Below are 144,179 nucleotides of genomic sequence, written 5' to 3'. Positions count from 1 at the left end.
GTGGCTGTATCAATTTACATTCCCACCAACAGTGCAAGAGGGTTCCCTTTTCTCCATACCCTCTCCAGCATTTATTGTTAAATGTTAAAGTATTAAATGAATTAATATTAAAAAAAAAATTTTAGAATGGGGCCTGGTACACAGTGAGCGCGACACACAAGAGTAGCTATTTTATAATTATTAGATTATGGTTTCCACCACTCATCCCATATGTAATTAAAATGAAAACTTAAAAAAAAAAAAGAATACATAAAAGGATGTCTATCAAGTTTGTTTCAGAACTATTGAACACTAATTGCCATCAACATTCCCCACCCCCTCTTTGGGTGTGTACCCCCTGAGCTTTTGCCCTAAGTGTATTCTAGTTTGGGGAAACCCCAGCTGAGAATCCCTGGGTGGAAGGATTCTCCCTCGTCTGCAGGCAGACATTAAGAAAACGGGAGCAGGTTTCCTGCCTGTAGCAGCCGCTGTATTTCAGCAGCCTTCATCTGTATTCAAGCCAGGGAGTGACAGCACAGAAATTCAAATGCACATTTGAGACCCCATGAAGCCTGTTCTCCAGACCATGATCTGTAGGGAGGGCAGAGTCCTTCCCGCTGACCCGGGCCTCCGTCCTCCCTCCGTGGGGGCTGTGCTCATTAGAGGGAGAGGTCAGCTAATGGGGCTGCTCATCACACTGGCCAGGACCCCGCGCATGCTCTGCATGCATAGCCTCATACAGCCCAAAGGGTTACAGAGACCAAGGCCTTTGCCCATTTCCCCAGCTGCAGAAAATGATGCAGGTCAGTTTCTTTAACAAATTTCCACTGAACAGTATTAATAGAAAGAGATGGAGCCATCTCCTGACCCTTGTATTTTGTGATATCATGAAATCATCCCATGGCAGGGGGTGGTGTTGTGAGCAGTCGTCTCTCCTTGAGCCCTTCGGTTTATATCCGGCCCATTAATACTTACCCAACCCCCAAGGTCCTGAAACGCTTAACAGAACAAAATATTAGCGTATAAGAGAAAAGATGCAGTGCTGAAAGAAGTACTATATACTGTTCCAGCATTTCTCAATCTCTTTTATTTTATACCGTTTTCCTCCTGGGCACACAGCCCAGGGCATAGATAAGGGGAAAAGGGAGTGGCTCAGAACACAGGCTTTGAGGGCAAACAGATCTGTGTCTGGGTCCCAACTGAGTTATGTACTGGCCGTGTGAGCTTGGGTGTGCCCTTCATCTCACCACACCTCAGCTTCCCCAGCTGCACAGTGAGGGTGACATTAGTTCCTATTGGATAGAGTTGTTTGAGGATTAAAAGAGATAAGGTAGATTTCCTTTGACAAACTCCACATGCTTCTCTACCCTTAGATTCTGAAAATCTACTAGATGCAATCCCCCCTCCCAGCCCCCCACCTGATGGAACTACCTCATTCGATACAGGAAGACACGAGAAGACCCAAGATGGAAGCAGGTTGCACCAGGCATAGTGACAGAGTCGTTCTTGGAGTTCAGGTCCCCCAATCTCCAAGCCCTTGACTTGTCGCTCTATCTGCCCCTGCTATTAGGAACCTCTCCACATCAACATGGGGGCTGGCCTGCCACGGGTTGACTGCCCTGGGCTAGACACCCAGCCTGAGGGGTGGCTCTGTCCTTGCTGTCAGGAATTTGGTCTGGGACATTCAGTTTCAGCCGAAGTGATCAAACTGCATTTTGAGCGGTTGTCACGTTGAGTAGGGGTCACGTGAGGGAGGGGTGTGTGTCACGAGCAGGGGACAGTTGTGAAGCAAAAGGATTTATAATGTAGAGGAAAGAAAGTATAGATCATGAGGACACTGGTGGGAAGCATCAAGAGATGCAGACAGCTTGGGGAAAGGCAGATCTCAGGATGCAGCCGAGTGAGCCTGGTCAAGAGTGGACCTGGTGGGCAGGTGTTTATGGAACGCTGAAGGGGTGAAAAGAAATACTTGCAACTTCCTCAGGTTCTGCTCACCCCCTGCTTCCCAGCCTCACCAAGGCAGACCTGACTATGACTCCTGCTCCTGGATTTCTGGGAGACTTGCAACACTTAATGCCCCTCAGGGATTCTGCAGAAACCTTCTCTCTCTGACTTTTCTGTAGGCTACACATGACCTCTTTGTGTGGCTTGGGCTTCTCACAGCATGGCGGCTGGGTTCTGAGAAGGGGCATCTCAAGTGTGAGCATTCACAAGATCCAAGCAGAAGCTGAAAGAGTTCTTATGACCTAGGCTCGGAAGTCCCAGATCATCATTTTTGCTTCAATCTATTAGTCAAGCAAGTCACTAAGAGCATTCCAGATTCAAGAGCAAACCCCAACTCTCAATGGGAGAAGCGTCAAGGAATTTGTGCCCATCTTTAATCCATTATATAAGCCAATGCAAGCACGTATGAAAAGGCTCCCCAGCAGCCCAGCTGAGATGACACGGGTGCATGGATCCTGGGTTGGGGTTTTGCAGGATAGGTGGGGCTAAAAGGATGGGGAAAAAGGGGGACATTAAGGTGGGATCCAAAGGCTTCCCATTCCTCTAACCATCATCATCATCATCATTGTCATTGTCATCAGCTTGTTAATAAAGTTAGCTAATACTCACTTCTTCCTATGTGTTAAGTGCTGTCCACACGGTCCAATGTGGTAGTGACTATTATTGTCCCCATTTCAAGGAGGAGAAACTGAGCCACAGAGACACTAAGCAACTAAGTCAAGATCATGCAGCATGTAAACAATAGAGCTGGGCTTGGAAAAAAGGAATCTAGTTCTAGAATCCATGCTTTGAGCCACTACCCTACACTACTTAACATTATTACCCAACTAGCCACTCCTGAGCACCTACTATGTCCCCTGTTTTAAGTTCTTTGTTATCTTATTTAACACCAAATGGAAATGAGGAATGTGGCTGGAACTCTGGGGTTCCCAGAGTGGCTATAAGTCTCACTAATGGCACCCAATTCGGCCTCCCATGCCATTCATTTCCTATTGCCTGTGCCTGGGATTCGTCAACAAGGAGGGGGTGAGTGACCACGTCACAGTGTGAGTCCTAACGACAGACAAGCCAAGTGAGACCCGTCGCTCAGGCCACCAAGGTGAGACATAGCTCAGGGGTTCCCAAAGCAGCCATGCGGACTGAGTGCTGGAATGACTCATGGCCTGACGGCTGCAGCTCAACTGGATGGAGTAGTGTAGCGGTATCATCGTTGAAGGAATTCGAGTGTAGTGTATTATATGCATTTAATAAGAAAGGTCATATGTGCTTATACTGGTGGGAAGGGCTTGCCTCTTTTTGACCACCTCATGCACTGCTTCCATGGCTCATGTGAGTTAAGTCTTGCCCATAAGCAAAGATGTCAGTGTGCTCTTAGTTCCCCAAACTGGGGAGATCTGTTGTCAAAGAGACTAGCCTCATCCTCACTCTAGAGTTGAGAATGCCTCTAGACACGTGAGCTGACCTTGACCCCGAGTGCTAATCCCTCAATACACCAACAACCCCTTGTTTACCTAGGCCCTTGTGCCAGGACACAGTGACCCATGAGGGTCTGTGACCCACCAGGCTCCACTTAGAGGTGGTGAGGAATTGATTCCAGAAGCCTCAGAAACTGTCCCCAGGGCAAGCATGGTGGTCTCGTAAATGGAACAATGGCAACAGTTTCACGGTCCACAGAATCTATTAAAATAGAACCTTGCTGCTCCTTGTGTTAGAGGCAATGGTTGGTTTTACTTTCGTTAAAGGTTCTCCTAGGTACAAGCACTGACATCACAATGAAGCTAAAATACTTGATTCAGTTTGACAATTAAACCAAACATATTTATACTTGACTTCATTCTTCAACTGATTCCTTGACAGGCTGGAGAGTGAAGCCGATGGTGGAGAGCAGGCATTCGTCGTGACATTTGTGTGCATTTCTGTGGTGGTCCTCAGCCGCCTGAATGAATTCTGGGTTAGGGAGGGGGTGGCAGAGGCGGGGAATTGAGAGTGTGGGCGGCAAGCAATTAGTTGAAAGGAGAGACTGTGGGGTCTGGGCTGGTTAGGGAAGGATGTAAAGCTAAGAAGAAGCTCACAGGCGAGGTAAAAGAGACAAGACCCTGGAGGTCTCAGTGTTATTGGAGCAGTGGAGAGGGTAAGAGATTACAGCTGGAGAATTTAGCATTTATGACATGGGGCACTTCTAGGAGATGCCGAGAAGTTCCAGGTACCGCTCAAGTTGATGCAGGGAGACATCAAAGTTGTAGAGCTCGAGAATGGGGGCTTTTTTTTGGACAGGCCATCTCATGGACACCGAAGTTACCCAAGCTGTCGGGGAGTGTCCAGGATGTCAGGGATGAGACCAGAGGTGGTCCGATGGCATGGCTTCTTTTTTGCTTGGGGCTGGAAGAGTTGGTGGGGAAGAAGCTCAGGATAATGTGGGGATGGGAAAGATCTAAAGGATAGATGATCCAAGCTGTTTGTATTCTGTATGGTGGCCGAGAATGGCAGGGCTGCCTGCTGGCATGAACTGCCTTCAAATTTCTGGATCAGGCTAATGCTTTTGCAGGAGCCCAAGAGGCTTTGACTGCTTCTGACTTTTGCTCAAGGTCTCCAATAGTTTGTGGGTCTTTTTTTTTTTTTAAATAAATTTATTTATTTTATTTATTTATTTTTGGCTGCGTTGGGTCTTCGTTGCTGCGCATGGGCTTTCTCTAGTTGCGGCAAGCGGGGGCTACTCTCTTTGTTGCTGTGCGCAGGCTTCTCACTGAGGTGGCTTCTCTTGTTGTGGAGCATGGGCTCTAGGCGTGCAGGCTTCAGTAGTTGTAGCACATAGGCTCAGTAGTTGTGGCTCGCGGGCTCTAGAGCACAGGCTCAGTAGTTGTGGCTCACGGGCTTAGTTGCTCTGCGGCATGTGGGATCTTCCCTGACCAGGGCTCGAACCCATGTCCCCTGCATTGGCAGGAGGATTCTTAACCACTGCACCACCAGGGAAGCCCCCAGTTTGTGGGTCTTGACAAACAATTTGTTCCAGAAGCAAATGAGAGGGGGGTAGGGAAGCCACCATGGTGGACCCAGCTGTTACTTGGATGACACATAATCACACATGTTCCCACAGCCTTAGGGGAGAAAAAAGCCTTGCTGCTTCTTTCCCTCTGTGCAATTATTTATCCCTCCTCATGGCTACGCTTTTATGCTTCTATGGAAGTTTGGAATGAAGAAAGCCACCGATGGCCTCTGAACCCAGAGGAGGCTCCCTCCCGGAGGTAACTTCCATGGCTACCTTCTCCTTTAATGATCCTCCTTATCTCACTCCTTCCAGGGGCACCAGCTGTGTCCAAAACTGTACTCATCTAACAGATGCTTCCCAAGCGGTAAGGGTCCTTTTGGACCTTTGACCACCTCCTAACCACCCACCATTTTCCCTTTGTAACCCTTGTGGGAAAATACTTATTTTAGATATTAACTAAGGATTCTCTGTCCTTCCTCGTCCATGAAGTTAGTGGCCTTTAGTGCTTCAGAGGAGGGATGGTACAGCAGAAAAGCTGGTGAGTGTGTGCCATTTGGGGAGAAGGGCTTGGAAACAGCTGAATGACTGACCAGTGTGAGTCTGCCATGGGAATGCACAGGTCTCAGCAAGGACTCTGCGTGGACGCTGGAGAATGACCAAGGCAGGAGAGGAGAAGCGTGGCTTGGAGGATGCCAGCATGCATGGCGGACAGTGACCGAGGACCAGATTCACCCTCTGGCACTTGGCCCTTCTGCCCCCAGAATATAGGTGCCCCACCCATCCAGAGAACAAGTGAGGGAGGCTTCTTGAATTGCTGAGATGGTGTTTCCACCACCCAAAAGAAATGGGGCTTGGGATACCAATAAAGATCAGCTCTAGAACCATCCAGAAAGCTCAATTCCTGGCACCCCTATTTCGTGGCCTGAAATTCTTACTTCCGGGGGGTAGTGTGGCAAGAACCCTAATCCGTCATGTTTCAGATTGAGTTGCACGTGTACATGCCGTACTGATAGCAAATGTTAGAAATAAAACCACATTACATATATCCTGACAAAACTATAATTCAAAAAGATACATGCACCCCTATGTTCATAGCAGCACTATTCACAATAGCCAAGACATGGAAACAACCTTAACGTCCATCAACAGATGAATGGATAAAGAAGATGTGGTACATATATACAATGGAATACTACTCAGCCATAAAAAGAATGAAATAATTCCATTTACAGCAACATGGATACAACTAGAGATTATCATACTAAGTGAAGTAAGTCAGAAAGAGAAAGACAAATGCCATATGATATCACTTATATGTGGAATCTAAAATGTGCACAAATGAACCTATCTATGAAACAGAAACAGAAACAGAATCACGGACATAGAGAACAGACTGGTGGTTGCCAAGGGGGAGGGGGTTGGAGGAGGGATGGAGTGGGAAGTTGGGGTGAGCAGATGTAAGCTATTATATACAGAGTGGATAAACAACAAGGTCCTGCTGTAGAGCACAGGGGACTATATTTCATATCCTATGATAAACCATAATGGAAAAGAATATTTAAAAAAGAGTGTATATATATGTGTATAACTGAATCACTTTGCTGTACAGCAGAAATTAACACAGCATTGTAAATCAACTATACTTCAATTAAAAAAATATTAGGGCTTCCCTGGTGGCGCAGTGGTTAAGAATCCACCTGCCAATGCAGGGGACACGGGTTCGAGCCCCGGTCCGGGAAGATCCCACATGCCGCGGAACAGCTAAAAGCCCATGCACCACAGTTACTGAGCCTGCGCTCTAGAGCCTGCAAGCCACAACTACTGAAGCTCGCGTGCCTAAAGCCCATGCTCCGCAGCAAGAGAAGCCACCGCAATGAGAAGCCCGTGCACTGCAACGAAGAGTAGCCCCTGCTCGCCGCAACTAGAGAAAGCCCTCATGCAGCAACGAACACCCCACGCAGCCAAAAATAAATAAATAAATATATTAAAAATATATATATATTAAAAGGGAAAAAAAAGAGAAATAAAACCATGCTACCTCAAGGCAAGGCTGCGGCTCTGAAAGAACTGGTGAGCAGAGGTGAGGTGGCTTCTGGAAGTCACTGCAGAGTTTAACAAGGATGCGACCTGTGGTGAGAATGGAGGAGGAGACAGGTTGCAGGAGTTGAAGGAAAGAAGATCAGAGAGGGAGGCTTAACGCGGAGAGATTTCTCCTAAAGGTGGAATTTCTGAGAGAACCAGCTATTTTACGGGAGAGGGCAGAGCCAGGCCATCAAGGCAGAGAAGCTTCTGGTATCAAACCAAACCAGCTTGCCTCTTAGTTCTCCCGAAGGTGAGCTGCTGCGTAGACCAGGCGGAGCCGTGTTAGGATCCTCTTAGGCACAGGGCTCTCAAGGCTGGAACTGGTGGTCAGGCCCTCGGCCTTGGGAGCACGGCCCTCATTAGCAGTCTCCGGTGCCCCCAGGCGTGGACTGGAATAGTTTAGACATAAATGCCTCGCTCCTGATTGACTTGTTTCCATTGAGTCCATCCCTAGTAGGGATCTGTTGGTAATTATCCGGCTCCACTTCAGCCCCTGGGGGCCAGTATTCCGCAGCGGTAATGAGTCTGAGCAGCCTCTCTGGCATAATAAACAGCACGGGAACGGGTGCAAGGGCACTGGCTTCCTCTCTCAATAGGGTAACTCGGGCTTCAAGGACAATCAAGAGACTCACGATCACAGGCCGAGCTTTAATTGCTTTGGTAAAACTGCAGATGAGTAGCCGGCATTGAGGTCTCCCCCAGTCTCAGCTGGGAAGTGAGATTTTTTATTCATTTTGCTGGTTTGGAAAGTTGGGGGCTCGGTCACAACAACAGTAGCTATCATTCAGTGAGTATTTATTACGTGCCAGGCCCTGTGTTAAATGCTTTCTATGCGTTACTTTGTTTAAAACTCACCACTATTTTATGAGCCAGGGACTATGATTGTTCCCATTTTACACATGCGGAAAGTGAGGCTCCCAAGAAGTGATGTGATTTGCCTGGTTGGTAAAGGATGGGTCTGGTTGTAAATCTGCGGCTGCTGGGGAGGAGGCAGGCGTCCTGGACCTGAGGAGCCGTGTCTTGTGCCCTTTGTCTTGTTTTTTTGAATGCAGCAAAAGCAGTTCTTTTTTTTTTTTTTATTTAACATCTTTATTGGAGTATAATTGCTTTACAATGGTGTGTTAGTTTCTGCTTTATAACAAAGTGAATCAACTATAGGTATACATACACCCCCATATCCCCTCCCTCTTGCGTCTCCCTCCCACCCTCCCTATCCCACCCCTCTAGGGGGTCACAAAGCACCGAGCTGATCTCCCTGTGCTATGCGGCTGCTTCCCACTAGCTATCTGTTTTACATTTGGTAGTGTATATATGTATATGCCACTCTCTCACTTCGTCCCAGCTTACCCTTCCCCCTCCCCGTGTCCTCAAGTCCATTCTCTATGACTGTGTCTTTATTCCTGTCCTGCCCCTAGGTTCTTCAGAGCCTTTTTTTTTTTTTTAGATTCCATATATATGTGTTAGCATACGGTAGTTGTTTTTCTCTTTCTGACTTACTTCACTCTCTATGATAGACTCTAGGTCCATCCACCTCACTACAAATAACTCAATTTCGTTTCTTTTTATGGCTGAGTCATATTCCATTGTATGCCCTTTGTCTTCCAGCTTGATAAGGGATCATTATTTAAAGGAGACAGAGGCAAAGCAATATTTTTGTATATGAAATCTTTGTCACAGTTCCTCTTTTGTCTCTCAGAAGGAGGGATCTCCTAAAATCTCCTAAAATCTGCCTGTCAAACAATCTCCATGTTCATACGTTACTGTAGGACCCCAAAGCCCACAACTTCTCAATAGTAGCAAGAGTTCCTAATAACTACACACACAATATCTAGGAAAGAAAGTGGCTTTTAAGACAAAATAGATAATATGATTTTTTAAAAGGAAAGGAAAGAAGAATCCATAGGCACCAATGATTGGAGAGATGTGTATAACCGTCTGACTGGGTGATTTTCCCCTTATTTTTGTCTTGTATAATCAACTTATTTTTAATTTAAAATAATCTCTGGGAAACAGTTAGTTGAAAAAACAACCATAAAAACTCTCTCCTTAAAACTCAGGATATAAACCATTTCAAAGAAAGTGGAAATGAAATGCAACATCTTTGATTTTAGAGGATAAGCTAAAGCTGAATTCAGGAAAAATAATTGCTTTAAATTCTTTAGTCATTAAACAAGTAAAAAGTGAAAACAAATGAAATGAGCATTGACCTCAAGAATGAGGAAGACAAGGTCAACAAGATAAACGCAAGGAAAGCAGGAGAGAGGACTTAACAAAAAGAACAATCATAAATTGAACTAGAAATTCTAAAGCCAATAAACATTGATAGCTACATCCAAAATCTGGCTCTTTAAAAAGACCAATGAAACAGACAAGCCTCTGGCAAATCTAAAAATATAAGCAAAATTCAGAGTGGAAAAGGAATCAGAAGTGTGAAATTAGAGGATGTTTTAAAAGAATTATCAAAGGATATATTATAATACAGTGCAAATGAATTTGAAAATCTGGATGAAATGGATTCTTTTCAAGGAAAATACAAATGAATAAAATTAACTAAAGAAATTAGTGGAAAATGTAAATAGACTAGTAGCCTTGAAAGAAATAGTAAAAGTTGTAAACAAACAAACAAAACCCCATTCCCCAAAAGATTCCATGTTCAGACAATTTTATGGATGAGTTCTTTTAAACATACAAAGAACAAGTCATTTCCAGACTGCTTGAATAGGTAGAGCAAATTTAAAAAGTTTCTCAAATTGTTTTATGAAGCTAGCATAACTGATAGCAAAATATGATAAAAACATCACAAAAAAGAATACTACCAAAGTTCCTTATAAATATGGATGCAAAAATCCTAAATAAAATATCATCAAGTCAATTCTAATCAAGTTGATTCTAACACTGTACTAAAAGTACACTAAAGCATGACCCAATGAAACTTAGTTTTGTAATGCAAGGATGGTTTAATATTAGGAAAGTTATTAACACATCTGATTATATCAATAAGTACAAAGAGGGAAACCAAATGATCAACTCTGTAGATTTTGTAAAAAACATTTGATAATCTTTAATATTCACTTTTCTTAACAACTCTAGATAAAATTGGAATAAAGGTGCAGTTCCTTAATATGATGAACAATTTCTATCTTAAAATGACATTTCATTAACTTAAAAGCAGAATACTAGAAATAATCCCATATTGTCAAGGGCAAAAAGAGATCCCTATTATGATTTCCATGTCATCAATGTTTAACGCTGCCAGCTTTTCAGCAATGATTATCAAAAATAATATCCAGTCAGGCATGTTCTGAGACACGTGGCCTCTTCTGGTTATGCTACAATTTGGTGTCTCTTCAAATCTAATTTAAAAAGTTAAACATTTGAATTATAAAAGTTGTATGTGCTTGTCGAAACAATTCAAACAACTGATACAATTCAAGCATCTAAAGTAAAATCAATAACCTTTTCTTCCCCTCTACAAACTAATATCCCTAATAGTCACTATTAAAAATTGGGGGGTGAGGGAGAGATGGATTGGGAGTTTGCGATTAGCAGATGCAAACTATTATATAGAGAATGGATAAACAACAAGGTCCTACTGTATAGCACAGGGAACTATATTCAATATCCTATGATAAACCATAGTGGAAAAGAATATGAAAAAGAATGTATACATATATATATGTGTGTGTGTGTGTGTGTGTGTGTGTGTGTATAACTGAATCACTTTGCTGTACAGCAGAAATTAACACAACATTGTAAATCAACTATATTTCAATAAAATAAAAATTTAAAAATGTTGTATATCTTCCATATTTTCCTTTGCTTACATAAACATCTGGAAACATGAGTACTTACACAGGTTTTCTTTAAAAAGTGGGGAATACAAAATTATTGCTCTTCAGCTTGCTTTTTTTTCAGTTCTCTGTTTATCATGTATATTCTTCCAATTAATGCAAAATACATGATTAAAACTAATGTTCAGTTATTATAAAGTGGAGTGGCTGAGTGCTATGTGGAGAGGAGTAGAAAAGGAGGACAATTCACAGTAGCTTTCAGCCTCTCTGTCTATGCCCCAACAACTCAGCTCTGACCCTGAACTTGCATGCCCATTGAGCAAATAACATCCTTGCAGTTATTTGGAACCACCTTCCTCAGACAGTAGTTTAATGACGATCTATTTGGTCCTTAAATAAGCCTCTTGAAGGGCTTCACTCATCCTCTACAAATGGCTCATCAGCATATTCCTTCCAGCCACATAGGAACCTCTCCTTGAGAGGAATTTTGGTGAATACAGTGTTCAGTAACACTTGAGTCCTCCAGTTATGCTTTGATTGATGCCTCAGCTGAGTGTTTAGGTGTCTTGTCCCATAATCTAGCTCTAACTCTACTGTGGGCCAAGGGGTGGGGAAATGAGCACTCATACATAGTACGTGAAAATTTGGCACAATATTTGTAGGAGTAGGAAGGGAAGGAGAGGCTGGGCCAGGAGAGGGGAAGGCCCTGGGATGACGAGAAATCATTTTCAGTCACTAGACACCCCACAGTCCAGATTAGGCCTGTTTGTTTAGCATAGTGGGTTTTAAAAATTGAATTAGTTACCAGCATTTAAAAACTGGGTGATTTTATCTAAAAATACAGATTTCTAACTCCCTTTGAAAAAAGTAATCACAGGATTCTGACACTAGGCCTCATATCCCTATATTACAGCAATTGTCAGGAGCTGACCTGGTCCTTCAGTTTACCTAGAGCTTCCAGGTTCAGATCTTGTACACAGCTGCCAAGTACAGCTGCACAGATTGTGCACTGCACAGTTTCAGAGGGTATCAGTCCCATAAACTAATATGAATGGTACCTGCTAGAATTGTGCAATGTGGTGGCCCTGCCTCTGTTTTTACTCGCATTTTGGTTCTCTGAATTAGAGATTTTGGACATAAATGGGCAATTTGCACAAAAGCCATATTTAAGAAAGTCAAGGATCACTTGCATCTCCATATATTAGCCATGCTTATTTTTGGCCTGTGGCCTTATAACTGAGTTCTATTCTCTTTGTGATTTTTCACATTTTCCAATTTTTCTGCAATGAACATTATTCCTTCTTTAATCAGAGAATGGGGGGAAACAACAATAAATGTTACTTTAAGAAAAAAGTAAACAAGGTGCCTTGAGATTCTGGCAGGAAGGAGAGCAGAGACCAGCATTTATTTGCAAGTGAACGGCTGGAAGCAAGCAATGAGAGGATTTCTAATGAGGCCAGGAGTCCAGGGAATGTGCCAGAAGGGGCCTGTGATTACCACCTGAATCTAACAGTCTTCTTTAGAAATTACTAAGTGCACGGTGTCCTGGGAACACAGGGAGATGCAGAAACCAGCACAGGAGCAGGGTGCCTTGCCTTAGGAATGAGGATTAAGGTTCGCTTTCTTTTTTTTCTCTCTCGGTGAAAGGAAGTGAACATAGGTTCCGAGCTTGGGAGAAGCTTGATTAATTGCCAAGTTGTGGCTAGTGAATAAAAGTTCAATTAGAACTGTGCTTGCTAATGAAATCCAAATGCTGGAGCCGGAAACTGGCAGAAGCAGCCCTATTTTCTGAAAGCACAAACCAGGAAGCTGGAAAGGGTGGTGCTGGGGAGAGCAGACAGTTGCTCCCCTGGGCTGGAAGTACTGTGGGCGAGAGTGGTTTCGCTGCAGCTTCGGCAGAAACAAGTTGCGTTCAAGTGCGTAAGATGTAAACGCTTTGGTACTTCAAAGTCCTCATCTGTAAAATGAGGATAATAATACCTTCCTCATAGAGTTATCGTAAGAATGAAATGGTGTGACTTATATAAAGTCAGTGTGCCTTCCTTTTTCTCAAGCTAATTCAATATGTCGAGCACTTACAGAGAAAGCACCTGCAGAAGGCAGGCCACTGCGTAGGTCCTGTGGGGGGCAGTAGGCAGACAGCACAATATAGTACCATGTTCTTTATGTATATAATCTCTTTTAACATCACCATGATCCCATGAGATGAATATCTTTATAATAACTTCATTTTTAACTTTTCACTTGGAAATAATTTTAGATTCACAGAAAAGCTGAAAAAATAGTATAGAAAATTCCTCTGTATCCTTCATCCAGCTTCCCCTAATGTTAACATCTTACATAACTATAGTGCAAGTTTCAAAACCAGAAAATTAACATTAGTACTGTTCTGTTAAGTAAACTAAAGCCCTTACTCAGATTTCCCCTCATGTTACTCAATGTTTCCCCTAGTGTCCTTTTCCTGTTCCAGGATCCCACATTGCATTTAGTTGTTGTGTCTCTTTAATTACTAAGTTACTGATATTTTGAGGGTTTTTGGTTGTATGCATCTTCTTCTTCTTTTTTTTTTTTTTTTTTGCCACGCTACAAGACTTGCAGGATCTCAGTTCCCCAACCAGAGATCGAACCTGGGCTCCACCAGTGAAAGCACCGAGTCCTAAGCACTGGACTGCCAGGAGCAAGGAGTGAGCATCTTGAGCTAAAGATGAGGAGTGAGGTAAAGGTCATTTGATGTGAGAAGGATCCACTAGCAAGTTTCATCTGAGATTAAATCAGTGTTTCTCAAATGCTCCTTATACCACTAGACATCAAGATTACCTGTAGTGACCATGCAGATCCCAGGGGACCAGTCCAGATCTCCTAAATCAGCCTCTTTGGAGGTGGATCCCAGAAATCTGCATTGTAACTTGTTTCCCAGTGGTTGTATGCACATTAAAATTTGTAAGCTAAAGGAGGGAATGTATAGGGAGGAGAGGAAGGAAATAGAGTGTTACCCATTTACCTAAATCCAACTTCCCTGAAGTGGAGGGTTGCTATGTGCTGCCTTCCCTGTAGGAGAGTTATACATCCCTGTTCCTTGAGCTCAGACCAAACAGTAAGATTTGCTTTTGTCAGTCAAATGTGAGCAGAAGTGACGTGTGTTACTCCTCTTAATGCTAGTACATGGTTTGCCACATCTCAGTAATATACCAAGTAGAAACTGTATTATTAGCCTGTATCCTGGAATAAAGATAACATGGAGCAGAGCTTCATTCAACCCAGGTTGGAAATGTGGAGTGAGCAAGAAACACCCTTTGCTTTGGTAAGCCACTGAAATTTGAGGGTTGCTACTGCAGCAGAACCTAACCCACTCTGATTTGTACCAGCTAATTTATCTAATACTAATTCACCTAGCTGCCTGTACACATAAATATCAGGATGTTTTCTTCAATTTGCTTAAGGAAATTTTTGGCTTAATTTTTAATTTCTTTGAAACATTCTCTAAATGTGTACTATTTTATTCTCGTGAATGTCTTCTTTTTTCTTCTGTCTGCTGAATAACCTCTCTTTATGTGTATGTTTCTCCCAATAAATATTTTCAGACCTGCAGCATTTTGTACAGGACCTACCAGATTCATCCCTTTTGATTCTTTTTGTCTCATTCTTGATTTTTCTTTTTCTGCGCTATGCATGCCTGAGTGTACTTCAGGAGCTAAACCAAATTAATATGTAGTCAGCATTCTCTCCTGTTTAAGAAGGCACGGGCATTTTGACAGCAAGGATGAAGACACGAGATAGATGGGTTGAGAATTATATTGAATTCCACTCTATTTTATTTTTCAAGATACTTAATTCATAAAGGAATTCTGGAATTATGAGACACATGATACACATAACATTACTACAAATGTGTGTATTACTAAATCATGAAACTTTGCAGAAAGCGTCTCTAGAAAAACTGGCAAAAAGTCATCAAAGTGTTTGAACATCTATTCATTTAACAAATACTTATCAAGTGCCTCAAACCTACCAGGGAGGTACAGCAGGGAATGATGAGTGGCTGCCCCCATGGAGGGCTCATTAAGACTAGATGGTTAGAGGTAGGATTTAGGGCCAGTGGTATGACTGAGCAGTTTACTTAATCCTCTCTTTCTAGAGCCTCAGTTTCCCCATCTGTACGATGAGGATGATCATGACTCACATGATTGTATGAGAAATGGCTGAGCTCATGTATATAAAATGACACGGAGCTGGCTGACAGCGAATGCTTAAGGAGAGGTAACCTTGCTGGCATTAGACAAATTGTCCTAGAGTGAGGTTACAGGGGTCATGAACAGAGGTTACTTTTTGGAGAAAAGTGTAACAGTGGAGAAAGAAAGCTGGTGGCAGGGTCAAGGGTCATTTGTTTAGCTCGGGACATTTAAGTATGCTTACTGGCAGAGGGAGAGTGAAAAAATATTGATGACTCAAGAGAGATGGGACCATCTGTGCAACTAAGTCTTGGAAAACCCAGGCTGGTGTGGAATCCACGTTATAGGCAGACAAGTTAGATTCAACCCAAGCGGTGGAGCTGCTTCTTCTGAGGCAGCAATGGAGCTTAGAATGAAATCATGAAGACACCCAAGGATCCTGAGGGCCAGGCAGAAGTTGAGGGCTCTCAGCCGAAGGGCCCCTGGGTCTCTCTGATGGGAGGACACTAATGTGGCAGCTAAAGGCGGTTGGGGGAAATGTTGGCTAAGTAAGGGCAGACCTCCTCGGGCAGCCCTCCCCAGCTTCCCTCCCCTTTCACTATCCTTCTATCCTGTATAATTGCCTGTTTAAATGTCTGTCTCTCCGCTAGACTGTAAGCAACTTGTGTCCCGCGGCCTCCAGCCCAGTTCCCTGCTCCTGGCACAGAGCAGAAATCAATAAGTATCTGTGGAAAGACGCGCCGAACGAATGAATGAGGAAATGAGAGAATTCACCGGTGGCCCCCCAAAAAACAGTGACCAACTCTACCTGCAGGTGGCGCTAGCTGAACAGGCAGAGGAGAGTGGGAAGGGCATTTAGGAGCCCACAGACCTGCAAGAAATAGCCTGAAATGTAGTGGGGACTGGGTTGGAGTGGGGGGGTAGCGTGGTGTTACTGGTTCCCTACGTACGGCCGAAGGTTATTTCATCTTAGTTGCTGATAAACCACGTTATTCTTATGCAGCTGGCTTTTGAGGCCGAAGTAATTGCGTCAGAATGTGGGTGCTGCAGCGTCTTTCGGTGATTAAATTTAAAGACCATTGGCTTTGGAGTTGGGCTCTCCGAGTTTAAATCCAGGCTGTGAAATCCTGAGCAAATCACTTAACTTCCCCGGGCCTCGGTTTTCCCTCTGAGAAATGGGCATGATGATAATTGTGGCCACGCCCTCGGAGAGCTGCTACAGAGGCGGCAGGGCTGCCTGGCATGGAGCAGGGAGCGGGGACCTAGCGATGATCAGTGTGAGGGTTAGGGTTGGGCTTTGTGATCTGACTTAAAAGGGCTAGTGGGCATCTTGCTCCCGTCCTGCCCACTCGGGCGGCGTGGAGGCGGCTCTCCCGGCCCGGTGCACCTGCCTCGCAGCTCCTGCAGCCTCTCCCCAAGGCAGGGAGCGGGCAGCAGAGGTTCTGGGCCTTTCCAGCCAGTCTGGGGGCTCGAAAGGAGGCTCCAGGGCTTGTGGGTCCGTGGCTTCCGCTGCTTCCCTCCTCCTCCGCCTTGTGGCTTACAAAGTGGCCCTTTAAATGGTTTTTATAGAGGCATAAAAGCGCCGCGGGCGGCTGGGCCCCTCCCATGGCCTCCTAGCTGGTGGTAAATTGCCTCTCTTGGCAGAAGCGGCTGTTGGGAGCGCCAGCATCAATAGTAGCTGAGCCCTGGGTCTGGGGAAGCTAGCGCCGGCGCGCTGGGCCACGCAGCTCCGGCCTGATTGCTGGCCCTGCGGTGGGTTGGGGATTCTGGGGAGTGGGCCGAGGCCAAGACGTGCTCTGGACTGCTGGACTGGGCAGGCAGGGCCGAAGCCAGGCCACCTCAAGGCCTCCTTGTCCTACAGGAGGCTGGGCCCCCTGTATCCCAGGAATCCTGGGGTTGCTGGGAGTGTGCTGGGGTAGGGTTGGCAGAGATGGAACTTGGATCTTGGATCTAAGGGCGGCTGTAGCCAGAACCAGAAGCAGCCCCCATTATCCCCTTTGGCTTGAGGGCCAGGCAGGGGCTGGTGTCAAATTAGGAGCCTGTCATAATACCATAATGGTTGCCAGCATCCACTCTGGACTCAAGAAGCTTAGGTGTGTGATTCAAGCTTTGCCTCACTATGACTTTGGGTAAATTTCATATTTGGGTCTCAGTTTGTTCATCTGCAAAATGGAATTATTAAAGTAGCTTCCTCAAGTTGATGTGCTCTTACAGGTTTGGCATACACAGTTCACTCCCAGTCTGCTCTTGTCTGCATGCTGTGTCCCCCGCACCCCCCAACGCCCCCACCCCCCCGAATCATATGTTGAAACTTATAATGCCCAAAGTAATGGTATTAGGAGGTGAACTTTGGGGAGGTGATTAGGTCATAAGGGTGGAACCCTCATGAATGGGATTAGTGCCTTTATAAAAGAGACCCCAGAGAGCTCTCTCACCCCTTCTGCAGTGGGAGGACACAAAAGGAAGAGGGCTGTCTATGAAGCAGGAAGCCGGGCCCCAGCAGACACCAAACCTGCTGGGTGCCTTGATCTTAAGCTTCCCAGCCTCGAGAACTGTGAGGAATAAATTTCTATTGTTTATAAGCCACCCAGTTTATGGTATTTTTGTTACAGCAGCTAAAGGGACTAAGACAGTCCTACAGCCATGCAGGCATAACTAATCAATCATAGCAGTCTCACCTGCTAAGCCTAGATAGCCACAACTGTTGCTCCAAGTGCTGCCTAATCAATTAAGGTTGGTGCTCAGGATGAAACCTACAGATCATCACTGGCCTTGGGCCTTGCCAGACCAAGGACTACAAGCTCCATCACAATTATACCTCTTTGCTTCACTTAAGAATGAATAACCCTGCAATTATTGCACATAAGCACGTTCCAACTTTCATTGCACTAGAGAAGTTTGCATCAGCCAATATGTTATAAATAAATGTGCATATCTTCTCAGCCATTATTTAGAGGAAGATAATGTATCTGGAGACATTTTATGTGTAGACTCTAATGAACTAAACATCATCAGATATTTACTTAAAACAAACAGAAACTTTGTCATATCATTTGCCTGTTAGGACCTATTATGATGCTGTAATAGCTCATAGGTCTTGAGAATCAGAAGGGATAATGTATGTAAAGTACTTGGCACAGTACCTAGAACAATGGCATTTGTTCCATAAAAGTTAGCCCTCGCTAATACTAAGACATCAGTGACTGCAGCACGTGGGGTATGAATACGCATTGTTTACCTATGATTAGGTTCTGCTACACAAACAGAAACTACTCTGCCTGATGCCATGCCCACACTCAACCCCTTCCCTTCCCTTCCCAGGCCCACCTTCCCACTCCCGCAGGCTTCTCCTGAGAGCACCTCTAATAAATGACTTTCACGTGAATCCTTGTTCTGAGGCCTGCTTCTGGGACACCCAACCTAGGACAACCACCATGACTGGCTGATATCGGGACCAGTCAGATTCCAAGCCAGTTCACAGCAAGGATGTGAGCAAGAACTCAACAGCACCCTTGTCCCTGCTGGGCACGCTCTCATCAATAGTAGCTAACACTTGTGCCAGACACTACGTCAGCTGCTTGATATATATTAACTCAATACTCACAGTAACTCTGTGAGATAGATACTCTTATTCGCGTTTCCAGACGAAGAAGAAGAGAACCAGAGAGATCAAGGGACTTGCGCAAGGTCCCACAGCTAATAAGTAGCAGAGCCTGAATTCAAACCTAGGCAATTTGGCCCTTAGAGTTTGGGCCTTAACAGTACACTCTGTAGCCTGTCACTACAAGGCACCTGGGAGAATTCAGTAACTGAACAGCAGGAGTTATTAATATAAGCAACAGATCAGCTGGGAAGTGAATTAGCCATGGCTTATTAAAAAAATTTGCTTGGAAATCAACCAAAATGTCTATGAGAAGAAATTTTGAATAAGGTCAGGCAAAAAATAAAATAAAATTGAGAGTTTTTGAAAAGAATACAATGAGTTTGTGTATAATGTTTTTCTGAGGCCTTGCTGGCCCTTGATTGGGGTCATCTCTGACCTCTGGACATCCTGGCTCTGGGATCCTGTAACCTAAATCAGAAATAGTTCCTGTTAGGGCCTCCTGCCTAAAGGTCTAGGTGACAGGTGAGTGGGCCTCCTGCCTAAAGGTCTAGGTGACAGGTGAGTGGGCCTCCTGCCTAAAGGTCTAGGTGACAGGTGAGTGGGCGAGGATGTGCACACGTAACACCAGCCATACACACACACCTGGAGGTGTTATCTTTTGAAAACTAAAGAGGACTGTGCTGTTTCCATGAGACCTCTGTTGTCTGCATTCCTCCTCACAGAGGCTGGGGTCATCTCATTTAGGTGATGGTCAAGAAGGATGGTGTTGTGGGGATCACTCGGAGCTTGAGCTAAGGTGAGGGAGACAGGCATAGAATATAAGGCAGGGAACTGGGATGTTCATGATGGTGTCTTCATTCACACTTTGGTGCTGGGATGACTGAAATGCTGGCCAGCACCCCCTTCTCTCTGACTCTCTGTTTCTTTCTTTTCATGTGACCTCTCTTCATGACAGCTTGGGCTTTCTCATAGCATGGCAATTTCAGGGTAATCTGACTTCTTACATGATAGCAGGCTACCACCCAAGAGTACAAGCAGAGACTATGCAGCCTCTTAAAGGCTATGCCTCGAACTGGCACAGCATCACTTCTGCCAAATTCCTTTGTTCAAGCCAGTCATAGGGGCCAGTTCAGATTTAAGGTAGGGGAAAAAGACCCCAGCCTTCAACTGGAGGAGTGGCAAAGAATTTACTCTGCCACAACTATGATGTAAAAAAGACATAAAGTTTTATCGTTAAGCTACTGGACTGTTGGGACTGTTTGTTACAGCAGCTGGCCTATACTGACTAATAGACTCTGTCATAAATCAGGTGTAGGGGCTCATTCACATCTTCCCTCAAAAAGGAGTCCCTTCTACAAAGACCATCTAGTACATGAAGCAAATCTGAGAGAAAATGGAAGACACTGTACAAGGAATACTCTCTAGTTCTTGTAAAGACCTTTATTTTCTGATTTTCCAACTCTTTTTGCATTAAAGGAAAATATGTTCAAGGGAGAGGTATATGGACTCATATTTGGTTTAAAGATAGCTTTTATTAGGGAAAAAAGGCTTGTAGTCAAAATGATCTATAGCCAGAATGGACTGTCCTGGAAGTAATAAGTTTCCCATCACGTGGAGGCAGTTGAGCAGAGGCTGGTGTCACCGGGATGCTGGATGAGGAATCCAGCTGTCAACACTTCCACTCCCGAGACTAGTTTTACTCAAACCCAGTGAGAACCCTGTTTGGTGGAATCCTTCCCATCCCAAGAGACCACCTGGTTAGAAATCTAAGCTCTAGCTCATCATGAGCAGACAACTAGGGAATGTGAACATTCATCTTTCCAGGAAGTTCAAATACCAGGTAATAAGAAATTGCTCCTTGGCATTGGATAGGAATAACGCTGGTCTGCAGCATGGTGGCTTTATTCTTTGGAGGCGTCTCTGAAACCTGAGAGAGAATGATGTGGGAAACAAGCTGCAGGATGGGGTCAACCCATGAGGAGTCCTGCCCAGCTCTATCCTGAGCTTCCAAAGACTCTTCCACCTACCTTCTCCCTGGACCACCTCCCACCCTCCGGCACCAACAAGCTGATCCAGCAGGGAGCTGGCGGGCGAGTGAATATCTTCAAGGTTTAGTTAAAACAGGTCATCAACACTTGGAGAGTACAGGTGTGTTCCTGAAAGGACAGACTGTCTGGGTGGACAGAACATGTAGTCAGAGTTTCTTAAATGCTAGTGTTTGGATAATATTGTGGATAATTTGCATTTTCTCCCTTTTCCTTCTTTCCCTGCAGGCAGGTGGCAGGCTTGGTGTTTGGTTGCCTCGGGGGAGGAACGTGTCAGAGCTGAAGGTAGAATTATCCCCGAGATTTCTGTCATTGTTCTGAAAACCTAAACATGTTAGGGATGGGTTTGTGGGAGGAGATGGAGTGGCTTGGGAGGCTCAGGAAAGAGAGAGAGAGGGGCTTCCCTCAGACTAAGAAAAAGATATCCCCTGGGCTGGGCTATGAGAGAGTGGCCAGTGGGCCCCTGAAGCAGTGGGAAGACAGAATGACCCAGGGAGAAACGGGTACATGGTATGTCAAGGACATAAGACCAAAGGGATTTGGGCTCCCAGCCTCACCAGAGACCCCTGTGTCCCACGCCTGGAGAGGAAGCAGCAGAGAGAACCCTGAGCTGAAAGCACCACACAGATGGAATGATAGAGCTCTCAGGGGTGACTGATGACTGCAGATCCTGTGCCCCCGGCCTTGGCACTGCGTCCGACCCCAGATCCTTGACAGCACAGCCTGGGTTGAGCTGAAGGAGGGCTGAAGAACGGAGGTGGAGGTCCCTCCTCACACCATGAGCTCAGAACAGGGAACGAGGCTGGTTACTGAGGCTAGAGAGATGTGACCATTCTTATACCCCTGACTTTTGATTCACGCTGACTTTTGATTCGTATCCCCTCTATATTTATTATTGGGGGGTAGAGAACTGAGTGAGTGACGGAGGAAATGATTGAGGAAATGATGCCGGCGTTTCCGGTTGACTCAGGGGGCAGCTGAGTCTGTGCTTGGTTTCCAGGTTGTCCTGGAGGAGTTCTAGAGCGGTTGCCTCCCCTGGGCTTCTGTATTCACAGTTAAGGAAGTAATCCACGCCTAATGATGCCATAAGCACCATCACACCTTCTTTTGTGTAAATAATGCCTGATAGAATGAGGTGTGAGCCTGCCGTTGCAAAGAACACTTAGCTGTTAAATGCTTTCCTTTCCACTCCATTGACTTTCCCTATTTATAGCTATTCCAGCAGAGCGTTCATGTCATATTAATTTCCTGCCAGCTGCTGTTTCCTCATCTTAGTTCTGAAGGGAAACCCATAGGGACCTCCCCAGGACTACCCACTCCCCACGGCACTGGCCTCTGCTTGGGTCAGGAGTCAAGAGAGAAAATGCAGGGTGAGGTCTCTTCTCTCTTCCTCTCTGGACTTGGCCCTGGAGCTTCTTTGCCAACTGAGACAGTAACAGTGCCTTGACCTGGGTTGACCTGGGAGGAGAGTATTACAGAACCTGGGGTGGGAGGAAGATTTTTGTCTTGCAGAGAGGACGTAGGGTATGGGAGTAACAACTGATGTTAAGACTCCGGTGACTTCTAAGGAGGATGGTGACAGACTAATACTGACACTAATATTAACAGTAATAGTAACACTGGTCATTAATCTTTATTGAGTTGCTTGCTATGTACTGAGCACCTTACTGAGAACTTACATGCATTATCCATTTAACCCCAACCCCACGAGGTAGGTCTTGAGTAGGCAGTACTGATCAGAGGGGAATCTGCTTATAGGAGGAGATAAGATATTGTGGCTGGTGAGTAGAAGTAAAATGAATTATGTGAGTGCATTTGGGAGAAACCATAGAGGTCAGCTAAGTCCTGTCTGGACAAAGACAAAATAAAGAAATAAGGCATGCGAAACAGTGGGATGTTTTTTGTTCTTTGACCCCAAGAGTGATTTTAACCGAGTAGAGTTTAGGTCTCAGTCAAGACTGAATCCACATAGGCACCCCTTTTGGTTGCCCAGGTAATAGGATTCACACGTTAGGATAATAGCATTATAATGGGAAAAATGCAAATGAAATAAATAGTAATTAGGGAAGGAGCTGTGTGTGGCCCAGTTAGGACCACCTTGGGGGAAGGTAGACAGTAGTTGAGGGCAGGAGGGAAACATTTGCGTTATGTACGAAAGTTACTTTGAGAGAACTAGGCATGGCACGTACCTCTGGTTTCTCCCCCAGGCTTTGGTGAAAAGGGACTGGATAGTAAATCATGCACTTGTTTGCCCACATTGACTTTCTTTTCCACCACTGGCATAGCTGCCTGGAGAAACATTTTCCTGGGAGACGGTGAAAGGCCATCCTCCTGGTGACCCGCGGCTCTGTACTTGGATTTGGACACTGGGGCCGTGGCTCACCTGGGATCTGAGAAGGACAGCATAGAGTCAATCCTTGCCTCTGTAGGGCAGGTAGGCTCAGGGCCGCCACCAGACAGTGATTTTGACAATCCGCTGCTTAGATTTTTCTTCCTGTTCTTAGTACCAGAGGGTTAGTCATGTCCCAAAGAGTCAGGGGAATAGACTAAGGGTCAGCGGTTCTTGCTATTGATGTTGCTGTATAGATGAGGAAATTGAGGTTCAGAAAGGCTAATACAAGTGGTAGAACCCAAATGTTTCTGACTCGAGTCGAAGCATATCATTCCTTCTAGCCTCTTATCCACCTTCTCAAAAGCAAAGAGACTGAAGAAGGACAAACAAGGTATAGTGGATTCACTACCAAAAATGGTCACCATCCTTCCCTTCTCTGAATCCTTTTCCCTTGCAAGATGACTCTAAAGTTCCTCCTATCAAAAGGCAGCGTTTATGTCCCCACTCTGGAACTGGGCTGGCCTTGTTACTCACTGTGGAAGTGATGGTGTGTCAGGTCTGAGCCCAGGCCTCAGGGGCTCCTGTGGGCTTCCATTCATCTCTTGGAAGCCTGCCATTGCCATGTGAAGTAGCCCAGGCTAGCCTGCTGGAGGATGAGAAGAAGCCCCATGGAGTAGAGTTGAGGACCCCAGCTGACTGCAGACACATTAGATCACACGTGAGATGTTGGCCCAGATGAGCAGAACGGCTCAGCCAACCCAGGGATTCAGGAGCAACAGTAAATGTTTATTGTCGTACATGCCTGAAGTTTTGTGGTTGTTTGTTACCCGGCCCTATTGTGGCAATAGATGTTTAATACAGGAAGCTATGGAGACTCCACCTGGAACTATGCACAATAGAAAGTTGGGCAGCAGGATGGTGAAGCAGATTCGGCGGGTCACGAGGACTCTAGAAATCTGAAACCCTCTGAGGATTCTGCACTCAGTGATGGAGGAAAAAAAAAAAAGATATTATCTAATACCGTCCTCAGAGCCATTGCCCTTGGAGAAAGAAAAAGGAAACCAACATTCCATGCCAGGTGGTTTAGATGCAGTGTTCCATTTCCTCCTCACACCATTTCACAACGGAGGGAGGGGAAGGGCCCTGCTAGCGGTCACACAGCTAAGAAGTGGCAGAGTAGGGATTCTCATCCACATCTGATGAACTCAGAGACCACCTTCTTTTTCATTGACTCCATGTTTTCCATCTAGTCACTGGGTAAGCATCTATTATGCTGGGCCCTGTGCTAAGCTTGGGATTTCCTAGTTGAATGGTAGACAACCTCTGTCCCCAGAGAATTATGGTGCTTTGGGAGCTATGAGACGAGTCCATTCGGAGGGCAATTCCCTCTCAGTAGAGAATTGCTGGGTCACAGGGCTCTGGATTCAGGAATGATTAATGGATGATGGTTTCCAATAATGTGATGTCTTTGACTCCCCACCTTATTCCTCATCCTGACATGGACTTGGGATTTGGGCCCTGGTTATGGATTTTAGGCAGGACTGAATTCAGGGCTACTGTTCCACTGGGTTCTGTGTTCAGCCGTGCTCTAAAATGGGTTATGGAGAGGGCTCTAGGGTTATACTTGGGTTAGACTTGGGCTTGTGTCTGAATTGCCCTGGGAATTGTTGGGTCCTCACCTGGCTTTGATTTTGGCTAGAATTGGGGCTAAGTTAGTGCCCCATTAGGCTCTGTACTTGGCTTTAGACATGGGGTTCTTGGCTGAGCTGGGATCTGAAATGGATAAGGCAGGTGGGCTCAGGGCCACCCCCAGGTAGTGACACCCTGGCCAGCCCCTCTCTGATTGTTCTTTCCTTCCCTTGCTCAACCATACTTAGAAGAAGGCCATGCTTCCTCCTCACCCAGGAGTAGACACATAAAAGCATGCTTTACGTGGTTCCTCAATCTATTTGCCACTTCCCCAAACAAGTATACCACTTCCCTGACACTTGCTATTGGTGAGTCCTGTGTTAATCTGAGTCCTAGAGTCTGGAACAGGAGAACTCTAAGGACAGATTCTGACTGCAAAGTGCCAAGGCGGTCCGTTCCAAGAGCCTGTGGCCACTGGGTTGAAGGAGCCGGGTACTTCCCATGGTCACCTTCTGGATGGGCTGGGGCTACCAGGCCGAGTGCTGGGGGGTTCCGTTTGTGCAAAGCAAGATGAGCAAACCCGGGGACTTAGGATATTTTCTTGGATGGGTTTGTTTTGGTGGGTTTCCCAGTCAGAAAAGTTGGTAGCTGCCCTCTTTCTGCAGGATCCAGGCTTTCTACCCATGCTCAGTAAAAAGTCACAGGTCCAGAAACAGGTTTAACAGAAGGAAGGGTCAAGATTCTGGGCTGGAGAAGACAGCACAAACAAAGATGGGGCCACAGCTGGAAGCCACATTGAGAGAAGATAGAAGAGCAAGGAGATGGGAAATTTTAATAATCACATTACAAAATTAAACACCAGGCTCCAGCGGTCGTCGCTTTCCATCCACTGAGATTCACAACACTTGACATCCAATTATAATTGTGGGTTCCTATAAAACAGCCCGTTAACTGCAACTATAAATTATTATTGCTTCTGTGGAGTAGGCTGCTGGCTTAGTAGCTGATACTGAGGATTATGGAAATTATTAACAATCAACAATGTCTCTTGGAGTCTTCTTGCTCTGGGGAAGATGGACGGACCCTGGAGGCATGAAGACAGCTGCTGAGGAGTTTGGAACGACATGTTCTAGCACAAAGTACAGCTGCCTTTGTCTTTGATGGAGGGAGGGCTTCTCTCTCTACTGCTCCTCACATTTCCATCTGGTCACCTTCCGTAGAAAGGAGCCTATGTGTCTGCGCCTGTGGACCTGGGATGTACAGACATGTACACACCTACCCCCCATCCCCACAGCGTCCCCCCCAATACACAGATACACATATTGTGTAACTCCTGCCAACAGCGCCTTCCTCGGAAGGAAACACCAACATACACCATGGATCCAAGGAAATACTTAAAAATTCTGAAAGAGCTTATTGCATTCTCTATCAGCCCCTGACTGGGCATCTTCGCCCCTCTGCCTTCCTCCCTCTCCGGCAGCACTGCTTCCTGTGAGGGGCAGGCCAGCCACGGAGCCCTGGGGGAGCAACCTGGCCTTGCCCACAGGGCAGACGGGGCGTGCTCAGCCCTGATGGAGTTTTCTGTCAGTCTGTCTGCATCCATTTCCTATCTTCCAGGGACTCCCTAGAACTTCTTGTCTATTCTCTCTTTTCCAGGGTTACTACGATTTTTACTTTTTACCACTTCAGTGGTATTTTGGGAGGGAATAGAGAGATAAACATGTAGGCTAAATTCACCCTCTGGAAACCAGAAGTTGTCCATTGCATTTTTAAAATTTGATAAAGGGGCTTCCCTGGTGGCGCAGTGGTCGAGAATCTGCCTGCCAATGCAGGGGACACGGGTTCAAGCCCTGGTCTGGGAAGATCCCACATGCCGCGGAGCAACTGGGCCCGTGAGCCACAATTACTGAGCCTGCGCGTCTGGAGCCTGTGCTCCACAACAAGAGAGGCCGTGACAGTGACAGGCCCACGCACCGCGATGAAGAGTGGCCCCCACTCGCCACAACTAGAGAAAGCCCTCGCACAGAAACGAAGACCCAACACAGCCATAAATAAATAAATAAATTAATTTTAAAAAAATTTGATAAGTTTTTTTTTAAAGCAACAAAAAGAATACGTAATATTAGTGACTGTTTTGCCAGACATTTGGCATCTATCATCACATTGACCTTCTCGAGAATTCTATGAGGTGAGGATTACCATTAACAGCCCTTTTTACAGGTGGAGAAACTAAGGCGCAGAGACGTCGAGCTCATGTAGATCGTAAATGGAAGAGCCAAATCTGAACCTGGGTCATCTAAATCCAAAGCCTGTCCTTTTAACTTAACTTATGCCTTCTTTTGGCTAAAAATAGTATTTCTTAATTACTGTCTTTTTATAAAATGTAAAGCCTTTTAAAATCAGAAGAAAATATGAAATAAGAATAATTATAAAAAGCTTTCACTTTTCTTGGCTTACATCTAAGCATAATCTTTATTTAAACTCCCGAATCTTCTCTTAGTTTTTTCTTCCCCTCCTCCCCCCCGTAATTTTTTTCTCCTTGCGCATCTTTATAGAGGGAGATCTTCTTGTCCATTCCTGGCTTTAAAAAAAAATAGGTTCCATCAGAGAACCCACGGGTCCTTGTTCCATCTATTTGTCTCAGACAAAGGGGAGATTTGGAAGCTTGTATTTTTGTAGTTTTCTTTTGCTGGATTGCAGTCTTGGTTGCCTGTGATGAGTAGGAAGTGAATTTCCGGGAGAGTCAGCATTGCAGAAGAGAAGTTTCCTGATGGGCAAAGCAGTTTCCTTTCTGAGTTTATTTCCTCAGCAGAAGTTAGCAGGGCACTGCCCTCTCCTCTAAGTGCCCTAATTAGGAGCTCACTGAAGAAATGCTTAGAGTGGCTTGGCGTGCTGCCGGGGGACTCGCCAGGGCCAACAGCTCCCCAGGCCTGTGTCCTGCACTGTCCCCATTGCTCTGAGTTGGGGTTCTTTGTGGAAATCCCACATTAGGCTTGTTGATTGGCAAGATTCCTGTTTCTCAGGGCTGACCGCCCCCAACCCACCTGTTTTTACTTATTTGTCTGTGATCATTTCAATTGGGATTTCTGAAGGAGAGGTGTTAAAAGCATGTGCTTAACTAATTATAATAAAAATGCAAATTTTAAATTTCCTTTTGCACATGAAAAGGAACTGAAAGGATAAATACCCAAAAGTATATCTGGGCAGTGGAATTTTGGATGATTTTTATTTTTTTCTTTGTGATTTTTCTGATCTCAATTGGGAATCTATTATTTTTACTTGATTTTTAATCTTTTAATTTCAAAATTTCAAGCATATAAAAAATAACAGCAGACATTCATGCACCCACCATAGAAGTTTAACAAACGTTAACATTTGTCCTACTTGTTGTAGATCTTTTTTTTTTTTTACATCTATTCCTTTTATAATCAAAGGCTTCACTTTAACAATCAAAGAAAGTTAACTCAGGGACTCTCTAAAGTTTTTCTGGAAAAAACTTTTTTCTTGACGCTGGAACAGGCAGCCAGCACTGTCAACAGGAAGCCTGGTACCTGGCTGTCCAGGGACCCAAAGAAGATTCTGGGGCACTGCTGCCATTGCCAGAGCCCCCAGGAGGGCAGTTGGGGGTGCAGACACAGCTTTGATGCCTGGAAGCTTTCTCCAAATTCCAGAGTCTAGTGACATCCATCCTTGCCTTACCGAGGGCGTGACCGCTCCAGGTGGGGTCTGCAGACTAATATCCCTTGGCAGGTGTTTCTGTTTTTTATTTTTTGTTTTGGGGAGGAGAAAAAAATCCTTAGTACTTGCCTTCTCTCTTTCTTAGCAGTTTTATTGAGATATAATTGTATACCAAAAAACCCTGCACTTGTTTAATTTATACAATTTGATGAGATTGAACATATGCATATACCCATGATACCATCTCCACAATCAAGGTAATAAACATATCCATCATCACCTTCAAAAGTTTCCTTGTGTCTCTTTGTGATTTATTATTATATTATTGTGGTATAAACACTTACCATGAGATTTACCCTTTTAACAAAATGTGAAGTGCACAGTACCAGAGTCTTTACCGTATGCAGTGTTGTACAGCACATCTCCAGAACTTGTTCACCTTGTGTAACTGAAACTTCATACCTGATGAGCAATAATGCCCTATTTCTCCCTTCTCCACTGGCAGTTTTTTAGAAATGCAGAAATGCACTGTTCTTCTCACACGTTCAGGTACATAGGAATCACCTGGGGATCGTGTTAAATGTGGATTCTGACCCAGCAGGTCTGGAGTGGGGCCTGAGAGGCTGCATTTCTACGAGCTCACAGGGGATGTTGATGATTCTGGTCTGCAGAACTCACTCTTGGTAGCAGAGGCTCCAAGGACTTGGCGTGGTCCCCAGGTTGAAGGAGGCCACCCTGGTTATACATGGCCGGAATCTGTTCTCGTTGGTCACAGCCAATGTTGTATGGGTTTTTAAATCTTTTGAATATCACCCTGTTCCTGAAGAAAACATTTGACCACAAGAATGCCTTAGATTTTGCTCTCAGTTTTCAGTGCCCCAATTATTACAAATGATTATCATTAACTCTTTGAATAGAATCCATCAAGGTAAATGCAAAGTGTAATCTATTCTAGCTAGAAAACAAAGATAAATTTCTGTGTCTCAGATCCATTGTCCATTTTTAGCATATCCCAAAGTGAGATGAATGCCTCATTGTTGGTATATGAGAGAATTTTAGGTGTCACACTGATAATTTTTAAAGACTTTACAAATATTTAAAAATATTCTTTCCACCTGAATTCTTTTTTTTTTTAGTTGAAATATAGTTGGTTTACAATGTTGTGCTAGTCTCAGGTGTACAGCAAAGTGATTCAGTTTTGTGTATACACACACACACACACACACACACACACACACATATGTATATATATATACTCTTTTTCAGATTATTTTCCCTTATAGGTTATTATAAAGTATTGAGTATAGTTCCCTGTGCTATACAGTAGATCCTTGTTGGTTATCTATTTTATATATAGTAGTGTATATATGTTAATTCCAAACTCCTGATTTATCCCTCCTCCCTTTCCCCTTTGGTAACCATAACTTTGTTTTCTATGTCGGTGGGTCTATTTCTGTTTTGTAAATAAGTTCATTTGTATCATTTTTTTTAGATTCCACATGTAAGCGATATCATATGATATTTGTCTTTCTCTGTCTGGCTTACTTCACTTAGTATGATAATCTCTAGGTCCATCCATTCACTGAATTCTGAACCAACTGAGAAAAAGGATAAAAGCACAAGGCAGATGGGAGGTTACCATGACATTCTTATTATGACAAAGGCAAGGCTGAAACCTGGCTTTATTAGCATCAAGGGACCTTACTAACGCCCTCGCCTCCTTGCTGGCATCCTGGGAATCCCACTTCAGGGAAAGTGAGTTTGAGGAACAGACCCACCTACCCAGATGACTACTTGATGCCAATCTGTGGGGAGAGGGAAGAAGAAAGAGACAAAAACTAGGATTTTGATAAATTAGCTAAACCCACCCAATCAAGAAATATGGACCAGTGACTACGCCCAACAACCAGGTAAATTCTTACCCCTCTGGGAAGAGGAGAAAGGATAGACGAGAATCTAAGGGTGTTTTGTGAAAATCCCTTCTCTTTGAAACCAGAGAAATGGGGGAAAAACATCCCCTCATAGCAATAGTTGTGCTTTTGTATTTTAATTAATCAGGGTTAGTGGAGCTGATTCTCCATGTGTGATAGAAACAAAAGGTTTCCTTTTAAAATAAATTTACGTGAACAAAAAGGAGATGATTAAAAGAAAAAGATTAAGGTAATAATAGTACAGGTAATATGTGGATATATGAAAAATTGTAAAGATGATGCTCAAATGTCTAATGTTTGGGAAACACTGGTCCAATTAATATTCCCCGAAATCTCAATGCCACATTTCATATTCACAAACTGCAGATCAGGGTCGGTCTCTCATCCTAATGTTCTCCTAAGGCAGCTTTAGCTCAGTTATTTGACCATTGATCATGGCTTGATTGTTTCATTCAATAGAGAGTGGTTAGAACGAATAAACCAATACCCTTGATATATTATCAGCTTTGATTTCATATATATATACATCATTTTTGGGTCAAGTTATATGATCTTAATAGTATTGATCCCAGGCTTTTAATTCCCTCTCCCCTCTCCCTCCCTCTCTCTCTCTCTCATTTTTTCTAAATTCACTGTGAGAATAAGAGTAGGTAGAATAGCAAATTCTTTTTTTAATGGCATAAAATAAGACTGTGTCCTTCAATAATTTGATGCAGTTTCTAAGTGAACTAGAAGCATGTCCTACTGCCACAGGAAACAAGGAGACCAGTATACTTTCATGCCTTGGATGTCAAGGTTACATTCACTGGTTCCAGGAGACAATAGAAAACAGCCAAACCTGTTGGCTAAATGGTGCCAGGTAGAACGAGCTAAATGTGAATTATGCCAAAAAGAAAACCTGCATTTGGCAAAAAAAAAATCTTGACATCCAAATGGGAAACATTAAATTATCCTACTCAAAAGGTTCATTCACTTGGTTACCTGGGCGCCATTTTGCTGCCAAATTTTCCCAACATGTTAATTGCTGTACACTTGTACACTCAAAATTGAAAGCAGTTTCCAAATATGTTTATATGAGGGGTGACAGCTCTCCCCACTAAAAAAGTCCCTTAGAGAAAATGGAGTCTTATATCTGAGTCCTTAAAATGTATCTAATTCAAAGGGCATTCTCTAAATAACTTTATTTTGAACCATGAGGACACCATGAGGACTCACTTATCCTAAATGCTAACTTAGGATATTCATATAGATCACTGGATGGACTTGGTAACAGAAAAGGCAGAGAAATTTAACACTAATTCAGTCGTTATTCCTTGAGATGTGAACTCACAGTGCAAGTTTGGACATAAACAAGCCATTGGAAGGTCATCTTAAATGAGATGTTAAGTGATTATGTTGACGGGATCATGACTTCATGTGTCCTGGGAATGGATACATGGAACTGGAAGGCTGCCATGGTAGAGAACTGTTAGATTAACTCAAACAAGGTCCTGATGCCAAAGATTAATGAGAAGAATTTAAATAATATCATTTCATGAAGATGCAAGAAGGGGAACAATTAAATCCTTATAATTAAATCCTTATAATTGTCCAGATAATGTGATTTTAAATTCATCTGAGGATCTACAATAAACGAGACACTACAAGTAGATAACTATTCCCTTTAAATTTCTAAAAGTTTACATTAGGTCGAACCATATGAGATTGCCATTTTTGCAGGTTAAAACAGCTGAATGTTGGCAATTTCACATGGTTCAACTTCATAAACTCAAGTTGGCAATACACACAAAAAGATATTATTGGGAAAATGATGGGTCACCCTAGCTGTGGGGTCACCTTATGTGCAGGTGTGTACACTTCAAGGTGAAAGTGGAACACTGGAATTTTCTAACTGCGGAATCTTCAAGGTTAGGGTCATGATGATATTTAGTAGATTTATTGAATTTTTCATTAACGGAGGACCATTTGGGGAGACAAACTGTTGGCTTCGTCAGTAGTTACTCCAATAACCCTCCTCTTTTTAGAATAATCAAGATTTTAGTTGTTTTCATTATAAATTATCATTTTTGTTCACTATTTGCCCAGTTTCTTTATTAGAAGGTCTACTTTCACGTGAAGTCATGGAATACTTATTTCATGTGCTCACTAGTGACATCGGTGGTGAATCATTTGCCCACAACTAATGCCAAAATCAGGTGGCTGATGCTCTAGGAAGGATAAGATCACAATTATTCCTTCTCAGAATTCTCCAGGCTTTATTTATCCCTCTATCCATTGGGACCAGCCATCATTTGCAATTCTGCACAATATCACCTTGATCCCCCATAGAATCCCCTTAATAGACTCATCATTCTTACTATTTCGTGTTTATCATCACTTTATGTAAGAAAGACAAATAAGTGGATATTCCAGGAGTTCCTGTAAAAGGAATTATCAAGGATACATTATGTTGACCTCCAGCTCCCATGTAAAGATCGCCCTCAGGAAACTGATTCTCTCTCCTTTGGGCTCACATTAGGTCGTAGGAAGCACATCACCCATCAGTTGTCCTCTTTGCCTTGACTCTTTGGAAACTCAGAGCCACGCTTGAGTTCAATCAAAGTGGAACATTTATCACATACATTTCTTTTATTTTTAATGAGATACTATGAATATTTATATTGATAAAAGGCATAATCCACATATAGTTACAAATATTGTAAATCAAACAACATAGCATTTGAAGTTGAAGTGCGAGGGGCCCCTTGGGGCATCTGTTTATCCACCTGAATTCGTTCTTCAGCTCTCCAGTGCTGGGCAATGGGAGGTGGGGTGAGAGGAAGAGATTACGTATGTCTCCCATAGAAGGCATCCAAGCTGACTAATGGCCCATCTTACCCTGGAAAAAGAGTGGGCATCCATTTCTGCCCTTTGTATTGGGTAAGCAGGTGTGGGGTACACTCTGAATTTGTGGAAAAACTGAGAGTAGCCCTTGAACTGGGATGTGGTGTAGATGGGCCCAGCGTCCAATCTAGTGACCAGAATTTAGCCCAGTGCCCTTAATCCTTGTTCCCAGTTGCCCCAACCTAGAAAAACACATTCCTGGGCATTTCAGGCTGGCGTATAACACTCTTTTCCGAAGAATGAATTCCTCCTCATCCTTTAAGACATGGCTCCATTGTCACTTCCTCCAGGAAAGTTCCCGTTCCCTTCCCTGTGCCCCTCATCACCAAGTTTCAGTTTATTACATTACAGAGTAATTGTTTGTTTATGTGACTCTCATTCTCATTAGTCTGGGAGCTCTGTGAGGGGAACAGGAAAAAAGGTTCACACAATTGTGTATCCTCCGTGTCCGGCTAGTCAGCCTAAATTGTTCAGTAAATATATGCAGAACGAATGAAATCGCATTGATTCCTATTTTTTTGTATTTCATCTAGTAGTTTCTTCACCAAATTTGAGGACCAGACCTCATAACTTCCTTCTCATTCCTGGGAGATGTAATGTCATTGCACCTGCAGTGTCTAATAAACAAGCTGAGCTTTATGCAATAGGTGGTGAGATTTGTTATAAGTGGAAGGAGCTCCCTGTCCTTTTTCATGAAGTCCTCTCTGATTGTGTTATGTTTCCTCCTTTACACTGCCCTCCACCCTGCATTCGCTCCAATTATTGCCCTGGACTTATTTGCTCACATCTCTCTTGTGTGGGTTACTCCAGGACAGTGTCCATACTGCAGCAATCAAGGGTGTGGCCTTGGCACATATACACAATGGAATATTACTCAGCCATAAAAAAAATGAAATTGAGTTATTTGTAGTGAGGTGGATGGACCTAGAGGCTGTCATGCATAGTGAAGTCAGTTAGAAAGAGAAAAACAAATACTGTATGCTAACGCATATACATGGAACCTAAAAATATGGTACTGATGGACCTAGAGGCAGAGCAGGAATAAAGACGCAGACGTAGAGAATGGACTTGAGGATATAGGGAGGGGGAAGGGAAAGCTGGGACTAATTGAGAGAGTGGCATGGACATATATACACTACCAAATGTAAAATAGATAGCTAGTGGGAAGCAGCTGCACCGCTCAAGGAGATCAACTCCGTGCTTTGTGACCACCTAGAGGGGTGGGATAGGGAGGGTGGGAGGGAGACGCAAGAGGGAGGAGATATGGGGATATATGTATACGTATAGTTGATTCACCTTGTTATACAGCAGAAACTAACATACCATTGTAAAGCAATTATACTCCAATAAAGATGTTTAAAAAAAAGGGCCGGGGTGTGACCTTGAGAGGAACGCCTGGTCTGGATCCTGGCTCTACTACTTGTGTGAACTTGCCTTTCTCCACTTTTTTCAGCCTCAGTTTCCTCACCTCAAAAATAGGGGTAATATCAGTTACCACTTTTGAATGTGATTCTCAACTCTTCACATGGATTAACTTGTCTAATCCTCATAAGGCCACTATGATGTTGGTACTGTAATTAGCACCCCTGTTTTACAGATGAGGAAACTGAGGCACAGAGAGCATAAAATAACTGGCCCAAGATCCCAGAGTAAGAGAGCAGTGAGTTAGAGTCAGAACTCAGGCAGCCCATGTTTGTAACCACCACACCCATCTGCCCTGTGTTCACTGGACTTTGAAATAGGACTTGCTTTGTAGGGTTGATAAGATATGGAAAGCCCAGCAGCCGACACAGAAAAAGCATTCAACAAAGGTTATGTGTTGTGACCTCCATACTCTCCTTTTGCAAACACTCAGTACATGTTGACTAGTTTTGAGTGTTAATAAGTGTGTATGAGGATATAGGAAAGAGACAGACACACACATACAAGAAGACACAAACCCACACATAAGCATGCATCCTCAGACACATGCGTGCACAGACCAGAGGGACTGAATGTGGAGTGTGGGGAGTCAGTACGCATCACGACACCAGTAGGGATGCGGGAGCGCCTCAAAGACAGGGCAGGAAGCTGGGAGAATAGAAAGCATCCCGAATGTCTCAGTGCTACTTGCAGGTGCATTCAGGGCCAGGGAATCTCAGTGAATGCGAGGAATGGCCGTCAGGACTGCCACGCGTGATGGTGCAGTCTGTGCCCTACACAAAGATGTCAGCTGGGAGTGGCAGGGGGCGTGGAGGCTGATGTCCAGCCTGCACTCTGTCTGCTATAGTGTGTCCCCCAAGGCTGTGTGCATCCCCAAGGGGCACCCTTTCTGTTTATCCGCCAAGAGGGAGTGCCCTTTCCTAACTCTCACAATGGTGCTGTATAGGCTAATAATGGCAGTAAAGACCCCAAGAGACCTAAGAGATCCCAGGAAAAGGTAGAGCTTATGGACAGCACCCTTTCTTGGGGTTAAGCAGTGGGGTTATGCGTTCAGGGTACAGAGCCCCAGTAGTTCATTCATTTACTCAAATAATAATTAAGTACCTACTGTACGCTGGGCACTGTGCTGAGGAAGATGGACACGGTCTCTTCTTTCCTGGAGCTTACAGACCCAGGGGGGAGAAAGATATCAACCAGTAAACTCACATATAATGCCAGATAGCGGTAAGTGCCATAATGGAAGGAAAGCAGAATCACAAGACTGAGAACGACAGGGGGAAGGGAAGACAACTCTAGGTAGATATTTGAGCTGAGAACTGGATGATGAGAAGGAGCCAGCCATGCTATCTCGGGGATCAGCTCTTTAGGAAGACTAAGCTGCTTTTGGAGTTCAGGGTAAGATCAGAGTGGTAGGTACGGCAAACGGTCAGAACCAAAGAAAACCTAAGAGAAGACTGGACCCAGGGTCTAGGCCAGCAGGAGCAGAACACTGGGACAATTTTGGCCTGAGGGCAATAAGGACACCAGGGAATTTACCACCCAAACTGGGGCCCTGCTGAGTGTGGAAGGGGCAGTGTCAATAATTTCTCCAGGACATCAGGTATACACTGGATCTGTCCTGGGAAAACCAGGGTGAATGATCACGCTACCCTGGGCGTAATGGGTATTGAGTTTATTGGGCCAAAATCTTTGCAGCTCATCAGTTTAGACTCAGCCACTTGCTCCTGGGTTGTGAGAGTGACTTAATTCCTAGGCACATTGGAAGAGATAGGATGGAGGAAACTGCTACGAGCTTGGTTCTATTAGAGCTGCGGTGGATCTAAGCTGAGAGGAGTGGTAGGTTCCACTGCCAGGAACCAAATAAGTGAAAATAAAGGGAATACAAGTGAGCACCTACTATGTGTCAGGCACGTGCTTTCTCACCTAAGACTCACAACAAACCCCTTATCATAGGTAAAATTTCTGTCCCAGTTTACTAATGATAAAACTAGCTCTAAGAAGTTGACAATCTGACCAAGATCATATAGGTAGGAAAGAGCAGAGGTAGGATTCAAACTCAGACCTACTGGGCTCCCAATGATATATTGTCTTTAGACAGAGGCAGGGAAAGCAAGGCTGACACAGGTGTAGGCACATTCGGATAGGCTCAGAGAAACACACTTACAGAGCGACACTCAGACGCAAGAGATCCAGACACAGCTGGAAGCTTTGATGTGTGGGTAAGGTTCTGTGCCCCGTACAGCTAGGTGTCCCCCAATATCTGCTCTCCCCTGCTTCTACAGAATGCCCCAGTTTTAGCCGAACCCTGTGCCACCAAAATGACAGATTATATTTCCCTACTCCCCTCGCATCTAAGAGTTCTACCCAAGGTGATGTGAGCAAAAATAGTACCACTATCCTCACACAAGCCTAGGGGGCACTGTTCACAATATGAGGAATATGTGAGTGAAAAGGATGTTGCAATCTTGACTGGAAGAGGTTTGTTCTGCCCATTCTCCCTTTTGCTCCCAGGAGACTGAATATTTGAAAGGAAAACGGCCAGACCATATATGACAACAGAACTCTGACCCATACCCCTGCAGCAACTGGCCTGGAATGGTCAGGACCTGCTCAATGACTGTCAGCTGTCCTACTTTTATGTCCCTGCTTCTAACTGAGGACCCACCAGAGAAAGTCAAGTATGCCCACAAAACAATCACATAGGATGCCCGCTTCTAGCTAGCCCACCTCCAGCTTCGCGGAGCCAATAACCACCTTCAGGGCACACCTGAAGAGTCAGGATGCTCTGTGTGTTCTCTTTTGGGCAATCTCCACTGATTTCTACACTTCCTTCCTGCTGGTGAGTATGGAATGAGCCATCGTGAATTGTGAGCTCCAGGATGGAAGGAACCTGAATCTCCGGTAGTTTGGAATCACCGTGCACCCTGGACTGTTAGTGAGAGAGAAGAACGCTTCACACATACACACACACACACACACACACACACACACACACTCAGGTCCAGAGGAGACTTTTTTGTCCCAGATTGAATAGTCAGACCTCATCTATTTAAACCATACTAATTTGGAACTTGTGCAAGTTTGCCCTTGGGCAGCTGGGGGGAAAGGGTACTTTTGCACTGGATTAAAAATCAGAGGTTGCTGAGCAGACTCATGTATACACCTGATTTCACCCGTTTAAACTAGGATTTTTAAGGTACTTTAGCATCTTTCATTTGCATATGATGATTGGTATGCTAATTACAATAGACTCTGACCTATTCATTAATACTTAGAGGCTACTTAGTCTGGGAGGTCTGTGAATGCTTATAATGCAAAGGAATAAAGCTGCATTTGTGCACACAAAATTCAGAATTTTCATCAATTCTAACCGGATTCTCCCTGATCAGGATAAACAAGCAAATTTCACTGACTCTTTCTTGGGTATTTCCTTTGTGTCCCAATGTAGTTCTATCACCCTCTGGATACAACCTCGGCCACCGTGTGGCCCAGGATCACAGGACACCAAATACTTTTGGATGGGGAATTTATAAGGACAATTCATTAATGTCCACATACAACTCATCACCAGAGATTCAGGGCTCAGCTTCTGGGAGGTAGCAGCTCCCATTGGCCTCTGTGTCCCTTCTCCATGCCCATGGGGGATGCACAGAGGGGGCAGACTCCCAGAACTGGATTCTTGGTACAATGTTCTCACTCATTTGATCTCCTAAGATGCTTGGGGTGGAAAGATGGGTTAAGACACAGAGCCAATATCTTATGTTTGTAAGTCTTGTAAGTCAGACTCTTATTTTCAGGAAGCTTCCATGATGCCTGACAGAGCAGACAAAGGCAAAGTGGCCCCTGGAGGTTCAGCAATCCTTCCCAGCTACCTGTGGGTCCTATGGAGCTATCTGGGAAGTGTCCCAGAAGTGCAGTTCCATGGGACATTCCTGTTTCTGCCACCAGACCTCCAACATCCATCCACACACTCACACATTCATCCATCAAACACTTGCTGTGTGCCTACTACATGTCAGCAAGATACAATCTTGACTCAGGGAGTTCACGGTCTATGGTCAAGACAGGCGTTTACACAAATGATACTCTAGTGTGATAAAAGCTGGAACTGAGATGCATACAAACTACCAAGTGCAGAAGAGTGAGCAGATAACTCAGCTTGGTTGGGGAAGACTTCACAAATATCAAGCCAGCGACAATTGAGTGAAGTCTTACAGGAGCAGGGGTTTCCATTAGCTGGAGACACGTGGGGGGAAGCATTCCAAGAAAGGCATGGAGACAGAAAAGGATCAAGAAAAGACATGTAGTTCTGTAAGACTGGGTGAGGGAGGAGAAGTGCATAATCCCCAAACTGACATTGGGGTTGTTTTGGGCACCATGCTGGAGGATTCGGACTTTACTCTGAGGCCATGGTACACACTCAAAGCAGGGCTGTGAACGCAAATGCCTACAGGGTCAGGCAGATGACGAGGGGGGCCAGGTGGGAATTGAAAAACCGAGGAGTGCAGGTCCCATCCGAAGGTGACAGCCATTGTCGCCGTGCTGGAGCACAGGCTCACTGTGGCCAAGTCTCTATGTCATACTGGCTGAAGTAAGTCAGACAGAGAAAGACAGATATCATATGATATCGCTTATATGTGGAATCTAAAAAAATAGTACAAATGAACTTTTTTACAAAACAGGAATAGAGTCACAGATGTAGAAAACAAACTTATGGTTAGCGGGGGGAGGGGAGGAGGGATAAATTGGGAGATTGGGATTGACATATACACACTACTATATATAAAATAAATTAACGAATAAGGACCTACTGTATAGCCCAGGGAACTCTACTCAATACTCTGTAATGACCTATATGGGAAAAGAATGTAAAAAAGAGTGGCTATATGTATACGTATAACTGATTCACTTTACTGTACAGCAGAAACTAACACAACAATGTAAATCAATTATACTCTAATAAAAATTTTAAAAATGGAAGCTGGAAATCCATATTTTTATATGAACACTACCAAGTTTTAAATGTTGGAAATTATTTCAAAACATCATGCTGGCCAAGCAAAAACATGTCTGATGTCCTATCAGCCTCTAGTTTGGCTTCACTTCAGACGTAAAGCTTAAACAGAGAGCTGACACCATCAGACTATGTTTCAGAAAGAGGATGTCCCCACTGACCTCCCCAGCCTTTGCCAGCAAGGGCCCCTTCTCCCTCCTCCACCCCCTTGCTTCTTCCCTCACTGCCCTCCCAGACCATCCCCAGTGCAGCCCCATCTTGCTTGGCGGAGCTGGATGAATGCGCCGTGCTCCAGGCCTGACTTACAGAGAAAGCCCAGCCATGAGGACACGAGAGAGCCGTATTTATTTCACATGGACAAGCGTGATTCTGTCGCATGCTGAACATGAAAGCTCGCGTGAGGAAAGTACCCGTAACAGCAGAATTATGTGCTTTTGTCCACAGGGAGCAGGGAGAGTCACAGAGTGGTTTTCAAAGACAGTTCAAGCAGATTTGAGACCACAGGCTTTAAAATCACTGGTTTATTTCATCAGCGAAGGGTCTGTCTCCTAGGAGTGGCCAGGGGGACACTTCCAGCTCTGTAATCTCGCCACGAGCTGCTAAGGTCAGGAGGACGAGGCTGGTCCCCCATCCATCACCCAGGGTGGCTCGGAGACTTAAGCTGAGAGGGGAGGTACATGCCACTCGAAATTAACAAACCCACTCCGGGGTGGACGGTGACAGGGACAGACTGCTGTGTTCATAGCAACAGACCATCATCCCTTATAATATGTATCGTAATTGGAAGATGCACTCCCACTCTTCCTAAAGCAATTTCCCAAGGCCTCTTAAGGGCTGAAGGGAAACCATTCAGAATTGACCAGACATGCCAGAAGCAGACCAGCTTTGCATGGACAGACTGGGAGGGCTAGTGGCAGGGACCCCTCTGGTCCCTTGGCCTTAGCTGGGCTCCCCGGTTCCAGGATGATGAAATCTGAGATGGGAACAGGGGTTGGAGCCTGGGTTCCCTGGGGGCAGAGGGTCAAGGGCTCTCAGGGCAAACCTCGTGGAAGAGACAAGTGGAAGAGCCCTTGCATCTCGTTGGCTCATTCCCACCTGAAGTCCTGCCCAACAGTTTCATAAAATTTAATATTATAAGGTCTATAAAATTCCCGGAGCTGGTCTATCACTTCCGGATCGATCTGTACATGAGTTCTGCCTTTCGATTTGCCCAGGCATCGAGGCAGGAGGCTCGATTCTGTTTTTTTCAAGCAAGGGAATCCTTTGGTCTTGTTGAAGTAGAAGTGCTTGTCCGTGATGAGCCTCTTAATGCCCAGGAAGTCCTGGACCCGCCCCATCTCACCGGCGGGGTCAGTGATGAGCCGCTCGCCGCTGACGAAGTGGATCTGGGCCAGCGGGAAGTAGCGCAGCCAGCTCTCCAGGTGCAGCGCGTACATGCCTATGCGGATGGCGTTCCAGGACACATCCACCAGGCCCAGCGTGCGGTTGCGGAAGGAGAGGCCCTCGAAGGTAGGGATGTCCGGCTTCTTGGAGAGCGTCTGCGTGTAATCGGAGATGGCGCGGGTCACGGGGTTCCGCACGACCACTATCAGCTTGGTGTCTCGGGACATGTTGAAGATCCGGCGAGGGGCCTCTTGAGTGACGAAATAGCTGGGGGTCTTCTCCAGTGTGATCTGGCTCTCGAGGGTCCGGGGCATCAGGCTCCTGCGGGGCAGAAACGCACATGATCAGCCAGGGCTCTGCTGGGGGCTTGGAGGAGATACTTCCCTCCACCCAGCTCCCTAGTGAAGCACCCGCCCCTCACCAACGGGACATTTGAGGCTCACCTGCTCTCATCTGATGAAGAACCCACTTTAACTCTTGTTGACTGTTTTTTTTAGGTCTTTAACAGTTTGCTTTAAGACAAGAACCAACCTAAATGTCCATCAGTGTGAAATAAATAAATGATGGAATAGCCAATTAATAGAGTTAGGTAGATCTGCGTGTACTGTTATGGAATGATTTCCAAGATTTAGTGCTTAAATGAAAAAAAGCAAGATACAACTTGTTTATCTCAGGAAAGATACCAAGAAACCAATAAAAGTAATTGCTTCTGGGGAGGGGACTTGAGTGGGAGCAGAGCAAGGAGGTCAGGGATAAATGAGAATTACTTTTTATTGTGCAATCTTTTACGCTGCTTGAAATTTTTATTGTGTTTGTTACATATTCAAAAAATACAAAGGAAGCCACCGAATATTGTTCTAGCAAAAGATACTTCTCTAAATATATTAAGAAAATCTTTTGCGGGGAGGAAGGGCATGCTTTGTAGGAATAACATGTGTTTTAGAAATGAGTTCTGATGTCTTTTCCTCCTTGGTATAAGACTGAAGAAACACAGAACTGCAGGCTAGTTGGGACCTCAGTCAGAAGCCCTAATGCAACCTCTTGCTCCCTTACTTTTTTAGTTTCCTGGTTCTGCTTAAGGTTTAAGGGAGGATGGTGGGAAACGCTAATGTCTCTTTCTCAGGTGTGTCTCTTTCAGGCCTTTGTGAAAGGGAACACCTCTGGCTCCCAGTCACTACATTTTTCTTAAATAAAATTAAAATTTTGTTTTTATTTTTGGCTGCGTTGGGTCTTCGTTGCTGGGCGCCGGCTTTGTCTAGTTGCGGTGCGCGGGCTTCTCATTGTGGTGGCTTCTCTTGTTGCGGAGCACGGGCTCTAGGCGCGTGGGCTTCAGTAGTTGTGGCTCGCGGGCTCTAGAGCGCAGGCTCAGTAGTCGTGGCGCGCGGGCTTAGTTGCTCCACGGCATGTGGGATCTTCCCGGACCAGGGCTCGAACCCGCGTCCCCTGCCTTGGCAGGTGGATTCTTAGCCACTGTGCCACCAGGGAAGTCTGCTACTTCTTTCTGAAGGTTGTGTTTTACCCTTAACTAGTTTTTCTTAATCCTGGCTGTTCATTAGATCACCCAAGAAAGTTAAAAAAAAAAACCCACAAATGTCTGAGCCCCATCCTAGAGCAACTGATTAAAAATATTTGGGGGTGGGTTCCTTTGTGAAGCTACTCAGATGATTCCAATGTGAAGGTAGGGGTGAGAACCACCAACACAGCATCCTTCCCCCACTCTTAACACTACGGCTTCCCAACACCCACAGAATGCATCTTCACAGTCCTCTGGAATAGAGGCGCCTGGTACCTGGTCTTCTTCGTCCCAGCCCCTATCGTCATCTCTCTTCAGTAACCTGGCCTTACAGTTCTTTGACCAAATATCTCCTTTTTCTCTTCCTTTTAGCAACTCTTTCTCATGGCCATACCTTAGGTCTTGTCCTTGGGATTGCCCTAATTCTGAAAAGGTTCACACTGAAATTCCACTCTAGGACTATGTTGTGGGTTGAATGATGATCCTCCAAAAGATACCTCCACCCAGAACCTATGAATGTGACCTTATTTGGAAAAAGAGTCTTTGCAGATGGAAGTAAGTTAAGGATCTCAAGATGAGGTCATCCTGGATTAGGGTTCCTTGTAAGGAATATCCTTAGAAAAGAAGAGAAGGAGAGAAGAGATACACAGAGAAGGAGGCAATGCGATGATGAAGACAGAGCACGTAGTGATACGTCTACAAGCCAAGAAACGACACGCATTGTTGGCAGCCTCCAGAAGCCAGGAGAGAAGCATGGAGCAGATTCTTGCTCAGAGCCTCCAGGAGGAACCAACCCTGCTGACAATTTGGTTTCAGAATTCTGGCCTCTAAAACTGTGAAAGAATAAATCTCCATTGTTTTAAGACAGCCATTTTGTGGTCATTTGTTATGGCGGCCACAGGAAACAAACACAGACTACAACCTTCTTTCTTTCTACCTTTACCACGGTTTCAAATTCATTATATTGATACCCGATCTTCAGATTCATCTGTGATATTCTTGATTTCACTTTCTTCTAAACCTTCTCTGGACCCAGTGAACAATCATTTCAATAGCATCATCTTCACATCTAACCCTAACCCTAACCCTAACCACCATCGCCATCATTATCATCATTAATTTCTTTGTAATACTTGCTCTTCCAATCTCTAATAATGCATCTTTCCAACTTTTCATCCTTTCTAATTCTGTCTTTGGGTTGCCAAAAAGCAGTAGAGAAAATTGCTGATCCTGACAAAGGATTGCTTCTCCTTTATATATTTATTAATTCTAGCTTAAATTGAGCCCTCAACACTGCTCAATAATCTTTTATATTTGTCTTTACAGCACCCCATCATTCCTCATAGTAAGTGTTCCAAATTCTCACCATAAACTCTCAACCATACTCAACCACCCTAACACACAACTAGTCTCTCACTACTCTAGAAAAGGATAAGCTTCCACACCTCCACTCCTTCAGTCTTCCTCTCCTTCACCTTGAAAGTGACTATTATCCATCCTGAACCCCTCCCACTAATCTCAGAAGACAAGGTAGGCAAGGGCTCACCTGCCTACCTGTGCTGTCAGATCCCTTCCCCTACTGCCTTCCCTGCAAATCTACCCATTATCCCCTTGAATCTTCAAATTCTCTTTGCAGCTGATAAGCTGATATGACTGATATTTTGCTTCTAGGCCCAGAGTCTATAATGCACCCTTATGGGTTGAAACTTTTAAAGTATTTATTAGTACTGAGAAGGCCATTTTTTAAGTTGGATATCATTCTTGGCAAATAATCACAGGTGTACTTGAATAGAATTCTTTGGCTGGATTTTCTTAGACATCTGCCTGTAATATTTTACGACCTTGGCATACATTGTAATGAGGTTTTGGCCTTTATGACGAGAGTAGATGAAATTACATATATGTGACAGTGCATTTAAACTTAAGGACTTTCCAAACTTTATGGGGGTTATTGATATCAACATACAAAAAGTTGACCTGATAAGCCATTAAACAGATTTCTTCACAATATCCTTTTTTAAAAAATGTTTATTTATTATTTATTTATGTATTTTATTTATTTTTGGCCGCATCGGGTCTTAGTTGCAGCACGCGGGATCTTCATTGAGGCATGCGGGATCTTTTGTTGCGGTGTACGGGCTCTTTGTTGTGGTGCGCAGGCTTCTCTCTAGTTGTGGCGCGCGGGTTTCTCTCTAGTTGTGGTGCACAGGGCGCATGGGCTCTGTAGTTGTGACATGCAGGCTTAGTTGCCCCGTGGCATGTGGGATCTTAGTTCCCTGACCAGGGGTTGAACCCAAGTGCCCTGAATTGTAAGGCAGATTCTTTACCACTGGACCATCAAGGAAGTCCCTCTTTTTTTTTTTTTTTTAGAAAGGAATGTGTTGGATTTGAGGCTGATGCTTTTTTTTTTTTTTTTTATTTATTTATTTTATTTTTACTTTTGGCTGTGTTGGGTCTTCATTTCTGTGCGAGGGCTTTCTCTAGTTGTGGCAAGCGGGGGCCACTCTTCATCGCGGTGCGCGGGCCTCTCACTATCGCGGCCTCTCTTGTTGCGGAGCACAGGCTCCAGACGCGCAGGCTCAGTAGTTGTGGCTCACGGGCTTAGTTGCTCCACGGCATGTGGGATCTTTCCAGACCAGGGCTCGAACCCGTGTCCCCTGCATTGGCAGGCAGATTCTCAACCACTGCGCCACCAGGGAAGCCCGGAAGTCCCTCTTTGCAATATCCTTTAATACGCTAAAGAACATCCAAGAGAGAAATTGAAGGTGCAGCATTTCCAAAGCTTATCTGGCCAAGGAGCTGTGAACTTTTGCCAGGAGCACCAATTGACACCTCTTTCTGTTACCAGTTTGGGAAATTCTGACCAATTCCAGTGATCGTCAGAGTGTCACATCATTCCCCCAGCTGTGAACTGAGGTGAAGTTCCACCCTTCTAATTCCTAATTGGCATATCAGCTACAAAACCAAATTACAAATACTAAGGAAGATACAAACACCAGACTGTAAATAACATCACACCAAGGTCATCGCGTCGTGAGTCAAACGTGTACTGCAAATTTTCTCTATCCCACCAAAGGACACCCCTATATATTTATTTCTCCTTAGGTCACTGGAATAGAGTACAGGAGGCCTGCAAGATGATAATGCACAAGGAGACCATATGGACACACACCTCCCTGCTCTGTGGTGGGAAGGGGGCATTAGGCTTTTCCTTAAGGCTCATTTTTCCTCCTCATGTCATTGTTCAAATTTTGCTGATTTGTTTCCAGCTGCTAACAAACAGCTGAACTTTTCTCTCACCCTGTAACCCTTTTAAGCTTCAGCGTCTTTTCTTTTCTGTGTAGCTCTGCGAAAATTACTGAAAGAATGGTCTAACCCTCATCGTTTGGACTTACCTCCCATCTGTTATTTTAACCTGCTCAGCAACAATTTCCACCACATCTGGTAACAGCTCCCAAATTTTTTTAAGGAACCACCACTCCTGCTTTAGATAAGATCTTAGCAGGCCAAGGGGAGGGTGCCGTGACTGAAGTTAGGCTAATTAGTGCCAATTGTGTCATAAAGACAAAAATGTATCATAAAGACTGAAAGTGGACTGAATCTTCCAACCAGACACAGAGCATGGAAGAGCCTCCCTATCGATTTCTTTTACCAAATCCCTTCAGCTCTCTGGGTTCTTGCCCTTTCTGAGACCTGGTTTTCCCACTTTCCTCTGTATTCTGTGAGTTACTGCACATCCTTCTAATTTGTTGGTTTGTTTGTTTCTGGACTACTTTAAATTAGTCAGAGTCCGTTTCTGTTGTTTGCAACCCAAGAACTCCAACATGTCTTACGCAACTTGGCTTCCTCTCTGTGGAAGCTACACTCACCCCTACTAGATTATAAACTCCATGAGGGAGGGCAGGTGCACCTTACTTGCATCTACATCTGCAAAGTCTACCACAGCCGTGGCACAAGTAAAGTCTCCATCAGTATTTCTGAGGTTACATGAAGCCAACAACTTAATCCAGTTATGCAGTGAAGCCCTCATCCCTTTTCACATTCTCAACTCTCTCCAAACCACTGGGAATCTTCCCAGGAGTCTATCTCCCACTTGTCTTATTCTACATGATCTTCCTGGATGACCTCATTCCTTCCCCAGCCATTAGCACCGCCCAGGAGCTGTTGACTCCTCACGAGCCTGTAGCTGCAGCTCCAGCTTTCCCACACTCTGGCCTGGAACGTCCAGCTGTCTGTGGACTTGACACCTCACCTCAACAACTGAACTCCCCATTTTCTTTCCAAGCTTACTTCTCTCTTTTGCCTGTTTGTGTAGGTGATATCACTGTGAATCCACTCACAAAGCAGAGAAAACGTCAGAGTCATTCTTGACTCCTTCTCACATCTAATGTCTGTCGTTCTTGTAAGTAAGTTCTCAAGTTTCCGCCTCCCCCTCCTCCAGCACTCATACACCTCAGGCTCTCTGTTCCTCTAACAGATTTCTCTCTGACCTCCATGCTTCTGCTCTCTTCTCCCTTTCAATTTATTCTGCAGTCTGTGTCCACCAGGGAACTGCTTCTCAAGCAAATCCAATCTTGTCAACCATCAGTTATTCTTTTGAAGAAAGCCCACATTCCTTGACCTGGTACTCAAGGCTGCTGCCTACCTTTCCAGAATTTATCTCTTGCCACCTCCTGGCAATCTGATGCTTATACTATGCCGAACACAAAATCCACTCCCCAAACACATCCTGCTCTTACGTATGTTTTGCACTTGCTGAGTTTTTTTTTATTTTTTAAGACTCTTGGTCATCTCTCTTGTCTCTTTCACCCTGGTAAATGTCTACTCATGTTTCCAAGTCCAAAGGAAAAGTCATATCCTCTGTGAACCCTTTCTTGTAATTTCTTGTCACTTCCTGAATCCAACTACTAAGACCTCACCCCATTGTGTAGAACTTACTAGGTGTGCATCCATTTATTTCAACAGATCGTCAGCATCTTGGGTGTGTTTCTCATTCTTTTTTGCCTTCCTAGCACAATACCTGGCATGACATAGGTGCTCAATAAATTGATCAAAGATCCAGTGTCAAAGGTAGGTGCCTATTCAGAGGTTACCTCTAGTCCTCAGAAGTTACCAGTGTTTGCTTTATGAAGCTTGGTCTTTTCTTGGCATTCTGGCCTTGGGCAGAGGAAGGTTCCAGCAGACAGTCCTGGGGCGAGGGGATCTCTGTGCCATTTTAAAAATTTTGTCATGGCCACACATGCTCAGGCTCACAGGCTGAGGGGAATCCAAGCTCTGCTTCAATCAAAACCTCCCAATATAAGAAGGTAAAATGAGATTGAAAGGAACACATCTTGTGCCATTTCTGTTTTGCCATCTGCACTCTGTCCTTTGCCCAAGGCTGCCTCCAATGTTGAAAGAGGACAGGGCTGTGGTCATCTGTAGTGTGGCTGGGAGAGGAGGAGTTGGGGAAGTCAAGCTGGACTCTGGGACCACCTGGAGGGCTTTGGAAATATGTAAATAACCCCACACCAGACTAATTAAATAAGAATCTCTGGGTGGGCACGGAGGCCTTGGTACCTGCGACTTTAAAGCTCCTCAGATGATCCCAGTGGGCCCCCCAGGGCTAAGAACCACGGTTGCGGACTGCATGTTCCTTTAGGCACGTAGCCTTCAATATGGTAGCTCAGGAGTATCACCTGGGGGTGTGCCTTAAAGGGTCCCAGTACATTCAGCTTCAGCGGGTTTGGGGTGCAGCCCAGTAGCCTACATTTTTAACAAGCCCCCTGCCCCAGGACTCATGATCAGAGAAGCTTGGGAAGCACAGCCTTAATAAAACGCACCCTCATAAGTAACATGATGGTGCTCATTACTACCTAAGATGTTATATATTTATTTGATGGATGTCTCTGCCCACCCCTGCCCCCAACCATAGACTGGAAGTTCCAAAAGAAGAGTGTTGGTGTCTGTCTTGTTCATGGCTGTGCTCTCAGCACCTAGGAGATGGCTGGCACTTAGTAGGGGCGTAGTCAATATTTGCTGAAGAGAAAAAATAGAAAGGCAAGGTTTTGGGTCCCAAGTCTGGGAACAACGAGGAAGAAGCATATTTGTGTGTGCCGGTGGAGATGTGTGCACGAAAGTCCGTATTTTATCTTCTCCCGAATGGAAAAATCACAGACTTCTGCAGCCCTTACCGAAAAAGACACACACACACAAAATCCAAACACTCACTTGTCAGCTTGAGGCTCTCTGGAAATGGCATTTTCTGACCCACCCAGTGGGACAGAGGCAGTTCCTGTGGCTCCACTGTCCACAGAGGGACATGATGTGCGGGGCCTCTGAGCAAGGCCGGCACACCCCTGATTATCACTGAGAGAGTTCTCTGGAAGATTTCATTTCCTGCTAAATCTCTACACTCTGTGTATGTGTTCTAAAAGGTCTGGCTGCCTGGGGGACTTCAGTGATTTATTAGCTCCTAGCTGGGCAACCAGGCTCCTTGAAAAAAAAATCATTGCAGTCTCCAGAGGGATAATTAGGAGCGGAAGAGGGGGGAAAAGACTTTCTTGCAAGAAACTGGTTCTTAAAACTAAACCTAGAGGGGTGGGATAGGGAGGGTGGGAGGGAGACGCAAGAGGGAGGAGATATGGGGACATATGTGTATGTATAACTGATTCACTTTGTTATACAGCAGAAATTAACACACCATTGTAAAGCAATTGTACTCCAATAAAGATGTTAAAACAAAACAAAACAAAACTAAACTAAACCTGCTAAACCTGCTCACCCGCTACATGCTGGCTGCGCGCAGGCACAGCACCTGTGAGGGTAGAAATGAGGCCCCACTAGCATCGTGGCAACTCCTCCTTCCAAGTCCACAGCCCCAGATCCTTACATTGATGTGACCCAGGAGGAAACCGCTGAGTCCCAGCCTGAACCCCATCAATAATTCTTCACTGCTCACAGGATAGAGGCCTAAACAGGATTTATGTGGCTCATCTTGATCTGGCCCACAGCCGCCCTGGGCTCTGGCCAGACTGGACTATTCAGGATTCTCCCCCGAAACTGCATTTTTCATGCTAAGGGACCTCTGACATGTTTTGCCCTCTGGGGGAAGCCTCTGTAGCCTATCAGGCAGAACTTCTTCATCTCTCAGCTCTTAGCTCATCATCACCTCCACCAGGGAGCCTTCCCTGACTGTGCCCTTATTATTTCCCCCTTCCCAGGAGTTAGGCAATTTGTTACCCTTGTGATTCCATGGTAGTCACTACAGACACATCCCATTTTTTTTACACATTATCTGCATCTGTCATCACCCTAGATTGTTAGGTCACGGAAGGCAGCGATCACCACTGTCACATCTCTATCAACAAGGTCTGTCCTGTGCTTGGTATGCATTCATGTATTCATTGGACAAGGATTTATTGAGCACCTGCTGTATGCCAGGGTACAAAGACAGGCATGGTGTAGTCTCTGTCCTCAAGGAGTTAACAGTCTTGCAAACCCCAGGGGTAAGGGTGTTCCCTTTTCTCAGTGTGAGGGGCTGCACTGAACTTGGCTTCCCACTAGGGCTGGTGGCTTCCTCCTCTGCCAGGAGGGGCCATGCCTGGACCCAGTCTCTGACAGTCATCAAGGCCCCCAGGGGCTGGGCAGCTGGCTTTCCCAGATAACTTCTGTACACAGTTGGCACCTCAGCCCAGCCTGCCTGGTGTCCCAGTAGTTTGATGATTGTCCCCCCAGCTGACAAGGCTGTTCTCACCCCTGCCCTATAAGAGGGGAAGCTGATGTAGGTGTCGGAGCAGAATCCCTTCCCTGGAGCGTAAACCCACAGCTGGTCCAGGCTCTGGTATGTCCCCCAGGGTGATGGTGAGAAGACAGAGTAACCCCTTGCCTGCCTCTTCTACTGCAAGTTTCCCCAGTGACGCTTATTCTTTTTTTTTTTTTTAAGATTTATTATTTATTTATTTATTTTATTTTTGGCTGTGTCGGGTCTTAGTTGCGGCGTGCGGGATCTTCATTGAGGCATGCAGGATCTTATGTTGTGGCGCGTGGGCTCTTCGTTGCATTGCTCGAGTTTCTCTCTAGTTGTGGCATGCGGGTTTTCTCTTCTCTAGTTGTGGCATGCAGGCTCTGTAGTTTGCGGCACGCAGGCTCTCTAGTTGAGAGGCACGAGTTCAGTAGCTGTGGTGCACGGGCTTAGCTGCCCTGCAGCCTATGGGGTCGTAGTTCCCTGACCAGGGGTTGAACCCGCGTCCCCTGTATTGTAAGGCGGATTCTTTACCACTGGACCACCAGGGAAGTTCCCCCAGTGACACCTATTCTTTCACCCATACTTTGTGCATTATGGAATTTGTCTTGAGTCCTGCCATGTGACCGATGGAGACAAGAAAGGGATCCTCCTTGCCTGATATATCCTAGACATGTTCGGAGGGCAGTGGGCTACTTTAGCAGCTGGTTTTGAGTATGGGATTTGGAATCAAAGAGACATGAGTTTGAGTTCTGCCACTTGCTAATCAGAAGAAATGGGCACACAGCTTACTTCACTTCGCATAATGTCCTGTGGGTTCATCCACGTTGTCACAAATGGCAGGCGTTCCTTCCTTTTTTATGGCTGAGTGAAATAAGCCAAGCACAGAAAGACAGATATCAATACTACATGATTTCACTTACAGGTGGAATCTGTATGTCTAACTCATATAATCAGAGAGTAGAATGGTGGTTGCCAGGGGCTGGGGTAGGGGGTGGGGAAATGGGGAGACGTTGGAAAAAGGATACGAACTTTTAGTTATAAGATGAATAAGTTCTGGGGATCTAATGCATAGCCTGGTGACTACAGTTAACAATACTGTGTTGTATACTTGAAATCTGTTAGGAGGGTAGGTCTAAAGTGTTCTCACCACACACATACAAAAATGGTAACTAGGTGAGGTGATAGATATGTTAATTAACCTGACTGTGAAAATCATTTCACAATGTAAACGTATATTAAATCATTATGGTGCATACACACAGCATACATCAGCCATACACATAGTCTGCTACAGACTGAATGTTTGTGTTCCCACCATCCCAACCCCAAATTCATACGCTGATGCCCTAACTCCCAGTGTGATGGTATTTGGAGGTGGGGCCTGTGGGAGTAATTAGGACATGAGCGTGGAGGCCTTAGTGCCCTTATAAGAAGAGACATGGGAGAGATGATCTCTCCCTCTCTGCCACATAAGGACACAGTAAGAAGGCATCCGTCCATAAACTAGGAAATGAGTCCTTACTGGGAACCAAATCGGCTGGCACCTTGATCTTGGACTTCCAACCTCCAGGCTGTGAGAAATAGCTTTCTGTTATTTAAGCTCCATGGTCTATGGCATTTTTGTTATAGCAGCCGGAGCTCATTGAGACGGGGTTATTGATGCCTTCGATGTAAACAAGCTCACAGCTAACATTTCTTGCGCAGTGACCGAGGGCCAGAGGCGGTTCTCAGCTCTGTGTATGAACCACCTCCCTCAGCCTTCACATTAACTCCACGAGGCCGGCACTTTCACTATTCCTGTTTATGGGCTGAGGAAACTGGGACACAGGGAACTAAAGTCAGTCACCAAAGCGATGCAGCAAGTTGAAAAATCTGGATTCAAGCAAGTGTGACTCTAGCACTAGAAGAAAACATGAGAATATAAAATTAATCTTGGCACGAGGACAGCCTTTCTAAGCATGAGACAAAACTCATGGAGGAAAAGACTGAAAAGTTAGACACGTAAAAAATGGAAGTCTCTGGGATGGAAAAATACCATAAATAAAATAAAGGGAAAATGACTCACTGGAAAAACATTTGCAGCATATAAGATAGGGAAACAAAGGATGATTTCATATATTTTTAATATCTATATACATGTTCATATGTTTTATATATTTTTTCAAAGTTCTTGCAAATTAATAAGAAAAAGAGCCAGCTGGTAGAATAAAGGAACACAGGCTGTGAAAAGTTAATAGCAAAAGAGCTACCTATGGGAAATAAATACATGAAAAGATACTCCATCTCTCTTAAAATTAAAGAAATGCAAATTAAAACTAAGATGAGATCATATTGTTCACCTATAAGACTGGAAAGTATACTTTAAACAATTGTAACAGTTATTGCTGGCAAGAGTGTGTAGAACTAAGTACTTGCCAATATTGGAGGGAGTGTAAATCAATGCATCTTTAGGAGGACAATTAGATAGTATCTACCCAAATGTAAAATGCACATACCCTTTAACCCAGCAATTCCACTTCTGGAAATTTAGTTGTGCAAGTGTGTAAAGACCTGTGTACAAGAATGTTTGTTGCAGCATTTGTGGCAGAGATAGGGAGGTGTCCACCAAAGATCCCTGCCCCTCACTCCATAGTGTAGCTCTGTCTCTAGAGGGCGGTGGCCCAGCCACGGACTACATTTCCCAGCAACCCCTGCATCCAGGTGGGGCCCTGTGGCTGGTTCTATGTGTGTTACCTCCAGACCCAGGTGCTTACAAAGTAGGTGTGTCCTTTTCATTTTCTTTTCCATCTACTAGCTAAATGCAGAGAACTCTGAGGCCCTAGAAGGTCCAAAAGGTAGAAGGGGCACAAAGACCCCTTATAACTGGGAAAACAACCCCCTTGGACTACCGTGAGCAAGACATACACTTTTCTCTTGGCGTTTGTTTGTTACAGCAGCTGGCATTGACCTAATGACTGAAACACTGTTTGTAGCAGAAAGAGACCAGAACAACCTACATGTCTATTGTAAGAAGCTGGTTAAATAAAGCCAGACAATAGCTTATTTTGTGGCTGTTAAAAAAATAAGCTGGTTCTATGGATATTGACACAGAAAGGAGTCCAAGATGTATTCTTAAGTGAAAAAAAAAGCAAGATGCAGAACAGCGAGTTCAATATGCACCTATTTACATACAAAATATACACACAGATGCCAGTATGGATATGCATATACCATCTCTAAAAAGATACACAGTAAACTGTTAGCAGTGATCACCTTGGGGGACCTGGAGGCCCGTGGTATAGAATGGACTTTTTTTTCACCTTTATCTTTCTGCACTCATTGGATTTCTTTTCCTTTGCCATGAGCATGCATTCTTTGTAGTTAAAAAAACTAGCTAATAAAAAGCTATGTTAAAAAAATCTCCATTGATATTGTTTAGGGAGAAGATAGCCTGCATGGAAACAGTTTTGAGGAGTGAGGGGGAGGAAATGTGTCTGGAGGAGATGGGGTGTGGGTGAGAAGCAAAGATATGGAAGGCAGGGAATCCACAGCTCTGCTCTCCAGAATCTTGGCTCGGAAAGGAGGAAGGGCGACCGTGGGTGTTGAATGAATGGATTTTGCTGCTGCACGTACAGTTCTGATAAGTTTCCAGGCAACTGGACCTCAATTTCTCAGGTGCCATCAGGCTAGTCTGGTCTGACCATGGGGACACTAGCAGGGCACCTTCTGTGGGTAACTCTGGGTCTCTCACCTTCTCTCACTGTCTGGGCTTAGCTTCTTCCCCACACTAAGCCTACCCTCCCTTTTCCCTGGGAATGGGTCCCTTAAGTCAGCCCTTCTCACACCTGGAGGCACATTTGTATCACCTGGGGGTCTTGTGGAAAGGCAGATTCTGATGCTATAAGTCTAGGGAGGGGGCCGAGATTCTGCATTTCTAACAGGCTCTGCAGTGAGGCTGACAGGCTGGTCCATGGCCCACAGGTTGAGTAGCCAGGTCCTGGCCAGCCTGGCATGAATTGCATAGTCAGTGACTGTTTATGCACTAAATGGAATTGGCTAATGGATATTGGATGACGAACTGTAGATGATGTGAATTCAGAAAACCCAGATTGGAGGCCCAGCTGTTCCATTTCCTGGCCTTGTGACTTTCATAGTAGTTTCCTCAGCGCAACAGGTGGATGGTGATAAGGTGGGCTTCCCCTGGCTGCTGTGAGGTCTAAGCTGGATGAACACATGAGGGGCCCATGTAAACCATAAAGCACTATACCCAGCCATCAGTGGATTCCTCTTTCTCTACTTAATTTTCCCCCTTTCATTGAAGTCTTTTCTTTTTTGTTGTTCTTTCATTTATTCAGTTGTTTTTAAAAATTGAGATATAAAAGACATATAATATTATATTAGTTTCAGGTGTACAACGTAATGATTCAACATACATATATATTGTGAAATCATCACCATTATAAGTCTAGTGAACACCAACACCACACAGACTTACACACAGTTACCTTTTTTCCTCACGATGAGAACTTGTTAGAGCTACTCTCTTAGCAACTTCCAAATATGCTATAGAGTTTTATTAACTGTAGTTACTGTGCCATAGTGTTTGTCTTTCTCATGTTCAAAAAGCCAGTCATCTGTCCCTTCATGCTCTCCTGCTACAGCCCTATATAGCTCCTTTTCTTCCCAAAGTTCATGAAATAAAGCTCAATGGTTCTCCTTTCTCACCTCACATTCGTCCTCAACTTGTCACATCTGCCTCCTTCCTCCTCACCCCCTAAAGCAGCTCTCTCTGAGCAAACCCATAAATGCCGGTGCCATTTTGTCCTGGCCTTGTTTTAACTTTCTGTGGCATCTGAGGCATTAGCCCACTCCCTACTTTTTAAATTTATTTATTTATTTATTTATTTATGGCTGTGTTGGGTCTTCGTTTCTGTGCGAGGGCTTTCTCTAGTTGCGGCGAGCGGGGGCCACTCTTCATCGCGGTGCACGGGTCTCTCACTTTCACAGCCTCTCTTGTTGTGGAGCACAGGCTCCAGTCGCGCAGGCTCAGTAGTTGTGGCTCACGGGCCTAGTTGCTCCGCGGCATGTGGGATCTTCCCAGACCAGGGCTCGAACCCGTGTCCCCTGCATTGGCAGGCAGATTCTCAACCACTGCGCCACCAGGGAAGCCCCACTCCCGACTTCTTCAGGAATGTGTTCTTTCTTGGCTTTGAGAACACAAGGTCTTGGTTTCCTTCTTACCCCTCTTACCAGTCCTTCTCCATACATATTTCAGTTATTTTTCCCACACTTACCACTTATATCTTTATGTCTCACTTAATGGCCCCACCATCCACCAGTTGCCCCAGCAACACTCACATCTAATCTATAACCAAATCCAACTAGTAACCTCTCACCCAGTCTCTTCTGACATTGGTCCCTGCCAGCTTAGGACCCATCACAGCATCCTCGTTCACGGTCGGAGCTGCAAGGAGCAGCTCAGCATCTTTCTCTAGGTAGACTCTGCTTGCCAGCATCCATTCTGGGCCCGCTTGCTCCACCAAGTGGCCCCAAGGCTACCAGGGTGGTACCAAGGGGTGGCTTAGGGGGCCTTCATCCTCCTTGCAGTCTCCTGAAGTCAATCTAAGTGAAAACAGATGGAGGGGAAGAAGGGAAAGTGCTGCTGGAGAACGTCTGAAACTGGCAGGATGGCTCCATTACAAATACCTTATCTTGACACAAAGGGGGCCTCAGCACAGCCAGCAAATTCCACCATGTTCCTCTGGCCAACTCGCTCTCCCATTCTGCACAATGACTATCTCAGACCTTTTTTCCATTCTCTGCAAATGATCAAAGCCAGCCCTTTTCTGTCCCTCTCAGCAGATGAGCTCGCACCATGGAGAACAGGAAACTGTTAGCATGAAACATCTTCATTATCCTGCTGTCAAACACATAAATTTTTCCACGCTGACCAGCCGAGGATGGAGATCGTCAACCCAGTGGCCTTCTGATGCTAGTCCCCCAGACCTGCGTGTCTCCACCTCCACCTCCACCTCCCAGTGTTCCCTGCCTGCAGTGTCCACGGAGGCCCACCTTCCACCTGTGCCTGGATCCATGCTAAGGACCTGTCAGTCCCCACCAGATCTGAATGCATCCCAGGTATCTGCAAATACCCCAGCCAAAGACTGGATGAATCAGTGAGTTCATCTTATTTTTTAACACCAAGCTTTACAATTTCACACTCCAGAGTCCCTGTGGGTACTAAATTTTGCAGGGTTGAGCTCCACAAGCCTGCCCCCGCTTCCTGCAGCATAACAGTGCCCCCTAGTGGGAGGTGATCCAACTGCAGCTGTTGGCGGCAACACCTCCTGCCTGGTCCTCCACAATTCCGTCGCTTCCCTGGGAGACGTTAGCCACCATCAGGTGTTCTTTCCATTTTGTCTCCCGAAGAGGCAGGTGTATCAGAATACACGAAGCCCAGTGGTTGCAAGGGTGAGCACGGGTTGGCTTTCTGATCATGCAGGGAGTAAGGAGAGCAGTGCTGTTGAGCAAAGCATCGGGGAGTCAGCTGCTCAGATATCATCCGGGCCAAGCTGCATGTATGGTTACTGAGTCAACAGCACTTCTACAGGGTCCAGGTCTCGCCCAAACTGTGCAAATCTGGATTCTTGTCCGGGCTGTGGTGTAGAATGGTCCAGCTCTGCACTTCGGTTCTGGAAGGCATCCAGGACACCTTGCAAGATGAGATAGCAGACACTCTCAAATCCTTCAGTCCTACCCTTTCCTGCCTCCAGGGCTTTTCTGCTCTTTCTGCCTAGAACACTCTCCCCTGACTCTTCCATGGCTCAGCCCTTCTCATCCTCAGGTCTCTGTTCAAATGTCACCACTCTCAAATGTCACTCTCTAAACCCCATGGTTTATTTCCCTCCTCGCGCTGAGCACAACCTGTAATTCTTTTGCATATCTGTTTGTTTATCTATTGCCTTTTCCCCAGTTAGTCTGCAAACCCCATCAGGAAGGGATGCTGTCTTCCTTGCTGAGTGTGGAGTCTCAGTCCTTGTCACTGGGCCACACCGCCACAGGCAGTCAAAAAAGCATATGACTCATGCTTGTCAAGTGAATAACAGGGGAAGAATCAAAGCCTAAAGGCAAGAAGACCTGGGCGCCTTGAGAAAATGCAGCAGCCTGAGCTCTTTAGAAAGGGTTTCCCAAAGTGCAGTCACATATAATCTCTGGTGTGCAAGTGATTCATGGATGAAAATTACATTTTTTTAAAACAATTTTGTGTTTATTTTAATGTATTTTAGAAAAATAGAACTAGAAGATCATCTATATTTAACAGATTTTACTGCTTAGGATGAGGCTTAAATATGCAGTGACCATAGAAAATGTGACTTGATCTAAAGACAAATACTAAGTAAATAGTACAAATGGTACATGAATATGGAAAAAAGGTGATCCTTATAATGACTCAGGTTTGGGAACCTCTGGCTCAAAACAATGTTAGTTTGGCCAAAGGAAATCCAAGCCAGAGTAATGTAGACATAGACTCATTCAACAGATAATTATTAAGTACCTACTGTTTGCCAGCCATTGCTGGTGCTGAGGCCATGGCTCTAAGTAAAACAGATGTAGCACTTGCCCTCATGGAGCTTCTGGTCTGGTGGAGGACATAATGAACAAAAAATAAGCAAATATATAATTACAATTTGGGGTGGAAGAAAAGAAGAGCAAGTGTAACGAGGGAATTGAGGGGTTGAAGAAACCCCAGAGTGGACATTTGAGCAGAAGTTCAGGAGATGAGCATTGGCTTGGATGAAAAGGCCATACGATGAAATGAGAAAAACAATAGGATAAGACAAAAACAGGTATGGATGAGGTAAGACGGTACTGTAGAGAATCTAAAAATGCCCTAGCAAACTACACTGACAGAAATCAAGAGTAGAACTAGCAATGTAGAAAATAAAAATCAGAACAAACTTGAGCCTGATCTTGGGCTTCTCAAGTAAAGATCCACAAGATTGAACTGTTGGGAGAGAAGATGACATGGAAGACAGAGTAGTCACAGGCAACGTATAGTTTGCGATGTTACTGAAGAGGAAACCTGAAACAAATTGGACAGAGCTATGGGCAAAGATTTCATTAAAGAGACACTTCCAGAGATAAAAGATGGCAATGTGGGCAGATCAAAAGGCCAGCTTAGTCCAAACAAAATAAAACTTACATCAGTGAACCCATCCATCCATCCATCCATCCATCCATCTATCCATCCATCATCTATCTATACAAACATGCGTCGGTCAAACATTTAACATTATACGTAAAATGCAAACGTTTTATAAGTATTATATATACCCAGGATGGATAAAGCAAACAAAACAGTTTTTCTACAAATTCAAGCCGGACAAGGACTTTGTAGCAGCAGTAAATGCTAGAAAACACAAATCATCATTCATAGAGTTTTGCAGGAAAAAAAATTGTTACTTCCAATACCTAGTAGTTAGACAATTTTCCTGTGAAGGCAAAAGAAAAGCACTGTAAGATAAGCTTGAAAAGCATTCCACCTCATTCTTCGAAAAGTTTTCTGAAGATAAAAGCAGTGACCTGAGTGATGGTGTGAAGGAACTTGGGAAAGGGAAGTTGAATATAAAAGGAGAGTGACTGGAATTGAACACAGCACAGAGTGTAAAGAATTAATATATCTAGCTCTTAATATCAATAGTTTTCTTTAAAAATTAGATGTAAAAAGTAATCATTTATACCCCAATACAGTTGAAAAAATTAATAATTTCATCAATCAAATTCAAAATCCCAGGTTAAATTAACACAGACTGAGAAATTGGCAATAGAGGAAGAGGGGGAGGGAAGCGGCAGAGGGAAAGCACAGGAGATCCTTTACCAGAAGGTCCCTCCTGCTCATTTGCTCTATTAGAGAAAAATACAATGAAGCATTAAAAACAGGACATACATCTTTCAAAACACTGGAAAATAGAAAAGCAAAGTAAATGCAGCTCATATAACAAAAGAGACACAAAAGGAAAGCAAGGAAAAAATAGCCAAAATTGTAGAGCAAGATGACAGAAGTGCAGAAGTAGGATTGATTGTGTTAATATTAAAAATCACTGGAAATAGGCTAAACCCCATAATTTAAAAAAATGACAACAATAAAGATTTCTCATTCTCACATAAAACCTAGTCAGTCATATTTGTGTTTATAAGACCACCCAGAACACAGGGATGGAAACATTTTATATGAAAATGGAGGGGTTCAGATGCAGCAGGAAAATGCCAGTCTAAAGAAAGCTAGAGTCACGTTATTAACACCAGAAAAAGTAGAATCCAACGCAAAAGACATTAAATGAGACAAAGGGCATCATTTAATATTGATAAAGGGCCCAATTCATGGTAGTGCGTTCATATAATGTGAGGGAATCACAGTGTTCATCTCTCTTCTTTCTCTGGTCACCACTAAGTTGATAATGAATGGATAAAAGGTACAAAGTCAAAATATCAAGAGAATGGGTGAAGAGTTGGTGGCAGACAAGGAAGAGAGACTTACTTTTGGAAGAAGGGAGGCTGACTTACAAGGGGTATTTGTCTTGGAAAAGAAAGCTGAAACTTAAGTGGCTGCAGAGAGAAGAGGGTGTCACTATTGAGAAGAAAGTGGAATCTTCCAATAGCTCTGGAATTGGAGGCACCAGGGACCCTGGTGGGGTGAGAGGGCAGAAGAACAGTCAGTGTTAGAGGTCTCTAGAACGAGCAGCTGGACCTACAGAGCTTCCCCCAGCCCTTCAGCCAGGCTGGAGCCACTTTCCTAGTAGGGCAGAGATGGGGAGATCATCTTGTGGCACTATTAAAACAGGCAGCCCCCAGACACTGGCCAAGGTGAAGAGGGGGGCGAGACACCTGCCAGAATGCTGGCAGGCAGCTTATCTACCTCAAGCTGACAAGTGAAAGATCCCTCTTGAGAGAAACTGACCAGTCAAGATTTCAAGTAATATGTACCAAAGCACAATTTATTAAGAGAAAAGCTGCCACATCCTATTGAGATCCATATCATTACATGTAATACAGAATCATAACTCAGCGCAGAAATAGGTCAAAAGGAAAAATGATCCTCTCAACTGATTCTGAAAAGACACTTAGTAAATTCAACATCCATCACTAATTAAGAAAAAAATTACCTTAAGAAACCAGGCAGGCTGCATCTTTAACATGAAAAAGAATATCCATCTCAAACCCACAGGGACTTGTATATTGAAGGATGAAATAGTATCAATAGCTAACTTTAAAAAAAAAGTTTTTATTGAAGTATAGTTGATTTACAATGTTGTGTTAATTTCTGCAAAGTGACTCAGTTATACACACATACATATATGTATTCTTTTCCATATTCTTTTCCATTATGACTTATCACAGTATATTGAATATAGTTCCCTGTGCTATGCAATAGGACCTTGCTGCTTATCCATCCTATATATAATAGTTTGCATCTGCTAATCCCAAACTCCCAATCCTTCCCTCCCTCATCCTCTTCCCCCTTGGCAACCACAAGTCTGTTCTCTTCAATAGCTTACTTTTATTGAGAGCCACGTGGCAGGCATGGTTCTAAGTATTCTCATATCTATTATCTCATTTAAATCTCACCACAATATCACTAGGTAGGTATTTGCATTAACCTTGTTATTCACATAAGGAAATTTGGTGCAGAGAAATAATCTGCCAAAGACCCAAGGTAGTAATTGGTGAAGCCAGGATGTAAACCCAAGGGTTTTGATTCTAGTTGTATGTGCTGTAACCTCCAGGCTATGAGTCTCGTTAAAGTCAGGCAAAACAAAGATGCCTGCTAACACAATTTATATTTAAGATTGTTCCATATTTTATAGACAGTTCAATTAAAACTTTAATAAATGGAGAGATGGGAAATTGTAATATTAGAAAGACATCCATACTTCTCAAATTAATCTATAAATCAAATGTAATACCAATCCAAGTCCCAAGAGGATTTTAAAAATTGAATTTGACATTACAATTATAAAGTTTCTTTTGGATGAATAAATTAAAAATAAGAGCCAATGCATTGTGTTAGAAGGAAGAATCATGGGGAGGAAGCTACAGTGTCACACAATATATATTATAAAGCTATAGTAATTAAAACTGTGTGGTTCTGGCTCAGAAACAGGCAAATGTATTTATAGAACTGAATACAAAATCAGAAATAAGCACAGCTACATAAAAAACGCATGATAAATGTAGTATTTCAAGTCAGTTGGGAAATTATGCATTATTGGGACTTTGTTGGGACAATTAGGTGATTAAGCTGGGAAAAATGTAGTCAGATTTCCTCATTTACATCTACACCAATATTAATTCAAGATGAATGAAACATTTCAATGTTAAAAAGAAAACAATGGAGTAAGAAATTAAAATATCAGTAAATATGTATATATTCTTGAGAACTGGGAAGGCTTTATAACCATGATATCAAAGAAGAAAGAAAGAAGAAAGTTAAAAATTAAAGTTTTGGGGAATTCCCTGGTGGTCCAGTGGTTAGGACTCAGTGCTCTCACAGCTGGGGCCCCAGGTTCGATCCCTGGTTGGGGAACTATTATCCCACAAGCCTCAAGGTGAGGCCAAAAAAAAAAAGTTAAAGTTTTGGAAGACAAAAAAAGTAACCATAAGGGAAAATAAAATGCAAAAAAGCAAATGGTGTTCCAAATATGATAGACAAATATTTAGTATCTTTACTAGAGTTTTTATAAATCAGTAAGAAAGACACCCCAACAGAAAACTGAGGAAAAGACATAAACGATTCCTGAAAGAAGATATAAAACTGGTAAAATATTAAAATTCATTAGGTATCAAAGAAATACAAATTCAATCCAAATAAGATAGCATTTTGACCTATCACAAAGTTATTATTTAGTGTTATCCATGGTGCATAGAAATATGCACTCTCATACAATGCTAGGTTTGCAAATAAGTTTAAAGTAGTAGATGCAGACTATTACATATAGAATGGCTAACCAACAAGGTCCTACTGTATAACACAGGGAACTATAGTCAATGTCCTGGGATAAACCATTATGGAAAAGAATATAAAAAAGAATGTATATATGTGTATAACTGAGTCACTTTGCTGTACAGCAGAAATTAACACAACATTGTAAATCAACTACACTTCAAAAAATAATTTAAAGGAAGGTTCTCGTTAGAATTTAGCCTGTTGAAATGTTAAGATATTTGTATAAAGATGTGTTATAAGGGTGCTCAACACAATATTCTTTATTTAAAGTGGTGAACTAATAGAAACAACCTAAATACGCACAATACCATAATGATTAAATGACGGTATGTATATGCATTTTGAGAAATGCTATGCTGCGATTATAAATAACTTTTCAGAAAATGTTTAATACACGGGAAAATGCTGGTATTAAACTGGTAGGTTGAAAAAAAGAAGTTAGAAAATACCATATTACACATGTTAACTGGTCTTCTGTGTGTGTGTGTGTGTGTGTGTGTATGTGTTTGGATAGCAAAAGCGAGGACATAGTTACCCCTGGATATTCTGGTTTCCTCTACTTCTCCCAACTATGTATAAAAATATACGACCTGCTGTTCTTGATGACTTTTCCTGAAAGATGTGTAGATAGAACAGACTGTTCTTCATTTGATATTTATACAAAACCCTTCCCAGTTTTGCTCCCAAAGCATTTATAAATTTTAAATGGGAAACTTCAGTACAGAGATATGGTCCATTTCAGCCAAACAACTTATAACCGCAACTTCAAAGAAAAAAGCGAGGTGTACATGCATAGTTATATTGGATGCTACATAAGAGCATGGTAGAGTGGGCCTCTGGGAAGGGAAACCAGGAGACTAAGGGCTGGGAGGAAACTCCATTTTCATTACACATCCTTTGTGTATCCTTTGACTTTTTTTGTCAAGTGCATTTTTTCTTCAAATGAAGAATGCAGAAGGGGAAAAAATACAGGCATTGGAGCCAGACATGTCTAAGTTTGAGTCTCTGTTTTGCCACTTATTTGTGTACAGCCTTGGGCAAGTAACTGTCCTCTCTCTGAGCCTCAGTTTCCCCAATAAAGGGTAGAAAATAAACCTTACTCTGCAGGATTGTGGAAAGGATTGGAGGTGAGGCATGGAAATTTCCCCGTGTGTTGGCTGGTGCATAGTAGGCGCTTGTTAGCTGTGGTTATTATGATTAATCTTGTACCTGCCTGAGACTGTAGGCAGAGCTGAAGCAGAATGTAATTATCCATTGTTGGAACAAAGCCAGGATACCTGAATCTTGCAAAACATGCTGTTGAATGTTCAATCAAGATATGTAAGTACACACAGCCGCAGAACATACCCAGTGCTTTCCCCTAGGGTTCAGGAAGTAAAATGCATTTTACCACAACACATCTGCTCGTTTTTTAAAATTCCACAACTAATTAACCAGAATCCTCATCAGCCATCTCCATGAGGATTAACTAAACATGTCAGCAAACCCTGGACCTTTTCTGTTAAACACAGGCAACTTCTTCTCCCCACCAGTGGTTCCAGCAAGATGCTGACTGCAGGGGGATTTGAAGTGCAAAGTCTAACCTTCATTTAAACCACTGTAAGGCATTTCTCATGCAGTAGGTCAGTTTGATAGCTCCTCAACATTAGGAAGGCACATATCTTAGTGGTTAAACCTACAGTCCCTGGAGTTGGTCTGAGATGGCTTTTAATTCTGCTTGATCACCTCTTAACTGACAAATCATGGGTAAGTTATTTAACCTCTGTAAACCTCAGTTTTTTCCATCTGTTAAATGGGGCCAATTATGGTGCCTACCTCATAGGATTCTTGTAGTAATTAAGGGTGAAGATGGAAGAGCATTAAAGGTATTTTGCACAATGTCTGGTGCTAGGCAAGGCCTCAAAAAATGATAACAAAACAAAGATATATGTGCTTTCGCATTAGAAAATTCCCGGGAAGGATCATGTCCTCATGCAGGCAATGGGGAAGTCACTTACCGCAGAAAGATGTATGTAGCTGAGCTCTCTTTAAGGAGCCCTGTAATGACCAGAAAAATCAGTCACAAAGAACATGCACATTGTCCTCTGTGTTAAGTTTATAAATAATTTGCTTATCAAATATCCTAAAAAGGAAAATGTGAGGAAAACTGTTTAAAAGTATGATTGCATTATGGTCAAAAACATTTCATTGGTTTTCAAAGAAAAAAAAAAAGCTATGCTCCTTTAAGAAGAAAATCCTTTTAGAAAACCCCAAAGTCTGGTTATTACTGTGATTATCTAATAGTATCTCTCATATGTCAACATTTTTCAAGGGGTGGCCTGTCATGTAAATGTAACTAATTATTATTTAATTCCAATCACTTATGTGAAAAGTAATTTTCTGATTAGCAAGGTGGTCAAAGGAGAGATGTCAGAATTTTTTTTTTTTCCTTTCTGATTGTACAAGATTGTCATGGAGGAGATGTGGATTTGTCCTTATTATATCAAGAATCTTGACGTGGAAGAAGGTAGTCACCATTTAAATGCTATATCTTGAATCAAACCTAAGAATAGCCATTGCGGCGGTCCCACCCCCTGAGCCCAGAATGTAGCCCACGTTTCCGCAGAGCTGGAACTCCTGGCTCGGGGCCTCTTCCCTCAGCCATCACTGAACTGCCCCGGAGCCCGAGGGGAGGGCGGCCTCACTGAGGCTGCCGGCTCTGGACGGGCCTCAGCAGCCGAAGCCGCAACAGTCCTGGGGACCGTGGGCCAGCCGTGTGGGTGACAGGCTCTTGGTGCTCCAGCCAGGCATCAGGGCTGTGCCTCTAAGGTGGGAGAGCCAAGTTCAGGACACTGGTCCACAAGAGACCTGCCAGCTCCACGTAATATCAAACGGCGAAAATCTCCCAGAGATCTCCATCTCAATGCCAAGACCCAGCTCCACTCAACGACCAGCAAGCTAAAGTGCTGGACACCCTATGCCAAACAACTAGCAAGACAGGAACACAACCCCACCCATTAGCAGAGAGGCTGCCTAAAATCATAAAAAGGCCACAGACACCCCAAAACACACCACCAGACATGGACCTGCCCACCAGAAAGACAAGATCCAGCCTCATCCACCAGAACACAGGCACTAGTCCCCTTCACCAGGAAGCCTACACAACCCACTGAACCAAACTTAGCCACTGGGGACAGACACCAAAAACAATGGAAACTGTGAACCTGCAGCCTGTGAAAAAGAGACCTCAAACACAGTAAGTTAAGCAAAATGAGAGGACAGAGAAACACACAGCAGATGAAGGAGCAAGGCAAAAACCCACCAGACCTAACAAATGAAGAGGAAATAGGCTGTCTACCTGAAAAAGAATTCAGAATAATGATAGTAAAGATGATTCAAAATCTTGGAAATAGAATGGAGAAAATAAAAGAAACGTTTAACAAGGACCTAGAAGAACTAAAGAGCAAACAAACAGTGATGAACAATGCAATAAATGAAATTAAAAATTCTCTAGAAGGGATCAAGAGCAGAATAACTGAGGCAGAAGAACGGATAAGTAACCTGGAAAATAAAATAGTGGAAATAACTACTGCAGAGCAGAATAAAGAAAAAAGAATGAAAAGCATTGAGGACAGTCTCAGAGACCTCGGGGACAACATTAAACGCACCAACATTCAAATTATAGGAGTCCCAGAAGAAGAAGAGAAAAAGAAAGGGACTGAGAAAATATTTGAAGAGATTACAGTTGAAAACTTCCCTAATATGGGAAAGGAAATAGTCAATCAAGTCCAGGAAGTACAGAGAGTCCCATACAGGATAAATCCAAGGAGAAACACGCCAAGACACATATTAATCAAACTATCAAAAATTAAACACAAAGAAAAAAAATTAAAAGCAGCAAGGGAAAAACAACATATAACACACAAGGGAATCCCCATAAGGTTAACGGCTGATCTTTCAGCAGAAACTCTGCAAGCCAGAAGGGAGTGGCAGGACATATTTAAAGTGATGAAGGAGAAAAACCTACAACCAAGATTACTCTACTCAGCAAGGATCTCATTCAGGTTTGATGGAGAAATTAAAAGCTTTACAGACAAGCAAAAGCTAAGAGAATTCAACACCACCAAACCAGCTTTACAACAAATGCTAAAGGAACTTCTCTAGGCAGGAAACCCAAGAGAAGGAAAAGACCTACAATAATAAACCCAAAACAATTAAGAAAATGGTAATAGGAACATACATATCGATAATTACCTTAAATGTAAATGGATTAAATGCTCCAACCAAAAGACATAGACTGGCTGAATGGTTACAAAAACAAGACCTGTATATATGCTGTCTACAAGAGACCCACTTCAGACCTAGGGACACATACAGACTGAAAGTGAGGGGATGGAAAAAGATATTCCATGCAAATGGAAATCAAAAGGAAGCTGGAGTAGCAATTCTCATATCAGACAAAATAGACTTGAAAACAAAGACTATTACAAGAGACAAAGAAGGACACTACATAATGATCAGGGATCAATCCAAGAAGAAGATATAACAATTGCAAATATTTATGCACCCAACATAGGAGCACCTCGATACATAAGGCAAATACTAACAGCCATAAAAGGGGAAATCGACAGTAACAGAATCATAGTAGGGGACTTTAACACCCCACTTTCACCAATGGACAGATCATCCAAAATGATAATAAATAAGGAAACACAAGCTTTAAATGATACATTAAACAAGATGGACTTAATTGATATTTATAGGACATTCCACCCAAAAACAACAGAATACACTTTCTTCTCAAGGGCTCATGGAACATTCTCCAGGATAGATCATATCTTGGGTCACAAATCAAGCCTTGGTAAATTTAAGAAAATTGAAATCATATCAAGTATCTTTTCTGACCACAACGCTATGAGACTAGATATCAATTACAGGAAAAAATCTGTAAAAAATACAAACACATGGAGGCTAAACAATACACTACTTAATAACCAAGAGATCACTGAAGAAATCAAAGAGGAAATAAAAAAATACCTAGAAACAAATGACAATGAAAACACAATGACCCAAAACCTATGGGATGCCGCAAAAGCAGCTCTAAGAGGGAAGTTTATAGCAATACAATCCTACCTTAAGAAACAAGAAACATCTCAAAGAAACAACCTAACCTTACACCTAAAGCAACTAGAGAAAGAAGAACAAAAAAACCCCAAAGTTAGCAGAAGGAAAGAAATCATAAAGATCAGATCAGAAATAAATGAAAAAGAAATGAAGGAAACAATAGCAAAGATCAATAAAACTAAAAGCTGGTTTTTTGAGAAGATAAACAAAATTGATAAACCATTAGCCAGACTCATCAAGAAAAAAAGGGAGAAGACTCAAATCAATAGAATTAGAAATGAAAAAGGAGAAGTAACAACTGACACTGCAGAAATACAAAGGATCATGAGAGATTACTACAAGCAACTGTATACCAATAAAATGGACAACCTGGAAGAAATGGACAAATTCTTAGAAATGCACAACCTTCCGAGACTGAACCAGGAAGAAATAGAAAATATGAACAGACTCATCACTAGCACTGAAAATGAAACTGTCATTAAAAATCTTCCAACAAACAAAAGCCCAGGACCAGATGGCTTCACAGGCGAATTCTATCAAACACTTAGAGAAGAGTTAACACCTATCCTTCTCAAACTCTTCCAAAATATAGCAGAGGGAGGAACACTCCCAAACTCATTCTACGAGGCCACCATCACTCTGATACCAAAACCAGACAAAGATGTCACAAAGAAAGAAAACTACAGGCCAATATCACTGATGAACATAAATGCAAAAATCCTCAACAAAATACTAGGAAACAGAATCCAACAGCACATTAAAAGGATCATACACCATGATCAAGTGGGGTTTATCCTAGGAATGCAAGGATTCTTCAATATACACAAATCAATCAATGTGATACACCATATTAACAAATTGAAGGAGAAAAACCACATGATCATCTCAATAGATGCAGAGAAAGCTTTTGACAAAATTCAACACCCATTTATGATAAAAACCCTCCAGAAAGTGGGCATAGAGGGAACTTTCCTCAACATAATAAAGGCCATATATGACAAACCCACAGCCAACATCGTCCTCAATGGTGAAAAACTGAAACCATTTCCACTAAGATCAGGAACAAGACAAGGTTGCCCACTCTCACCACTATTATTCAACATAGTTTTGGAAGTTTTAGCCACAGCCATCAGAGAAGAAAAAGAAATAAAAGGAATCCAAATCAGAAAAGAAGATGTAAAGCTGTCACTGTTTGCAGATGACATGATACTATACATAGAGAATCCTAAAGATGCTACCAGAAAACTACTAGAGCTAATCAATGAATTTGGTAAAGTAGCAGGATACAAAATTAATGCACAGAAATCTCTTGCATTCCTGTACACTAATCATGAAAAATCTGAAAGTGAAATTAAGGAAACACTCCCATTTACCATTGCAACAAAAAGAAGAAAATATCTAGGAATAAACCTACCTAAGGAGACAAAAGACCTGTATGCAGAAAATTATAAGACACTGATGAAAGAAATTAAAGATGATATAAATAGATGGAGAGATATACCATGTTCTTGGATTGGAAGAATCAACATTGTGAAAATGACTCTACTACCCAAAGCAATCTACAGATTCAATGCAATCCCTATCAAACTACCAATGGCATTTTTCAGAGAACTAGAACAAAAAATTTCACAATTTGTATGGAAATGCAAAAGACCCCGAATAGCCAAAGCAATCTTGAGAAAGAAAAATGGAGCTGGAGGAATCAGGCTCCCTGACTTCAACTATACTACAAAGCTACAGTAATCAAGACAGTATGGTACTGGTACAAAAACAGAAATATAGATCAATGGAACAGGATAGAAAGCCCAGAGATAAACCCACAAACATATGGTCACCTCATCTTTGATAAAGGAGGCAAGAATATACAGTGGAGAAAAGACAGCCTCTTCAATAAGTGGTGCTGGGAAAACTGGACAGCTACATGTAAAAGAATGAAATTAGAACACTCCCTGAAACCATACACAAAAATGAACTCAAAATGGATTAAAGACCTAAATGTAAGGCCAGACACCGTCAAACTCTTAGAGGAAAACATAGGCAGAACACTCTATGACATAAATCACAGCAAGATCCTTTTTGACCCACCTCCTAGAGAAATGGAAATAAAAACAAAAATAAACAAATGGGACCTAATGAAACTTAAAAGCTTTTGCACAGCAAAGGAAACCATAAACAAAACGAAAAGACAACCCTCAGAATGGGAGAAAATATTTGCAAATGAAGCAACTGACAAAGGATCAATCTCCAAAATTTACAAGCAGCTCACGCAGCTCAATATCAAAAAACAAACAACCCAATCCAAAAATGGGCAGAAGACCTAAATAGACATTTCTCCAAAGAAGATATACAGATTGCCAACAAACACATGAAAGAATGCTCAACATCATTAATCATTAGAGAAATGCAAATCAAAACTACAATGAGATATCATCTCACACCAGTCAGAATGGCCATCATCCAAAAATCTACAAACAATAAATGCTGGAGAGGGTGTGGAGAAATGGGAACCCTCTTGCACTGTTGGTGGGAATGTAAATTGATACAGCCACTATGGAGAACAGTATGGAGTTTCCTTAAAAAACTAAAATTAGAACTACCATATGACCCAGCAATCCCACTACTGGGTATATACCCTGAGAAAACCATAATTCAAAAAGAGTCATGTACCAAAATGTTCATTGCAACTCTATGTACAGTAGCCAGGACATAGAAGCAACCTAAGTGTCCATCAACAGATGAATGGATAAAGAAGATGTGGCACATATATACAATGGAATATTACTCAGCCATAAAAAGAAACGAAACTGAGTTATTTGTAGTGAGGTGGATGGACCTAGAGTCTGTCATACAGAGTGAAGTAAGTCAGAAAGAGAAAAACAACTACCGTATGCTAACACATATATATGGAATCTAAAAAGAAAAAAAAAAAAGGTCATGAAGAACCTAGGGGCAAGACAGGAATATAGATGCAGACCTACTAGAGAATGGCCTTGAGGATACGGGGAGGGGGGAGGGTTAGCTGCGACGAAGTGAGAGAGTGGCATGGACATATATACACTCCCAAATATAAAATAGATAGCTAGCGGGAAGCAGCCGCATAGCACAGGGAGATCAGCTCGGTGCTTTGTGACCACCTAGAGGGGTGGGATGGGGGGGTGGGATAGGGAGGGTGGGAGGGAGGGACATGCAAGAGGAAAGAAATATGGGGACATATGTATATGTATAACTGATTCACTTTGTTATAAAGTAGAAACTAACACACAATTGTAAAGCAATTATACTCCAATAAAGATGTTAAAAAGAAAAAAAAGAATAGCCATTGCTCCAAAGGTAGCTCTTTAGTCTGTTTTATTTTTTTTTTAAAGAAATATTTTTGTCAAAAGTCCATTATGTCCCAGAAAAAGGTTATAGGTAATACCCCAAATCTCAGGTCTTATACCACCCCCTAGTTGTGGTAAAAACCTGCTGAATGTGTCAAGCATAACCCACAAGGAAATGATTTCAGTGCAGTGAAAGCTCCAGCCTGAGTTCTGATCCAGTCTCCACCGCTTACACTGAACAAGTCACTTCAACTCTGAGTCACTTTCTACACATATGAAAGGGAGAAAGTGACACATTTCTACAATGGAGAACTTCAACTATAACACTAATGTTAAGTGTCAACTTGACTGGGCTAAGAGATGCCCAGAGAGCTGGTAAAACATGATTTCTTGGTGTGTCTGGGAGCGTGTTTCTGGAGGAGATTAGCATTTGAATCAGTAGACTCAGCAAAGAGAGTGGCCCTCTCTTTACTCCCAGCGTATGAGAGCATCATCCCATCCACTGAGGACCCGGGTGGAACAAAAAGACGAGGAAGGGCGAATTCAGTCTCTTCCGGAGCTGGACGCCCATCTTTTCCTGCCCTTGGACTTGGGGCTTCTGGTTCTCAGACCTTCGGCCTCAGGCTGGAATTTACACCATCCGCTCCCCTGGTTCTTAGGCCTTCAGACTTGGACTGAATTCTACCACCTCTTCTGTCCTCCAGCTTGCAGACAGCAGATGGTGGGACTTCTCAGACTCTGTAACCACGTGAGACAATTCCTATAATAAATCTCCTTTTATATATAATCTATATATGTCTTATTGGTTCTGTATCTCTGGAGAACCCTGGCTGATACAGTCTCTCCCAGAGCTCCTGTGAGGGCTAAATAAAGTGTCTATAACGTGGTAGCACAGTTCCCCGCACGTGATCAGTGGAAGGCTTTGAGGGAGCAAGGTCACCGGCTGCAGGGCTGGGACGAGCGAGCGGAAGACTGAACACAGAATGAAAGGTCTGAGATGACCACTGGGGGATGGAGAGGGGGGGCCTCAAGGCTCACACACAAATCGCTCAGAAGTGCTCGGGGCTCTGATGAAGTGCAGGATCCATAATTCAACAGTAGCATCAAGGCCATAGCAACGTCTTTCAAATGTGAGGCGTAATCCAGCCAAGGAGAGTGGAGCAAATGTCTCCTTGGCTTCTCGAATTTGTTTTTTTGATTTTGCTTTTTTAAAAAAAAATCTATGAAGCAGAGGTCACTTTCTGGGCAGCATAAAAGTGCCTGCATCAGACCCACGACTTAAAGTTGTAAAAATTGTCTCCTGCCCCAGGGTGTTCCAGCCGAGGGAGAAATGGGGTAGAATCCAGTCGCCATCAGGTTTACTAAGTTTCTCCCATGAAGCTGGTTTACTGGGAGTGATGACTTTGTCTATTTTGCAGGAGGCTGGTGGTGACCCTGGGCTTCATACAAGGAGTCCCCTTTACCAAGGTTTGGGGCAAATGTGGCTCCTCAAAGGCGGGCCATCCAGGCCCCACGTCCAAGGGAGTGATGTGAACCTACCCTTAACTTGCAGCTCCCCTCGCCAAGTTGTATTTTCCCAGAAAGGTTTTCCCCATTAGTATCAGAGGGAGAGAGAGAGAAGAGCTATATTTCAGTTTGTTTATTGCTCTAAAGCATCTGTTACTTTGCTATGTTTTGCAGGGAAACTTGGCATCTCATACTCATAAACTGGGCTGCTTTGGGTTTAATTGTGTAAATAACTCAAGCTATAAGCTGGGATCCGTGGTGGTCTGGAAAGATTTTCGGCAGAGAAGCAAGTGAACCTCCAGGGTTACTTTACTTAGAATATAGTCATGTGTTAACTGCACCCCTGTAATTGATGCAAATGTAGCTCTCGGTCTTGGGTGTGAGGGAGCCTGGAGCCCCACACAAGAGAACGGCTGATTTCTGATGACCTGACCCTGGGAGAGAGCCAGGCTGGGCCAGAGGTAGTCTATTGAAATCTCTGAGTGCCCTGCTTTTGGCAACCAGACGGTACTGACCCCAAGACTGTAGGCCAGACCTCCCGCTTGGTGTTGTACCCAAGACCTCATTTCTTCCAGATACACCATGGTTAGGTCAGTGCTGTTCTTCTAGGGAAGGGTCCCCACTATATCCCCAGTAGAGGATCATCTCTGGTAAAAATCTAGAACAAAATGGAATCTACAGGGACATACAATGAGGCCACTCTGGTAGGAAGTGACATTTGAGGGCAAGAGCCCCAAGTTCAAATGTTCTGCTCTTTCTGGGGTTTTCTTGGCTTCTCTCAATTCCCTCTTCAGAGACTGTGGACTGGGTTGGCCTCTGAAGGATTCTCCTGTATTTGAGGTTTAGGAAAACAAGGGTGGGAAGGCTTTCTTCCTCCAAGCTACCTCTCACAGATCCTTAAGTTAAAGAGGCAAAAATGGGGGAAGCCGGTTGGTACTGTGGTTGTGTGTTTTCATATAAGAGTGAAGAGCACGATGGTCTAGGTCTGAAGATGTATCTGGCAAAAAGGAATGACAATCAAGGTAGATGTCTAGATGGAATCAGATCCTGCCTAATTTTTCACAGGGGATAAAGCTGACAGTAGATATTTTTCCCTCCATTTTACAGATGGAAAAACTGAGGTTAGTGAAGTTACCCGAGGTCATCCAGATAGAAAGTGGCGGAGGTTTGAACTCAGCTCTGTCTGACCCAGCACCTGCCCTGGAGGGTGAAACTGCAGGACCTGGCATCCAGGGAGGAGACACAGGATATGAAGCCCCTTCTATTACAGAGTCCTGGGCCAATGGGCCAGGGAGACTCCTGCCAACACTTGTATCATCTCCGAGAAGCATCATGAATGAAGCTTCTGCATTTCCTTCTATCTTGGCAGGAGCTCCAATTTGGAGTGAGATGAACCTGGATTTGAAGCTCAGCTCAACCTTTTACTAGTATGTTCTCAGGCAAGGAACTCCTCTGTTCCTCAGGTTTGTTATCTATAAAACGGAGACAATAATAGTAATACTTCAGAGGATTGTTGTTGCAAGGATTAAATGAGATAATACGAGATAGATCACATGAAGCCCTTAGAATGGTCCCTGACATGTAATAAGCACTTTGTAAGTGTTAGATGTCAGAATTAATTAATTACATGGTGATATTTGGGCCAAGCAAGGCTCAGCTTCTTTCCTGACCCTGTGTTTCTCCCTCTTCCTCTGTCTCTGTGACTTGCCTAGAAATGGAGCCCTTATCCCACCTGGGGCAGGTCCTGCCTGTTCTGGTTTCAGGAGACAGGTCTGGAAACCACCCTCTGGCTTTTCTCAAAAGAGGGTGAGGCAGACCCAGAACCTCTCTGTGGCTGGCTGGTGGGGTGCCCCAACTTTTCGTGCAGGCTGGCCCAAAGTCAGGTTCAGGGGGTGGTGGGAACTTGCGGAATGCCTACTTTTGGTCTTGTGTTCAAGATGCATTCTTCAATCTAGCTTCACCAGGAATACAAGCAGATATTATATTTTCATTTCCACCTACATCTATTTTTTAAATTTGGTTTAGAATCAGGAAGTGAAGAGGAGTGTGATTAATTACTAACCTCAAACCTCAACAGAAGGGAAGTATACAGTTCAACTACCATCTAATATATTATCCTTAAGCCAAAAAAGGAAAAACCCAGTTAAGTGGTTATTCCAGCCATTCCAGTGACTTCTCAAGACAGCTCACTTCATTTCTTTTTTTTTTTTTTTTTGATTGTGCTAATTGTGATGCCTTGAACTTCCCATCCATCATCCACAGCACAGGCAGACCTTCCATCAACGGCTCTTCTATGGAACAGCTTTTCAAATACTTCTATCTTAGAACTCTCTGGTCCTGGCAAAACTGCTCCTTTTCCTTCAACTCTTGCCCATTGGACCAGGTTTTTTTTGTTTCCTCTGGCCTCTCCGATGTATCTGGCTCCCTCTTAAAGGGTATGAAAAACCCTCTGCATTGCTGGGGTGATGATCTGGGCAGCACTTGCCTGACACAATGAGCCTGGAGAGCATTCCCTGGGCTTCTTCTGTCACTTCCTCTCCTCCTGTGACTCTCAGAGAAGGAGGCACAAATGGTCAACATGTTTGGAAATTGGCATCTGTTTGCAGTTTATAATATTCTGCAAGTGCTATAAAGTGATCTGAATTTGCCCCAAATGGAGCATATGGTTGGCAGGATTGTTGCTATGATCTGGGAATCTTAATGTAGCTGAGTTCACCTCCCTTACTGATCCCCAAGACTTTCCTTGGAAATCCCACATATGCTATTTTTTTAAGTGAAGTGAGAAATAAAGATTTTCCTATGAAAGTTCTCAATTATAAAATTTTGGTGAGTGTTTTTTAAACAACATCAACAGCCACTAAAAACATGATTAGGTCCAAATCAAATGTGTTCCTGACGCTGCACCCTACTGGCTGCCAGTTTGCAACCTGTGTGCCTTAGGCCACTGGCATGTTCTTGCTTTTACCAGATGTTTATTAAAGGCCAATTAAATGCCAAGAACTTGAGATGATGTGGGGAGAAGAGAAGCAAGCAAAGGACCCACAGGTCTTGCAAATAAGTAAATTAAGGCAAGAACCTAAGGCATCAGTTTCTGAGATGCTATGAAGTGTCTTCTCCAGGTTCCCAAGGTCACTGGAACCTTCCTGGTGAGCAGTGAGGATTCTGCCGTGGAAGTCAGCTGCCCCTATGTAAACCTTTGTTTCTACACCTGTGGGCTTCCTGCAAGCTCTGCTTCCTTTCAACTTGGTTTGATTTGATACTTTCCATTCTGACATGGCTGGACATGCATTCTGGTACCCTCTTTAGAGCATGGAGGGGGCTGGTAACTGAGGGACACAGAGGAAAGGGGTAGAGATAGTGCAAGAGCAGTGCCTGAGAGCAGCCCTTAGAGCCTGCCGTGTTCATGTGGATCCTGCCATATCCCCTCCTGACAGCACTGATGTCTGTACTGCCCACCAAGAGGTAGAGCATCAGGGAAGGAAGGGAACCAGAACTGCACTGAGCACCTGTTAATGCCACGAAATAATCAGGAGCACTCACGTTTGCCCCTCCCAACAGCCCCACAAGGGACATGCTTCATTATTCCTACTTTGCAGATAAGTAAAGTGAATGTAGATGAGGTATATTCTTTCCCAAGATCACAGAATTAGTAGATGGCAGAGCTAGGATTTGAACAGAGGTCTATCCCTTGGTTGCAAGTGACAGAAACTCAGCTCAAACAATAAGAGAATTTATTGCCGCACACACTTTGGAACTCCAGTGATTCATCTAGTCTCAGGTGCATCCAGATCTAGGGGCTCAAATGTGTCACTGCGGCTCTCTGTCTCCATCACTTGGCTCTGCTGTCCTTGGTATGCTGGCTTCATGTTGCAGACCGTTCCTTCCATGTGACTGGCAAAGATGTCCATTGGCACAGTTTGAGGTCCCAGAGAAAGAGAGACTTATTTCTACCGGAGTCCATATATCATATCTTAGGGAAGTCTTGACTGGCTCAGTCTGAGTCACATGCCATCCCTGAACAAATCACAATGGCCAAGGGATAGAGTTCCCTGATTGGCCAGCCTAGGTCATGTGCCCACCTCAGTGGACCAGGTGCAGTCTATATACTCCTCATCCAGGACCACATGGCACAAAGGAGGTTCCCCAAGGTGAAATCAAGGTCTAGTACCAGCCAAAGAGGGGAATGGACGCTGGGGGAGCAAAACCAATAGATGTTGTCCACACTTTCTGATATCAAAACGTTTCCCACACCTTTATGGGAAAGAAGACAAATCAAGATAGGATAGGAGACTTAGTAAATTTGAGCCTTCCCTCATTCATTTGATTACTCTTTAATATCTAGATTGGCAGAATGTCCTTGAATAGTTTTGGGCTCTATGCCGTCTGGAGCTTTGTGGGGCTGGGGTGTTCTTCGTTCTCTCTCACCCTGACCCATCCAGCCCACGGTTGGCCATCAGGGGCTCTCTCCCAGACCAACGGCCCCTGCCTCCTGCCTGGGATGCTTGGCCATGGAAGATCCCCAGGCGTCGGTGGCAGAGGAAGAAAGTGGCTGCCTTACCCACGCTGGGAGCCCAGGGAAAGATTTCAGACTCAAACATATGTGCAGAAAGGATTCGGCAGTGGAGTTGCTACCTCCAGATTAATTTACACTCCAGTGGCCCCCAGAGAGGCTGACAGACTGATGGATGGTGATGCCTGCTGGGTGTGCCACCGCGTTAATGCTGCCACAAGCTCAGCTCATTAGCTCCGAGTTCCTCTCCTTCCTCGCCACACCTTGGACACAGTTAATCTCATGTAAAATGGGGCCATGTGTACTCAATGGCAGATCCCTGGGGTGGATACCCAGCTGGGCTACCAACACTGCAGAGGATGCTCAAGCCGCCCCTACCCCCCACCTCCATCCACCATCTGCCTTCCTCCTTCCAAGGACAGGGTGCCTGGGTGCGCAGGGCGCCTGGCAAGAACGTGCTTCACACGAGGAGCTCAATTACCTGCTCGTGGGGAGCTCAGTAACAGCTCCGAGGATAGAACCCTCCGTGCCACAGTCCCACCCTGCAGGGGATTCGGCACAGGAAGGCTCCTAAGTCTATGAGACGCTGAACCTTTTGGTGGATTCTGTCGGAATCCACAGAAATAAGCAGTCAAACTGGTTATTTGCTCAGAAAGCAGAGCCCGGAGTGTGTAGCCAGAGCCCAGGTAACCTGCATAGACGGTCCTGGCACTGGCTGATGAAGACTGGTGCTCAGCTCGTGAAAACAGAGCACACAGTGGCTGACCGAATCTTTCACATATTCCCCCCAAAGACTGGGGCAGGAATATATAGATAGGGCTTTGGGTAAATGCCAGGAGACCTTCTGCACCCTCCCCCTTCCTTCTGTGACTTCATCACCCACCACTTCCCCCCTCCTCACTCCAGTCCAGCTTCACTGGCCGTTTTGCAGTTGAACACGCCAGCCACACTCCCACCTCAGGGCCTTTGCACATGCTGTTCTCTGCATGGAAAGCTCTTCCCTCAGAGCTCTACGCCTCCCTCACCTTTTTCAAGTCTGTACTCAATGCGCCTTCTGGAGGAAGACATCCCTGACCACCCTACTTAAAGTTGCAACACCCCTCCCCCAGCACTCCTTGCCCTCATGTCTTGATTTATTTTTCTCTGCCTCACTTACCATTTCCTAATATACTCTATAATCTACTTATTTCTGTTGTTTGGATCATGTTATGCCCCTGCTTAATATCTTTCAGCGGTTCTCCATGTCTTACGGGTCTCCCACAAGGGTGGGTGATTTGGTTGGTCCTTGGGCTCAGCATTTATTAACATTGAATCATAGACCAAAAAGTTTAACCTTTCCACTCTCTCCTGCTTAGTCAAGGACAAAGTCTCAGTCGGTGTTAGTGTGTCTCTAACATGTTATTCTCTATTTTTAACAAAGAGAGATCAGTTCTCAGGCTCTGAGTTTTCAGCAGGCGACGGTGTCTAATCAGAATTGAAGAATATCATTTTGTGTTTGTTGTATTTATTTCTTTGACAAAAGATACCAGTTTTTCATTTACCAGTGATAAAAAGTTTACTTTCTAAATAATTTAAGTAGAAAGCCCAAGTACCTGATACGAAGAAAATCATGAAGGGGCTACGCGAATGACACAAGTTTAAGAAATCGTTATGTATACAACAGATTCAAAATATCCTTCAACGGTGCACTCAGCCTTTCACGACCTGGCACTTGGTGCAGTCTCTTAGATACTCTCCTCATGCACCTTGACTCTGGAAATACAGGAGGATTTACGATTCCCCCGGCATTTTTTGCAGTTTCACACATCTGTGCCCAGAATGGGCATCCCAGCATTATCTTCTGGGTGAAATCCTGCTCATGCATCAGAAGTCAGCGTCACCATCACCACCTCTGAGAAGCCCCTTGCAATCTCTCTATGCAAGACGGAATTCATCCTTTGCTTCTCTCTGCTGCCTGTCTACCGTGTTTATACCTGTATTGTTGCACGAATTACATGGCACTTGTTTAGACAACGGTTCCTTGAGAGCAGAGACTGCCCTATGCCTCTTGTATCTACTGTGTGGAGCGGCTCACACACATCAGATGCTCAATAACTGTTGAGTGAAACACTGTATCTCATGGACACTGCAGGACAATCTGATTGCCTGGCACTTTGGGGTCAGGGAAGAGTCTAGAATGAAAACCAAGCTGATCCTGGCCTGCACCCTCCTCAGGGTAAGTCAGGACCTTAGGGCTCCCTCAGATTCCTCTCCTCTATCCAAGTGAGACTCTCCCAGCCCAGCACAAAGGGACATGCATCCTCCCCTGTACACTGAGTCACCTGGCCAACTGGGTATGTCAGAAGGACCTCCATTTCCCTGCCCACTTAGAACCACCTGGAAAGTCTTCAGCTAGAATAACACTCCTGGTCTCTCTCACTACCCTGCAGTCACTCCTCACATTGCCTTGATAAGCTGGTGAGTTTGGAAGAAGCAACAAACCATGCTGTGGTCAGCAACCCTCTCAGAGCCCTGCCAGAAGCAGCTATCCCCCAAAAAGGGCAGTGCCCACTCCTCTGGTCCATCGACGCTGCGGGACAGCGCTGGGGGATGCCCAAAGTCCCAGCTCTGCTGTGACCAGGTGTGAGTCTAACTCAGCAGGGCCATCGGCAGGCTCTCTGGACCACATTCTCAGCCACCTTCATCAGTGACAGAGCTGACATTTTGATCGCCATTTGTCTGACTCTTGACTCAACTGGTTCTGAACTTGGGAAGGGAAGAGAGGAATGCAATCTCACGTGTTGCCCTCCTCCCCGCCCCAACTTTCAACAGGGTATAAAGTCTTGGAAGTCTATAGAAGCCAGAAGTCACAGGCTCAGGCAGAGGACCTGGGCTTGAGTTGTCAGGGAATCTATAGTCAGGACCCAACTGGGGGTGCTCTTGGAAGACTAAGTGCCCCACAGAGGCTGTATTTTACCCCCAACATACACCTACACTCATGCCAAGGCCCCAGAGTCCAAGTCCCTTCAGAGGGATCTGATTTGTGTGAGAACCCCACCACGGCAAGAACCCACCCTTCTGGGTTCACTCATCCCCCTTTTCTGCTTTCATCGTCTGAGCCCACAATTCCAACCACTCGTGGCCACCTCCTCCTCCCTGTCTTTGGCATTCAGGTGTAGCCAATTAAGAGCATGGGCCCCAGGGTCAGGCAGACAGGCTAGGGCTTGATCATCATTCTTTCCACTTACCACTGGCTGGGCCAGTACAGTGACGGCATCTCCTGGGGTCTCAGTTTACCCTTATTTAAATAGTGATAACGATAATACGACCTGCAGGGTACATGCTCAGTATGGTGCCTGGCACATAGCAAATGCTCTGTCAATGTTGGCTGCTGTTATGATGGTCCCACTAGGGCATGTTTCTGCAGCCTTGGCCTCCGACACCCTTTCTTGTTCGTGTCTGGTATTGACCTTCCTACTTAAGCCACAGGTAAGAGTCCTGCCCACTGCATCCACCCAGCCCTAGGGGAGCCACACAGGGGGACGTAGCCCATGTTGCCTCCCCACAGGGTACAAGGATCAGGCAGGTCCCAGATTGTCCAGATACAGGCAAAGTTCTGGGGTGTAAACCCTGGTGAGTGTCTTCTGAGTGCCTGAGGAACTCAGAACACTAGTCCCCTTTAGTTCTAGTGGCCTAAGGATGTAGGACCCAGAGACCTGAGGAGATCCAGGAGAGCTGTCATTAGTCCGCTGTTTCAGCTTCCTGGGGCCTGTGGGTCCCAGCGCTCATCCCGACTGTGACAGGTTCCAGCCCCAGCAGCTGCCTCTGCCAGTTCTCAGCAGTGATGTTCACAGTGAATAATGCCTTTTCCCAGACAGCATATGGCTTTGGCAGAGTTTGGTATTCAAAAGGCACAAACTCACGGTCGCATGGGCCCACTGCCCAAGCTACTCTGGCCAAGTCAGGCCACGCAGGGCAGCAGGGTTTGGGGGACTTGAATGAGTAACACTGTGAACCAGGCTTGAGGGGAGCAGGGTACCAGCCCCGCTGGAAGGCTGGCTGGTGCATCCACCAAGGAACAAATTCCCCGCAAGTCCAAGAATGTGGAAACTGGAAGTAAGGGAGGAATACTCCCTTTCTAGATTTTCCACTTGTTAGAAGTCAAGGGAGTAGTTTTCCAAGTAGGCTTACAGTCATGGTAGGATGTATTGTTTGCAAAAATGGTAACAACTCCCCTTCCTGTATGAACCCCCTTTGGTAGAGCCCTCCCACAATGACTTTAAACTTGGCCACATGACTTCCTTTGGCCAATAGGATAGCAGCAAATGTGAAACATGGAGAAACTTGAAAATCGCTGTTGCATCAAGGCTTCCCCTCTTGCTGCTCCTGGAACCCTGTGGCCACCACTGAGAGCTCCCAGGCTCACCTGCTGGAGGATGGGAGACTGTGTGGAGATGGGGTTCCCATCACCTCAGGCATCCTGGACCAAGACACTGTCCACCAGGCAGCCCGGCCACTAGCTGGCCACAGATGCATGAGGGAGTCCAGTCAAGTTCAGGTGAGCCTGGCCCAGACCAGAAGAACTGTTCAGGTGAGCTCAGGCCAAACTGCCAAACTGCAGAGTTGTTGAGCTTAATAAATGGCTGTTAAGTCACGACGTTTTGGATTACTTTGTTACGCAACAAAAGCAAACGGAAACACATGGATTTTGTGTTGTCAGAGATCGCCAGAGTAGACACAACTTAATCCAGCTAGACTCTGACATATCTGTTTAGAACATCCCAGGATGGCAATTTATAGAAATTTAAAGAACAAAGGAAGTGATTATGAATTCAAAGTGACCTGTATCAGAAAGAAAAAGCCATCTCCCAATGCTCCCTCCCTTCCCAGTCTAGTTTATCTGTCCCCCAAAAGTTTTAGTTGGATGTAAGTTGAAATAAGGGAAAATGGTCCAAGAAACTTGCCATTAAAGTAAGATAAGACTTAATGGACATTTAAATGCCTACCATGTGCCAGGCTTTGAACTTGGTGTTTTAAACATTCTCGGTTTCATTCGCCGCCGCTTAACCTACGAGATGGATTCTGCTTCCGCAGGTTCTGAAGCCCAGGCTCAGAAAAGAGGCGTTGTTTTCCCCGGGAGTGGAGGAGCCAGGGTTTGAAATCTGCTCTGCTAATTCAAACTTCAGGTGTTTTCATGTTACCACAGGATCCCTATTCCAGCGAATGCTTGTTGACCGCTACTTATGTGCCAGGTCCTTTTCTGAGTGCTTTACATAAATAGTTTAATCCTCAACTCTAACCCAGTCGGGTAGGAACCGTTGTTACCATCACTGAACAGATGAGGAAACTGAGGCATGGACAGCTTAAGAAACGTGTGCATGGTCACACATCTGATGAGTGGTCGATTTGACACCAGGCCTTCTGCCTCAAGGGCTCATTTTAGCCAGATTGTTCAGTATTCGTGTCTGAAAGTCTGGAAGTCATTATACAACTACCTCCTTCTCATTTTGCTGTTTAGAAACCAATACTAGGGCCCCAGGCAGGGAAGCAGATTGCCTGACAAGCCCATGTTTTGGATTCTTTGGAACGAGGTTTGGGAGAATCTTATATTCTGGGGTCCAGAGCTGCCCCCTTCTCTGTCCTCAACGAGCAGCCCACCACCTAGTGGAGGGTGCTAGAGTTGCCAGTTTAGGCACTTCCATGGATCAGGCAGGTAACTGGTGAAGGCAATGGGCTGGGTGGGGCTGGTGGGGAATCCTTGGCTACACACTTCATCGAAAGAGGAAATTATTTCTTTCCAGCTGATTGTTAGCAGGCAGGAATATGGGTCCACTGTTGCCCAATTTTCCCATTTTTCAAGGCAAGCCAGAAATTTAATTTTTTCATGTGCTTTTATTTTTAAGTTGGCATCCAATAAAATTTTTTTTCCTCAAAATACCACGTGAGCCAAACAAAACTTCTTTGAGCCAAATATTGCCCAAGAGCAGCATTTGCTATATTTGGTAGAAGAGATAAAAGTTGGGGTAAATGACAATAAAAATCAGAATGAATTTAAGGGGGAATTTATCTCCTAGAAAATAAGTCTGGAATAATCATCTTTAGGGTCGATAAGAGAAGTGAAGGGTGGATTATTAAATAGTCTTTCACTTGGGTTTATCTCCAGGGCTGCCATTTGACATCCTAATACTCAGTTGACAAATCACAAGACTGTCCCATTTCTGTGTAGAGAGCAGATTTACAAGCCAAATTCTGAAATTTTCATCTCAGAGAGTCTGCTGTGCTACTGGCTCTTCGGGTATCTACAACAGTCTACAGATCTCGTTTCCATCAACAATAAACACACAGTCTGGAGAAGAATAGGCACCATCTGTAATCGTTCTACTGGCACCCAGCAAAATGTTTATATGCCTGGTCAGTTCCCACAGGGCTATTCCAGGATTGTTTGTACCTCCCAGGTGAGCCTACCCTGGCTCTGAAAATGAATCCTTTTCCCTGCCAACATCGGAGTCTGAGCTACACAGGTTTCTAGCCCATGAGGTGTTGCTGATAGAGGCTGCTCTCAATGTAGGAGACCTGCTGGCTTCCTTGGGAGACTTTGCCTCCAAATCCCAGGCCCCTGTGGGTGGAAGGATATTGGACCAGGTTCATTCATTCATCAAATGTTTATTGAGCACCTACTATGTGTGAGGCACTGTTCCAGAGTCCAAAGGTAGACTGAACAAAAGAGACAAAAACCCCTGCCTTCATGGAGATTGTGTTGTGGGGAGATGTACAATAAACAAGATGAATAAGCAAAATAGATAGCATATTAGAGAACATAAGTGCTAAGGAGAAAAAAACAAAGCAGGGACAGGGATGATGAAAAGTAAGGGGGTTAAAATTTTACAAAGAGTGTTTGGGGAAGGCTTTACTCAGAAGAGGTGTTTGGGCAGAGTTTTATAGCAAGTAAGGGAAGGGACACGAGGCTCTTGGAGGAGAAAGCATTTCAGGTGGTGAAAACACAGGTGCACGATCCCCGAGGTGGCACTGTGCCTGGTGTATGCTAGGGAGAGTGAGGAGGCCACGCTGCTGGAACAGAATAGCAGGAGAGGAGGTCAGAGGGACAAAGCACAAAAGGCTGGGGTGTGGGACATAGGAGGTCATAGAAGGACTTTCATTATTCTGAATGAAATGAGAAGCAGAGGAGTAATCTAATCCATTTATGTTTTAGCAGATCCCACAGGCTGCAGTGCTGGAGACGGACAGAAGAAAACCAAGGGCAGAAGCAAGAATCAGTTAGGAGGCTATTGACAGTCATTCACAAAAGAGATGATGGTGGCTTGGCGAGAGAGGGTAAGAAATGGGCAGACTATTTGGTCAAATCCCCAAATTCTTGATTATTACTGCCACCACAAGCTTATTGGGCATTGCTGGTGGGCTTCGCTGGGGCCCATGGATCCCATGAAATTGTCTGCAAAATGCTGTTTTGTGTATTGTATATATACGGGAGGGTCAGTACATGACAGTACATCCCAGGGATTATAAACTGCCCTCTGCAGTCAAATGGCCTGAGCTCAAATTCCACGTGAGCGCCTTACTCTCTCTGTAACCCTACACAAGCTTTTAAACCTTAGTATACTCACCTGTAAACTCAGGGATATTAATAACTGTGCCTACCTTATGTGTTTTAAGAATTGAAGACTACATTTGTAAAACACTTCATAGTAAATATCCAATATACGTTAGCTATTTTTATCCAATTTTTTCAAGGTGTCAGTAACCCAAATAAGGTTGAGACTCTAAGCCTTTGCCTTCAACCTGAGCTGGACCACATCTGGTATAAAAGGGCTCCTTTTGTTCCCCTGGCTTAAATTTTACAAAGGTTGAAGATCTTGAGGTTTTAGCTTAGGCCTGCTCTGTAATCTTGAATCAGGAAACCGAGTCTTGGGTAGGCTGAGTAATTTGCAATAACCTGCCCAAGACTGCAGAGCTAGAAAATGGCAGGGCTGGGTTTGAACCCACAGCTGTCTGATGCTACCCCATATCTTTACAATACCATGCTGCTTCCCGAATGTGATGGAAGACCTTCTCCTCAAAGATTTGTCCAGCAAGGCTGATGAGGGACGTCTCTAACAGAAGGCAAAGTCAGAATCAGCCCTGCCTCGGAGGGCTAGTTTTACGGAGACCCCCCTTCTCCAGCTTCACTGGGCTTCCCTCTGCTCTTCCAACAACATAAATCGCAGCGGCAGGTCTCGCTGTTGAATACCTGTCAGGAAAATGCTAATTTCATTGTAGGTCCCACCGCTGTTCAGATGATCACAAACAGTTCCATCAAAAGTCCTCAGGGGACAGCATTTATAAGTGATTCCCCCTGTAGACTGTACCAGTGGAGCCTCCTAAAACTGCTGCTTCATTAATGGGCCATCTTCATATTTGTTAATGTCTAATTACTGACACTAATGGACTCATGTATTTTAAAAATGAAATTATGGGTTTTATTCAATTAGGAAAAGCACCAGATAAACTGCTGAATAAATCTAGCAAGGGACACAAAGGACTGCTAGCTAAACAGGCACCCCCCAGCTCAGGAGACCTCAGAATGCTGCAGCAGCAAAAGTAACTCCAAAAAGAAACAAATCAATGCCTGGGATTATAAAATGGAGCACAGTTGTGGATGAATTCATCTTTAGATTAACAACAGTCCTGAGTACGGCCCACCCTCAGAAATGGATCTGAAACTTAACTGCTGCTGACTTTAAAATATTTCCTGACTTTGCATTCTCTGGCTGATTTACATGGAAATAACATATCGGATAAGTAAAAAGGAAAAAACGAAGATCCTGTATAATCCCACCATGTACAAATAAACATTATTAACAGTGTGTTGTATATTCTTCAGACTTTTTATGTTTCTATTTATATGATTTTGTGCGTGTATTTTCAAAAACTAAACAGAATCACACTAAATGAACGTGATGTTCTGTAACTTTCTACAACTTGTTAATATACAATGGATAATATTCCATGTTAATAGTTTACACTATGTACTTCATCGCTTTAAACAGTTGTATAGTATTCCATACCAATCTCTTATATTGGATATTTGTTTGTTTGCATTTTAAAATATTCAAACGAAGCTATATTAAACATTCTTGAAGTTAAATATACATCTACCCCTTATTTTCTTGAATTTGTTTTCTAAAAAGCAGAGTTTCTGAATGTGACTGAGTCTAAGGCTTTCCAACAAACAGTCAAATTTCCTTCCAGAACAGTTACACCAATTGACATTCATAATACCACTACAAGAGGGTATTTTCACATTTTCCAATTTCATAAGTGAAAAAATGCTGCCATTATTTTACTTCATTTTTTTCATGACTACTGAGTTGAGCACTTTTCTTTCATTTGTAGATTGTCCATTTGAATTTCTGCTTCACACATTGCTTTTTCACGCTCATTGCCCAATTTGTTATTAGGGTGTCTGTCTCTTTCTTATCTATATGTTATAAATCTTTACAAGTTAAGGATAGTTAATGCTTGACTGTCTGTGTTGCATATACCATTATCCATTTTTAATTTCCGCTTCACCTGTATAATTTTTTGGTGTAAAAATGCTTTTACATTTTTATGTAGTCCAATTTCTTAGTCTTTTCCTATATGTTTTCTGTCTTGGTGTCATGCTTAGAAAAGTTTAACCATTCTATAGCTATAAAGTGGTTTTATTTTTAACAAGCATGATGAGACATTTTGATATATGTGAGGGAAGAATTATTTTCCAAATGGCTACCCAGTTGTCCCAATACCATTTCTTAAATAAGTCTTTCCCACTGATTCAAGTGTCACATTATCATATAACAAACTCAAATATTTTATGAATTTTCTATTCTACTCCACTGAACTTTCTTATAGCAGTACTATACTTTGAATTATTATAAACTTACATTATGTTTTAATATAATCATATTCTCCAAATTCAAAATCTTCTCCAGTGTTCTCACTGATCTCCAGATGAACCTTAAAAGTCAAGATTTTTCTTTTCATTGGTGTTTCCATTTAAGTGAATGAAAGGAATAGATTAATTTGAGAAGAGTTGACATCCAGGTACATGCCATGCCCTCCACTCATTCAGGTCTTTGTTTACATTATCTAGTAAAGTTTTATAGTTCATACACAGTCTTTCTAGGCATTTATTTACGTATTTAGCATTTTATTTCTGTCATAAACAGCCCTCCTCCCTGTGTATTGTGTGTAACAATACACAATATTCTTAACTGATTATTGTGTGTGTGTGTGTGTGTATGTGTGTAGGTATCTTTCCCTCTGCCAAGCTCTGCTAAACTCTTTTATTAGTTCCTAAACTGTCAGTTGATTCTCTAGTTTTGTGGGCAGACAATATCATCATCTGCTAATCAAGAAAAAGGATGACTTCTTTTCAGAATCTGTGTCTAGTTTCACCTTTTTCTTGTCTTGTTGCATTGGCTATACCTTCCAGAACAATACTAAATAACTGCAGTCATAATGGTGTTGTTCTGGGCTTTAAATGCCACTTAAACATAATGTAGGAAGCTAGTCAGATAAATAAAAAGACTATCCACTAGTCCTAATTTAGTATTTTGTTTTCAGAAATGACCACTGACTTCTAGCAGTGCCTAATTTAAAAGCCATCCAACTGATTGTGAATTTTTCCTTCCTTTTACCCACTATATGCTTTGCTCGTATTATTAAGCACCCTAATAACAAGCCATTCCTAGCATTCTTGGAAGAAATTCTACTTGGCTACAGTAAATACCCCCTCACCAATTCTCTAGGTATATATTTCTTTGTGTTAATTTAGCTGAATATTATTTGCTCCTTTATCATTCAGGTTTTCCGCATCTGTGTTCAGAATTTGGTATTGGGGAAATCCAGTTGCTTGCTAGTAAAATAAACAGGGAAGTATGTTTTTTATATGTCTGGAATAGCATAAATTATCAAGTTTCTTGAAGCTTTGATTGAATTCATACAGGGACTAGCATACGTGGTCTAGCAGCTTTTGGGGAGACATCATTTTCAAATACGTTCATGGTTGTTACTATGTTTTCAGTTTTTCTACATCTTCTTGAGTCAATTTTTTTCCCGTAGAAAACCATCTGCTTAAATGAGGTTTTCCCTTTTAATAAGTGAAATACATATACTTTAAAATCTGCTGTTTTGTCTTTCTAATATTGTGCATTCAAGTTTTCTTCCCGCCCCCCCCCCTTGATTTACCTATCCAGAGATCTATTTTGCATTTTTAAAGAAGCAGCACTTGGGTTTATTTATCAATTAAAGTGTCTTGAGGGCCATGCTCCTAGCAGAAGTTGTAAATGTGTGATTTGTAGGTACTCAGTCATATGTACCCAGGGCTGTCTGCTCAGTCTACATCTCCCTTTCTGCAAGCGACCCCTTCACTCACAGGAGTGGCCCCTGCAGCCTGTTTGTACTGAGTAGCCTGACCTCCTAATCTGGACCGGAGCAGCTGTAGACACTTGGCTGAAGCTACAGCAGTCAAGCAATCTTGCGAACTTGGAACTGAGAATCAGATATACTAGTTAATATTTGCCATTTGCTCAAATAGGTAATTACTGCCTTGGTTCCTGGCTACAGTTCTTCATGAGGTCCTGCCATATTTCCTATACTTGGTTCCATGAAATATCCCTGTAACTTTATAATAAACCCCCCTTTTCTGCTTTACCTAATTTGAATACGTTTCTGCTATTTTCAACCAGATGCTACTTGATTCAGACAGTCGCTGAGGGTCAGACATCCATCACATCACCACCTCCAGAAACAGAGAAACTGCATGTTGGTCATGTTGGTGTGGCCTTGACTGAAGGGATGGTGTGGATCAGATGACTTTCAGTCCCTCTATATTTTTACTTTTTAAGTTTATATGTTACCTTGAGACTTCAATTTCTACCCAACTTACCAAAAGAACGTTTGTCCAATACATTTGCAGTTACTGTGGTGTTGAGAGTTTATCTAAGCTACTCCATGGTACTGCTGCCTTGGCATCCATTCTGTTTGGTCAAGTGGGCTGTGGAGGCTTTAAGCTGACATAGCCCCCGCACGTAAGCACATGCCCTAGGTAACAGCCCACAGAGTCACAAGCAAATGTAACTTCCTGATATGACTCCCCCAGCAGCCCCGCACTCCTCCCAAGGTCTTCCCCTTGTGTGCCCCTTAGATAAGACCCCCGTTGAGCTTTCCAAAATCCTACTCTTTCTGGTTCAAATTGACCAATCTGGCCTTAGTCCTGGAACCCCAAAGCACTCCACACACAGACCCTAATAAAGGCATATTTCCCAGGCCCTATCTCTCTTTCGGCCTGCCCCCTGCCTTGACTTCCCTGTGTGGCCCTGTGAGATATGCCATGTACTTGAGAGAGATGCCATGTACTTCCTCCAGGACGGGTGAGTAATTAACTTCTCTATTTCAGTTTCTCTTGTGGTCTTTTGTTAAACCTCCTCACCATCCAACACCCTGTGTTCCACTTAGCAAATGTTAATTTAACAAAGTCTTAAAACCTGGTCACATGAGCGCCATGATTAGGGGCTTTCAGATGGAGTGAGGAACCCTGCCAAACTCAACAGAGGAAGGAACAGTGGAGTGCTGTCATGGGTGCTGGGAGCTACAGAGGCTGAGAGGAAAGGGTGGTGGGTATTTGCCATTGAGCATCTTGGATGGCCTGGAGAACTATGGATTGTACTAAAATAGCCAGAATCTTTGCCTCACTGATGGGACTTTCGGCACTCCCCTGTGTGTGAGCCTTGTGAGTAAAGGACACTTGCTGCATCAGAGGTGTTGTAGCAGGAGATGATGGTCTTAAGGGCGTGGGTCCTTCAGAAGGGTCCTGGCCTGGGAGGTCAGAAAACTTAGAGTGCTTCTCAGAGGAAGAGGGCCATTGAGTCAGGGGACCTGTGTGTGGAATGACACCAGTGAGTGAGATGGCTGTTTTCATAAGCACCATGAGAATAAGAACAACTTTATGGCCCTAAGGTGGAGACAAACTAGCAATCACTGATGTAACATCCCAGAAGGCAGGATTCAGGAGGCACAGCATTCTCAAACACGTACCATGAATCTGCTCATTTGGGGGCACTAGTGGGGTCACCAGGAATCCCAGAAGAACTTATATAAGGTCCTGGGCAACTTGTAGTGCTTCACTTGCAGCACAGCACAACTGGGAAGACATTGTGTAGTTGGTGGAATAATGGTCCCAGAGATACAAGGGCCTAACCCCTGGCACCTGTAAATGTGACCTCATTTAGAAAAGCAGTCTTTGCAAATGCGATAAAGTTAAGGACCTTAAGCTGGGGAGATTTTCGTGAATTATCAGGATGGGCCCTAAATTAAATCACAGGTATTCTTTGTAAGAGGGAAGCAGAGGAAGATCTGACACGCACAGAGGAGCAGGTGGTGTGAAGACAGAGCAGAGAGAGATTTAAAGATTGGAGTGATGTGGCCACTAGCCAAGGAATGCTGGCAGCCACCAGAAGCTGGAAGAGGCCAGGACCAGATCCTCCCCAAGAGCTTCTAGAAGGAGCACGGTCCTGCCAACACCTTGATTTTGGCCCACTGCTACTGATTTTGGACGCTGGCCTCCACTATGTGAGAGAATAAACTCTCATTGTTTTAAGTCACGGACTTTGTGGTAATTTGTTACGGCAGCCTTAAGAAACTAATACACTGTACTTGTGGCTTCCCCGAGAGCACCCATGGCCAGTGTGTCTATTCACAGAATGTCCACGAGAGAGGACATTCACAGGAATGTTCTGGGTCAGGAGGCAGAGAGCCACTCGTGAGTGCCAAGCAGAGCTCCGGTGGCAAGCAGGCAAGATCTCAGGGCAGAAAAAACCATTTGCAGGAGCTGGTGGACCCATGACTATTAAGAGGTTGGAAGGAGTCTTTGAGTTGCAAACAGAAACCAAAACAAAAAGGGTTTGAATGGAGAGAGAATTTTTGCCACAGAATGGAAGCATGCAGACCCCACTGGATCCAGGGGTTCAGATGATGTCCCCAGAGCTCAGCCTCTCTCTGCCCCTCCCAGTCCCAACTCCCTCACTGCTTTATCCACATGCCAGGGGCAGGCATCCTATCAGCCCAGTAACTTCAGTAGAGAAATGAAGTTGCCCTGATGACTCTGGCAGGAAAGTCCTGCTGCAGACACTATGGTTCAGCTCATACCGTGAACCAATCACCACAGCCAAGGGGGCTGGGCATTCAAGGAGGTGTGAGACTCGGAAGTGGATGTAGGGGCAGAGATGCAAACAGTGCACCTGTGGTTCACAAAGCTGAATGGCAGTGCAGAGATCTTGGGATTCCAGTGGTGGGCATGGGTGGTTAATACATTGCAGAAGGCTTGACAACACACCTTCATCTTGAGGACCAAAGGGCCCTCTGCTCCAAGTGAGTTGTTACCTGTCAAGTTCAAGTTGATGGCAGTAGGAAGCTTGTGCCAGGGAATTCTTAGGATATGCTGGCCTTGGCAGGTACGTTGCATTTTTTATTGGGCTACCCACACACGCTATTACTTTTGCCCCACTGCATCTTTAAAGGCATCCCAGGACACCAAAATCACCATTATCTGCTTTCTCTGCTCTTCCTACCAGGCTGATGGGGAAAGTAACAAAACCTAACTAAATGGAGATGCTGTAAATTCAAAAGCAAGCACTGTCATTTTAGCCAGCGCCGTTTAAAAAATTGTACTCAAGTATTTCCTTAGCATCCACTATTTTCCAAGCTGTGCCTGTGCAGAGGATATTAGCATTGAACAAAACAAACCTGTTTCCTGCTCTCATGGGCTGCCTCCTCCATCCCCGTAGGGGATGTTCCAAACCTTTACTCTTTTCCTCTCGGCTGTCAACCTTGCTCAGCTCCTTTGGAAAGATGAAAGCCAGCAGGCATGGCTTGCTACCCACCCTGAGCCTGGGAACATCAGAGACACGTGAGATGACTGGTTCCCCAGCCAGCTTCCTGAGAACGGACTCTGATCCATGCCGGGAGAAGTAGAAGCCACAGAAGGTGTCTGAGCAATCTGAGTCCAAAATGATCCAGCAGTCAATGCTGCCAGAGCCAGGCAGGTAACAGAGATGTGGGAGATGGGAAGAGTGTAAGACAAGTGATGCTAAACAGCTGGGACTGCAAGAATAACAGGTGCCTGGTTAGTTTGCCTTTAAAACACTGTGGGAGGGGCTTCCCTGGTGGTGCAGTGGTTGAGAGTCCGCCTGCCAATGCAAAGGACACGGGTTCGAGCCCTAGTCTGGGAAGATCCCACATACCGCGGAGCAACTAGGCCCATGAGCCACAACTACTGAGCCTGCGCGTCTGAAGCCTGTGCTCCGCAACAAGAGAGGCCGCGATAGTGAGAGGCCCGCGCACTGCGATGAAGAGTGGTCCCCGCTTGCCGCAACTAGAGAAAGCCCTCGCGCAGAAACGAAGACCCAAGACAGCCAAAAATAAATAAATGATTAATTAATTAATTTTAAAAAAAAAGATAACATATGTATATTTAAAAAAAAAAAAAAAGACTGCCAGTGGGAATTTTGAAGGGAGGTACAGACTTCCTTTAAGTTGGGCTAAGAAGCCAACTCTGACAGGAGAGGACCACTCTGGCCCAACAAGGAAGTCTTTGAGACAGGAGGGCGGGCACAGCCCAGAAAGGCTGTCAGGAGGCCTGACAGTTGGAATACCGACCATGAGACTGAGTAGTAAATTACTGACTCAATTACATTTTCAGCAAAGAATCACAGAATAGCTACTAAATTCAGTTATCCAGCCTTCTGCAAATTGTGAGTTCCCACCATCTTTCCCCAAATATCCCCTTTGTGCCAAGAATTATTAGAGGCCGTTTGCATTGTTTGCAAACACGAACAAGAATGTGTACCGTGACTGTGGCAAAATACTTCGTGCTAGTCTCGAGTGTGGAGGCGTGGGTCTTTCCTGAGCGTGGGTAACATTTGACTGGGATCATTGAGTGGGGAGGCAAGATCAAAAAACAAGGACAGAGTGGTTTTATCATATTTCTGGTCAGCAAGATTTTAGGTTTTCTTTGTTGTATATATAATATGTATATATTATATCATATAGCACTTTGCAATATATCCAATTAATTCATGTACATTATCACAGAGACGCCCAGCAAGGGAGGCATTTCCCTCATTTTGCAATGCAGAAACAGGCTCAAAGAGGGGAAGGGACTTGTCTAAGGTCATACAGTACAAAGCAGGGACTTGAACCCAGGCTGTCTGACTATACCTTTAAAGGTCTTACTACTCTAGCCTCCTTACTAAATTGACTACCTCCCCAGAATAGCTCACTCCCCTTCAAACAGAAGAAACTGATTCCAAAATAGGTCTTCCTAGAATTATATTTGTAATAATATAGTAATCTACTTATCCTACACTTCATAATTTGAGAACATAGAGAATTCTGTTGTCTCAGCGGGTGAATTTTCTGGTTTAAAAACAAGTACAATCCACACCACAAACGCATGTGCTTACACATCCTCCTTGACAGCCCATGAGCTGCTCAAGAGGGCCTCAGCACATGTTATTCTTTTACCTTTTGTGTCTAGCACTGCACCCGGCACGCTGTAGATGTCAGGAAATGTTTGTAAAATGAATGAATGAACAACAATGGAAAAAGCTATCTTACTTAAGAATCCCTCACATCTCTCCTTCAGCTCCCCTCCGATGCACCGAGTGGCTTATTAATTATGGATGGAAATGGAAGCTCTGAAACAGAAGCTGATGTGGGTATAAGCACACCCTGTGTTTGCATAATCATAAGTAGATTATTAAAAATGGATAAGGCAGCCATAATTGAGCTCCAGCCCACCAGAAATCTTAGAGGAAGCAGATGGAGTATTTGGGCATTTTCTGTGCTTTAATCTAAACCAGCAGAAAAAAAAAATTGATTAGAAGATTGTCTTTCACATTCCATTATTGATGTCCGGGCTATCATTAGCAAATGGGTCACTGTAAGAGCTTTCCCCAGCACAGAATCAGAGACATGGGGCTTTTATTTACAGGGAGTTAAAGTTTTCTCTGTTTGTCAAGCTCTTTTGAGAGTTTCGGCTTCTGGCCAAAGTTGTAAGTGAATTTTTCCCCAAACACATTTTCCTTTCATTTTGAAGTGGGGCTGGAAAGGAAATGATATTAATGCATTTTCCACTGTTTATGCTTAAAAATCATCTGAAATACTCATCAAGAGGCTCCAGTGGAAATAACAAGAAGCCTTTCTTAAAGGGAAGTCATGCAAAGGCTTGAAGAAAGAAAATGGTGGTTGGATAACACACGTGCGGAAAGACGCAAGAAATGTCTTGTGAAACAGAGTACATATTGGCTCATGTGAAAAATTACAACTGTGGAAACCCAAGTTAACAAGTAAATAAATGTAAATAATCAAGGAGGAGCATTTCTCGAGTGCTTATATCATTGCCAAGTGGTCATATCGACTCATTTCATCCTCTTGACCACGAGGCAAATGTTATCATCTCCACTTTACAGAAGAGAAAATGCGTGCTCGAGGTCAAAGAGGTATTAAAGGACAAAGGTCAAATCTGAACGCAGCCCTGTCTGATCCATGTCACAGGCCATCCACCTTCATTGTACAGATCTGAGTCATTAAAATTAATGTTATTTTTATCACTATATTCAGGAAATCTCACATAAAGTCATGCGTATGAGAGCTAACCGAATTTTTATTATACAAACAGGTGTCATTCAGCCTCCCTAAGCCTCACTTTCTTTCTCACTTATAAAATGGGGGTGACAGTAATATATACCTGTGGAGTTGTTGAAAGGGTTAAATGATGCAGTGCATAAAACCCCTAGGGCAGGGCCTCATGTATATTAGCATTGAATAAAGTGTTGCTATTGAGACTATGTAGCAACAGTTGAAATGTTTCTATTCTTACATTTGAATGACACCCCCAGGCATCAGCTGAGAGCTGGAAAAACCTTCAGAAATGACCCAGCCCTGCTCCCTCATGTAAAGGCCCAGAGGAGAGACATGACATGCCCAAGGCAGAGAAAAATCAGGATTGCTGCTTCCTGGGGCACTTTAAGGTCACTACCAACTGATGACACATCAGCTACCAAATGGAAGCAGACATGGAGCTCTCCTTCTCTTCCAGAGCCTAACCCACCTGCCCCAGAATGGACTTCCTACCTCTCTTTACCACCAGAAGTGCTCAAAACCTACGAGGTAAGAGATGGGGAAAGCTTTGGTTTCTTAGTGAAGGTATATGTTTTGGGGCTATAGGCATGGAGGCAGGAAAGAAGAATAATCCTACATTAGCAATAGGATTTCTATTTCTGGGGAATGACACAGGATGGAGGATTTACATACTTAAACGTGCAAAAATAAGCTGAAGAAACTGCATCAGGACCAGCAGTTGAGGGAAAGCAATTACAGATTGCAGAAAGAAACACTGAGCAGACTACACCTCCAGAAGCCTGCCGTGTGATATCAGCCTGTAAGCCACCTTCATGCAATTAGTAAAAGATGCCCCATCTGATACTTCCATCTGTTGGGAAACTGTAAAATTTACACAAATCTATAATGTCTATGATGTGACTTGGGCCCCTTTAAATGTGGCATGGCTGTGTAGTGCACAACCTGCCCAACTGTACATTGCATCCCTGCTGGACCAATTCACTACTTACTACTCTGAGGAAGGAGAGTGGTTTCACAGAATTAAGTGGAGAAGGTTTCTACAGTGGACATCTATTGTTTGTGTCACTGCCATCCATTCATCCTTTTTATAGTAATAGTACCCCAATATTTCTTTTTTTAGGATTTGGATGGGGTAGATTCCAAACCCTGCTTGAGAAGTAGGACTATGACCCATGCCGAAACTGGGCGGAATATCCCATCTCCTAAATGTGACGAGTGGTTCAAAGATGAGCATGTGATCCAATTGGAGCCAACGAGTCTACAACCAGACTTTTCCCGGGAATGCTGGGAAAGAAGAAAATATTCTTTCTGGTGTATTTGGAGTTGTGAGGATATGAGGGCTGAAGCTGTGGCGGGCATCATGCCACTGTAGGGGGCCTGAGAATGAAGTCAATACACAGAACGGAGAAAAGAGAGAGACGTGATGCGTTGTTTCTGATACCCCTGTACCCAGCCGGACCTAATGACCCCTGAACTTTTCAGTTATATCAGATAAAAAGTTCTTTTTTGCTCAAGCCAGCCTAGGTTTGTTTTAAGGTCACTTGCACACAAAAGAGTCCTGAGCCTCATAACCCCCACTGATTTTGAGAGGTCTGGACATCTGGAATGTTCAAAACCTGTGATGTTGGCCTGGTCAATTGTGGAGAAGGCACAGCCCTGGGCTGGGACTGTCCGTGGCCTCACCTTCCTTCTCTGCCTCCCAGGAAGCTCAATCCAGCAACTTGCAAAATCTTCCAGCTCAGGATCCATGTGAGGGAAAATTATTAGGAGAATCTACTGCCCTCTACTTGGGAGGAAATGCCAGAGCTGGATGCAACTCTCATCAATTAAAAATGATAAAAAGGAAAAGTATGAAGCCTGAAAACTGCATCATAAAATGGACAGAGCACAATTATACTTTTGAAAATGGTTTACTGAAGGAAATAGAAGTAAATTCCTATAGCATTTGCTTCGGGCTTTCAATAAAATTAAAGAAAATGCAGACATCATGAAACAAAAACATAGATGAGATGAAAAGAAAAAGGGATGAAAATGATTCTGGTTTAGAGGCAGAAAGAAATTAAACCATTTAAAAATGCATTTGATAAATGTCTATTGACAGATGAATGGATAAAGAAGATGTGGTACATATATACAATGGAATATTACTCAGCCATAAAAAAGAATGAAATAATGCCATTTGCAGCAACATGGATGGACCTACAGGTTATCATACTAAGTGAAGTAAGTCAGACAGAGAAAGACAAATATCATATGATATCACTTATATGTGGAAACTAAAAAAATGATGAAGGCGAACTTGTACAGAATAAGAAACAAACTCACAGACTTAGAGGGCGGGCTTGTGGTTGCCAAGGGGGGAAGGTGGGGAGGAGGGATGAATTGGGAGGTTGGGATTGGCATGTGCACACTACTATATGTAAAGTAGATAATCAACAAGGACCTACTGTATAGCACAGGGAACTATACTCAATACTCTTTAATAACCTATATGGGAAAAGGATCTGAAAAAGAATAGGTATATGAATATGTATACCTAAATCACTTTGCTATACACCTGAAACTAACACCACATTGTGAATCAACTATACTCCAATATAAAATTAAAAATTTTAAAATGCATTTGATACAGTAACAGCTAAATGAACAATGCAGAAAAGCAACTTAGTGACAACATGGCAAGTGTGAAAAAGTTCCCCAGGATTCAGACGAAGAGAACAGAGGTGAAAATTGTGGAAGATGGGAGATATTAAAGACAGGCAGTGTGATGCAGCACCAAGAAAACTCGTATCTGTGAACAAGACTCCAAAACAAATGTAACAGAAGCAATGTTCGATATGAGAAAAAAAGTTCCTTGAATGAAAGAAAAACCAAATCTGTGTTTCAAAAGAATGCAAAAATCATATCAGGAAAAAAAATTCATAAAAGACACCAAAACCTAGATGTGTATTCTGGTAAAGTTCTAACTTCAAGGAAAAGAACTACAAATATTCAGGGGAAAAGCTAACCTATAAAGGATGAGTCAGCCTTGCCTCAGACTTCACCTCTGCAGCATCAAACAGAAGACAATGTCGAGTTTGGGGGGTTCTGGAAGCCTGCAACCCCAGGTCTCTAAACACACAGCCAAACTGCTGTCCCCATGTGCCACAAAAAGGAGGCTATTCTCAGCTATGGAAGGCTCAGAAGGTTCAATGGCCATATTCTATTGCAGTAATATTCCAGCCAACCACTGGCTGATGCAAAATGCAATTGTGAGACCATGCGTGTCTGAGTTTATAAACTGAAAAGTTGGATGAAATGGATGTTTTTCTAGGAAAAGATAAATTACCAAAATTGACTCAAGAAGAGTCAAGCTGCTTAGACCAATAAAGGTGCTAGGCTTCTTGCTCGACCAGACAGGAAGCCTTGGAGGACGCCCTGTCTCAGTGGATTTTGATTTGCTTTGGCTGCTAGCCCCAGGGAGACGCCTTCCATGGAGCTTTGCAGCACATGGCAGCCTTCCAGTTTTGGAGGGAACCCAGCCACCACATGGACTTCTGCTTTAGGGATCTCCGCCTGCCCATGGCCCTCTTCCTTCCCCTCAGGATGGGGAAAGTGAGGCTGCCTTCCAAGGCACCTTCAGACCAGTCTTATCTGTAACCGATCTAGCAGAAAATCCTTGAAGTTTCTACCAAACAAGTGAAGCTATTCTTAATATCTAAAACCAATGCATTGGGATTAACAGATACAGACTAGTATATATAAAACAGATAAACAAAAAGGACCTACTGTATAGCACAGGGAACTATATTCAATATCTTGTAATAACCTATAATGGAAAAGAATTTGAAAAAGAATAGATATGTATATGTATAACTGAATCATGTTGCTGTACACCTGAAACACTGTAAATCAACTATACTTCAAAAAAAATAAAAATTATAAAAAGATAAAACAAATGCAGATTTTCCTCCTATTGTGTTGATCCTTGTCATGGGCATGAGGGGGAAGGGGAGGAAGACTTAGATGCCCATCCTCTTCAGAAGTCTCTAATCCTGAAATGCAACTCAAAACTACAATGAGATATCATCTCACACCGGTCAGAATGGCCATCATCCAAAAATCTACAAACAATAAATGCTGGAGAGGGTGTGGAGAAATGGGAACCCTCTTGCACTGTTGGTGGGAATGTAAATTGATACAGCCACTATGGAGAACAGTATGGAGGTTCCTTAAAAAACTAAAAATAGAACTACCATACGACCCAGCAATCCCACCACTGGGCATATACTCTGAGGAAACCATAATTCGAAAAGAGTCATGTACCACAATGTTCATTGCAGCTCTATTTACAATAGCCAGGACATGGAAGCAACCTAAGTGTCCATCAACAGATGAATGGATAAAGAAGATGTGGCACATATATACAATGGAATATTACTCAGCCATAAAAAGAAACGAAACTGAGTTATTTGTAGTGAGGTGGATGGACCTAGAGTCTGTCATACAGAGTGAAGTAAGTCAGAAAGAGAAAAACAAATACCGTATGCTAACACATATATATGGAATCTAAAAAAAAGAAAAAAAATGGTTATGCAGAACCTAGGGGCAGGACAGGAATAAAGACACAGACCTACTAGAGAATGGACTTGAGGATATGGGGAGGGGGAAGGGTAAGCTGTGACAAAGTGAGAGAGTGGCACGGACATATATACACTACCAAACGTAAAAGAGATAGCTAGTGGGAAGCAGCTGCATAGCACAGGGAGATCAGCTCGGTGCTTCGTGACCACCTAGAGGGGTGGGATAGGGAGGGTGGGAGGGAGGGAGACACAAGAGGGAAGAGATATGGGAACATATGTATATGTATAACTGATTCACTGTGTTATAAAGCAGAAACTAACACACCCTTGTAAAGCAATTATACTCCAATAAAGATGTTAAAAAAAAAAAGAAGTCTCTAATCCTCTCTTTTACCCATTCATGGACTCCTGAAATAGCAGTGGTAGAAATGTTACCAAATCTTTCCTCTTCCCTGTGGAAGAAGCCATTTAGAATCCTGTAAATAGTACACTCAACCACATGGATGAGTTTCAAAACATTATGTGGATGGAAAGAAGCCAGACACACATGAATAAATGCTGCATGACACACTGTATAATTCCACCTCTATGAAGTTCAAGAACAGGCAAAATTAACGTTTGATGATAGAAGACAGAATAGCAGATGACCTCTGTGGGGGTAGTGATTGCCTGGAAAGGGGCACAAGGGGACTTTCTGAGGTGATGGAATGTTCTAGATCTTGATCTAGGTAGTGGTTACACGGGTGTATACAGATGTAAAAATTGATCAAGCTGTACCCTTCAGATTTGTGCATTTCACTGTATGTAAATTATACAGCAATCAAAAAAAAAAATCCTTCCAAGTGGATGAGGAAGGTGAGCTGGTAGAAAACGGGACTGCATATTCAGTAGGTAAAAATGTTTCTATAATTTTTTTTAACTTTTTATTTTACATTGGAGTATAATTGATTAACAATGCTGTGTTAGTTTCAGGTGTACAGCAAAGTGATTCAGTTATACATACACATTTCTTTTGTGCAGATGAGTCAGAACCTGATTCTTTTCTCAGTTTGAGAACCAAGACTACATAAAAACATCCTAAGGGATGTGGGGATTTTATAAAGGACCAAAAGGAACACTTTTCATCTTTTCTGAAAAAGTGCAGAATGAATTAAGATCCTTGGGGATACAAGTCACCATTGAACGCACGTAGTCGTCGGGACTGGAGAGTCTAGCCTGGAATGATGAGAGAAAAGGCGAGCTTTTCTGCAGCAGAAAACAAGCATTAATAACCAGCTGGAGAAAATTCTTCAGACAAATTGAATGTGACAGACAGGGGAAGGGGCAGGCCTTGTGAGGCAGAGAGTCATTAAGGGCTTCAGGAGGCAAGAAAGAGGATCATATGAAGCTTGAGGGAGGAATCTTTGGGGCTTAAGGTGGTGCCCCCCTTCCCCAGGAAGTAAGAATCCAAGCTGATCTGCTGGGCTGCCCTTTGCCAGAGGAAATGCCTGGAGACCAGAGCCAGCAAGGAGATTACAAAGCTTAGCTGGGAGGAACCATTTATGAGCTTGCCCCATAAAACACGTTTCTCTCATTTGCCATCATATCTGCCATTTATTACCTATAATGCTGCATTAAAAACCTCCCCCCAAACTCAGAGGTTTCAAATAACAATCACTTATTTCTGTTCGTGTGTCTACAGGTAGGCTGGAAGTCCACGGTTTCTCAACCTCAGCACTACTAACATTTTGGGCCAGATAATTCTTTGTCATGGGGGCTGTCCTGTACATTTGTAGGATGTTTAGCAGTATCCCTGGCTTCTACCCACTAGATGCCCATAGTGTCTTCCTCTTAGTCATGACAACCAAAAATGTCTCCAGGCATTGCCAAATGTTACCTGGTGGGCAAAATCACTTTCAGCTGAGAACCACTGGTCCAGGCTGAACTTGGGCTGGGCTCACCTGGGCTTGGGCCTAAGCTTCTGGTTGAGGCCAGGCCTGTTCCACGTGTCTCCCATCCTTCTAGGACCAGGTGGTGGTTATAGAAGCACAAGGGAGCAAACCCAATGACACAAGCACATTCAAACCTTTGGTCATGTTACATCAGCTAACATCCCTTTGAGCAAAGCATGTCACATGGGCAAGCCCAACACTGATGGAGGGGAGACAAGAGTGATTATTTATGGAATAATAATCCAAACTATCCCAGCCATCAACACCACCATTGGCTGAAAATTATATTAGTCTAATAAGTTCTTTACCTTTTATCTTAAGTTATCCTAGGGGAGACCCAGGAATGTAATACAACAAGTGGGGAGTGGAAAATTCCCATGAATCAGGGGAATATGGATTATACCCTCCTTCAGGTGGATGGGTTTTCATCTTTATTCTAAAATACATGTGTAATAATGGTCCCACTCCAAAGAATAGACAGCTGGGCTGCAATGGAGAAAAAAATAACTTTGACTTGGAAGACTTGAGTTCTAGTCCTTATTTTGCCACTTAGTAGCTGTTTGATTTGGGGCAAGTCCTTTGACTCCACCGAGACTTTGGTTTCCTCGTCTATAAAATGGGGCTACAACAGTTTCTACCCAGTAGGGTCGATGTAAGGGTTAAATTACATAACGTACATAAAATGCATGTGGTTGACAGTCTCCAAGATGACTCCATCAATCCCTTCCCTCCCTTTATACACATGCTTCTCCTCTCATAAGTGATGGGGTCTAATTCCTTTCTGCCCTTGAATCTAGACCAGCTTCAGTGACTTGCCTGACTAACAGAAGCCAGCAAAAGTGAAATTCTGGAACTTCTGAAGCTAAGTCATAAGAAGTCCCGCAGCTTCTGCCTGGACCTCTTGGAACACTGGCTCTTGAGATGCTTCTTCTCAGAACCCAGCTGCCATGCTCCTAGAAGCCCAAGCCAGGTGGAGAGGCCACACATCATCTCTCTGGTTGACAACACCAGCTGAGCTCACAGCCAACAGCCAGCATCAACTGCCAGCTATGTAAGCGAGCCACCTTGGACATTCATTCCAGTAGAACCTTCAGATGATAACAGGTCCAGCTGACATTTGACCGCAACTGCATGAGAGATGCTGTGTAAGAACTGCTCTGATAAGCCCGGTTATTGCATGGAACCATGAGAGATAGTAATAAATTATTGGTTTAAGTGACTAAGTTGTGGGGTTGTTTGTTACACATGCCATGGTAAGGTATTATTTCAGAGCTATATCACACATATACATCTAAGAGAAGCATCACAACCATTCAGCCCTGGCATAGTTATTATGGTGAACCACTTGTGGTTTATGACACTGAGTAGTCTCTTATTCTGATAATGTAGCATCCACTCTTTGCTTTGAAGGAACCACTGGCTTGGGAAGGGGGTTCCCATATGGTGTTGCCAGTTTTAGCAAATAAAATACAGGCTATCAAGTTAAATTTGAATTTCAGATAAACAATGAATAATTTTTTAGTTTAAGTATGTCTCCTGAAATAGTTGGGATTTACTTATACTAAAAAAAAATTCTGTGTTTACCTGAAGTCTAAATTTAACTGGGTATCCTGTATTTTATTTTATGGGAGCAACATTACTCCCATACCCAGCCCTGAAAGTGGAGATGACTACACTAAGCTGACAATGCATTGTATTGCCCTAGCCTTGGTTATCACTTCAGGATGGCTATATTACTCAATCCAGGACAAAGAGAGAGGGACTTCAGGGTTTGTGTGGGAACTATCTGAGGGAACCCTGTCTCGTTTGCTGAAATGGGTGCTGTGGTGATGGGAAGCCTGGAACTGCCAGAACCTGAGGATAGAAATAACCCAGGAGAAGCAGGTCCAAAAGATAGAGCATAATGGCCTTGTTTGTGCCCTGGATCTAGCCTTTCCTGAAGCTACTTCCAGGCAGAAATGTTAAGAGCCAGTGCATATTATTTGTCACATTCCCTTTCCACTACTGTGGTGAACTTGGAAGCCCATGTTGAGATGAGGTCTCCATGAGCTGGGTCCCTCAGTGACCACAAGGAGAAGAGGTCCCCTGCTGACACTTGAAGGACATGTAGCATAAACAAAAAACAAACCTTTGCTCTGCTAATCTTAATGATGTGTTGGGGATGTTTGTTATGCAGCATTACCTAGCCTATTCAGTCTGTCTAAATCGAGTTAGAATGAGAACTAGACAATAAAATGGATGGTATTCCCACATACTGAAGTTGAGCTGTAACATGTCCATACAGCAAACATTTTAGTAAAAGGTTTTTTCCCCCTCTTAATTTATGGTCTTAGTATCTGAGTGGGCTGGCTTATTTTAAAGAGACAGAGGACACAATTATTTCAAAGAGGTAAATGTATATGTCTGTGAGCTCCTGCTGGCTGGCAGTGGTGAAATAACATGAGTGGGGGAGTGATAACTGCCAGCAAGTGAGAGTATCTCTGCTAAACCTGCTATTTAGGGCTCGTTGCTTGCTTCACGACCCTCTGGGTGTTTAAATACACCATGCTGAAGATCATTCCCGTTTCCTAGATGAGAAAAACAAGGCATAGAGGGGTAAGAAAAACCCACACAAATCACAGTGAGTCAGCTGCATTGTCCAAAACCTGCTGGATTTAAAATGTTCAAAATGTGAACGCTTTTAAAGACTTTCAGGTTGAATACAAGATTTTAGAAAGCAGCTGGATAATTTTATAGCGTGTATAACCTGCTGCTAAGATGAATGCAATCAATCTAAAGGCCTCAGAAAATCATCGCAGTCCACAGTAGAGTGTCAGGGTTTCTCGACTCTGTGGCAGGCGTGGGGATAATCATCCAGCCTCGCGTTAAGTTATGGTCTCTCTAACAGACAGCAGAGAACAAAAGGGAGAGAGAAACCAGCTTGAACACACAGAGTCCTTCTCCCCAAGACCAGCAGGGAGGAAGGTGAGTGAGAAGTCACAGAGTCCTCAAGCCTGAAACAGGGCCGGGAAGTGGGATGGCAGAGGCATGTGTGAAAGCAGAGACTTCCTTTCTAAAGGTGCTCAAAGGAGAATATGTCACAACCACACACAGAAGCAATCTGGATGCTTTAAAACAATGCTGTGCAGAAGCTCTGTTTTAGCTACACCTAAAGCCACCATCTTCTGCTCCAGTCTATGTGAACATCAGTCCCTTTCTGTTCAAAAAATCTTCCTGGAACACCTACGATATGTTGGAGACTATAGCAAATATAATCAAGGAGAGGATGCTAGGATTTACTGAATATCTACTACAGGTACTGTACTGGGGACAACGGTTCATATTTCCTCATTTAGTCTTGGTAAAAATCCTCAAAGGTCTTTGCGCTCCTGTTTTCCAAATGAGGAAACTGAGGCCCAGAAAGATAACATGACCTTGCCCAAGGTCACACAGTCAGTGGAAGAGGCTCATCTGACCTGCAAATCCATCCTCTTTCAACTACATCTTGCTGCAGCCATGTAACAACAAATAAGACGTAACTCCTGCAATTAAAGAGCTTATCAGTGAGTTGGAAGGAAAGGACACATATTAAAATAATAATTACAGGATTCTAGAAAACACACAAGGCTGGCCTGATCAGGCAAGAATTCAAGGAGAAAATGAGACTCCCAACTGAACAAATGTTTCTTTCTTATTTATTCTTCTGGACACCATGTGTTGAGAGTTAATCATACTCCCTGCTCTGTGTCATCATCATTGGTCTGTGACAGCCCCTTTCTTATGTATTTATTAATTAATGTACACACTTTTCTCTTCATTCCCCTCTCCCACAGGCAATCCACCCTCATATGTTTATTGGATATCTTTCTGCTTGAGTATGTTCTTGTGAAATGTATATTGTTTGGCTTGTAGGTTTTAAAAAATTTACATAAATGGTATTACGCTGAATATCTCGTTCCTTTTCCTGCATTGTTCACTCGGCGCTCTACTTTTAAGGTCTATCTGTGTTGCTTCGTGCTCATCTATCTGCTGATGCTGAGGGCTGCAGAAGACTCCACCTGTGTATCCCCACCCCTGTTCACCGACTTTCCTGGGGATGGAAAATGTGTCCAGCTCCCCACCTCTATAACTACACTGCAGTATCTTTCACTGTACATGTCTTTTTACGGAAATTTGTGAGGATGTCTTTGGGCTATCTGCCCAGGAGTGGAACGCTGGAGTTTTTGATATGTTTAATTTGACAGTCATGTCAGATCGCTGTACAGAATTACAGCAGTCTGCCTTCCCATCAGCAGTGCCCGAGAGTTCTCACACCCTCTTATCTACTCTGACACATAGCATTTTTCTAATTTTTTGCTAGTTTAATAGGTGTGAAATGATATCTCAAATTGTTTTAATTTTAATATCTCCAATTACAAATGAGTTCATATAAAGCATACAGGTGTTTTTTTTTTTAAACTGCCTACTATGTGCTTGGCACTGTGGGTGATGTGGAACAAGTAGGTGACTTGGTCCAGGATCTTACTAAGATTACATGAGGGTACAAAGTAAGACCAAGCATATAACAAGGGAGGCATTAAAGGTGGGAAGACAAAAGGGTTTGCAATGAGACTGGGAACATCACTGTCCAATGCCGATAATACGTGAACAAGTGCTGACTGGGCCTCTTGGCTCAACGCAGCAACCAAGCTGAAGGACCAGTTTACACCTGACCACCCTGAAATGAAATCAGACAATAAACATCTTTTGTTAAAGAGAAGAAAACTCAATTTGAGAAGACTGGAGGGGGCTTCCCTGGTGGTCCAGTGGTTAAGACTTCACCTTCTAGTTCAGGGGGTACAGGTTTGATCCCTAGTCAGAGAGCTAAGATCCCACATGCCTCGGGGCCAAAAACCCAAAACATAAAACAGAAGCAATATTGTAACAGATTCAATACAGACTTTAAAAAATGCAATATTGTAACAGATTCAATACAGACTTTAAAAATGGTCCACATCAAAAAAAAAAAAAAAAAAAAAAAAGGACTGGAACTTTACCAAAAGTTGAATTTGCTTTATCAAAAAGCCTTACCTTCAACCTCCTACTAAGTTGCTGATCGTATTGCTAAGCAAATACAGCCATAATTAAAAAGACATCATATGGCCCTGTAGCAAAGTAGCCTGAGTTAACATGGACTCTCCTATCAATAGAAATTCTAGATAAAATATTACAGTAAAAATACATAGTTGAGTTCACAAAAAAGAAAGGGAAATCCCTGAATGGCAAACATGAAGAGAACTTTGATAGTTAGAATGATGCCACAGTGGCCCATAGAGATAACAGACCATATATAGGCCTTAGTCGATGGAGTTGTTATGCCCTCAGAAGGACTGAAGGTGTGACCCTAAGCTCATGGGAGGTGGTTACCTGGAATCAAGACCCCTGTATAGAGCTGTGAAACTTGCAAGGGTTGTCATCTTTGGGAAGGAAGACTAGAGAAATTTGTCCCACTGGCCCAGGGGAACTGTAAGGAACTTTGTCTTTATTCAGGGTTCTGGGAGGAAAAACTAAGTCTTGAAAAACTGAAACCTTGAGCTTGTGTTGAGCACGGTGTAGGAGTCCCAAAGCAAGAAATTAACACAAAAGTCTGTCCCAGTGCAGCAGAAGCAAATGCAAAGCCACTCAGTAGAAATACTTCCAAACCAGGACACATGGTACTCACATGGCAGAAACAATCCCCACTAAGATGAGCTTGAAACTTAAAAATTAAAAAACACTCCAGGAAATAATCCATCATAATGGAGAGTAAGATGATACGACAAAAAGGGAATAAGTGTTCCCAAGAACTTGAGATAATAAAGCCATTTAAAAGAAACTATGAAATAAATATGTTTAACATAATTAAAGAGATAAAAAAACCCCAGAAACATGAATGAAAGAATAGCCCATTATGGGGGAAAAACCAGGCAAATCCTAGTTTTGGTAAAAGTTCTAACCTTTCCAAAGTGAGCCTTTCTCTTGTTAAAAACAAATACTCTCCAACAAATGAAAAAATACAAAGGAAATGTTCTATAGTTTGACACTGAGAGATTAAAGAAGGCAAACAGGGGAGAATATTAAGAGATGAGAGAAATGCATTAGAAGGTACAACACGTGTCTAACAGGAGGACCTAGGAGGAAGAAGGGAGAATAGAGAATGGAAAAGAAAATACTCAGAGATGACAGCTGAGAATTTCCCAGAATTTATAGAAAGCATTAATCTTCAGATTTAGGAAACAAAGTATGTTCGGATCAAAATAAAACAAATCCATACTTTAGATACATTGTAGTGAAATTCCAGAACATCAAAGAGATAGTGAAAAGCAACCAGAGATAAAAGACATATTTGCCTATAAAGGAATCACAACTTGATTCAGAGCAGATTTATCAACAATGATACGAAAGTTCAGAAGATGCTGGAATTATATCTTGCAGGATCTGAGGGAGAATAACTGCCAACCTAGAATTCTGTACTGAGTTAACTATTAATCAAGAGTGAAGGCAAATAGAGACATTTTCAGGAAAAAAAGATATTGACAGAATTTACCAGTAAAAACTACTGAAGGGCATACTTGCGTAGATAGCAAGTGAACGTAGAAGGAGGAAGTGGATGAAAGATGCAATGGTGACCAAAGGAATTAGGAAACCTCTGGATAGATCTACAGAGAAGTTTCCTGTTTTTAAAAAAGGAGGTAATAATGATAATAGGATGTGGGCTGGTAAAAACAAGGTGTAACTAAAATCCTAGACAAAAACACGGTAGATGGGGGCCGGTGATAGGGATTTGTATGCTGAGGTTCTTGTATTTTGGGGGAAGAAGGTAAAATATTGACAGGCTGTAGACTATGAAGTTAAAATTATAAGGATAGCCCCTGAAAGAACCTGAGTATTACAGATAACGTCCAAAGTAGTTGAAGGAGAGGAGTCAGTGTGGCTTGTGAGCTGGCTTACGGTGTGGAGCAGTGGAAGAAATGTAAGACGTGCCTCGGTAGGACACTGTCACACACTCCAGAACCACCGATGTCTCTCCTAATAGCATGAGGCAGGTCATGAAGGGAATGATAACTGCGCCATTCTCTCTGGCCTTCCAGGTGGACAAAATCGCTGCTCCCTCCCAGGGCAGCCAGAAGCTCGTTTTCACCTCTTATATGCACTCTGACACCATCAAAGAATTCCTATTTTGTGAGCTCCTTTGGGTAATTGCAAAAGCAGGCGACATCTCTGAAATAATAAAGTTTCTTTGCCAAGCAAAGAATATGCAGACTGAGCGAGAGGTGACCTCCCCGACATGAGTACAAAGGAAGTGATGTGGTGTGAATGCAACTTAAGGAGTCTTGGGGAAATGTTGTGCTCCTTGACACCAGGCCACTCTCACTGGGCAAAGCAACCCACAGAATCTCTGATTTCACTTGCTTCCACTTACTTTTGTAAGTCAGGTGCCCATCGCCATCAAAACCAAAAGTCATAATTGATTTGATGTCAAAGATGACATGCGCACTGCACCACAATCTCAGCTTCTTGTACCAGCTAAACGCTGGTGGCAGCATCGTTGAAACTTCCTTTTGAGTAAAGTTTAAAGGCTACTTTTTGTCTTATTCTGCACAACTTTGAGCATTTTTTTTCTAGAAAATGACCATTTATTTCACATTAAAAAGCTGAGATAAAAAGATGCTTTTTGCAAGCATCCCATTCATAGTGCATGGACTTGAAGGCAGCCAATTTCCATTGCAATAAGATGAATTCTGCAAAATGTTGCAGGTACATATTTATAAATTTGAGAGGAATGGGAATATAGTTTTCATCATGTTCTTGGAGACATTTATGAGCAAAATGAAGTTAGAAGCACCTAAGACATTAATTCTAACTAGCAGGAGGGATAGGTATGGGGCATATTGGAATCTTTGGGTGAAAGGGGACAAAACTGTGTGTCATCTAAAAAAAAAAAAAGCATATAATATGCTACCTTGAGTTGGAAAAAAAAAGAGTGGAGTGGCTTCTACCCTGGAAAGAAAATTTCACATAACTTGTAGAAGTTACCCATGCAAAAGCTTTTGTGCCAAGAAGAAAACAACATTGAGAAATACCGCTCTAAGGTATGATTTAACTTATCAAATGTGATTGACAGGCCATTCACAATTACAACTATTCTAAAGCTATAGGCAGAAAGGAACATTGTACCTCTCCTCCTTCGCTACTTAAAATTTTGTTCTTTTCAAGAGCTCCTTCCAGATTTCCTGAGAAGCTTTTCATTCTCTTGTGAGTCAGCAGTGCAATGTGGTTTCAGTGGGCGCCTGTGAGTGAGGCTGAGTCCTGCCCTGCTCAGGTGCTACAAACCCTCGTTGATTCATTCAACAAACAGGTATCAATGTTATTAGGTGACAGGCACTGTTCCAGGCACAGAGGAGATGGCCAGGGACAAGGTTGGGCTTCCTTTTGCAGTAACGCACAGATGTTCGAGGACATTCAGTGTAGTGAGGGAGTGTGTTACACAGGGTTGCTAAGGGCAATGTAGGGATGCACAACTGTGATCATCACAGTTTAGTGCAGTTCACAGATGGGGTGGCAGTGCTGGCTGGCGCTGCGCAGGGAAGTGTGGGCTGGGCTTTCATGGTTGGGCAGTGACGGGCAGCATCGGGCGGGGCTGGGCAGCGCTGGGACCCTGTGGTAAAAACAGTAGATCAGCATTACCATACCTGAGTCCCGGGGTAATGAGACCAAGGCAGGATCTCATAGGAAGAAAAAGCATCCCCCGGACTCTTTCCGAGGCTGCAAATGGCAGTAGGGCACACACCCTAGCACAGGGGTCTCCAACCCCCCGGGCTGCGGACCGGCACTGGAGGGAAGCAGGAGGTGAGTGGCAGGTGGGCGAGCGAAGCTTCATCTGCCGCTCCCCGCCGCTCCCCATTGCTCGCATTACCACCTGAACCATCCCCAGCCCCCCAATCCGTGGAAAAATTGTCTTCCACGTAATTGGTCTCTGGTGCCAAAAAGGTAGGGGACCGCTGCCCTAGCAGACCCTGTACCACCCACCCTGCCACCTGGAACGAGGAAGAACTGGATTTGCAGTGGTCGCCTGCCTGCATACGCCGTTGTCCTTTCAACAAATTGTCTCCTCTCTCAATCCCATTCTTGCACTTCTCAATGACTCCTGCCCTTTCATAAATGCAGCTCCAGGAGCCTCCACTGCTGGGTTTCAGCAGCCGTGGACACCTAATCGATAGCTTTTCATAACGATTTTCTCCCCAGCAAGGACTCTGGCCCAAACTATTCAGCTACGACACACCTGGATTGAACTAAACAAAGATGTCAAAGCAACCAAAGAGGCAATTTGTTATTTATGCTTTTTAAGGACTCATTCTGAAGCTGCTGTAAGATATAGGAGCCTCCACCAACTGTCAAAAAAGCCTCTTTGATCCAACGTTGCAGAGGATATTGAATCTGAAGGGTGGTGCTTGGTGGGTTTGCTGGGAACACCTTCCAAAGGAATCCAACATGGATCATTCAAAATCCCAGGCTATGGAATGTTGCACCCTGAGTCCCAACTGCATGATGGATTTTTGCTCAAAGAGATTCTAGAGCGAGACAAAGGAGCTTTAAGTCCATTTGCTCCAAATTCAGTCATTCAGATACAACCCCCAGAATTCTGGCCATATACTTGCACTATTGTTTACTTTCTATTTCTCCTTAAAATCCACTCACTTTTTTTTGCCTACATAAACATATATTTTTTTAGTTTTAAAAAAATTTTGTTAGAACCGTAAATGGAAAACCGTATCTCTTGCCACAAATGGTAGGTAACCGTAAAAATAAGTACAGAGAGGAAAAAAAAATTAAACTCTAACTAGGTAGCGTTGCAGTGTTAGCTATGAACACCAAGCAGACCTTCTCCTTGACTCAACTGGAATGAGGAATGGGTATTGAAAAGGGCATGTTTTCACCATGAACTTTGATGTGCATAACATGAGTATACATCACCCCAAACCACCTAGTTATGACACAGTCCCCACTCAGGTTACACAAACCTAGTCTAACTCCCTGATTCTACAAATGAAAACACTGACACTAAGGGTACACAAGTCATCCACTCAAGAGCAAAGGCAAGTTGATGAACTTGTGGGAACTAGAACATGGGTTTCCTAACCCGAGACCAGAGCTCTTCTGACACCACTGTTGGACTAAGCTTTCCTTCCTTCAAGGCTCAGGACCTCTGAGCATCACAAGCTTCCCCTGGGAGAACCATGCTGGAGACATTAGTCTAGGAAGGCTCAGCTATCTCCCAGCCACCCGAGGTCAGCCCTGACTGGACACAGTGGAGCACAGAGCCCTGGGAATGGCTGGCTGCCCTGGTGCTGGGCCTCAGGGACCCTCCTGGAGGAGATGGCCTGGTCTGAAGGATTCCGAGCAAACAAAGGCCTGATAGGCACCTTTTAGCAAGAGACTAAGATGGGACTGAGAGACTAAGATGGAACCCTCTGTCTAGACCAAGCTCAATCTAAAAAACTGGAGGACTTGAAAGTCACGGCTGAGCTATCACTACTGAGCAGCAAAGTAGATCCCTGGTCCTTGGGAGATCTCTGTGTCTGCTTCCAGAGAAAGTAGTTTGGAAGAGTAAGCAGCTGGAGACCTTGACTTCTTTTTGAGCTCATGGGCAAGAAAGAGTGCACGATATGTTATGTGACAGATACATTCTATGCCCTGTTTCACTTCCCTTAGCCCACCTTGACTTCAGCGGGCAGCTATGATGGACAGTTCCTGTGAACCCTGACAGCACCCCTGCTCACTTTCCCCTCACCCAGGGCAGTCCAGAAAGAAGCACAGGGAGGGAAACACTCCTTGGAGAAACTCTTAGCCAATGGCTCTCATCTGGAGAGACAATTTTGAGGCACTTTCTAGAGGATTCCTTAGAATTCCTTGGATTCCCCAGCACACTGAGTCCAAGTCACCACCGGGGCCAACCGCTATTCGTATTCACTTCCCCCCTTCCCCTTGCCCCTCTATCCACTATCCTTCCTGCTTCCAGGAATCATCTCCAAAATAGGTCAACTGTCTACTCCTGTAGAGAAAAGAGAAAAGATCACCAGATGTATGGAAGAATAAAGTACTGTAGCTCATAAATCAGTGCGAGAAATAAGAGTAAACGTTAAAGCAGGACAATCGCTACAAGGAACAAAAGTAATATTAGAAATAGCTGCATTCTCAGCAAGACTCAGAAAACACTACATCCATTCAACTGTAGAGAGGGAATAATCTGAAGTCAATAAGGGTTGCATGGAAAAGAAGAACTGATTGGTAAAGTAAAAGCCAAAAATGGAGGTGGGACTCCACATTTCAAACTACATAGCAGTGAATAAAGCAACTCAGGAGACACTTATAGAATTCAGAGGCAAAAGAAAAAAGTGATAGAGAGAAGAGAAAAGAATTTTAGAGGACAAATCTGTAAAGTTTATTAAGAATTTAATGGAAAATCCAGATGAATGCTATTGATCAGAGTAGAAGTGTTAGTAAGTAGCAAGGTAAACTCATGAACCACATCTAAACATATCCTGATTCAATGTTTTAACTTAAACAGTAGAGAAAAATCACAAAGCATCCAGGTAGGGAAAAAGACAACCACACAAAATGAAACAGTTTGTCTGCAGAGGAAAAAGATGAATCCAGCTGACATCAAACTTCTCTTCTGTCTCATACACACACACACACACACACACACACACACAAACACGCACGCCACAGGACAGTAGAATGCTGTTTTCAGAAGGGTTTTTGTTTTCTTTTTTAAAAGTTTTGCCCTAAAAATTTTAATTCAGCCAAATTATTGTTCATGTGTGAGAAAAGCAGAAAGATATGCTTAAACCTACCAAAGGGCTTAAATTAAAACAGTAACTTAAAAAAAAAAGTTATTGATGAAAGTTCTCCAACTGGTTGAGAGATAAATAAAAACAAACAGCTAAAGAAAGGATATAAATTAATGGAGGAAGGAAGGTGAATACTGGCACCAGTAAACACAGACTTACGCTGTGAATACAGTAATGAAGCTTACGGACAATATCAAATGTAATATTTGAAATGAGATACATTATATGAGATGATTTAATAATAATTACTTAGAAATAAAGCCCTCAGCAACAGCAGCTGCCACTTACCATTCCGTTCTCACCCTCCGTGGCCCCTGGTGATGTCTCTTTCTACAGTTCGCAGGTAAGCTTTTTGTTTTTAGCTGTTACACTTGAACTCTTTTATCAATTATCTATGCTTTACCTAGCACTTCTGTGATTCATCAGCAGATAGAGTTTGGGGGAAATGATACCCACGTGAGTTCAGGATGTCATGTTAAAAATTATTTTTAAAATCATGAGAAAAAGTATCTTTAAGATGCACCAAGTGGGCTTCTCTGGTGGCACAGTGGTTGAGTATCTGCCTGCCAAGCAGGGACCGGGTTCGAGCCCTGGTCTGGAAAGATCCTACATGCCACGAAGCAACTGTGGCCCGTGAGTCGCAACTACTGAGCCTGCGCGTCTGGGTCTGTGCTCCGCAGCAAGAGAGGACACGCGCACCGCGATGAAAAGTGGCCCCCGCTTGCCGCAACTAGAGAAAGCCCTCACACAGAAGCGAAGACCCAACACAGCCAAAAAAAAAAATTAATTAATTAATTAATTATTTTTAAAAAATGCAGAAAACTATTAAGACACTGATGAAGGAAATCAAAGACGATACAAACAAATGAGAGATATAACCATGTTCTTGGATTGGAAGAATCAACATGTGTGAAAATGACTCTACTACCCAAAGCAATCTACAGATTCAATGCAATCCTATCAAACTACCACAGGCATTTTTCAGAGAACTAGAACAAAAAATTTCACAATTTGTATGGAAACACAAAAGACCCCGAATAGCCAAAGCAACCTTGAGAACGAAAAATGGAGCTGGAGGAATCAGGCTCCCTGACTTCAGACTATATTACAAAGCTACAGTAATCAAGACAGTTTGGTACTGGCACAAAAACAGAAATATAGATCAATGGAACAGGATAGAAAGCCCAGAGATAAACCCATGCACATATGGTCACCTTATCTTTGATAAAGGAGGCAAGCATATACAGTGGAGAAAAGACAGCCTCTTCAATAAGTGGTGCTGGGAAAATTGGACAGGTACATGTAAAAGTATGAAATTAGAACATTCCCTGACACCATACACAAAAATAAACTCAAAATGGATTAAAGACCTAAGTGTAAAGCCAGACACTATCAAACTCTTAGAGGAAAACATAGGCAGAACACTCTATGACATAAATCACAGCAAGATCCTTTTTGACCCAGCTCCTAGAGAAATGGAAATAAAAACACAAATAAACAAATGGGACCTAATGAAACTTAAAAGCTTTTGCACAGCAAAGGAAACCATAAACAAGACCAAAGACAACCCTCAGAATGGGAGAAATATTTGCAAATGAAGCAACTGACAAAGGATTAATCTCCAAGATTTACAAGCAGCTCATGCAGCTCAATAACAAAAAAACGAACAACCCAACCCAAAAATGGGCAGAAGACCTAAATAGACATTTCTCCAAAGAAGATATACAGATGGCCTACAGACACATGAAAGAATGCTCAACATCATTAATCATTAGAGAAATGCAAATCAAAACTACAATGAGATATCATCTCACACCGGTCAGAATGGCCATCATCAAAAAAATCTAGAAACAATAAATGCTGGAGAGGGTGTGGAGGAAAGGGAACACTCTTGCACTGTTGGTGGGAATGTAAATTGATACAGCCACTATGGAGAACAGTATGGAGGTTCCTTAAAAAACTAAAAATAGAACTACCATACGACCTAGCAATCCCACTACTGGGCATATACCCTGAGAAAACCATAGTTCAAAAAGAGTCATGTACCAAAATGTTCATTGCAGCTCTATTTACAATAGCCAGGACATGGAAGCAACCTAAATGTCCATCGACAGATGAATGGATAAAGAAGATGTGGCACATATATACAATGGAATATTACTCAGCCATAAAAAGAAATGAAATGGAGGTATTTGTAATGAGGTGGATTGAGATTTAGAGGTCTGTCATACAGAGTGAAGTAAGTCAGAAAGAGAAAAACAAATACAGTATGCTAACACATATATACGGAATCTAAGGAAAAAAAAAAAAGGCCAGGAAGAACCTAGTGGCAAGAACGGGAATAAAGACACAGACCTACTAGAGAATGGACTTGAGGATATGGGGAGGGGGTGGGGTGAGATGTGACAGGGTAAGAGAGTGTCATGGACATATATACACTACCAATGTAAAATAGATAACTAGTGGGAAGCAGCCGCATAGCACAGGAGATCAGCTCGGTGCTTTGTGACCCACCTAGAGGGGTGGGATGGGGAGGGGGGGGAGGGAGGGAGATGCAAGAGGGAAGAGAAATGGGAACATATTGTATATGTATAACTGATTCACTTTGTTATAAAGCAGAAGCTAACACACCATTGTAAGGCAATTATACTTCAATAAAGATGTTTTAAAAAAAAAATCTACAAACAATAAATGTTGGAGAGGGTGTGGAGAAAAGGGAACCTTCTTGCACTGTTGGTGGGAATGTAAATTGATACAGCCACTATGGAGAACAGTATGGAGGTTCCTTAAAAAACTACAAATAGAACTACCATACGACCCAGCAATCCCACTACTGGGCATATACCCTGAGAAAACCATAATTCAAAAAGAGTCATGTACCAAAATGTTCATTGCAGCTCTATTTACAATAGCCAGGACATGGAAGCAACCTAAGTGTCCATCATTGGATGAATGGATAAAGAAGATGTGGCACATATATACAGTGGAATATTACTCAGCCATAAAAAGAAATGAAATGGAGGTATTTGTAATGAGGTGGATGGAGTTAGAGTCTGTCATACAGAGTGAAGTAAGTCAGAAAGAGAAAAACAAATACAGTATGCTAACACATATATATGGAATCTAAGGAAAAAAAATGTCATGAAGAACCTAGTGGCAAGATGGGAATAAAGACACAGACATACTAAAGAATGGACTTGAGGATATGGGAGGGGAGGGGTGAGATGTGACAGGGTGAGAGAGTGTCATGGACATATATACACTACCAAATGTAAAATAGATAGCTAGTGGGAAGCAGCCGCATAGCACAGGGATATCAGCTCAGTGCTTTGTGACCGCCTGGGGGGGTGGGATGGGGAGGGTGGGAGGGAGGGAGATGCGGGAGGGAGGAGATATGGGAACGTGTGTATATATGTAGCTGATTCACTTTGTTATAAAGCAGAAACTAACACACCACTGTGAAGCAATTAAAAAAAAAAAAGATGCACTAAGTGGTTTATGAGGATTAAATACGAATTCGATTTTATCTAGTTCTTTTTCAGCATTATAAAGATGCTTGAGCCCTTCGCTGATTTTTTTAAAACCTTCTGGCTCTATTCTTTTTCTCATTCCTCATTTTGCCTGTTTGTGCTCTTTTTTGTTCTTGATTAAATACCACAGATGTTTGTCTATTTTATTGATTTTTTTCAGAGAATCAGTTCTTGGGTTTTTTGTTTAAAGCAATGTTACTGTTTTCCTAGATTCATTTCCTGTTTTTATCTTTCCTAATGATTTCTTCTTGTTCTTCCTTACATTTGTGTTATCATTCTTCCAACTTTTGGGGTGGAGTCCTTAGTCAATTCATCTTCTTCATTTAATAAAGAAGCTTGGCTGCTGTGGAGTAGAGTTTTGACTACATCTGACTAGTTTCAGTAAGTATTGTACACATTAGCATTGTTTTCCACATATTGCACAATTACAATCTTGAAATTCTTCACTTACCTGAGTAATTGAGAGGTGCGGTTTTAACTCCCAAGGTTATCTTTTTGTGATGTAAAAGACACAGCAATAGAAACATGTTATTTAGTAACATGGAGGGACAGACGGAGAGGGAGCCAAAGGAATCAACATCGGGTGCCTCCACGAAGTGGACATCAGAACGTGGGGAGACAGGCAATAGGCTGCTGTTTTTGTGACGAGCCTCATGATATCATTTAACTGTTTAGACGAGGCAGACATATGGCTTTGACAAACATTAGAACCACAAAAGCAAGTGGAATAAAATACTAGGCAACCATAACATAGCCAGTTGGGGCAGGGGAGGTTGGGAGTCACGGCATTCTAAGTTATTCTTTGTTAAGGCTTTGTTTGGTCAGATATAAAGGTAACTATTAAGCACAGAATTAGCTTGTATAACTTCCAGCCCAGTAGCAGGAAGAAAAGGAGGAATAAAGAAAGCTCCAACAATTCAAATAGCAGAGAGTCAGGGGAAGAGGAAAAAAGAAACAATGAAAACGAACAAAATAAATGATAGAAAAAAGTCCAGATACGTCAATAATCAGAACACATATAAAAATGTAAACTTTCTTATTGAAAGATGATTATCAGACTAGATAAAAACATGGAAGCCAGCCAAATTTTATTCCCCCACCAGAAACATATCTGAAATAATAGGACACTACAAGTGTGACGTCAATCCAGAGTAAGCGTCATCAATCACTACACGTCCTCTTTTAAAAAGAAAAGAAATATATCCAACAGGAAAAACAATTAACAAAAAAATTCAGGAAGTAAATACAAATCAATAATAAACATTTTATAACAGCTATCAAATTTTTCAAATTAAAAAGAGATTGTTTCCACATCTTATATTGGCAAAGATCAAATAGACTGTTAATAGTGTTAACAAGGTTGTGGGGAAGAGCCCTTTTAGGCTCTGCTAATGGAGAATAAATGCCTCACCTATATTGCAATAGGAGTAGAGGAAAGTTAGCAATTTGTTTCAGAAACTTTTCTTTCTTTTAGTATGTTTATCTTCAAACCCCAAATTCCTCTGCAAGAGATATATCTTGGGGGGGGGGGGAAATGGACAAATTTTTGCTGCTATCCTTTTTCTTACTAAATAATAAAATGTGGGGACAATCTAAATGTCCATCAATAGATTTGGTTAAATAGGGCTTCCCTGGTGGCGCAGTGGTTGAGAATCTGCCTGCCAATGCAGGGCACACGGGTTCGAGCCCTGGTCTGGGAAGATCCCACATGCCGCGGAGTGACTGGGCCCGTGAGCCACAATTACTGAGCCTGCGCGTCTGGAGCCTGTGCTCCGCAACAAGAGAGGCCGCGATAGTGAGAGGCCCGCGCACCGCGATGAAGAGTGGCCCCCGCTTGCCACAACTAGAGAAAGCCCTCGCACAGAAACGAAGACCCAACACAGCCATAAATTAAATACATAAATAAATTAAAAAATTAAAAAAAAATAGATTTGGTTAAATAGATTACGGTACATCTACACAAGTAAATGTTATAAAAAGCATTTTAAATGATTCTGTAGATGCATACTTATTGTCATGGAAAGATATCCAGGTCAAATTGTAAAAGCAATTGGTAAATGTGGTAAAAAGCAAAATCCTAAGTGGCTACAACCAGAAGTCCAATTCTGGGTGATTTTAAAATTATTTTATCAGTTTCCTAAGTTGTCCACAATGTACAACTTTTATTTTAATTTTTCAAAGAATGTACTCACATAGCTCAAAAAATAAAAATAAAAGGTGTGTAGTGAAAAGTCTCTCTCCTACCCCTGTCCCCATCCACCTAATTTCACCCCCAGGAAACTGCCATTACTAGTTTCTGTGTATTCTTTCAGAATCTGTTGTGCACAAATAAGAAAATTTAAATATATATTATTCCTTTCCCTCTTTTACACAAAAGATAATAAGGTTTTCACCTTGCTATTTTTTAACTGAATAGTAATGTATCTTGAGAACTTTCCATATTCGTTCCATTTTTCTTTTTTTATCTGCTATGCTGAATTCCACCATGTGGACGTATCTTTCTTTGTTTGCTTACTTATTTACTTATAGATGAATTATAATCAGCAAAATTAAAGCATTTATATGTTGGGGACAATGATCTCAGTAGCAGATGCCAGATGTCTTGATGTGTGGTATGATCATCACCATATTTGAAATAGGTTAGTAGGAACAACGAGAGCTGACCATGGAAAAGTCCAAATAGACCAATAATCATGGGAGAAAGGTAATGTTAGGAAATACAAACCATCTTTTCCTCAGGGGCCAGCACAGAGTAAGAGATGTCGGAGGGGTGGACACCTCAGACACGTCTGGTGCACGTACCCCTTGCTTCACTGTGCTTTATGTGCGGACCGCCCGTCTCTATCCCTCCCCATCACTGTGTCCATTTACTTCCTGGTCACGCCACACCTTGTGACCTCCCTCTCCAGCGGTACAGGAGCCTGAGTTATTGCAGCTCCTTCCATGAATTCAATTAAAACCCACAGGCTGGCAACACTCACATTTTTGCCTCCAGCCCAGGTGACTTCAGCATAACCACCCAAGTTGTGTCTTCATCATCTAGTGAAAAGAAATCCATTCAAACTAACCCAAGGGAAAACTGGGGTTGGTGAAAGGATGCTGGGGTGGGTGCCTTGCGGATATAAAGTGCAGGCAGTACAGTCAGACTTTAATGGCCTCTCCCTATTGTACACGGGGTCTCTGTGTCTAATTTTAGATGCCACAGAAAGAAAGAACACGATTGGTGGCCCATCCGTACTGGTGGCTGAGGAGTGAAGTCTTGTGGGGCTCTGGGAAGCATGGGTTCTTCACCAAGTACTGGGAGGAGGGAGCTGTGGGCATCTCCAGTCCAGGGTGGGTGCTCTTCCCAGGGCAGAAGAGGGGGTGCTCTGGCAGGAGAAGGTGCATTGGGGAGCTTTTTGTCCCTGCTGAGTTGGCTCGGGATGGAGGGAGTGGAGAGCAGGGGATGCTTCTGTCTCCGTCCTTAGGCTGTCTGGTGCTCAGGTGGTCAGACCTGCTGTTGGTAGATCGTGAATTGGTTTGTTTTGGGGGGGGGGGGAATCCTTGGATACCTCTTCCTCTGTGGTTTGTGATCCATTTTCCCCCATCGCACATGCCCCGCCAACTCTCCCCAGGACCTCAGCCAAATCTTCTTATCCACCACCAGGCACTCTGATTATGAGATGCATTTTCCACTGCTGCCTCCTCCATGTCCTGACCTCAGACCTTTAGGTGGAGGCCTGGCTGGACATCTGCATTGGCCACCAAGGCCCCAGACCACAATGGAAACCCAACCTTTGTGTCAGACCCCAGCATCGTTCGGAAATGTGGGTGTGGGATGGGGAAGATTTAAAGGCTACCCACATTCTTGATTCTAACTCATAACAAAGATGGAAGGTAGGCTTGTGAACTCCAAAAACATGGGAGCTGGTTCGCTTTGATAAGAATTAGGGATATAGGATGGCCCTTCAGTAGCTGAGTTCTACAATCATGGATATTTTTAAAATAAAGCTTTACTTTTAAATTTTATCTTTAAAAGTATTACACAGGAAAATAGACTTTTATTAGTGTTAAGCACTATGAATTTTAACACATGTATAGATTCATGTGGTCACCACCACAGTCAGGACACAGAAGGGTTTCATTCCCCCACCGCGCACCCGCCGCAAATTCCCTTGTCTGCCCCTTTATATTCACACCCTCCCCCTGCCTTAAACCCTGGCAAACACTGATTTCTTCTCCATCATTTTAGTTTTGCCTGTTTGAGAGTGTCATGTAAATGGAACCATACAGTATGGAACCTTTCTTTCACTCGGCATAATGCCTTAGAGCTTCATCCAAGTCACAGCTTTTTTGTTTGTTTGCTTTTTTTAAGGAACAGTAAATAAAGATTTTACATAGGCCACTTAGGTTGGAATTGTCAAGAAACTTTGGGTAGCCCTCAGGTAATTGGTCTTATCAAACCCAGAGTTCAGAAAAAAAATGATACAAAATCATTCCAGAGAAAAAGATCTAAAAATACTGCATAGCTGGATCTTTTCCTTCAGTTCTTCACGTCTGTATTCGCTTTTCCCATGATGCCCCATCAATTTGCAATTTAAATTGAAATCACAGCTTTTTAAACCACCCAGACTTTGTAATGTCAGCCAGTCCCTCCCAAGCTGTTGATGGACCATGACAACCAAGTATGATAAAATAATACAGTGACATCAAAGCAAGAGGGATCCAGGTGGGTAGGTCAGCATTTCCCAAAGTGTGAGATATGTACCACTACTGGTTAAAAAAATATTTGAGTGGCACATAGACATGCCTTTAAATGCCACCTAATCACATCATGACAAAATAATCATCTTTCCTTTTTCATTCTATTCAAATCTTCTGATTACATCATGGAGAAAGTCTTAGGCGCTATAATGTTAACGCCTCCCTAACAGATTTTGATCTCTCTCTTTAACAGAAAAAAAGAGGCTGCCTCAGGCAGAATGTGGCACAGGCAACAGTATTGGGCTGGAGTCTAATTGCATTGTTTGGTTTTTACTGCATTGGTTTCTATGACCACTTTCTGTTTCTGGCAAGTGATGATTCTCATTTAAGATAGTGATATAAAGTTTCATGTTTAAGTAAATAGGTTAAAGCAAAAATTATGAGTGGACTTTAACACCATGTAAAGGTTATAAAAGTATTTGTAGATGGCACCCAAACGACTGAAGATTGGGAAACAGTGTGTCAGATTTTAGATAGAACTTTGCTGACTCTCATGATGGGAGAAGCTTGTTGACAGATTACCCCAGAGGCAAGACAAACCTGGATGATTGCCTAGCTCTTCCACCAACGGTTCACACACACAGACTCTCAATACTCATCATTCAACCAACCCAATGGAGCTCTCTCCACATCAAAGCTCTGCTTGGCTTTAAAGGGAATTGTGTCAGAAATGACACAGTTCATCCTCCTGAGGGGTGGCTGCCTTCTCTTCTCCATCATACCCTTCTCCCTCCAGTCTCCTCTGCACCACCGTCCCAATGTTCTCCTGTCGTTCTGCAGGTGCCAACTAGGCTGGAGAGAGGTCCACCCCTGCCCATCCCTTAGCCTCGCCTTGCAACCAAGACCTCACTCTCCAGGTCGGACTTCTATCTGCACCAAACCACCTAATCAGAGAGGCTCTCACCTCCTGTGCAAGCTAGGTCATCTCTAAAACATGAATCTCTGAGCCATCACTGCTCCAAACTGCTTCTCCAGGGGACAGGAGCTCTCTGCAGCTGGGTCACCACCCCCAGCTCCTGGTGCCATAATCAGAGCAGCTCAGAGCTCTCCATCCTTCTACACACTTCCCTGGGCACCAGCCACCTGGACAGGGTAGAAGTGCTCAGAGGTTCGTGTTTTAGAGATGACCTTGCTTGCACAGTTGACATTTGAATCATGTCCAAGTTTGAGTACCTATAAAAAAATAGCTTTGAAATAAGCACCTCTCAGAGTCTTTGTGCCTGTTTCCTCCTTGTCATCCTTGGTAGGAGAGAACAATCGAATTAAGTCAAATTCTTTCCCTCCTGACAAAATGACGGTCAGACAGAGATTTGGCCCAAGTTGCCCAAGAATTTCTGGTTAACGGAGATGTTCGTGCTAGAGAAAATATGAGAAAGAGGCCTTAAAGTAGTAGGGATTTTGCCACCACAGAGCTTTGCAGTGACTTAACTCATTTCTCACAGAATTAATAATTCAGATCCCACATTGTTTCAGGCAGAAGTGGCCATAAACTGCAGAGAGGTTAACCAGCCACCTTCTAAAAATGGGGATTGATCCTGGGAAATGCTACCTCCACTTTAAGCCATCTCACTTGAGCAAAATGAAAGCTGTTGGATGATTTCATACCTTCATTAAAACCATCAAAGCAGAAATGCACTGCAAAGAGGCTGCCAAGGCAGAGAACATTTCCCCATGCTCCAGCAGCTTTGGAGAAGGTGGGGAGATTCAGATCCTGATTATCTTGCGGGAAGGCATTATGGTGTTCAATTCTGTTTGAAGGAAACCACACGTAAGCCCCCTAAATCTAGCAATGCCATCAAGGCAGCTCCCTTGCCAGGCATGTTTATGAGGCTGGAACAAGAATGAGAAGCTGGGTGATACACACACTGAGTGACACGTGCCTTTTCTGGGTTGGAGCAAAGGTAACTCAATCTTCAAAAAAATCTCAAGAGATTACCTAAGAACACTGCATTTATAAAAAGGGCCTCAAAGACCTCCAGAAAGAGGGACTCTGCCATCTCTCACCAATTTGGGGGGGACCCTGCAGTCTCCAAGCTACAGTAGAACGTGACGGTCCTTTCTTTGGTTAGTTCAAGGATACCTACAGGTAGATGTTTGGCCCGTCAAACCAGGGGCTGTATTGGGAAGTATGTTAGGTTCAGACCCCAGCCTGCTGTCACCTGGAAGGGTCTGAAAGACAGCAAGCCCTTAAGAGATGTCATCATCACACCAGCATCTTCCCTGACTCCCCTCTCCTACCTAGTCCCTATGAATCCATCAGCAAAACCTGCAACTGTACCTTCAGAAGGTACCCAGCACCTGCCCACCTCTCACACCTCCACCGTTAGCACTGCAAAAGCCTCCTAATCAGTTTCCCTGCTTCTGTCAAGCAGTCCAAGAGATCCTTTTAAAATATAAGTCAGATCATATGACTTCTTAGCTCCAAACCATCCAATATATCTCCCCACTAGCTCAGAGTAGAAGCCAAAATTCTTGCAATGTTTTGGAGACCATTTTGGCAGTATGTATCTCGAGCCTTTAAAAAAGTTCTTCACTGTGACATAGTAATTTCACTTCTAGGACTCTATGCTAAAGAAAGAATTAGAGGTCTAGGCAATGGAGAGTTACTTAAATAGAAAAATAAAAATTGGGGATCAGCAACTAAATGTCCAAGAAGAGGGGAATGGGTAAGCCCTCCACGGGACCACATGATAGAATGAGACCCAGACACTGAAATCAAGGTTTGGAAATATTTAATGGTGTGGGAACATCTTAATGATGGACTATCGGGCAGAGAATGCAGGACTGAAAATTGTGCCTTATGTGTCTACACTACGGTCTTAATTTTGTTTGAAACAAACAAAAGCCCCAATTCTGCCGCTCCCCAGCCAGGTGGCTTTGGTCAAATCTTTGAGTCTCTGAGAAGACCAGTTTCTCCAACTCTAAAAGTGAGAGGGGAACATTTTGGATCTCTCAGTTTTCACTGGTGCATGACACAGCATATACTTTTTTAAAAAGTAATAAACAAATCATAAAAAAAAATTCTTGCAATGCCCTGCATGGATCTGAATGGGGGCCTGGCCACCTCTCTGAATTTACTTCTCATAACTCACCTCCTTGCTGTGGCCACTCCAGCCGTTTTGCCCCTAGATTTCCCTCAGTCACACCGGAGACCCTGCTGTCCTCAGAGCCTCTGCATTTCTTTTCCCTCTGCCTAGAGGGCTCTTCGCTCAGATCACACATGCTTTGCTCCTTCACCTCCTTCAGGTCTTTACTCCAACGTCACCTTCTCTGTAAGGCCTTCCCGAAAACACCCCGTCTAGAATCGCAGTGCCCCCCTCCCTGCCCATCGAGCTCTCTCCATCCTCCTTCCCTTCACTCTCCCACAGCACTTGTCACCATCGGACGTAGATATAATGTACTTACTTCTTTACTGACCATCTCCTTCCCACCCCATAGAAAGTAAGCACCACAGGAGCAGGGAATTTTGTCCGCTTTTTTTTTCAACCGCTCTCTCCCCGGGGACTATAGCAGTACCTGGCATGGAGCAGATGCTCACTAAATATCTGTTGAAGGGGAGGCTGAGTCACCGGCACCGCACCCTGCGCTCTCTCACCCAGCCTCCCGAGACCCACGTGTGAAAAGCCTAACGAAAGGCTGGGGCCAGTCTGTAGCCTTGGAGCAGACTCACCAATCCCTAGTCGTCCTGTACACCTAAGCGTAGTCACTCAACAACTATTTATTGAGCACCTACTGTGTGCCAGGCACCACTCTCAGCCCAGGGGACACGACCATGCACAAGACAGACAAGATCCCTGATGTCCCGGAGTTTTCTGTCTGGTAGGGGAGACGGTGAGTAAAAAGAAAAATGAACAAGATCATTTCAAATTGCAATAAGAAGTAAAAAGTAAATAAACCAAGGAGGAGACAAGAGATAGAGGGCAATGCGGAAGGTGAGTCTGGGGGAAGAGTGATTCAGGCGGAGGAAACAGCCACTGCAAACGTCCTAAAGCTTAGGCATCAGCTCCCCGGAAATCCTCTCTGACCCACCCTGAGTGGGGGCCCCTCCTGTGACCCCATATGCCAGGAGCATTTTCTCTCTCAGCATATCTTGCTATTGGATTTGTCTGCCCCTTCAATTCTTTAAAGGAGAGTTCTTTTGTATCTTAATTTTTCTAGGACTTAACACAGTGCCTGGCATACAGTAGGTAGTCAATAAATGCATGCAGAACTAAAGTGATTTGAAAAAACTTCTTTTTGATTTGACTGTAATCAGAAGTGAAATTGTGCAATGAACGTATTTAGAAACAGCATCCCTATAGGGCCACCCCTTTCACCCGCCTCCTGCAAAAATCCCGTCTGCCCATTGAGACCCAAATAACACACTATCTCCTCCAGAAAGCCTTCCAAAATTCCAATTGGATTTTGTCTCCCCCAACACTATGATAGCTCTGCTTGCATCTCTGTTATGGTTCCTATCATCAGCTCTGACTTGTGTAAAAACTTCCCATGAACATTTCATAACCCATCAAACTGGGAGGAACCCAGGAGCAGGACCTGTGTCTTATTCACCTTCAGGTTTTTAGCACTTAGCTCAATAAAGGAATGACGAGAAAATCAACGACCGATAATGACAGCCAACACTTGTTGGACACCTTCCACATGCTAGAAATTTTCTGAGCACTTTTACATGGTATCACTCGTTCAGTCCTACATGTAGGCAAGAGGGTTGGACTCCATGTGCAGATAGAACTGGGTGGGGCACTTGTTGGTGGACCAACACTCCGTGGTAGAACCAAGATTCCAACTCGTTCATTCTGATTCAAGAGCCCGAGCTTTTAATCACTGTGCTGAAACTGTCTTCTGATCTCCATTTTGAGTTCATCTCATCCATGAACTCAGGGCTGCCCTCCTTCCCTCTTTCCGGTGCTCCCTGAGGCACTGCTTCAATGCCAGCTCTTTTTTCCACCAGGCCTAGGGTGGATCTGGGATTCCATTACCCGCAGTGAGCACCAAAGACCCGGAGCCCTGAGAAAGCAGGAAGCCTCCGCCTCATCAGGGTCGATGACTATTTACCCACCTGAAGGCAAGCTTGGGGAGCCCTGCTATCACAGACACACTCTAAATGGGTTCTGTTGACAACATATGGTAAGTCCCAAGGACAATTTTCCCCATCGGAGCTCCTTTTATGCAGCTAAAAAGTATTTACAAAGACATAACATTGTTTTCCCCTCTTTATACAGTGAGATCAAACTCTCTGAGAAAGCAAGAGTGACACCCTGCCCTGCTGTTATGTTTAAGCCTCACATCAGGCATCGCAGAGGGGGAAAAAAAAGGACTCTGCATCCTGAGATTTCAAAAAGACATCCTCTCTCACATGAGCCTCAAAATTTAAAAAACAAAAAACAGAATAAAGCTTTGAGCCCCTTTCACGTAAGTTGCCAAGTCCCTAGTGGAAACAACTTTACTTTTGACTTTTGTTAACACTGATGCCTGCAGGTATGTAACGACCTATGGAGATACGATATTCATGGGGGAGACCGCTGATTCTCCACCAGCAAAAGCAGTGATGAAACCAACAGTAAACTTGTGGGTTTTTTTTTTTCTTTTAAATACCTGCTATACCCTTTATTCAGGGACTCCTGTTCTTCTGAAGGCTAGACTACTTTGTAAATATTGTAAGCAGCAATACTTTTCTGAATGCTCATATTTGTTCTGAGTTTTCCTTTGGCTTGTCTCTTCCAATCATTAACACATCAAAGGAATCTGAACGCTAGACACATCACTGTATTTACTTACACTGGATTTTCTGCAGACTAGTAGTGTTTCTTATGATGTTGACGCATAGCTCGTCTCAGTGATTTTAGATACTACATTAGACCTACTGGTGAGGAAATTTATTATCTTTTCCACTTCACTTTCATTCCTTCTGATTACATTAAGGAGAAATGTTTCACATTGATATAGTATTTCTTTAACTGCTCTTCTTAGTATCCCCTAATGTCCTCTTTTAAACAAAGATAGAGCAGGCCACAGGCTTGGAACATTCTAGCCACTTTCAGTAGCAAAAACTCAATAGCACTGTTTGTTTTCAATCTACTTATTTTTACAATTACTTTCTAATTATGGCAAGTGATGCTGGTTTTCCATTTAAGGTGGTTTTCAAATAAAGTTGTTTTTTAAAAATATGTATTTTGACTACATTTGCATAATGGGTGTTAGCTTTACAAATGCACAGCACATCTCTAGAAGGATACACAAAAACGGATCCCGTGACTGCTTCTGGGAAAAGGAACTGCGTGGTGGAGAGACAGAGTGGGAAGGAGCAGAATGGTTTTCATTGAATATCCTTTGTCACTCTTGAAGTCTGCACTATGGGAACATATTATCTATTCTAAAATGTACACACTGAAGAAAAATCAACCCAGTTCTTTATAAAAATTATAATTTTTAAATGTTAACGTAAACATACAAATTATTAAGAAAATAATAGTAGAGGTCATGCCAGGTTTTGGCGACTAAGAGGCGGTACAAAAATGACTGAAGCCTGGAAAATGCTACCCTCCGAAGACGTGGGCGTGACGCTGCCTCTCAGAGAACAGCAGTGAGAGGTCCTTGGGCCTCCACCCAGAGCAGACACCCTGGTTTTCTTACTCGTGGGAGCCGGTGGCCACGAGCACTGAGATGGAACCACGATTAACGCCGCTGATTTCAAAGCTTGGGAAGCCACTCCCAGTGGACTTGTGTCCGGGAAATCATGTGATGCTCAAGCCCCAGGTAACCCAAGCAGTCCATCTGGCCCAAGTTCCTTGGAAGCACATGCTCAGTAGTAACCCCTTGCCCCTCTCTCTCTAGGCTGTTATCCTCTGAGGAAGCCCCGTGAGTGCAGCATCGGACCAACAGCCCAGCTGTGGAGATGGACAGGCAGCAATTACCTCTGAAATGCTAAGTTATTTCCATCACTGTGGCTTTCACCCACCTCATCCAGCTGCCCATGGACTACAAAACCCTCCAGCCCATCCGTGCAGCCACTAGGAGAGCAAAGTGGCAGCACAGCCGGTCTACAGCAGCTTGGCACTGATTCCGGCAAGTGGTAGGCGTTTGACAAATAAATGGATTAAACCACCCTGGGGTTAGTTCTGGAGGGGAGAGACGGTCCCACAGGTTTAGGTAGACTACGTGACCTTGCAGACGCCCTCCAGCCTGACTCACAGCCAGCGAGCTTACCTACCCGCCCCACACCCGAGGGCGTGCCCTCCAAGGGCACTCATTTCGGGGCACTGCGATCAATCCGGAGCTGTGTGCTTCCGCCCCCGCCCCACCCACTCGGCCACTCAATCATTCAGGAATGACGCGTGGAGGTCTAACCAACGAGAAGAAAACTATTCTACAGTCCTGCACGCCAGATGCATGGAACAGAAGCCAGCACTGCAGGTAACAGCACCTGTTGGGCATCAAGCATGCCCCGAACCTGTTAGGGACTCTTGGGATATGACTCCAAATATCTGGGCAGAACAGCAGCCCGTGAAGAACATGACCACCAGAGCATCTTGTTGTCTCCTGGTGGTTGTCAACCCACACTTCCCCTCATTTCAGGATAGAAAATGGCATGGGTAACAATCAAAAATGTAAAATGGGTACAGCTCCTTCACCAATCAGAAGAGACCCCTGCTGGCTGCAGAGACAAGCAGGGTCTTAGGGGCTCCCTGCTGGGCCGGGCATTTGCCACCTAGTTGCTGGCCCTTTGTAAGGTCCCATGAGTTTCCAGAACAGAGGGCATCTCTGGGGGAGAGAGTTTCCATCCAATATGGAAGCATCGTATCTCAAGGACTTAAGACCCCATCAATCATTAGACACATCCTAATTTCAGAGATGTTAAAAGGTGAAAAAGAAAATGTGCTTCTTAGAATCTATATAATATTTTAACATCCAAAACAGCTGTAACAATGTGTGCCAGTTGAATAGCACAGGGGCTGGTCCGGGTCTTTCCCCCCTAAATAGCCACATACCAAAGGCCATGGGGAAAGTCCAGTCTTCATTCCAAGCTCTTCCACTGTCCCACCCAGCTCTAGGGGGAAGCAAAGCCAGTTCTTCAAAAAGCCTCCTTGAGTAATGACAGTCCTTCTTGCCCATCCTGAATGTTCCTCGGTGCCTGACAAGAACTGTACACGTGCTGGAACTAACTACTATATCTCCAGCTGCTGCGAGGCTGACAGAGACCTACAAGGCGGACAGAGGATTTATGGACTCAGCGGATCCATTTAATCAGCGTGTGTGACATCCTCCTGGACAGAAGCAGGAAAACTCCTTATGAAGACGTGTCTGCACAGACACTGGAATTGTGTGTGCAGGTGCCCACGTGTGAGCTGTGCGTGCACACACATCTGTGCACGCGGCAAGCACGGGTCCATCTGTGCCATGTGTCCATCAGTTTGTTAAAGGTGGTAAAGCCTTCTACGTTCATTACTTCCCCTGCCTTCTGCCTTTGGTTTTATTTCTTCTTAAAGTTTGCCTTTCTAGAGTTTGGCTTCGCTCTTGAAATTTGATTTCTTGATTGAAATGAGCTGGATCGGGTGATAGACCTTATTCTGTGCTTTTAATTCTCTTTCTCACTTAGACTATTGCCTCTCGGGCAAATGCTGTGTCTTCTTTGCCTTTCGCCACCAGCAGAACACCACTGCCGCTGAACAAATAAATAACCAGACTTGTGGAGCCTAAAATTTACAGGACAGGCTCAACTATCACAATTTTGACACCAGAGCACAGAGTCAATTATCACATATTAACTTGCTCTTGTTGGCATTTCAATGCATTTAGAGAAGATTCACTTCCTCTTCACACTGCCACCCCCACCCCCAGTCACTGAAAACCAGCAAAATGGAGAACACTTTATACAAAATTCAGCTTCCCCTAAGACTTTAAAAACTACTGGACAATGCACAACTTACGTCTCTTTACGAAAGATGAAGGCCCTGAATATTCTGTCTCATAATCAACCTTTGATGCATCCCGAATATAATCTTAGATTGGGAGAAGCACTTTCACATACATTGTCAGATATCATTCTCATTTTAAAGGTGAGCACACTGACACCCAGAAATGAGAAGTGACTTTTTACCAATGCAGGAGGAAGGAGAGAAGGAAGGGAGGGAGGGGAAAAAAGGACAATTAAAGCAGAGCTGAAAGTAGAACTTAAGGCCAGGACCCTTCTGTATGTGGAGCAAATTGGGAGAGGGGAAGCTAGCCAGGTGCAGAGGTGAGGTAAGCTTCAGTGATGGGCTCTCCTAGGGTGGCCTGAACTGGGCTAGTTCCAAGAGAGGATTCAGGCTGGGGGTAAGGAAGGTGCAGATTCTGTCTCCTGGTCTCTGGCCAATGGTGCCTCTCTGGCTGTTTCATTCTGCCTTCAGGCACCGTTTGTCACCTCCTGGTTTATCTCCACTTACTCACAGAAAGAAGTCTCTCCTTTTGATTTGTCCATTGTCTACCTTATTGGGGCCTCCAGACCTGGGAGGTTATCCCCAGGGGCTTCAAGGTGGGCAGATCATAATGAGATCCACTGCCTGCAACTCTGCAACTCTACCTTTAGAAAACACAGTCCCCTACAATAGGTGCAAGGGCTCTTTGGCCATGTCTACCCAGTGGACACTGGCTTTATGGTGGCAAGCTGTGTAGAACACTGGTTAGAGTACTTGGCTGGAAATGCACACACGCACGAGCTCACACACACACACACACACACAGCGTGTATGTGTAAATCTTGGTGGGACAGTTCATGCCAATGACTTTTGGGCCTAAATTTCATCAACTTGCTTTGGGTCCCATTCCAGATGCTCTCTTTTTGGGTTGCAGTTTTCACATCTGTGAAATGGTAAGGGCAACAGGCAGAGACAGAAGCATCTTACCACCTGCCATCCTAAGTCATGGAATTCAGGAATAAAGTGAGAGCATGGGTTTTAAAGAAAACCATCTATCCCCATCACTTCTGCAACTAATGCATATTACTTGAGTGATAATAAAGAGTAAAACACATACAGAGAAATGTTCTGGAAATTATGGAAACAGCATCCAAATGGGGCAGTATTACCTTATGCAGAAATGACCATCCACACCCGAAACCCTGGGCTCTGGGGGTGTGGATTTGCAACCCAAATAAGCACAAATCACACAGCCCCTCCTGATGCTAGAGGCTCCTAGCCTTCCTGGGGAAGTGATGGGGATGGGGCTGTTAGTACCTGACCTGCAGGCTAAATGTTCTTTCAGAAATATAAAGGGGGAAAGGAACGGTAAGACAGACCCTGGGAAGTGGGGGGTAGTAGAGAGAGAAGTGGAGCTGTCAGCATGCTTGATGTTAAATAAAACCTACCAAGACTCAGCTGAGAATTTTAGCAGAATCCAAATGTGCTATATAAAAAAAAAAAAAAAAAAAAAGGCACGGCTCCCATCTCTAAGGTTCACAGCTAAGCTGGCTTAGAATCACACATGCCAAGGTTAAAAATAAAAAGCAGCCATCCCTGAATGACACAGGCTCCGAGAAGGAAGCCTGAGGTATGGTGTTCGGTGGCAGAGCACAGAAGAGCGAGTGCAGGGGCTGGGTGCAGGGAATAGGTGTTTAGTGGAGGGCTCAATAAAAGCCAATGCTCAGAATTTTGCTGTTTTGCACTTAAAAGGCACTTCACTTTGGCAAAGGGTTTCATAATGATCTTTAGATTTTCCATCGAGGAAGCCCTGCCGTGCATTAGAGTATGGCCATGGCTGACCCACATCGCGCTCTGCTGTTAGATGTGTTTGCCTCTCCCACCCCACGGTCTGGCTCAGACGCTGTCCTCGAATACTTCGTACACCCAGATGGGATGCCTGGAGGTCACAGCTTGGAAAGCACTAGACCTGCCATTCTGTGCCACCCTCCCTATTCCATAGAGCCAACATAACGGTGCCGGGGCCACCCACAGACCAGCTGTGCCCTGCGGCACTCCACTGGAGAGGGGCTGTGTGTCTGCTTCCTGAGGAAGGGGCATGTCCCACCCCTGGTCCCATAAGCCATGACCACTGCAGGCCAGGGCTCCCTGGCAAAGGGGACAAGTTGGTCCTTTTGCCCCGATTCTTACAAATCCAGGGTCCTTATTATGAGCCCAGTGGGGTCCTCCTTCTAATGAAGTTGTCCTTTATCCAATATGCTTATGACTTTCTACTCCCTAGAGGGTTTACTTTAATAAAATTTTTAAAGAATAGCCTCAGCTACTGTGTCAGCTACCATGTTACCCCTCGCCAGTTCCATTACTAGGCAGACATTTCTAGCAAGTCTTCAAGGGGTCAGGCAAATGGTGAGAAATTTGTGACCCAGGTTTTATGGGGACCACATACATGACACCACCCCCAGGGATGCCCTGCTCAGCCCACACATGGGCCAGTCCTACACTTCAGCACCATACAGGGCTTGGGAGGGAAATGGGCATTGAACAGTGGAGGCTACTACCTTCCAGAAGCTTCAGGCTATTCCCAGACACCACCAGCTTGGGTGACTGTCATCCCTGGCCGTGCAGTGGCGGAGTGGACAGTCTGCCTATGACTGGTTGCCCCCATGACCCTAGCCAGCCTTCATCTGAGGTGCCTACAAGTATTCCAAACTCCACACCCTGGCTGCTGGTTTAGAAGCATCGCCCAGTGCAAAGTGTCCCTTTGACACTTTTAGAGCGCTTAGAAAGGCCTTGAGAGGCACACAAGGCAGGGACTTTTCCTGCTCCCTGTGATGGACCAGAAAATCAAGGCTCAATGAATTTTAGGAATTTGCTCAAGCTAAGTGACGGAGCCAAGACTCACATCCAGGGTCCTTTCCACTATTCAAAAACACTAATTCAGGGTCACAGTGACTGGGAGTCTCGGGCCAGATACAGCAGCAAATACCTGGAGCTCAGAATGAGACTCCGGAAGGGACCTTTGTCATGCCGGCACCTCTCTTTCGGCCTGAACTCCGGGGACGTCGCCCAAGCGCAGAGCCCTGCCGCGAGGGGGCCCTCTTCGGACTTTCCCTTCTCTGGGTCCGTCAAATGCCAGGAAAGATCTGGCGAGACTCAGGAGGGGGCTGTGTTCAGGCAGCACCTGTCCTGGTTGCCCCTTCCCTGGGCACTCGGCTTTACCCCAGACGCTGGACACGGAGCCAGCCCTCCAGCTCGCCCCGAGGTCAGGCCAGAGATCTCCCTTTCCTTCCGGCGATTCCAGAGCCAACTGTCCTTCGCCGTTCAACAAACCGGGGCCCGTCTGCACAATCACTGGGAAGTTCTGGATAAATCCTTCTGCTAGAGTTCCCCCACGCCTTCACGTGTCAACCGGAACCCACTCAGCGAGCCGGGTTAAGGGGAAGCGAAAGCGCAGGAGATGGCTCAGAGGACGGAGCCGATTGGAGCCGGGGCGCGCTGAGTGGGGCTCCCCTCCTTACCTGTACCAGTCCAGCCCGCGGCCGTAGTTCCTGTCGAAGAAGTGGGGCTCGGTGCCCAAGGCCCGCACATCCGGGTGCACGCGGATAAACTCCAGCACGGCGCGGGTGCCTCCTTTCTTCACGCCCACAATGAGGGCTTGGGGCAGCCGCTTGGTACCCAGCTTTGGCGAGCCGGAGTGGTTGGAACCGGAGAGGCGAGGGGCGGGCGCGGCAGCGGCGGGCGCGCTGGGAGCGCTGCGCTCGCTGGGCGTCGGGCCCGGGAGATCGCAGGGCCGGGACTTCTGGAGAAGTTTCTGGCCGCCCGCGCTGGGGCCGCGGAGGCAGCGAGGCGCGCCGAGGAGGCGGCTCTGGCCGAGGTCGTCGCAGCAGCACAGGAGGCTGTAACACAGGTAAGTGCAGGAGAGCGAGAGCGTGAAGGCGAAGAGCAGCCTGCGCGCCCTCCGCGGCTGAGGTGGCCCCGCACGGCCCAGGACCCTATAGGCCATGGCTCCATGGGCCCGCGCCGGGGGTCATGGTTTCCGAGGGGGCGCCGGCGGCGGAGCGGCTGGGGCCCTGCGGCCGCCTAGAGGGCTCGAGCGGCGCGGCCCGGGCCACGGGGGTCGGGCATAGGGGGCGCCGTCTTCTCCGGGCGCTGCCGGCCCGGGCGCGCACCATGCCCGGGGATCCCGGAGGCGGCGTCTCCTCGGGGAACGGGCGGCGGCGCCTCCGACATCCCCGCGTCCTGGGTTCCGGGGCTCCGGGCAGCGGGGCGGCTCCCGGCGCTCCTCGGCTCTCACGTGCGCCGGGTTAGAAGCGCGCCCAGCGCCCGAAGCCCCATCCCGGATCCTCGCGCCGCGGCGCCCCGAACGCTCGGCGGCGGCGCGGCGGTGCGGGCGGGCGGGCCGGACGGTGGCGCTGGCCGCCGGCCGCGTTCCGGCTCCTCGAGAAATGCGGGGCCGAGCGCGCTGCCGGCTCTATTTAAGGAGTCGCCTGACGTCAGCCGCGCGGGTCCCCCGAGCCCGCGCCCCGCCCGGGGACCCGGCCAGCCCCTTGGCCCCCACTCTCTATCCCTCCCAGGGACACACCACCCCGGGCCCTCCCCATGTAGGCAGCTACCTAAGGAGCCCAAGCCAGCTTGGGATGGTGAGGGGAAGGTGTCGAGGCATTTGCTCCTCCGGGAGGCTGGATACCTCGGCCACCAGGGCCTCCCGACACCCAGGGGTTCGAGACTGCGCCAGTATCCAGACCCAGACAGAGACCCGGGCACAGACGCAAGCACCCTGCACTGATAACAGGTCCCACCACACTGACACATGCACGCACGCACAAACACAGGTACACGCGTACCTGAGCGGGATACACCCCCAGACCCCACATGGGGAGGGGAGAGAGAAATCTAACCTGGGCGCAGAAACACCCACAGGGACACTCCCTCTTCCGCCCACCCCCGTTTCACCCAACGGACACCCAGAGCCCGGAATCGGACATCGTGCGGTGTGCGCACGCAGGCGCGGGACTGGGACACACGCTCTGGACGGGATGGGTGGAGGAGACGAGCGTGAGTGAGATTCCGTGACTATCCGTGGAGCTCCTTGGACCCCCGCGCGCTGACTCACACCCAGGCGGCTCGCTCTCACGCCCACGAAGCGTGCATCCCCACCCACTGTCACTCCCTCTCCCTGGGCCTGGCGGAAGAGCGAGCCCCAAAGGAAAGGACCCCCCGAGGACGGGTCCCTCTCAGCCACCGCCCCCTAGTGGTGGGCTGCTCCCCGGGGAGCTGACCAGGGTCCCACAGCGTCCCTAAGGTCCAGGACTTCTGCACGCAGTGGCACGGGGAGGAGGAAACAGAGGGCGCGGAGGACTTATCCAGGAGCAGTTCCTCCTCGAATGACTCCTAAGTGACTGCCCACAGGACAATTCTCAGTGACCGTGCCCAGAACAGGCTTGAGTGACCAACCCCAGTACTGCCCTACGCAACCACACTAGCGGATCAGAGCTGTTCATCAGACAGGCCTAAATGACCATGGCCAAGAATGCAGCTGGGCTGTCACTCCACAGTGCCATGTCATCCTGTCCGGGTGTTCACCAAGTGAGTACCCTCGTGAAATGTCTGAGTGACCACCACCCTCACTGCACCCCTCTCTCTCCCCAAACTGAACATCCTTTTTCAGGGTCCTTCATGGGGAATAATCTGGTCAGGCTCTGTGGACTTTAGCCCAAGCTAAGGGAATATTCTGTCCCCAAACCAGACCCATCCCTAGAAACCTTAGGCCAATCCCTCTCTTACAGATGATAATAATACCTAGGAAGTTTGTTTCAAGCACTGGGCATGTGTTAGCTCATTTAATATTCACCACAACCTATGGGATTGTTACCATTATCCTCACATCACGTCGTTTCCTTAATCCTAACATTTATTGAGTGCTTGTTTTGTGCCAGTAACATGCAAATCACTTGGCATTCACTACCTCATTTATCTTCAGCGACAGGTACTATTATAATTCCTAATTTACAGACAGTGAGATTAAGGCTTAATGAACACATACTCAGTAATTGGATGAGCTGGGATGAAACCCAGGCAGTCGGACTGCAAGATTCAAGCTCTTAGTTAGAGTGCTTTGCAGTTTCCTAACTTCCTTTGACTATTCCTCACATAATTCCATCCTAGATCTGAACTAATGTGTCTATATCACTTCTGAAGTCTGACACCTGGGGCTGAATGAGGAATTCCCCAGTGTAGACTGAAAAGCTCAACAGACTGAAAACTTCAACAGGACTCTCCCCTCCCTTCCGTAAACTCTGTTTCTAGTAATGCCTCCCATGACTCCATCATCTTTTTCTTGTAGCTACATCACACTGCTGACAGCTCAAGCTTCAGCCAGATAACGTCTCTAAGTGTTTCTTACAAGCAGTTTCTTACTGCTGCTGGCTGATTAAGGCACATCTACCCCATACTGTGCTTGTACAGTGGGCTTTTTTGGACCCAACATGTAGGTCCTTACACATTTGACCTGATTAAATTGTATCTTATCTCATCATCTCACTCCTCCATTAAAAAAAAAAATGTCTACTTGAATCTTGAATCATGACATAGCTTTCATTTATTCAAAAAGAAAAAGTAGAAAGAAGGAATGCCAACAGCTTTACCCTAGATTCCAGGTATACCTTGGGCAAATGGGTTGACAGCTCTGAGCCTCAGTTTTCTCAACTGTACAATGGGGAGTTATGACAAACTTAAACCTCTTGGGGTTCTGATGTTGCGTAATTCTGATTCCATTATTCAAGGCATGAACCGTTCTATTGGCGTCATCCCATCTCTGTGTTTGATTACAATTTAATTAATTCCTCACTCAAATTCTTAATAAAAATGTCAAAACAAATATGTTGAAAGAAGTTCTAATATGTATTCTCAACAGTTTTCCACATTGTGAACCTGCTATTTCTACACTTCACTGTTAAAGTTACAAGGTTAAATGTGGATTAATCCACTCTGACAAGTGCTTTTTTCTTTAGGGAAAAAAACGTGAATAGGGTTATTTCTCATAATTCTGTGCTTGGCTCAACTTTAAAATTAGTTTTGTCTTTGAAATTCATAAACTCTGAAATTTCTGGATATTCAGATACATCAGAGCCAGGCAGATCTACCTCTTCAAATTTCCAGCCAGAGTAATGACCGTGACTGAGATAAAATTTTTCAGGGAGTGAGACAGTGGACATGCCTGCACATCATCCCTGCCCCTATTTTTTCCAGGAATGCCAGGATTTTCCTTTCGGGGGGTTCTGGTAGGATTACGCTGGGTTGTGTGGTTTGTCAAATAACACTCAGTTAAACAAGACATATGTTTACTTTTCTAACACATGAAAGAAGACACAGATGATTCAGTGCTGATGTGGCTCCACAGTGTTAAGGACCCAGGCTCTACCACGTGTTTCCTCCATCCCCAAATCACTATGTAAGTCCAAGATGACTTATTCATCTCCAGCTATCCTGTCCACATTCTGGACACAGGTAAGGAAGAAAGGGCAGAAAATCATGACATATCCCTTTGAGGACGTTTCCTGGAAGTGACCTGCATCACTTCCACTTGTATTCAGTCGGTCTGAACATTGTCACCTGGCTTTCTAGCTTCAAGAGATCCTTTGAAATGTAGTCTTGATTCCAGGTGGCTATATTCCTGGCTAATATGTGGGTGTTTTGTTACCCAGAAAGAACTTGACAAAAACTTATGGAGGGCAATTCATAATCTCTACCGTTCTTAGAGCGTTTTCTCTCATTCTTTTCCTATGTGGTGTGTGTGGTCTGAGCCTAGTTCAAGGGCAGGCATATGACCAAGCCCAGTCAATCACAATTTTTCAATCACATTTCAGTGATTGAAAGCTACTCAGCACTTTCCAGTGAGCATCAACCACAGAACTTTTGTTGAAACTACTGGAAAGAGAAACTTTTTCTTCTGAGATGATAAACTAGTACAAAATAAGCCTGAAGCTTCCAATGGCCATCTCTGCCATCAAGAGGGGAAACCCTGGAGAACGAAACAAACACAAAGGAGAGCGGACTGAACGATGGAGAATCAGATTCCTGATGGTATGTGAATCTAGCCGTGCCAGAAGCATGGTCCCTGGGCTTTTTGCTCCAACTGATTAGTTACCTTTCTGTTACTTGCAATAGAAAGAGTCTTGATTAATACAAAAAACATGTGCCACCTCAATTACAGGGAACAGGGACGATTTTAATACTAAAAAATGGTGAAGGTGGGGTGGGGGCTTATTTTTAAGGAAATACACAGACTACGACTGGAATCCTTCAAAATCTGGACAGTCATAGGATCCAACTACTGTCTCCACCTTCTCTAGTCCTCTTTGTATCTTGTTTTCTTCTGACTCTTAATTGCCTTTTTTTTTTTTAACATCTTTATTGGAGTATAATTGCTTTACAATGGTGTGTTAGTTTCTGCTTTATAACAAAGTGAATCAGATCTACATATACATATATCCCCATATATCTTCCTTCTTGCATCTCCCTCCCACCCTCCCTATCCCACCCCTCTATGTGGTCACAAAGCACCAAGCAGATCTCCCTGTGCTATGCGGCTGCTTCCCACTAGCTACCTATTTTACATTTGGTAGTGTATATAAGACCGTGCCCCTCTCTCACTTCGTCCCAGCTTACCCTTCCCCCTCCCTGTGTCCTCAAGTCCATTCTCTACTTCTGCGTCTTTATTCCTGTCCTGCCCCTAGGTTCCATTGGTAGTTTGATAGGGATTGCATTGAATCTGTAGGTTGCTTTGGGTAGTAGAGTCATTTTCACAATGTTGATTCTTCCAATGCAAGAACATGGTATATGTCTCCATCTATTTGTATCATCTTTAATTTTTTTCATCAGTGTCTTATAGTTTTCTGCATACAGGTCTTTTGTCTCCTTAGGTAGGTTTATTCCTAGGTATTTTATTCTTTTTGTTGCAATAGTAAATGGGAGTGTTTCCTTAATTTCTCTTTCAGATTTTTCATCATTAGTGTATAGGAATGCAAGAGATTTCTGTGCATTAATTTTGTATCCCGCTACTTTATCAAATTCATTGATTAGCTCTAGTAGTTTTCTGGTAGCATCTTTAGGATTCTCTATGTATAGTATCAAACAGTGACAGCTTTACTTCTTCTTTTCCGATTTGGATTCCTTTTATTTCTTTTTCTTGACTGATGGCTGTGGCTAAAACTTCCAAAATTATGTTGAATAATAGTGGTGAGAGTGGACAACCTTGTCTTGTTCCTGATCTTAGAGGAAATGATTTCAGTTTTTCACCATTGAGGACGATGTTGGCTGTGGGTTTGTCATATATGGCCTTTATTATGTTGAGGTAAGTTCCCTCTATGCCTACTTTCTGGAGGGTTTTTATCATAAATGGGTGTTGAATTTTGTCAAAGGCTTTTTCTGCATCTATTGAGATGATCATATGGTTTTTCTTCTTCAGTTTGTTAATATGGTGTATCACATTGATTGATTTGCATATATTGAAGAATCATTGCACTCCTGGGATAAACCCCACTTGATCATGGTGTATGATCCTTTTAATGTGCTGTTGGATTCTGTTTGCTAGTATTTTGTTGAGGATTTTTGCATCTATATTCATCAGTGATATTGGCCTGTAGTTTTCTTTTTTGGTGACATCTTTGTCTGGCTTTGGTATCAGGGTGATGGTGACCTCATAGAATGAGTTTGGGAGTGTTCCTTCCTCTGCTATATTTTGGAAGAGTTTGAGAAGGATATGTGTTATCTCTTCTCTAAATGTTTGATAGAATCCGCCTGTGAAGCCATCTGGTCCTGGGCTTCTGTTTGTTGTAAGATTTTTAATCACAGTCTCAATTTCAGTGCTTGTTATTAGTCTGTTTATATTTTCTATTTCTTCCTGGTTCAGTCTTGGAAGGTTGTGCTTTTCTAAGAATTTGTCCATTTCTTCCAGGTTGTCCATTTTATTGGCGTATAGTTGCTTGTAGTAATCTCTCATGATCCTTTGTATTTCTGCAGTGTCAGTTGTTACTTCTCCTTTTTCATTTCTAATTCTATTGTTTTGAGTCTTCTCTCTTTTTTTCTTGATGAGTCTGGCTAATTGTTTATCAATTTTGTTTATCTTCTCAAAGAACAAGCTTTTAGTTTTATTGATCTTTGCTATTGTTTCCTTCATTTTTTTTCATTTATTTCTGATCTGATCTTTATGAGTTCTTTCCTTCTGCTAACTTTGGAGATTTTTTGTTCTTCTTTCTCTAATTTCTTTAGGTGTAAGGTTAGGTTGTTTATTTGAGATGTTTCTTGTTTCTTGAGGTAGGATTGTATTGCTATAAACTTCCCTCTTAGAACTGCTTCTGCTGCATCCCATAGGTTTTGGGTCGTTGTGTTTTCATTGTCATTTGTTTCTAGGTATTTTTTTATTTCCTCTTTGATTTCTTCAGTGATCTCTTGGTTATTAAGTAGTTTATTGTTTAGCCTCCACGTGTTTGTATTTTTTACAGATTTTTTCCTGTAATTGATATCTAGTCTCATAGCATTGTGGTCGGAAAAGATACTTGATACGATTTCAATTTTCTTAAATTTACCAAGGCTTGATTTGTGACCCAAGATATGATCTATCCTGGAGAATGTTCCATGAGCACTTGAGAAGAAATTGTTTTGTGTTGTTTTTGGATGGAATGTCCTATAAATATCAATTAAGTCCATCTTGATTAATGTATCATTTAAAGCTTGTGTTTCCTTATTTATTTTCATTTTGGGTGATCTGTCCATTGGTGAAAGTGGGGTGTTAAAGTCCTCTCCTATGATTGTGTTACTGTCGATTTCCCCATTTATGGCTGTTAGCATTTGCCTTATGTATTGAGGTGCTCCTATGTTGGGTGCATAAATATTTACAATTGTTATATCTTCTTCTTGGATTGATCCCTTGATCATTATATATTGTCCTTCTTTGTCTCTTGTAGTAGTCTTTATTTTAAAGTCTATTTTGTCTAATATGAGAATTGCTACTCCAGCTTCCTTTTGATTTCCATTTGCATGGAATATCTTTTTCCATCCCCTTACTTTCAGTCTGTTGTGTCTCTAGGTCTGAAGTGGGTCTCTTGTAGACAGCATATATATGGGTCTTGTTTTTGTATCCGTTCAGCCAGTCTATGTCTTTTGTTTGGAGCATTTAATCCATTTACATTTAAGGTAGTCATTGATATGTATGCTCCTATTACCATTTTCTTAACTGATTTGTGTTTGTTATTGTAGGTCTTTTCCCTCTCTTGTGTTTCCTGCCTAGAGAAGTTCCTTTAGCATTTGTTGTAAAGCTGGTTTGGTGGTGCTGAATTCTCTTAGCTTTTGCTTGTCTGTAAAGATTCAATTTCTCCATCAAATCTGAATGAGGTCCTTGCTGGTGGAGTAATCTTGGTTGTAGGTTTTTCCATTTCATCACTTCAAATATGCCCTGCCAGTCCCTTCTGGCTTGCAGAGTTTCTGCTGAAAGATCAGCTATTAACCTTATGGAGATTCCCTTGTATGTTATTTGTTGTTTTTCCCTTGCTGCTTTTGATATTTTTTCTTTGTATTTAATTTTTGATACTTTGATTAATATGTGTCTTGGCGTGTTTCTCCTTGGATTTATCCTGTATGGGACTCTCTGCACTTCCTGAACTTGATTGACTATTTCCTTTCCCGTATTAGGGAAGTTTTCAACTACAATCTCTTCAAATATTTTCTAAGTCCCATTTTTTTTCTCTTCTTCTTCTGGGACCCCTATAATTTAAATGTTGGTGCATTTAATGTTGTCCCAGAGGTCTCTGAGTGTGTCCTCAATTCTTTTCATTCTTTTTCCTTTATTCTGCTCTGCGGTAGTTATTTCCACTATTTTATCTTCCAGGTCACTTATCCGTTCTTCTGCCTCAGTTATTCTGCTATTGATTCCTTCTAGAGAATTTTTAATTTCATTTATTGTGTTGTTCATCATTGCTTGTTTGCTCTTTAGTTCCTCTAAGTCCTTGTTAAACGTTTCTTGTATTTTCTCCATTCTGTTTCCAAGATTTTGGATCATCTTTACTATCATAACTCTGAATTTTTTTTCAGGTAGACTGCCTATTTCCTCTTCATTTGTTAGGTCTGGTGGGTTTTTTACCTTGCTCCTTCATCTGCTGTGTGTTTCTCTGTCTTCTCATTTTGCTTAACTTACTGTGTTTGGGGTCTCCTTTTCACAGGCTGCAGGTTCATAGTTCCCATTGTTTTTGGTGTCTGCCCCCAGTGGCTAAGGTTGGTTCAGTGGGTTATGTAGGCTTCCTGGTGGAGGGGACTAGTGCCTGTGTTCTGGTGCATGAGGCTGGATCTTGTCTTTCTGGTGGGCAGGACCGCGTCCGGTGGTGTGTTTTGGGATGTCAGTGACCTTAGTATGCTTTTAGGCAGCCTTTCTGCTAATGGCTCGGGTTGTGTTCCTGTCTTGCTAGTTGTTTGGCATAAGGTGTCCAGCACTGTAGCTTGCTGGTCATTGAGTGGAGCTGGGTCTTAGCGTTGAGATGGAAATCTCTGGGAGAGCTTTTGCCGTTTGATAATTACATGGAGCTGGGAGGTCTCTGGTGGACCAATGTCCTGAACTTGACTCTCCCATCTCAGAGGCACAGGCCTGACACCCGGCCGGAGCACCAAGACCCTGTCAGCCACATGGTTCAGCCAAAAGCAGCGGCAACTCCCCTTTTTTTCTTTATTTGTAAATCAGTAAAGGTTACTGAGTTGCGGGCAACAGAAAGTGACTCCGGCTAACAGAAGCAAAAAGCAGAATTTGGAATAATTCACACAGAAGAAGAACTTCCAGGTAATACATGAATTTAATAAGAAGAATGGAGAACTGGGCTTGTAAACAGAATAGCAGCCACAGAACGCATTTCTTTCTCGTCCTTTTCCTTCTGAGTCTTTGTTTTCTCTTTTGCATCAGCAGTATCTTGAATCTTCCTTCCCACTCTAATACTCTGCGTGTAAGACCTTGAATTTGAAATTATAAAATGACATTTTCATTCCCTTAAGTCTTTGGACCCAATCAAGTCTTTTTTTTTTTTAATCAGTCATAAATTTTATACACATCAGTGTATACATGTCAATCCCAATCGCCCAATTCAGCACCAATCAAGTCTTATTATTCAGTTTTATTTCAGTGTCATTTTCAAAAATTTCCCTAGTGCCGAGTTTTATAAAATGTGAGAAAAATGTTCCAAAGAGGGTGGTTCTTATGAGGCAAAAGGCTGGGAAATGAAGTCACATGGTCTGCAGGTTGTGTGAGATGCAACATTCACATCTGAGCTGAGAGGATATGAAAGAATATTCCACATTTAAGAAAGAGGTTAGGAGTGAGGATGAGAGAAGATTTTACACATGCTCCCTTCTCTGGATAAAATCAGAGGGCAAAAAAAAAAAAAAATCAGAGGGCAAAAGTTCAAGGGACCAAGTACTGCCTATAGAAGGGAACCAAATCTAGAAGACTAGGAACCATGGTTGATTTTAAGTACTTTGTTAGATTCCAAGCCTTTTGTCACTCTCCATGACGGTTTACTTTTGCCATTGGCAACAATAATCATAACAATAATAGACACTCCTTACTGCGTATTTACTCAGTAGCAGGCACTGGGCAAAGCATTTAGATGCATTAACTAATCTAATCCTCTCAATAAACATGACACAGATTGTTACTATCCCTATTTTAAACATGAGGAAACAGTGTCAAGTAGGTCGAATTGTCCATGTTCTCACAGATACTGCAGGGTGAAGAAGGGGGAAACTAGTGCAAAAAAGCATGAATGGGGAGATTGACGATCAGCTTTACCCATAATGTTCCTTTGGGTCAGTGCTGTTACACGCCCCCACCTCCCATCCTGCATTATTTAACCCACATTGTCTTATATCCACCCTATCTTACCACCTTGCCTTCCTAATAAGACTGTAAACTCCTTGGTGGTGGGGATTAAACAGCTAGTTCCAGCTCAGCCTGGTACTTGGAATTTGGGCTGCATATTCACGTTGGGAGTCCCTTGGTTTCTTTATCTCCTTTCTTCTTCTTTTTTTTTTTCACTAATGCAAGTTAACTTTTTTTTTAAACAACTTTATTGGAGTATAATTGCTTTACAATGTTGTGTTAGCTCCTGCTATATAACAAAGTGAATCAGCTATACATATACATATATCTCCATCTCCTTTCTTATTCTTGATGGACCACTAAATAATATTACCCCATCAGGGCTTCCGAAAAAGAGCTAATATTTCATTTCAGAATTTTTCCAAAGTGAATTATTTGTAATGTCAGGGAAGATACTAAGCCTGTTCACCTGTACAACAATATGGTAGAGCTGACCTCCTGATACTCCCTCTTTAACCACAAGGAAGCAGATAAGAATGTCACTGCTGGTGTCGTCACCCT

At 43.9% G+C, this 144,179-nt stretch overlaps 1 protein-coding gene across 1 annotated transcript; it reads right to left on the bottom strand.

Moving 5' to 3' along the window:
• Positions 1-39,875: 39,875 nt before the first annotated feature.
• HS3ST2 (heparan sulfate-glucosamine 3-sulfotransferase 2) lies at positions 39,876-134,104 on the bottom strand. Its single transcript, XM_036826310.1, has 2 exons — positions 133,282-134,104; positions 39,876-41,253 (listed from the first exon to the last, which is right to left on the bottom strand). Exons 1-2 carry the CDS (start codon positions 133,764-133,766, stop codon positions 40,635-40,637), a joined length of 1,104 nt encoding a protein of 367 aa, XP_036682205.1. The 5' UTR covers positions 133,767-134,104; the 3' UTR covers positions 39,876-40,634.
• Between the last annotated feature and the right edge of the window lie 10,075 nt (positions 134,105-144,179).

Source organism: Balaenoptera musculus, chromosome 15 (assembly GCF_009873245.2).
Source record: "Balaenoptera musculus isolate JJ_BM4_2016_0621 chromosome 15, mBalMus1.pri.v3, whole genome shotgun sequence".
Classification (NCBI taxonomy): domain Eukaryota; kingdom Metazoa; phylum Chordata; class Mammalia; order Artiodactyla; family Balaenopteridae; genus Balaenoptera; species Balaenoptera musculus.
The sequence above is the reverse complement of the archived record's forward strand: the minus strand, read 5'-3'. Positions and strand labels throughout refer to the sequence as shown.

What these genes read in the sequence shown, in the direction of transcription:
- HS3ST2 (XM_036826310.1), bottom strand. Translation starts at nt 133,766, where the DNA reads ATGGCCTATAGGGTCCTGGGCCGTGCGGGGCCACCTCAGCCGCGGAGG. An exon ending in CGCGGGCTGGACTGGTACAG is followed by an intron (nt 41,254 to 133,281) that starts GTAAGGAGGGGA and finishes TCTGCCCCGCAG; the next exon opens with GAGCCTGATGCCCCGGACCC.